Consider the following 127,606-nt stretch of genomic DNA (forward strand, 5'->3'; position numbering starts at 1 on the left):
AATTAAAGACACCAAAACGAAAAAAAAAAATCGAAGCACATTTAATGGTGTTTCTTGAAGCATTCTGTTTGCGGCTTCATGCGTTGATATTGTGTATTTTTACTCCCTCTTTGTTATCAATTTTTGCATTTATTTCCCATTCTTTTCTCGCTCGTGATTTATGAAATCAATTTTTTTTCTCCAGTGTTGGCCGGATGTTATACATTTTTGTGATACGCAGACTTGAATGGAAGAAATCGAAAAGTTACCCAAAACTATGCATGTTGGCGTGGTGTATACATGTTTCAAAAACAAAATTTGTATGATCAGGTGCACGTAAAATACACATTTTTCTTATTCTATAGCTCTAGGTTCCTACATAAATACACCACTTCCATAGTTTTAAACCCATAACTTGCGAACCAGTGCACTTTAAAGGGGATGGGGGGTATTTTTTTTTCCAAGGTTGGTTCTAAATAACAGCGTATCCTGTATTTCATGCATGTGCCTAATGCAAAAATAACTATGTAAGAAAATTAGTTTGTATTTTATTTTTTCAGCTTTTAATGATGGTCTATTCACTGATCTTGATAAATCGTATCTCCTTGTGCATTTCCAGCGGGACATGCTTGTCAGAGATACTAAAAAGCAAAGATCTATCTTTTTCCCCATAATTTTCTTTTGTACAAAACGCTTCTTCTATTGAAGAAGATTAATACAGTCAAAAAATGGCAAGGACCAGCCAACCTGCTTAAGGTGGAATAAACCAAACAATTTTTTGAGTATCAATTTGTCGTACATTTATAAAGTTATATGCAATATTTTAGCATTATGATAATTAATTAAATCATCTTACCTGGTAAGACACAGATGAGGAGAAATGCGGATTGAATAATGATGTTTCGACACGCTCTGATTCCCTTCACTGAGTCCATAAGTCCCGTCATGCATCGCAGGAGAAGGAAGTCAAGTCGTCACGCACGACTGAAGAATATAGGAATCTGCACCACGAGACGGAAGGAAGAAGCAAGAAAACAAGTCCGTCAAGCTGTCCTCGATTCTCTATTGAATCACTGCGCCGCTCTTCTGTAACAATCAAATTGACATGTCTGAAAAAATGATACGCCGTCATTAGAAAGAGAGTGACAGAGTTTTAAATATGAGCCTCGTTAATATTTTAACGCTATGCAATGCCTATTAAATAGTCATGAAGTGACGTGCTTTTGATGCTGTAAGCGCATTTGTGTCTGTTGGGTATTGTATCTGTTGAAAGGGGTTCTAGAATGTGTTTCAGATTTCTCTCTCTCTCTCATAAAAATAATTTCTTTCGCTTACAACGTTTTTTTTTTATCGAAATCGAAGATATCTTTGAATTTCAAAGTGCCATAAAAATCATGGTCCAATATTAAGAATGACTAATGATAAAGCAAACCAAAGATTTTTTTTTTTTTTTGAATTCGTGATCAGTTACGACTACATTCTATTTTATTAGCGCTACAAATATAGATGATAATGTGTTAAAATGAATATACACAGTTACATTAAAGAATACTATTTTTAAAACTTGCTGTAAATGGGAAAAATTATTCATCAAACAAATACATGTAACTTAATTTACGAATACACAACTCATATACATGTACAGGTACAGTTTTAGAGTAATTTGAAATTAACGAAAATTAAAGTTTGCTGATCAAAAGTTGGAACATATATTCTTTCGAAAAGATAATTAACGTTTGCTTATAGATCAATATCAAGAGCGAAAAAACACTCTCAGTAACTTAATATGACTGAACGCATACCGTCTCGTTAACTTAACACTTAAATAAATTAAATATGATACAATAGTTATACCGCCTCGTTTAACAAAAATCAGATATTAAAAACAAACGGAAAGGGCTACATTATTGCAGCTAAACTGAACATATTCTGCCTTTTATAACGTAAATTGAACGTAATTATGCTGCATCTTTTAAAGTAAATTGAACAATGCTGCCTCTTATAGCGTAAATTGAACAATGCTGTCTCTTATAACGTAAATTGAACATAATTATGCTGCATCTTTTAAAGTAAATTGAACACTTGTTGCCTCTTATAACGTAAATCGGACACATGCTGCCTCTTATACCGTAAATTGAACATATGCTGCCTTTTATAACGTAAATTAAACAGAATAAAGCTGCATCTTTTGAAGTAAATTGAATATATGTTGCCTCTTATAACGTAAATTGGACAACGCTGTCTCTTATAACGTAAATTAAGCATTAACTGTCCATTTCAACGTAAATTGAACATATACTGCCTCATAAAACGTTAACGGATTACCGTTATAATTATATGATGACACGTTATCTTATAACCAAATACTTATACTTCTTTATATTACGTGAAGCAAATACACATATTCCTATATATAACGTGGACTGAACACATTGAAATAAATGGCGATGTCCCGTAAACATAGTATAATTATAAATATACGCGTAATGCAATATCATGATGCCACTTATGGCATACTACCAAATACTGTAGATAGGTCTCCAATCATATACTGTTATTCATGTATTTCATATTCTATTTATCAGTAAGGACGGGTAATTAAGGAGAGATTACCTCATTTAAGGTATACAGTCGTCTGCAAGGAAAACTGAACTATATTTCAATTGACCAATTTAGCAAATCAGTACCACAGAGGAACCAAATTACTTAACAACACAAACTGTCCAGTGCCATAGACTTCGTCAAGACTATCCCAGATGAAAAAATTTGCCCTTCCGAAAATTAGTAATGAGAGAGAGAGAGAGAGAGAGAGAGAGAGAGAGAGAGAGAGAGAGAGAGAGAGAGAGAGAGAGAACAAGCATACTATGTACCATTTCAGATTACAGATCAGAAATATGTTCCAGCTTGCCCGAAGTTTGTAAAAATCTCATTACTCTCAATTGGCTTTAGATTTGATTGCTGTAAATCTTAAACATTATATCAATAATAACTTTTTTTCATTATTAAATATTTCAATGGGCCCAATAATACATTACCCCCCCCCCCCCCCCCTCTTAAAGATACGTTTCTCAATTAAGTTAAATAATCATATATTTATATATATATACATGGACAGAAGATATACATGCATATTGACAGGAAATATTCCTTAGGAATCCATATATATGTTTATGATACATGTACAAGATGCTGATATCATGTCAAGTAATAAAGTTAGATTATACAAATATAGCTAGGTCACAGGTGCGACGAGGCAATGGAAATATTAATTAACTTAAATCTCATAACTGAGAAAGCCAACTGCATTGTATCTAGACTAGCTTTTATTTAATAATATGTTTTGTTGAGTCTGGTTAAATAAAAAGTGATTACAGAGAGAGAGAGAGAGAGAGAGAGAGAGAGAGAGAGAGAGAGAGAGAGAGAGAGAGAGAGAGAGAAAGAGAGAGAGAGAGATGGGGAAGTAAAGATATAGAGAGAAATGGTAATAGAGACCTAGAAAAATGCAGAGACAGAGAAACAGAAAGAGACTCCGAGAAAGAGAGAGGGATGAGAGACAGAGAGCCCTCGAGGGGGTGGGGGGGGGGGTAAAGAAATAGAGAGGAATAGAGACGGATAAGAAAAGACAGATTTAGAGAAAAAAGGAAGGATTAAAAGATTTCCTAAAGAATAGACGACATACAACTCACTTTATACATGTCTAAGATTTTTCCAGCGTTAAGGCACTCCTTGTAATCCAGACTGGTCGACGTGGATATATATAGCGTTTCTTCTCCACACTTAGACTATATAAATCTCCGTCTTGTCTTTTCTAATTAAGGTTAACACATAACTAGAGAGAGAGAGACAGAGACTGTATAAAGGCTGTTGATTAAAATCCAATATTGGCTTTCAGAAAGGCACTTAACAACGCGACATATGTGTAACCCGCGCGCGAACACAAGATACAGAGGGAAGCCAAAGAGGCCGAGCGATATTTATAGGCGTACGGTTACATAGCTCTTTGGACAAGTAGGAATCGATAGAGATTAAAATAGAGTTTCAAATTAACAAGTGCTAAAATCTATAGGACGGTTCGCCTTATGATGCCTCTGGTCTTAGTTTAAAAAAAAAATCTAACCCCCACTCCCTTAGCTGCAGATCTGTAGTTCTCTGTCTAAAAATATTCAGAGGGACGACCTGGTCAGACGGGGAGCTTCACACCTGCAGTAACCCCCACCCCCTTCCTCCTCCATTTTATAACAGGAGCTGTCAGGGAGATTGCAAACAAGTGAGAGAATGGGCCAATTTTTTTTAAGTCGGGGCGGGGGGGGGGGGGGGGCTACATGTAGTTATACCATTCACGACAACAGTACTTGTATGGTTCAAGAATTTGAGGATGAGGTCTATAATCATCAACTTCGGAATTATAGAATAAATTTCTGTGTTAAAAATTGCTTATACTGCGCAATTCACACCCCCCCCCCCTCCCATCATAAAAAAAACATTACTAAACAAATTACCGCGATGTGATAGGCGTGTCAAACTGTAATCAGAAGTGTAATTTTGAACGGCGGAAATTTTTTATCCTTCAGAAGGGGTATCCACGATATCCATTTTTTATGTTCCCTGGGACATATCCTTAGCCCCAGGTCGTATCAGATGACCCAAGTGTGACCCATATTTTGTCGCCCGCTATGACCTTAAAGGTCCGGGTCGACCTACATTTTCTGCCACCTGGTAGACAATTAAGCACATAAGGGAAAAAGGGCGGAGTTAACTACATCACTGTCAGTGTTGCTGATAAGACCGGACTCTGCATGCAGAGCCTCAATATACTAGGCGCCATGGTATGAAACAATTTAATACAGCGGCGAGCTTCTGCAAACAGTGTTAAAACATCCGCGCAGCCTCCTTTAACAGAGATTTTTCCGTTTTGTTGATTTTGCTGTAAATCGATCAATTATATACCGCCCGAGACATGATGATGACGAAATGATGTGGAATCGAGATAACTGTCTGTTGTGGTTTCTTGCATTGCCTGGGCATTAATGATTGTCAAATCAGTACACGTATTTATATTTCCACGAACAAAAATAAATTAAGCACATGCGTGGATCCAGAATTTTTGTTCAGGGGGTCCGTCAGTTATTTGAGATTGCCGGGGATGGGGTGGGGTGGGGGGGGGGGTCAGAGGCATATTTTTGGTAGTTTTATAATGTAATTTAAAGAAATTTGAATTTTGCGGGGGGGGGGGGGGTCCGGACCCAACTGACTTTAAACAGGATTTTAAACAGACTCAGTTGAATTATTTCGTAAGAGAGCCGGGGTTGGGTTGGGACTGTCTTTAAAAGTTCATTGCCATTTAAGGAGGTTAAGTGGTCAACAATTAAAGTGACCATCAGTTTTACCTTAAATATTTTAGCCATAAGTTATCATTTAACAAAGAAATATTGATATATTTCAGCTTTGAAAATTTGAAATATTATGCTATATCTTTATATAGAGAGCTCTTCTTCGTAAGGAGTTTAATATAGTCTTAAAATGGCCATGACCATCCAACCCTCTTAATTTTGTGCTTGGTTGACGATGGCTGTCCACATACTTCATTTCATAATATGTTGGGGATCATTACAAAAACACTTAAACACCAAGAATATCTAGCAAATTTTATCACAGCACTTGTTGCAAATCATCAATTGTATTATTACAATAATTCATTGTTTCATTTTTGGAGTAAAATAATTAAGAAATACCACACATATAAACATTACATACATCATACATGGATTCTCTGATCATAATTAATATCTGGAATATGATAAGCTAGTATTTATGAACATATGTTGATACAATTGAAAATATATAGATTTACAAAACTTAGCAAGGACTCTCTCTCTCTCTCTCTCTCTCTCTCTCTCTCTCTCTCTCTCTCTCTTCTCTCTCTCTCTGCCTCTGACATAATGGATTATAAGATTACATCTTGTAGTTCATAAACAAATATTATATACATAAACTTATCTAGATAAACTACATGTAGGGTATTACAACAAAGTCATTGCTTCTACACACAACAGACATTGATACAATGTTTTTCAACTTCAAATAAAAAGACCTTAATTACATGAATACTGGAAAAACAAAACACTTTCAACTCAATAATAGACAAATTCTTATTCAATAAATAGTATGGTTTTGAATCATACATACAACACCTATATAATTATTTATCACAGCATGATTGAAAGATATTATTGTGTGTAAAATGCGGCCCTCATAATAAACACCTTAGTCATTGACAGGAGTAACACAACCCTCTTTCCCTATACTACCCAATTAAAAGAACATTGAAACTCCATCTCACATTTAACTATAAACCTGTAGCAGAGCTGCTTTTGCACTCAATAATCATTGACAGATGATTAATATTACTGTGCATGTTCTTATATACCCACCCCCACCCCACCCATCCCCCCCCAAAAAAAATGAAAAAATCTTTTTCTATCACATACTCTCTCTCTCTCTCTCTCTCTCTCTCTTCAATCTGGTTAGGTTGGCATTCTCATGTGATTTAATAATGATTTAATAAATTTCTTTTACACATGCATTTTGTTTCATGAATCCTCAATCAAATGACAAGTGACAAGTTTCTGATGTAAAAACAGCAGTTTTGACTTAATTACTACAGGTATGTATGAATGTTTAATTAAAGAACTAAGAGTTGGGACATTCGAAATTGCATTGCAACTCATGAATCACAAATGTACATGTACATGTAATTCACAGTGAAACTTAAAGCTACATTTATGTAATTGCTCTCAACAAAACCTCAGTACATACATGTATGTACATCAATTTATTCAGTACAATCATGAGTACATTAGTACTGTAACACAACTACATGTTTAGTATACATACATTATATTGTTTGACTAGTAGTTTTGAACACTGTACAGATTAGGGGGAAAATATTTTTTGAATCTGTATGAAAAAATATAAAATCAGTGCCCATTGTAAGAAAATACACATTCTTCTCTCTCTCTCTCTCATAATGATTTAATAAACTTCTTTTACACATGCATTTTGTTTTATAACTACTCGATAATACTGGATTGTGGTGTAATTCACAATCTACAAACAGTGGTTTGCAAATTAAAAAAAAAAAAACCAGTGGTTCTTTTAAATGTGAATCTGAATCCCACTCAAATATTTCTGTCTACATAAAGTTTAACTTTTTGTAAGATTATACAAGTACATATGTATGTGTATCATCATCTATGAGCAAGTTCTATCCACAAAAAAAATTAAATCAAAAGGATAATGAAAGAAAAATTTTCAAAATCCATCTAAACTAAAAAACTGGAACACTGGTATTAGAACATGTATGGCAACATTGTTATCAATTTCAATCGAAACATCTATGGCACCATTTTGACATTTTATATAATACATGTAAATCTCATACATGCCATACTAGTATGTGTAATACTTAGGATGTTTTCTCTTTCTCAGGCCAGGCTCTATACAGCATTATCAAGGAAGAAATCATTCCAAATATTCCATTCTGGAAGTGGGACAATTTCCCAGACCATAAGATCAGTCCCGGTGGGAGCCAGCTGATAGCATTAACAAAGTCTGCCATGTTCTGTATCAAGATTAGATAACTCTCGCGGATTTCTTTGATAGCAGTTGTCTTCCTTTCTGATCTCACCTGGTCTTCACTAAAATGTAGATTTAAAAGATAAAAAAAAGAATCTCTTAATTATATAGCTATTAGAGAGGAAATATGCACCTTATTTTTCATTTAAAGAGGCTAAATACTGTTCTCTTTGGTAGAAATATCATTATATTGAAATTCAAACATTAGACATTGAATTTCTTAGACAGGTACAATATCAATTGCAGTGGTAAATGTACCCTTTTAATTGAGACACAACGTTAGAATCTGAACCAAGTTATTTATAGTACATGTAATATATACAATATTAGAACCGTTTTAACAAGAGCTTGGACTTTGGCAAACAACTTTCCAGTTTTGAGAGTCTATCAATATTAATGAGCTTCTGTTAGCAAATTAGAAGAAAAAGGGTCTGACTCGATATTTGACAGCTTTTATTAATGAGCAAACTAGATAGTAACATCCCACAGAAAGTCCAAGCTCTTAATTGTTAAAACAGTTCTATGTAATAACAAAATTTTTTATATTTTTTATGTCAAATACTGAAATCTGATTGGTTTAGACAAAGTTTATTAATCCTTTCTTTTACCTTCAGCGTTAGCAACACACTTGGCAATGAGTAACACTATATAAATAGTGCCTGTTTGGGAGGGTAACAATTGAAATTGACACTGCGAGAAAACCATTTTAAACCGAAGCGAAGCATCGAGGGGTGTCAATTTTAACTGTTACCATCCCAAACAGGCACTATTTATTTTATCATACTGAATGTCTTAATTTTAGAGAAAATTTTACTACTTTTATATAGAAATAATGTGAATTCTACAGCGAAACGTATGTGCATGTAACAGTTAGTTGTGTTACCCGTTGCCAAGTTTGTAGCACCTAAACCAATCAGATTTAAGTATTTAACATGAAAGTATAATCAAACAATTTGTTACATGGGTGTAATTTATGTGCAAACCGTAAAAAGGTAACCTAAATACAACCAATGAAATTGAATACTGTAACAATACCTTTCATCTGATGACTGTAGTAGTTGCTGTTTTCTAAGTTCATTCACTTCTTTCTTTAGAGTGACTATCTTGGTTATCAACCTACAAAATATACACTGTCACAATAAAATATCATCAATAAAACATCTTCAAAACATGTACAAAAACAGGTCCAAAAATTTTAAATCCTGAAAATTATATTATTTTCCTCAAAAATGTTTGTAAAACCACCCCATGTGTAATCAAAATTTTTTCTGGAGGTTAATTATTTTTGATTGACAAATTTTTACTGTTGAGAGTGAAGCTAGGGGGACATAATTTCATGGATTTACTTGTATGATAAATATAGTCTATACAACATTTCTTCACTATATTTATTTATTCAATATATTTAAGATAGTGAATTCATAGATGGGGGGGGGGGGGGAGGGGTTACAAAACCCACAAAAATAGTGCCGCCAGATATTCCAGTGATACCATAGACTTTATTAAAAGTTAAATTTCACCTGACAATGTCTGCCATCAAAGCTACGGCCCAGGCGAGAATACTTCCCACAACCCACTTCCAGGAAACGAAGGAGGTCAGGATGTTTTTATTGGTCAGCCAGTAAATGTGTTCTACCGGGTAGAAAATCTGGTAGGTTATGTTAGTTACCAGCTGCATCGCCCTCACCAGGAGGTTCTTCTCCTTCATAGAAAAAATAGCCAATAAAAGTACAATATATACATATAGTTCTGAATTATTAACATAACAGATTAAATAGTACCATAAGGTAGACAAAAACAGTAGAACCAATTTAACAAGACCTTGGACTTTCAGAAGAATGTAACGAGCTATTTCTTGTGTCAAAACAAGTTAAAATGATGCTGTTTTAAAGTGAAATATACACCGCTTGTGTAGTCTTTGCTCTAAAGCCAGACGAACCATGTTGATTTTAAAGAGCCATGGCTGAGTGGCCTACAATGAATTAGACAGTCCTACGTCACATTGCCGTTTGACTCAACTACCCAAAGTCCAAGCTCTCGTTAAAATGGTTCTGAATACATGCATCTGCGTTGATCAGAATATTATATGGAATAGACTAAATTACTAAATACATGTTTCTACATGTATATGATAAACAATTAAAACAACCCAATTTAATCAGTATGTAAAACATGATAAATAACCATGGGTCTTCTACATGTAAATGCTGGGCCCAGAATGTAACAAAAAAAATGAAAGTCAAGTATCAACTGAAAGTCGAACCCAGTACCTCTGGCATACAATAATGACTTTTAATTGGACTTTCGGTTCTTAGCTTAGGAAAAAATTCAATTTGAGCAACTTGACATTCTTGATACATTGGCATCCATTACTCAAACCTGATCAGTCAATCCTAAGGAACATGATGACCTCACAGCATTTCCTGAACTTTTGTGATTATTTATAGGGAGGAGAGTGGGGTGGGAAAAGAAATTTGTGTGACTGTCAGGGGTCTCAGTAACCACCAAGTAAAATTATCTTACGGTACATCAAAGAACCTGGGTTTAAGACCTGTTTGCGAGTAATAATGCTTTCATCCCCTAGCTGTTACAGTATTCTCCTTTGAAAAGCTTACAAGTATAGACTTCAGTATATAAAAGCCTTCGATGATCATCCACATATGAATGATGATTAAGGCCTAATGTCCATGCATCTATTCCTCTAAAGTGAACACACCTGTGACAAGAGTATATAATGCAAGAGACTGGTGTTTAATTTGAAAAGGGTGGATGAATTTTAAGGGGGAAGGGGAGGGGATGGGGGTGAAGGCATTCATTGTCATCATCTTCATTCTAAAGCTGTCAGGATATATAAAACCACCCGTCAGTAAATTAATCATTTGCAAATCGAAAGTAGATTTTATATGTCGTAAACACATGTTCAGTTCAGAAACTGGATCGTCCTACCTTTGAACCCGTCCCATATTTGAGATTGGAGAATAGCATTGACAGGTCATCAAACAGCCGCATGGTCATCCTAGCGCCCCCTAACTCGGCTGAAATCAGCAAGAGCTTCTTGTGAATGTTCCCCCTGCCGCTGTCACCGAGCAACATTGCGGCGTAGGTACAGAGGCGGACGATTTTGTCCCTCCCCCGATACGACTCCAGCATGCGAACAACGTCCATGTTTGTAAATATCGGCGCGCTCGACCTGCACGTCGCGAGTCGGGTTTGACTGTGGTGCGTTTGATTTAGTGTTGTAGTGTATAGGTGTCATATCATTATGTGGGTTATCTTGTTGCTTTTTTATCTCTGAGAGAGAGAGAGAGAGAGAGAGAGAGAGAGAGAGAGAGAGAGAGAGAGAGAGAGAGAGAGAGTGTGTACTTTGTTACAATGGGCACTGATTTTACATTTTTTACTACAGATGCAAAAATATTTCTTCTTAATCTATACAGTAAGTCAAACAATGTACTTATACAGTGTGTAGGAACAATAATCTTTCCTGCGAGAAAAAGTGGGAGAGGGCTGAACCATTTTATCATGCTATGTTTCTATGTTTCTAATGGTTAGGTATAACTTTTCAAAAAAAAGTGCGGGGGGGGGGGGCTAAGCCCCCCCCCCCAACCCCCTCCCCCCGGTTCCGACGCCTATGAATTACATAAATGTGGATTTAAGTTTCACTCTGAGTCTGTCAGAAAACTTGAGTAGAGAGAAGAAAGGTCAAGTGTTTTAATATTACAGTTGGTTGATATTCATTTTGCAGTTTAAGATTATTATTTTACTAAGGATTTGAGTTGTGAAATTCGAAGGTATCCCACTCCTCAATGTTGTTGTATCAAGATTTTCTTGAGAAGTATATCATTGAAATCTGTAGACAAAACAAACTTAAAAAATACAAAGATAATGGGGGATCAGTATCCATCCCTCTGAGTTATGGCCCATTTAATTTGACCTTTTTGCACCTAAAATGCAATTTCATCCTGATTATGATTTGTTGTCGGTATTTTTGATTAACCAAACTTATTTCTTCAAATATTGTTTTTAATTATGCACAATGGGCACACTGAATAGAGGGATTACGAAAAAAATTGTACAAAGCTGCATAAATTTTGTTGTGACCTTTTTGCACTTAAAATAGACAATTTCTATAATAGTTACAATTTGATTTGAAATAAACACTTTTTTAATATCAAGAATTTTATAAGATTAATCCAGTTTGCCTAAATATGTATTCAGTATCATTTTGACATAATATAACATGGGGGTCAGTGATGTCAAATTTTAGATATAGGGATTCAAAGGTAAAATTCTTGCAAAATTTGGCTTAAAAAAATTCAGACATGTTCTATATATATGCATGATTTTATGCTAAACGGCTATCACATTCTCAAGATTTGATTTTGTACATGTCACACAGAACCTATAAAATATGTTACAAACCTATCAAATGTTAAAAATGTGAATAATGAATAAAGTATAATAAAAAGAAAAGTATATTGAAAATTCATAAAATTGCTTGTTTCTGTCATTTTCGTCTAAAAAGCCTTCCGCACGAAAAAATAGTTCCCCAAAAAACTTGTTTGTTTCTTGAATTCAAATGGATTTTCTTTATGATGTTGTGTAATTATGAAATAATAATCTATCTGTGATGATTAAATAAATAAAATCATATTCATTTTAAATATAATGATCATATGCGCAATGAAATCAAAACATGAGGAGTGAGATTAATTATTGAATAAGGCTCATTGACGTAAAAAAGAACGGAGGAAATTGAAATTAAATTGTTCAGAATTTGTGTTCCGCTAAACATTTTTTAGCATTAAAAGATTTGATTTTACATGTATTTGTCAGTCAATATCACTTTGCGCGTTTTCTGTTTGTTTAACATCACTTATTCATTAAGATAATCTTATGACTCGCAACGCTAAAATATTGGGAAATGCTTAAAAATCGTTTCAACAAGAAACACAATATGGCTCATTGACCTAATGAGCATTTTATGCCAGCAGAATAAAGTCAATTATAAGTAGTTTAAGACTGTAAGTATTTTAGTATTTAGGCTGTAGCATCGGCGGGGGATGGGGGTTGCAAAGAAAAGAATAAACTTAGAGTTGTCCCCCCACCCTCCGACACCCCCCCCCCCCCACTTTTGTTGGACCATGTAAAACTTGAATTGAAAATTGGCTTTTCAAGATTTTTGGACGAGTCTGCCCCCCCCCCCCCCCACACACACACAAGCAAAAAAAAACCAAAAAACCACGCAACGATGCTTCGTGTCTGGTATTATCAGCATTTAATTTAGCAATCCAAAAATTTTAAGAAATGGACCTTTGAAGATAACGATCTTGGTAACGCAGTTCTTTAATTAATCATGTTTTATGAGAAGGTAGTCATGTTACTGTATAAACAAGTCGCTGTATGGTACCCTCGAAGTATCTCCTTATGTTGGTGTTATCAAAGCCCGTGTTTTTGTCTCCTATTTGGAAATACAAAAACAACCCCATTTTTTGAACTTTTAGATTAATTTTTCGTGTCAAAGTTAAGTTGTTAATGTGTTTTGAAAGTTGATATCTTGATGCATCAGAAAACAGAAATGTTGACCTTCAAATAAAAACAGTGCACAAGTATAGAAAAAAAACTTGTATGTATATATATATATATATGACAAGAATAAACATTTATCTGGATTACTGATATACTAACATTTCCCTATTACAAGTATATAAAGCAAGGTATCATTGATCATAATGATATTGAGCATTATAAACTAAATGGCACCCGACCCTTTAAACCTATGTCATTTTTTTACTATTATATTATATAATTTTACACATGAAGACGCTTTTTTCTATGGTTAAAAGCTTTTGAAAATATCTGCCTTTCAACAAAATGCTTTACATTTTAGTAATGTGCACCAAAAATTACATAGTGAACGAGTTTGTGGCTATATTTAATTGATATTTGATCTGTAACCCCTTATTGTTGTTATACCAATATTATCAAAAGAAAAAAATATATTTAGTAGCAATAGTTTACAGTTAGAGTAAGTATGTACCCTTCTTTACAGACACACAATACACATTGTTATGCAATCATATAGTTTCTAGTGTCATTTGACATGGTAACTTATCTATATACAATGCAACATCTTTTACACGTGATAAAGAAGATAAGCTATCATAATACTGACTTCAATATACACCTAGTACTAGCCACACTCGAAATAATTATAAAAATTATAGAAAGTTGCCAGTGAAATTTTGAACAGTTTTAAGGACAGCGATATTTCCAAAGAAGTTTTTAATGAAAAAAGACTACTAGTGAACTTCGTTTTATGCACAAATGTATCATATCACCCATGTTACTCTTTACGTGAGCGTTAAATAATTTTTTTCAGGGCATATTTCATTTACAAACGTAACAAAAATTTCAGTAGAGCGAATTGTTTCAAACAATTTATTGTAAAGGAAAATGTCAAATGGGTGTATAAAGACTACGAAACATGAGTAAATTGTCGTAGTTTTTTTGGCGAAGCCGTAGTAACCAGCATTTTGTTAAGTATTTGTTTTTATGCCCAATATTAATGTTCACGAATGATTTTTGTATACCAATAGAGTATAATTTAGTTATAAAGAAATCGCCGTCACAAGAAACCAGTGAAGTCCCAGATGTTGGGAGAAAGTTATACAGAAAAAAAAATTAAGATGAAAAGTCTGACACTTTGCATTAGAGTAAATATGTACATTTGGCATTTCATCTAATATTATTTGATCCATTCTGTAAATGAAATGTTATCGTTATCTTAAGCCGAAATACCAAAATTAAATTTTTGGTTTTTTTTATTTGAAAAAAATAGAAAGATAAATGAGGGAATAAACGATTAAAATTTTTATTATCTTATGAAACACAAATCATCACTTATCTTTTGTCCATTCAAGTACAAGTCTGGATGGAGAGTTCGGTTTCGTTTGGTACTAATTGTTAAGCTTTCAGTTTTCTGAGGATTAAAGGTAACTAACCATTGAATAGACCATTTGTGGATTTTGTCAAGGTCGCTATTTAATGTCTTACTTGTGATGACCGGGTTATCGACAATAATGTATAAGGTGGTGTCATCCGCAAATAATTTGATAGTGGATCTTATGTCAAACACTATATCATTTATATATACAAGAAATAACAATGGACCCAATATTGAGCCCTGGGATACACCAGCCTTTACGTCGCACCAACCCGATGCTGATGAGTTTATTACAACTCATGTTTACGACTCTGGAGATAATTTTCGAACCACAGATAAAGTTTACCTCCTATCCCGGCTTGTTGAAGTTTATAAAGCAAACCCTTATGCCAAACCCTGTCGAACGCTTTGCTTATATCACAAAACACGGCACGCACCTCCCTTCCCGAGTCTAAGGCTCTACCTATATCGTTAGATATGTCTAATAATTGATTGACTGTTGAGTCACTGGAGATAAAACCTGACTGATTGTTGCACAAGAATTTTGTTTCTACAAAGTAACTATAAATATGGTTGTGAACGCATCTTTCCATGACTTTCCCAGTAATACACAATAATGAAATCGGTCTGTAATTGTTAATATCATTACGTTTACCCTTTTTGTGAACAGGTGTTACGTTAGCTTGTTTCCATTCCGTAGGAAAATGTGAATTTTGAAGTGATTTGTTGAATAATTTGCGTAATGGAAAACTTAAAATTGACGCAGCTTCCTTAAGAAGTCGAGGATTTATGAGGTCTGGCCCAGTAGCCTTAGACGTATCTAATGAAATATTTTTTACTTCGTCGTCAGAAAGTATTATTTCTGTATATAAATGGTTAGAAGCGTTGTTATTGCTAGCATTTGGAAGAGTCGCTGATGAATCGTCGATATTTGACTGATTTGTAAAAAAGATGTTAAAAGCAGTTGCTTTTTCAAAATTGTTATCGACTACATTGCCATTAACCTCCAAGGGAGGTAAGTCATTGCGAATCTGAGTGTTGGATATTTTATTTACCATATTCCACCACTTCCTTGAGTCGTTACACTCGGATATATTTTTTGACAGCTTTTTATAATAATCATCGCGAGCATTACGTACAGTGCGTATACAGTGATTTCTTGTTTTTCTAAATTCGGTCCATTTGTCAGGATGATCAGTTCGTTTAGCGATTGAATGCAATCGTTTCCGTCGACGGATAAGTGTTCGAATTTCATTATTCATCCAAGGAGGGTCGGATTTTCTAATAGTCACTATCTTATTGGGAATGTTATTTCTAGCGTGTTTTATAATAGTTTTATTAAACCTTTTAACATTGGTGTCGATGTCAGAATCAGACAATATTTCTTCCCAGTCGATTGAGTTAAGGCTATTTCTATATGAAACGTAATCGCCTTGGTTGAATAACCAAATTTCGCGTTTAAATGAGTGGGAGGTTTGATTACATAGAGTTAACGACGCATAAACATGACAATGATAACGTACATTTTGGTCCAGAAAACAATCGCCAACATAAGCTTTTTCAAGAATATTACTATCGCTGACTATAATAACATCTAGAAGTGTACAAGTTTCTTCAGTAAAATGGGTTGGTTCTTCAATTAGTTGGGTCATGTTGTACGTATGCATTATATTGATAAGATACTTGGATTGGTAATTGTTGGTCAGTAAGTTTGCGTTGAAATCACCTGTGATTATTATTTTGCTAATTTTGGTGTTAAAAGCTAAGTCTATGGAGTACTCAATATCACTCAATATAGATACTGGAGAGTTTGGGGGTCGATAAAACTTTCCGTACAAATAAGATTGACCACCCATTAAAAGTTCCAACCAAACGCATTCAACCGTGGTTCATTTAAGGTCGACTCTGCGTTTTGCGAAAATATTATCTTTTACATATACTGCCACGCCCCCTCCTGTTTTAGTTTTGCGACAACGACAAAATGGAGTCTGGAAGTTATGTATATCGATATCCGAGGTAATGTTATCTTCGTGAAGCCATGTTTCAGTAAATGAAAGGATGGTATGATTGTGAAGTTCTGTTTCGAGTATATGGACCTTATGTGTTAGACTTTGGACGTTTAAATGAACGAAAGTAAATCTATGTGGATCGAATGATGTGTTGATTGGGGTAATTGTTGATGAATTACACGTGGATGGTGAATGTGTGACAGTTGGTGTTGGGAAGGGTCCTGGGTTCACTTCAATATCGCCTGACAGGAGAAGAAGTAGGTAAAGTCAAAGATACTTATATACATGATTTGTGTAAAATAGGAACACTAGTAGATCTAATAGTAGAACAAGTGAATGATATATCATCGTGTTTTGTATGGTTTAGCCCAATGCTTGAGTATACATGTAAAAATATGATGATAGGTACATTTTATGCCATATTGTAATAGTAAATTGATACAGACGAAATCAGACAAACTTAATGATGATGAAAAATTCCTATGTGATAAAATAACCCCACACTGGCCCGGTAGCTATAGACATCTACACACATAAATCAGGTAATACCTGGGTTTTGGTAGATTTCAAATGAGGAATTTCGGGTCAGTTGGGCTAATAAGAAATCAAATGAAGTGATGATGACTGAATAATGGAACAAGTGGACAAGGTCCACGTATAGTACAACAATGATATGAACATCTCTCTCATATGAGCAAGAAAACATTGTACAAATAAACACAACATATGTACACAATAGTATGCACGTTGAGTGCATTTGTAATAATAATTAAGGGAGTAGGGTTTTGTACGTGGTAAGGGTGAAAAGTAACATTTAAACTTAGAGATTTTTTGTATAGGGTGTTTATGTTGAGACTAGCGATTTGGAGTACTCATAACTAAGCACAGTGACAGTATATACTATATATATAGGTATGAAAAAAAAAACATGATTTAAATAGATAGATAGTCTTGGTTTTCGTAACTGAAGATATCAACTCCTAACTTTGTCCATGGTATTTTTGGTACATCATGTGTGATAAGAGGCTGCTTTGATTGTTGGTCCTGCATTTTGTTGCAAGTGCTGCACTTCGATATGAAGTCGCGTAGCTCAGCTGACATATTAGGCCAAAAAACTGCATCTCTTGCCTTCCTTAAACATGCTTTAGTTCCAAGGTGACTTGAATTAATTCTACTGAGCATCTCAGGGCGAAGAACTTTTGGTATCAGGACTCTGTTGCTCTTATAGATCAATCCATCCTGAGCCGTTAACTCGTCACGTATGTTCCAATAGTCTCTGACTGCTACTGGGACATCTTGACGGTCATTCCAGTCGGTAAGTATGACAGTCTTGAGTGTTTGTAGTACTGGATCACTGTTAGTCATCTCTCTGATCTGCTGAAATCTTGCATGGCTGATCTTTGGAATCCATTCACTTTGATTAATCTGTGAGATTTCTTGCGAAAATGCTTTGAAAATGTATTCGGTATCTGTCACAAAGGCTCTGGACAGAGTGTCTGCTATGTAAAGTTCACTTCCCTTGGTGTATGTTACTCGTAGATTGTACTTCTGGAGACGAAGCAGATTCCTTTGAAGCCGTTTTGGAGCTGCTAATACGGATTTCTTGAAAATTGTCTCCAAGGGCTTGTGATCAGACTGGACTGTCACAAGGTCTCTGCCATAAATGTATTGATCGAAATGCTCACATGCAAACACTATTGCCAAACAATCTTTCTCAATTTGGGCATAGCGTTGTTCTGTCTGAGATAACGCTCTGGACGCATACGCAACTGGTTGCCCTTGCTGCATTAGAGTTGCACCTAAACCAACTTCAGAAGCATCACATTGAATAGTTACTTCCTCATTCACGGCATAGTACTTTAACACTGGTTCAGTGCTGAAGAGTTGCTTAATTGCTTTAAATGCATTTTCTTGTTGTGACTCCCAGTGCCATAAGGTATCTTTAACGGTAAGTCTGCGTAGAGGTTCACAAGTTTCAGATAAGTGTGGTAAGTATTTGGATAGGTAAGTCACAAGTCCAATAAGTCTCTGAACATCTTTAACATTCTTGGGTCGTGGCATCTCGACAACAGCTTTCACCTTATCTGGATCAGGGCACATTCCTTCAGAGGTAAGTATCTGACCCATATACTTGACAGAAGTGAGTCACAGCTTTAACTTCTCCTTGTTGAGTTTCAGACCTACTTCACGTGCTCTTTGAAGAAGCGCTTGTAGGTGAAAATCATGATCCCTAATTGCATATTCCATAGTCTCACCAGATCCATAGACCAAGATATCATCCATAATGACCTCTGTATGTTGAAGGCCCTCTAATATATTCATGCTGCTTTCGTTGGAACTCCTCTGGTGCTGATGAGAGTCCAAATGGTAAACGTGTCCAGCGGTATCTTCCAAATGGAGTCCAGAATGTGGTGAGTAGACTGGATTCCTTGTCCAGCTTCACGTGCCAGAAACCTTCTTTTGCATCCATCACAGTAAACACTTTGGCCATTGATATCTTGGGTAGAATATCATCTACAGTTGGCATTTGGTAATGTGGTCTTTTAATAGCAGAGTTTAAGTCTTTGGGGTCGATGCACAGTCTCAGTTTACCAGGCTTTTTGACAGCAACCATGTTACTAATCCAATCTGTGGGTGATGACACTTTTTTGAGAACACCTCTTTTGACTAGAGATTCAATTTTTTCCTTAATTTCTCCCTTAAGAGCTTGTGGTACCCTTCTTGGCTGTCTCTGAACTGGCTTCACTGTTGGGTCAAGTTCAATGTGGTACTCGCCTTCAAACTCACCGAGTCCTTCAAATACATCCTTCAACTAATCAAGAATTTGTTCCTTGGACATTGGTTTAAATTGTGATGACGTAGTTGTCAACTTGTGAACTACATTGACAGTCAGTAATCCTAGTTTTTCACAAGCTTCTGCTGAGAGGATAGGTGTCTTGTCCATCTCGACTACATAAAAGTCAAGATTTTCTGTTTTTCCAGACTGGATCACCCGGCATTTCAAGGTTGCAATGCCAAGAGGAATGAGTTTCGATTTCCCTCCGTAGAGCTATAGTGTCTTCTCGGTAGGTTTCAGTGGGGGTCGCCTGTTTGCATGATTTGAGCGTACTGCCTAAAGTTTATTACGTTGCAGGTAGACCCACTATCCAATTGACAGGTAACATTAGAACTGTTTCCACTAGCACTCATGTGGATTTTTACGAACCACTGTTTTCCAGACGAAGAATTCACAGCATATAGAGAATCAGAGTCCGAGTCACTTGTGTCTTCATCTTGGATACTGTTCACAGTAGTCTGTTTACAAACTTTTGGAAAGTGATCTCCTTCTTACATTTCCAGCATGTATGTCCGAAAGCTGGGCATTTGTCTCTGTCTCGTGGATGTGTGCCTCCACAGTACTTGCACTTAATAACCATTGCACTGTTCTTTGGCTGTACAGTCTTCTGCTGTTTCTTCCCTTGACCTTTGAATGGATGTTTTCCTCTAGGTTTATAGGCTTTGTCTCCTTTTTAACTGACGTATTTCACTTCTGCTTGTTCTGAATTGGCTGTATGACTGGTGTTGTGTTCTAACTTCTGCAGCTGTGATGAAGTTCTTTCGCTTGTCAAACACATTGTTATAGCTATGTCCAGTGTTAAGTCGGCTTCTCTTAACATTCCGCTCTTGATGCTGTGTCTTTGGTCCCTAACACTAGACGATCACGTATCATATCATCAGTCATGTTTCTTAATTCGCACGACTTCGTGAGTTCTCTCAGCCTGCAGATGTAGTCATTTAGTGTTCATTGGGCAGTTGATAACTTGTATTGAAGATATATCTTTCATAGATAACATTTGTCTTTGGTGTAAAGTGTTTTTGAAGTGCTTCTATAACTGCTGCTATATCCTGTTTCTCTTCTTCCGTGAGGTTTAAGTTCTCATAAATATGATAACAATCTTTGCCAATGACTGTTAATAATGTTGCTATCCTGATTGCATCCTGTTTCTTGTCCAGGCCTGTGGCTATTTCATAATTCATCCATTGTGATTTAAAGAATTTCCAGTTCCCTTTAAGGTCTCCCTTCACATTCATAGGTAAAGGAATCGGTAATTCACTTCGCACTACAGACATTTTGAAATGTCACCAACTGCACACCGCAGTTTTTTTCCCAGAATCGATCGTTCGGTATGAAAATGCAAATACTGCTGTCAATACACTATAATGCAGTTGATATTGTATTTCTGATGCACACTAACATAAAATGTTGTCAAACACTCAGACTTTTCTGATAAACAAATAAGTTCAAATCTGATTGCAAATGGCCGCCGTAGAAAACGTGCTCACCAGCGTGACAAGCTTTAAAGCGAAATTTCCGTGTCGTTGGGTAAATATGCAACGTTACCACTTTAGCCTGAGATAGATATGAAGCTCTTTCGACGAAATAATCACTCGATTGGTGTTGTCTTGCTTCTGTTTGTGGAGATTGTGGCTTCGAATACGTCAGCTTCTGACACCATGTTAGGTTTTATGTGTTTATTCAAAACTCAACAACTAATGACGTAGACACTACTTGTGCACAATATACAGGGGGGCACTAAATACATTATCTAATAGCATGCAGGTTGAATTGTCAAATTGCATTAAAAAGTAACATTGTTATATGCATTTTGTTTTACAGTATTAATGCAGTTAAGAATTCGTTAAAAGTAAAACAACGTATCAAGTATCGACAACATATTACTTCAAACATGTATGATGCAACTTATTTCTGTCGAAGTGCAACATGCTTGTGTTGACATGCAACATTACTATGTTGACATTCACTTTTTTATGTCAATATGCAACGTTAGTTGCATGTTAGCTACTAGTATTTCAACATTGATGAGTTGCTTGTCAACATATTCACATCTATTTCGAGTGTTTGCATGAATAACTTGCATGTCGACATAAAGAAAGAAGTTTCATGTTAACATATTTTATATGTAGACAAAATAAGTTGCATTTTACAAATTATTATATCGTGCATGTCAACATACTTATTTAGCATGTCGACATATATAGGTTCCAACTGGCAAGATGGATGTCACTTGCCGTCATTAAATGATAATTTCTACAGTTTTTCGAACGTGTCTTATTACTTATTTTTCTGCATGTCAACAACATAAGGTTGAATGTTAACATAGTTATCTGAATTCTGATATAATCAAAAATACTTGCTATATGCCACCATGGAAAATTCAATAAGTTCACGTTTTTTAAAAGTTTTTTGGGTAATACAATGTAAATTGACATGTAGCATTTCTGTCAGTAGTACAAAGATAATGTAGGTTAGTCATATATTGTCACCACTGAATAGTCGGCTTGTAAAAGTGAATAAAGGAAATTCAACAAAATAGACTCACATATTGTTGAAATTTAAACATAGATTCATGTACGTACAAGGTCTCCACTTTTCGTAAGTAAGATAAACAAAATAACTTCCACATCTTATTTACTGCATGTTGTGTAAATAAAATGTGTATATACTGTCTAATAGATTCAAAAAGCATCTGTCAGTGTTTTCTGATCAGAATCAATAGGTTGCTGCTGCTCTTTGCACTGTGATCTGACGCATGACCAATTGAGAAATGTAAAAAGTTCATTATGGAAATATGTATGCCTTAAATTGACCTCCTTAGTTAAGGCTGCAAGTCTTGATCTCTGAATAGTATACATGTACTTCATAAAATGCTTCATCGGAATGTGCCATATCAAATCACTCAATAGACAGTTGAAAATATTATTCAACGTCGACTTGTTTGGGAAGGTGTTTTATAATTTAAAAACTAAAATGTCGCGCCTATACATATTTTTAAGTACATGTATCTGAAATACTACGGCAGTTGCAAACGAAATTTAACTAAAATTTTTGTTAAAATAAAAGCGGTACTTGAATTTATCCTTATACTGTGGTTTCATTAGTTTTCGTGGGTATCAATTTTCGTGGATTTTCTGAAAACCACAGTTTCAAGGATACGTAATTTCGTGGCCAATGATCCTATCAATACAAAATGTTTGTTGATATTGAATTTCAATGAACATTTAATTTTGTGGATCAACTTAACAACGAAATCCACGAAAATTGGAATTCAACGAATATTGATTAAACCACAGTATCCAAAGAAGACACTGCAAAATAAAGGGGATCAAAATAATCCGGTAAATCTTAAGACATAAATTTAAATTATCTGCAATTTCATGTACAAGCAAAGTTATGATGCCACTTTCATGTTTTGTAAAAAAAAAAAAAAAGAAAGAAAGAAGAAAAACCCAGATATTAACCTAGCAAAAAGTTGTTTAATAGAATTTTCTGAAAATTGCTCTTGATTTCTCCTGAGTTTATTATTCAAGATTTAACTAAACAAAAAACTTGACTACGTTTGTAACGCTATGTTTATTTCACATATAAGTGAGTGCTATATAACACGGTGGTGTCAAACAAATTTTAAATAGTCATTCATTGCTCGCGTGTTGCACAAGATTGGGAGAAGTCTTCGTCTCTGTCTATTCACATGTTCAAGCCTCATCCTAAAAGAAGCAATCAATAAAAAGTACTTCATCAATTTTTTTCAAGTTAGATATAGTTTTGCACTTAATGCCAAGTCTTTCCCCTATGAAAAATAATATCACGTTCTGGAAAACAGTTCGTAGAAGTTACATAATTGTAATCCATGAATATTTCAAAACTCTTACTACATGATACTCCAACATCTTTACTGTGATGACAGTTTGTGTGGTCCAGTACAGCATGGCGGCAATCTGACAAATCCGATTCGTTTCCAGTGCATACTAAATCGTCATATATAATAGGTCCAGTTCCTGGTCCAAATTGTGCAGAACCATAAGCAACAGCATTTTCCCTGTCATATAAAAACAAAACAAAACAAAACCATTACCTTTCTTCAAGTCTATAAATTAAATAATTGACCTGACCAATGCAATGGAGTCCTTAAACACCTTTTGGACTAGGTGATTGTTACATGTACATGAAATGCATACAAACTATACTACTGTATGTGGGTCTTACAACTACTCCGATCGATGAAGTTGATAATGTTTGTATATTTATGCGTTGTTTTTAAATAACTATAACGAGTTGTAACTGTCTTTATTAAACTAAAGAAAAGTTGGAACAAACGAATTTCCATCTTGCCCTGCCAAATGTTTTCCCACCTCGAACATCTAAGTTCTCGAACTCCCTCATCTGAGATTTACCAACCAGTGATAATGTTCTGCATTTAAGCTTTCGATATGAATCAGTTCGAAAATCTTTAGGCAGTACATATGCTTAAACAAGGAAAGCTAAACAATAAAAGTAAATGTGTTCTTACGTTGGCATTCCTATCATTCGACAGACTACTTTGGCGGCATTGTTATCAAAATGGTCTCCACAGACTGTTCCCCAGGTTCCATTCTGCATCACCTCCACTCTGCCAGACAGAAAATCACCGCCTCCCATTAAACGAATTTCTAAAAAAACATTCTTATATATATATATATAAGTACGAACACGGATTCAGCAAAATCGCGGATATAGCGAAGTTTTTTTGAGACCCTGGGAAAATTCTTAACATATCTTTTTCCTGGTTTTAACGAATTCGGATACAACGAACATACGGAAATAGCGAACTGATTCGGAATTCCGCAGAGGTGAATAATAACGAAATTTAAAACTACAACTTTTGTAACGAATTTTTTTACAGCTTACAAAGTTTCCACTACTATTAAACAAAATAGTTTGAATTCTACAAATCACAAACAGATTATCAAAAGAATGTATAGTCATTATTAGCCACAATAAGCCTAAATTACAGTCTGGTGAAAGAAAACATGTATAGACTGAATTCGCTGTAGATATTATTACAAATTCGTTATACGGATAAAACGAATTACGGATACAACGAAGTAAATCCATTGGTCCCAAGGGCTTCGCTATAACCGAGTTCTAATATATATATATATATATATATATAAATATATATATATATATATATATATATATATATATATATATATATATATATATATATATATATATATATATATATATATATTCAAATCACAAAAGTATTTTCTCAATGTCCGGTAAAAATATAATAAAAGAAAAAAATCTTCAGACGTTTTACAGTCTGTAAAACGTCTGACGATTTTTAACAATTAAAGCGCTTATGTTTTGCAGTTAGTGTTGCTTTTTTCTTATATGACTATGCCTTAAATACATTTATTTTTCAGTCGATAAATGATGACAGATGAATTTATCCAACAAAAATGTCAATGTCCTCCTTTACACGTACATTTTCTATGATAAAAAGAAAGGCATATATTGTATACTTACTATTTGTGTTGTACCTTTCGTCAAAGATAATGTCAATAAAACTACGCTGCTTCTGCAGCGATTTCAATGCCGATTCGATTTTATCAAGTGCTATCTTTATCTCGGGCTCATATATGTAGATCCCATCTTTGCCATAATTATTACCAATAAATATCTGGATCTCATTGTGTGCATTTTGTAATTTGTCTAATAGCCACGATTTCAAATGTTCGAACTTTTGATGAATCGTTGTGTTTGCCTCTTTGTCATGAACCTCGTTGTTTTGCAGAGACAGTGTCAAATGCCGGATAGACTGTGCCATGTTATTCTGTAGCATTTCGATGGTTTGTAGTCCAGTCTTGTTGTTGTTTTGGTCTAACTTGTGCTTTATTATTCCAAATGATAACTTTAGGTCTATATATTCCGACAATAGTTTATCTAAGGTAACAGTGGTAACATTTTCTTTGGAAGATTTCTGCCTCTTCAATGCTTTTATTTCTTGTTCTTGACTATTTACTCGGGCTTCCAAATCCAACACATTTTTCACAAGTAGTAAGATTGTCGCATCTCTTTCCAGAGGTCCAAGGGTCGTAGTTTGTCCTGGATTGTTGTTTTCGTTAAATAGTAGGGAAATGTTTTGTGGAATAAGGCACAAAATTAGCAGCGACAATGCTGCTTGAAAAAACATTTTGCAAATAAGGTTTTCGTTGTAAAAAAACCCCAAGTGCCTGATGGCAGTGCTAATACAACAAAGGAGCGCATAGAAAAGCAAATTATCACGTGTTTTGTTGCTTAATAATGTTGATTTTGGTGTCATATAGATAAAAAAGCCACATCTGGTAGCATATTGATAAGCTTAGACCTAGAAAGAGGTGTTCACCTGTGTGTCACTTGTTTCTAAGATGACATTTAATATTACTATGTTTCGCTATGTAACTGGGTGATAACCGATTTTTAGGTCGTTGTTCACTGAGGATAAGAGTGTTAAAAAATTCAATATCATGAGTAAATTGTATATTTTAAGGCAAAAAGAATATTACACTAAAATGAATAATCATTGATAAAACATATGATATATTTACTATACTCTGGAGTTCCATACAATAATAGACTTATAGCAGACTAACAACGATTCTTTTTTTTTTTTTTTTTACCTATTTTGCTTTTCAATTAATTACTTCTAGTAGCATTCGGTAGCATTATAATATTAAATTAATGATTCATATCATTAATGAATATAAAGCTGTATGTTTTAAAATAGTTTTGACCTACTTATCATTTTAAGAAAAAATAGCCAATGCTTAAAATCCTTAAAAGACACAATGTCTCAAAAGTCTGATAGTTTATCTCATATAATGCCAGCGGAAAAAAGGTAAATTTTAATATTTTAGAACTATGACTATTTTAGTGTTATCATCAACTATTTTTTCCAAATGAAATAAAAATGGACTTTATGAGCTTATGGGCTTAAAAATAAGTTTTAAAAGTTTAAGAGAGAGTTCGTGAATAGAAAATTTTGATAGCTGTTGATTAAAACATAATGCCATTGTATCTGTTTAGGTACACCGTCCTTATTGGAATAAATTTCATTTTCCAGAAGTTATTGTATTTGCAATATTTTTCCAAGTATACAAATTTCAATCATTTCTGAGGGATTTTTTTATGTTATTAAAAAAAATATTTAAGGACCACTGACGCAAAAAGTAGATCATTGACCGTGTTCTTTAAAAGTGAAAGAAAAACCTTCTAGCACAGGATTATAATATATCAATAAATGTTTTTTACATTTAGGTTAGTGAATTTTTAAAACAAGTAAACATCGTCCTTAATTAGAAGCAGTGCAAAAGAAAAGTTTTGTATAGAACTTCGAACAATATATATATATATATATATATATATATATATATATATATATATATATATATATATATATATATATATATATATATATATATATATATATATATATATCGCTTCTCCTGATTTGAAGTCATAAACAAATTGCAATATTACAAGGGCATACCGTTATTTGAATTAAAATGTTAAATGAGTTAAATTCTACTATTCGGGTAGATTCTGAAAAGTGCTACTGCTTTGTATAGAGTTTATCTTTTATTAGAATAAATATCAAAGAAATAAGCTCCAGTTGGAATTTATATGACCTTCGCTTAATATTTACGTATTTATTAATTCATTTTATAGATTTCATTGAAGCAGCGGCACTTTTTATTAAATTTAACATTATCATAATTTATATCCAAAAGATGAAAATGGTATGTTAAGTGTATGTCCTTGTAATCAAAGTACTGAAGTACTGACGGGAGTTGATTTTATCGATTATCATTTTTTCAAAATCAACGATATGTGATTTTGCATGACAAGAAGTATCAGTAATCGAAATATTTCTGAGAAATTGTATAGATCCAGGCAATATTGAACTCTTGTCTTGTTCAACCAAACACTCGGCTGTCACCGTTTACAGTACCCGCAACGTTATTTTTACAAGATAAACGATAGGATAGGATTCACGCACGATAGGATAGCATTAACGCACGATAGAACAGTATACACGCACGAAAGGATAGGATTAACGCACGATAGAACAGTATACACGCACGATATGATAGGATTGATACACGATAGGAAAGGATAAACGATGTTCATGATAAACGTATGATCGCTTTAAACGATATTTACGAACAAACTTATAATGGCAGAATTTGAGAGAGAACACGTACAAATAAAGATTTACGTGGAATTTCTTTTTAGTAATAATTGCCGAGTTGTTAATCATCGCTGAATCATTTATAGAATGTATAAAAATTACCAGTTAATTTTTTTTTCAACGAAAATTAGGAGCTTTAATGATAAATAAATTTTCTGTATTGTTAAAATTGTTTTCATTACCGAACACCCTAGCCGATCGCCACAAATATTTCAGCCCGAGATTAAATCACTCGGAAAATAGCGGGTTTAATTATGTAAATCCAACTCTTGTATAAAGTAAATATAAAATCTATCATAAGTTCATTTCTTTCTGTATAAGAAAATGATGCATTGAAAACGAATTATTACAGACAAGTTAAATAAATATTTACGCAGATACACATTCCGCGTACGATTTGTTAACATTGTTTTCATTACCACACACCCTAGCTGATTGCCAAGAACATTTCAGCCTGAAATCAAATATCACACGGAAAATAACGGGTTCAAAATACAACTCGGGTTTTAATTAAATATAAATTATATCATAAATAGTTTTGTTTCTGTAAAATACGCTGCAACAAAATTATATTGCATAAAAGTTAATGTTTACGCAGGTATACACTCTGCGTACGATTTAATATATTCGATATACAGGTAAATATGCTACCTTGTTCCTAAGAACTTCGTTTTTCATTTTCAATGTTAACTGATATGATTTACATACATAAATATTGGTTAATTTTGATCTAAAAAATTTAAAAATTAGTATCCTGACGGAGTGTTGGATAGGATTTTATAATTCTTGTTCGATAAATATTCGTATACGGCGCACCGAACGAGTTGCAACTTCGTAATAAATTTACTTGCTTATGAAAAGGCACGAAACGATTAACACGATAGGATAAACGGAAGAATTGTTGAAATTAAACGATAAACCTGATAGGATTAACGCACGATAGGATAGCATTAACGCACGATAGAACAGTATACACGCACGATAGGATAGAATTAACGCACGATAGAACAGTATACACGCACGATACGATAGGATTGATACACGATACGATAGGATAGGATTGTAAAAAATAACGTTGCGGGTACTGTATCTCTGACAAGCAAGAGATACTCTGTTTTGTCGGATATAAACGGAGACAGCCAAGCGTCTGGTTGCACGAGACTTCATTGAACTCTAGCGTAGGAATTCATACGACTTTAAAAATATCTACACTGTTTATACAATTTAAAATCTTACTTTTTTCATGGTATTAGGAAATAAGTTTTCTTGAAAAACAATGCTTCAGAATACATAGCATCGAATTTATCGATTATTTGCAAGAACTAAGTGTTGTCAGCGGTATTGATTTGTGCTTAGGTCCAAACACTGTTTCACTTTCGCTTTGCCCGAGTAAGTGCATAGGAGAGTTGATTAAAATCAACTCCCCAAAAGGGGATTTAGATAGGCTTCCCGATGTCAAACACATCGAAGTTGTCCATTAAACACCCTAAAAAAGATATAATACACGCTCTAAAAAATAATTACAAGCCGAATCAAAACAAGCATAGTAGATAGTATTTAATGGTATAATAATTGCTTTATGATTATGATCCGTTCATTTATGAAATGCACTTTCTCATGTTAAAAAATTGATCGATCCGCCTCTCTCTACACATAATATGCGTCAAAGTTTACAATATGACGTCACATCGGCAAGTGTATTGTGATCAGTCAGTTGTTTATATTTATCATTGTTGGATTTGACTACAAAGTTGCACGCATAAGTAATTTTTTAATGTAGTTTAATGTTTTCGTACCCATAACAATTGGAAATTACTTTATTTATTAGCATTTTTGACGACTTGTTGTTTTGTGTGATGTCATAGTTAACCCGTACTTTCTGGTCGGCGCAACCACAAAGTAAACTTTAGCAGTGCTGCGTATATTTCTAAACAGGGTTCTCCTTCAAAAGGTTATTAATACAGTCTAAAAATGGTCACGACCATCGATCCATCTTAATACTTAGAAATTGCTTTATGTTTTGAAAGCAATAAATAAGTAAAATTCTCAACTGACTCATGCGTGGAAATTTAACTCTTACTATATATATATATATTGTATACTGATAATGAAATGTCCTCATACTGATACCGAACATGGATATCTTCACTTTATATCTTTGTTTTAAGAGTTTTTTGTGTGGATAGTGTTACTTTTCTGGAGGAGAGTATTTTAATAGTTTGATTATGGTTTTTTCTTCCGATATTGTTTGTTCTGTTTGATTGTATATTTTTGCTTATCATTGACAAAACGTTGGTCACCGCATTAAAATCAGTTTTATGTGCAAGTAAATCCTCAGATCATTATACATTACATGTATAAACAAGTTGTTGCATGGTGGCTTTTGAGCATCTACTCAAGACGGTGATATAACAGCACATGCCTTTCTCACTGTATTTGAAATGCAAAGTGTAAATGTTCATATTTATGGTTAAATGTCTTTTCCATTTAACTTAATAACCGATTAACAAATTTTATATAATGTTTTTATAATTTGCACAATATTAGATGAGATCGAACGTACAGTTGCATCCTGTAAAGAGGCAAATAAGGATTATTTTGACAAACCTCTAAACCATCAATTACTAGAAATATACTTACTTTACTTCTTTCGTCTTTCTTTCTTTCCTTCTCTCTCTCTATATCCCTCTTATATTCATTCGTTAAAGTTTAGAAATAATGACTTTATTATTGTACGTGTTATACAAATACCAAATTTATGAATAAGAAAAATATTCATAAACTACTGATTAATATTAATATAAATACTTCTTTAAAAAAATGGACATGCCAATATAATTATCTTAGATAAGTTAGTTCCGAGGATATTACCTTTCCAAGGAAATACGTTTTATATCACAATTTAAGGGCATGGATTATCGATGCATTCAATATGTTGCAACTAAGCACGTTGTTACCCGCTTATCTATGCGCCTCCCCTTTTTTGAACGTCAACTGCAAGTTATTTACTACTTAGACCTTATTTGCAATATGGCTTTTCAAGCAGCATTGTCACTGTTAATTTTGTGTCTATTTCCACACAACCTTGCCATTCTTTTTCACGAAAACAACAATCAAGAACAAACTACGACCCTTGGACCTCTGGAAAAAGATATAACACTTTCAAAACTTGCAATATATTTGTTGAATCTGGAAGCCCGAGTTCATAGTCAAGAACAAGAAATCAAATCGTTGAAGATCCAGGAAGCGTCCAAAGAAAATGTTACCACTGTTTCCTTGAATAAGTTGATCTCGCAATATATAGACCTTAAGTTATCCTTTGGAATGATAAAACAAAACATTGACCAAAACAACAACCAGACTGGACTACAAACCCTCGAAATGATACAGAAGAACATGGCACAGTCTATCCGATATTTGACGATGTCTCTACAAGAAAACGAGGTTCATGACAAAGAGGCAAACACAACGATTCACCAGGAGCTCGATCATTTAAATATGATGTATATGAACGAAATGCAAATTATGCATATTGAAATTCAGAACTATACTGGCAGCAAACAAAAAATCCACCAATATGAGGATATGTTAAAGTCAGCAGTTGATAATATAAGATCGGAGATAGAATTAATGCGGAGGCAACGTAGTTTTATCGAATATGGATTGAACATTTTTGACAAATTGCGGAGTGAGTATAGTGTAATGTCGTGAATTGTCAACCGTAACAAAGTATAGTGTCGTGTAGTGTTCTCTAGTGTAGTGTACTATAGCATACTATAGCATAGTTTAGTGTAGTGTAGTATGCTGTAGCTTAGTGTAGCGTAATATATATATATATATATATATATATATATATATATATATATATATATATATATATATATATAAATATATATATATATATATATATATATATATATATATATATATATATATATATATATATATATATATATATATATATATATATAAAATAAAACGTCTGAAGATTTTTAACAATGAAAGCGCTTATGTTTTGCAGTTAGTGTTGCTTTTTTTCTTTTATTATAAATATATATATATATATATATAATCCAAAATGAGTAAAGTTAATCCACACAAGTAATAAATAATAAAAAATAACTATATATATATATATATATATATATATGTATATATATATATATATATATATATATCCTTTTGGTGTCGCCTTTCATTGTAAAACGGAAATTTTTTTTGCAAATGTTACCACATTCTGAAATGCTTAAAGTGATTCTAATATGATACACGTAGTCAAGGTTTGTTTTTTTCTAGCAAGTTGTATTTACATTATTTCATACCATTGTTTCAGAAATCCGTCTTGTTGGAGATAATGTTATGTCTGGTAGAGTGGAGGTGATGCAGAATGGAACCTGGGGAACAGTCTGTGACGACCATTTTGATAACAATGCCGCTAAAGTAGTTTGTCGAATGATGGGACTGTCAACGTAAGAACACATTTACTTTTATTGTTTAGCTTTCATTTAACATAAAATTGTTAATATATGCACAAACAAAAACACTCGGAGTAAAACAGATAAAAAACTTATTATTAACAAAGAAATACAACAAAATAAAGCATTACTGTTGAATTATCATTTTTCGTGGGGGACCAATGTTCGTGTCTTTCAGGGGTAACCCTTGCCCATGAATTAAATAAGAACCAATAAAGTTTTGGCTACCCACAAACATAGACCCGCGCCAATAAAAACGATTCCACATTAGTCATAAATAAAAGATTTAATAAATAAATTTATACAACTGATGAAGGGAGGTTGGTTCTCTATTTTAAATGACAGGGGAAATGCTGTGGCGTATAGTGATGCACATTTTGGACAAGGAACTGGGCCTATTGTATTTGACGATGTAGTGTGCAATGGAAACGAATCGAAATTGTCAGATTGCCGCCATGCTGCATTAGGCTACACCGACTGTAGTCACAGTGAAGATGTTGGAGTATCATGTGGTAAAATGTTTGAAAATGTCTAACTTTCTTAGCGCTATTTAACATGTTATTAATGTTATTATTATGTTTTAAATTACTTTATTGCTTCTTTTAGGATGACGCTTAAAAATATCAATAGAAGGAAATGAAGAATCGAACCAATCTTGTGCATCAAGCAAGAAATGCATGGCTATATTATGCATGTTTAATGTAATGTATGCATGCATGTATATAGTTAAATAAACATAATGTCACACACAGAGTTAAATATTTTTTGTCCAAACCTTACCACTTTATAGGAGAGGCAAAGCTCATTTTATCTTTTTCAGAAATATATATTTTTTCTTTTCTTGTCCATGTAATATAACGACATGTAATATGCTGTCTAACTAAGTTCTTTTGTATTTTGTACGGCTGACATGATTTTTTTTTTCATTTATTATGCCCACATTCACCGAGATTTGGCAGTGGTTACTTGTTTCATAATTGCAAACAATTAATATTTATAATAATAAAAGAAAACAAATACTAAATTGTATCAATTATATATTTCCATACACACCGTTGTTGGTAAACTGTTGCATTTGAAATTTCTGACATGAAATATATTTTCAACTTTGGGAGTTCACCCAATAAAATACTAATAACATTGAAACCAATTCATATAGAAGTTGATTGGTAAAGGTATACATGCTTAGGTTTCTCCAAATTGTTGATATTTTTTTTTCACATCTAACAAAAACATACAACATTGAATTTTTTTATTTACAGGAAGAATTCTATGAAGTAATTTGTATTGTAACCATTAAATAGATGAGTCATTGTTTGTCTTACATTGAAAGCATCATAAACTCCAAATTTTACCAATTTTGAATTCCCCTTTGTTATTGCAGTTGGGGTTATTTTACAAACACATATTTGTTTGTACATGGGGTTTGTACATTTGTTTTACAAACAAAAGGCATGTAATATAATTGAATATATGAATTATAGGATATCTTAAATAAACATTTGATATGTACCGGTAAAAAGGATCCTGTTGTATTTCATTGTACAATAATGCAAATCATTTTTTATTGGGAAAGTTATATGTGACAGAAAATTTCCATTATCATCTAAAAAGTCATTGATGACCTTTTCATGGATATACTGTTGCGTTTATTAAGTTCTTTTTGGTAGACCTAAAAAAATCATATTGAACTCAATAACACATATTTTCTCCCAAATAGGACTTCCTATCTCTCAGCGTTTAGGAATTATTTCATGTCTACCAAAAGGGGATAAACCCAGACAATACTTACAAAACTGGCGGCTTATTACACTATGAAATGTTATCTATTAGCTTATTTCAGGTTGTCTTAGTTATAAAATAAGATCTACTCTGGATATTTTTACTATTGATACTCGGTCAGGTTTTATAAAAGAAAGATTCATTGGAGATTGGGTATTAACTTTTCTCTCGACCTTGAAAAAATAACTAAGTTGAATTATTCTTTGCAAGTTCCAAAAATGAAAAGCATGCTTCAACAATAGAAAAGAAGAACCTTACACCAATTAGACGTGTGACGGTTGTTATTCCAGACACTAATCATTTATTTATGTCTTTACCTACTCCCAAAGGAGATCTAGAGGTAATCACCACATTGAACAAAGACATTTTTGATTTTTTTTTTGGAATGCAATGTGTGATAAAATAAAACGTTCAGAAGTTATTCAATAAAATTAAGAAGGAGGTTTAAAGTTAAATTGTTTGATATAATTCATGGACTTTCATATTAAAGGCCACAAATGGCGAAGAAATTGTCAGCTTGTTACTTGGTTTTGGTGATTACAGAATGGTAATTACCGGTATGTTGAAGAAAACTTTTTATCTACGCCAGTTTGGTATATTAGCCATATCAAAGTTAGTATGAAACAGTGTTTATAAATGAATAAAACAATACAAGTTTAATAGAAAAGAAAATATTTTTTATGAAAATATATGAAAAAAGGCAATCATTCCATTACCCGTCAAATCCACCCTCATTCTTAGAAACTAACAAATGTATGCTGCTGAAACGCACCAGAGAATAAATGTCACAAATGACTATATCTTTTATAAGTGGTGTATGAAATATAATCAAATTACTTAAAATGAAAAGTTGGGAGACAAATTGCCTATATAATCGTTTGATGAGTATAAATAGTCATTGGCTTATATTTACATTCTACTGTGTTTTCCCATTAAATTCCGTAATGTTTAAATGCCTCTAAATGCAACACCTATTCACTGCGTATGAATTTACGAGTAATTTACATAAGTAGTTCTTAAACAGTAATTTCTATGTTATCGGTTAAAAAATGCATTTCATGAATGTTGTCAAAACACCATGTTTTATAATTAGTCAATAAAAAAGTTAACTTTATTGTTAAAAGCAACATTTCAAGAGTTATTTATCATGGATTATATTTTCATGCTCGTCGATCTCATCTCAACAGTCAATGTGAAAACCAGTTTAAACCGGTTTTACAAAACAGCTGTTCTTGCTGTTACTTGTTCACTCCCTCCGTGATCTGCACTTTAGATCGATTTATTTAAGTAAACAATTGATTTCTTCAATACGGGAATGTAAATATAAGCATTAAATGATTTATTTTTGACGTCGTCGTGTCAATAACTGCCGTCAGGTGAGCAGTCAAATTATCATAACGCGCTAACGCGCGTTATTCAATTTGTCTGCTCACCTGACGGCAGTTATTGACACAACGACGCCAAAAATAAATCATTCAATGCTATAATAACTCATTAAAAAGTAACCGAATTAAGAACTAGATTCACACCATACGCGCTGACGTTTTGCTATTTTGTTGCGTTTAGCGCTTCACCGTTGAGCAAATATTCAATATGTAAGCCGAATAAATCGTCAGTGACGACTCGAGGCTTCACGGCTGAACCTATTCCATACCAGACACCAAATGAGCCTTAAAATCATTTTATACACAACACAAATGCATTGAACATATCAACCTTCTAACTACCAAATGTACGTATAAATTTAGGAAAAAAAACCCACGTACCCCCGAAAAAAAGACAAACAAAAAACCCCACTTGTTTGCATGCATATTTAAACCAAGAGCAAGAAATTCAAGCATTGAATCGACGACCAAGTAAGCTTTCAATAAATATATCACAACTAGTTTCATGGATAAGCTGACCGCATTTTGCGATGAATGGGACACCTCTAAAAAGAAATCCTAAGGAATTTAAGAATCTACATAACGATATCATGAGTATGGCTCAATGACAAATTATGAAAAACCATAGTCATGTTGGCGTCACACATTGTAAGAAATCTTCTGTTTCTCTGTAAGTCTTCTTACTATTTAGTTATTTACTTTTAGCTGCTTTAGACAAGCTCTCCACTAAATTGCTATATTCATCAATTTAAATATAAAAAATTATAACATCATACCTTATTCTTTACGAAGTGGACGATCATTGTCAGTTCTTGATTTGTAATAGATGCATCTTACTTAACATGGGTAGTAAAAAATATGTCAAACAGATTAGTTGTAGTGGGTTTATAATATTCATTTATTGTGTAACAAGATTGATAGATTTAATCACGCCTGACCAAAAGTATCATCTCAGTGTATTCAAATAATGATTCCTTATTACTTATATTCATATAATTTCCAGCAATTGTAAGATTTAATATAAGAATATTGATTATGAATAGCCCCAACCATTCCTTTGTTTTTAATTCACTGGACTGTACATTACATAATTATTTCGTAGAGTAATCACAGACAAGACACTGTAAAATGTAAATACATGTATAACATTTTTTTAAAGTATATCTTTATGGTGAATTCATATTTATTTATTTTTTGTTCATACACTAATATATTTGATATCATTATAAATATGAAAAACAGTGTTCAAATTAAATTGTCCAAGAAAAAATACAAAACAAGAGCAGAGCAAACATGTTTTTTTTTTTTTTTTTACAAAAGATAGAGGTAGGATCAGTTGCCATGGAGGAGTGAGCATCCTCTGCTGACCGGTCATATGCGCCCTATACTCTTTGTCGTAATAGGGAAAACGGAAAAATCCGTAGACAATTCGGTGAATAATAAGGGCCTTACAATGAGTATGAAATAGGATACTACTGAGAAAAAAAAACAATTGGAAAAGAAAAAGAGGTGAAAGTGAACACTGTATTGTATGTCACTGTCATAAGTCATATTTCAATTACTATTGAATACGGACTACCTGTTCGATGTATACATGTTTCACAATATTTGTAGTGAATGCAACTCAGACGGAAATAATTCCCAATTACATGTGTTAACGTTTGACGTAACGTAGAGTTTAATCTAATGGCAAAGGTATGTGATTCAGAACTTTCGATCAGTTACTATTACAAAAACAATTTATTAAATACCTTTGTTATTCAAAAGTCAATTTTAAATTAACTGTGTATTAAACTATGATCTTTGTAAACGTAATATTATAAATAATCCGTTGTGTTTATGTGGTCAAACAGAAGATGTGTATCATTTCTTTTTTTCTTGTAAAAAATACTCTAGAGCGAGAAACAACATGTTTGATCAATTGTTTATGTTAGATTTAGTCAATATTGATACTAATTTACTTTTATATGGCAACAACAACCTACCTTTACATATTAACAAAAGCATTTTTGCTTCTGTACAAAAGATTATAGACGAATCCTTGAGATTTAAATAATATATCTTTGTGTATGTCAATATTATATTTTCTTTTGTTCTATATTCATATGCATGACAACTATTGTTATATTTAAGGAGAGGAACTTGTAAGTTGTTAGAACTTGTTTCTGATCCTTTTGTTTAATCAATACAATATGTTCAAAACAAAGTTAATTTTTAAAAAATCCTCTTAAAATTATTTTTGATGACACTTACTTATTCAACAGAGCTATTTCAATGACTTCTTTTAAAATGCGCTAAAATACAGATGATATTGTATTTGTTTTAAATCATCTAATATTCAATAGTTTGATGAGATATTTAATTTAGCTTATCTGATTCGTCGAAAACGGTGATATCTGCATTAATAAAACTTTGCCAGATCTACTGTCCTCTACTGTTTTGATTAAACACTACTGTAGAATCATTAAAATGGTGGCCAATTTTCGGTAATTGCTGAATTTTTATAGGGTCGCGGGGACGTAATTTCGTTTATTTTACTTTAACTACAAAAGGAAATTTGACTTAAAAACTAAATTCAATTATTCGTGGTTGATGTTAATTTGTGGTTAAAAGGTGCCAATTAATTTCACAAAAACTGAGCCACCAGGAAATCTAATGATTCCACAGTATTTATAGAGCGAGAATTTACAAAAAAAAATCTAAACTTGACGTGTACATCTGTTTAATTGTAGGTAAACAAACTACAACTTTATAAATATGGAAAAAAAATATTGTTTAACCCTCAAAAATAAAGAATACACATTTTTATATTCTAAAGCGTCTACTCACGATTTTGAGATCAACGATCAAACTTACGGCTAAGCTGGCTGTTTCAATGTCAGAAATAATTATGAAAATATATAGGCCTATACACTCTCGCGGTAACACTACTGTTCAAATTTGTTAACGATCAGGTTTAGATTAACACACGTAAATTACCGATAATCAATAAACATTGTACATTATTGCATCACATCCTGGATGACCACTTGGACAAGTCACATATACATTGTCTAAGTCCACTCAGCTGTAATTTGGATACCGGCTTATACTAGGAGTTAATCTGTGAAGGATTGGTGTCCCATCCAGGGAAAAGCAATGAGTCCCATTTGCTTAGCACAACAAAAAAACGGGGATAAGCACCGGCCTTATGGCACGGGGGTTTAAACAACACAGAAACTTGGAAAAAAAATCAATTCATTTTTAATTAAAGACCTATTTCATTTTTATGTGTTTGTGAAAATATAAATGCTATTTTATATGTTTAACAAGATAGATATGATTAACTAAAAAAATTAACTCTTATATGTTAAGTAGGAAAAGTAAATTGCATGTGATCAATATATGTACTAGGGTCTCCTGCAAAACACCCACATCTTTGTTTCGCTATGGTATGTTCTTTATCATTATTTTGTATAATCTAATGAGCTGCAAAGCTTAATGAATGAATGATTTATGAAAAGCAGAACAGAAAAGGCAGTGGCATGTTGATTATAATTAACACCTACTGACCTCTCATTTAAAAGCTGATCCCTGGGGTCTTAACGGTCTCACATTTACTTGATTAGATAATAGTTCCGAAAGTAAGTTGTTAGAACTTGTTAGAACTTGTTTCTGATCCTTTTGTTTAATCAATACAATATGTTCAAAACAAAGTTAATTTTTAAAAAATCCTCTTAAAATTATTTTTGATGACACTTACTTATTCAACAGAGCTATTTCAATGACTTCTTTTAAAATGCGCTAAAATACAGATGATATTGTATTTGTTTTAAATCATCTAATATTCAATAGTTTGATGAGATATTTAATTTAGCTTATCTGATTCGTCGAAAACGGTGATATCTGCATTAATAAAACTTTGCCAGATCTACTGTCCTCTACTGTTTTGATTAAACACTACTGTAGAATCATTAAAATGGTGGCCAATTTTCGGTAATTGCTGAATTTTTATAGGGTCGCGGGGACGTAATTTCGTTTATTTTACTTTAACTACAAAAGGAAATTTGACTTAAAAACTAAATTCAATTATTCGTGGTTGATGTTAATTTGTGGTTAAAAGGTGCCAATTAATTTCACAAAAACTGAGCCACCAGGAAATCTAATGATTCCACAGTATTTATAGAGCGAGAATTTACAAAAAAAAATCTAAACTTGACGTGTACATCTGTTTAATTGTAGGTAAACAAACTACAACTTTATAAATATGGAAAAAAAATATTGTTTAACCCTCAAAAATAAAGAATACACATTTTTATATTCTAAAGCGTCTACTCACGATTTTGAGATCAACGATCAAACTTACGGCTAAGCTGGCTGTTTCAATGTCAGAAATAATTATGAAAATATATAGGCCTATACACTCTCGCGGTAACACTACTGTTCAAATTTGTTAACGATCAGGTTTAGATTAACACACGTAAATTACCGATAATCAATAAACATTGTACATTATTGCATCACATCCTGGATGACCACTTGGACAAGTCACATATACATTGTCTAAGTCCACTCAGCTGTAATTTGGATACCGGCTTATACTAGGAGTTAATCTGTGAAGGATTGGTGTCCCATCCAGGGAAAAGCAATGAGTCCCATTTGCTTAGCACAACAAAAAAACGGGGATAAGCACCGGCCTTATGGCACGGGGGTTTAAACAACACAGAAACTTGGAAAAAAAATCAATTCATTTTTAATTAAAGACCTATTTCATTTTTATGTGTTTGTGAAAATATAAATGCTATTTTATATGTTTAACAAGATAGATATGATTAACTAAAAAAATTAACTCTTATATGTTAAGTAGGAAAAGTAAATTGCATGTGATCAATATATGTACTAGGGTCTCCTGCAAAACACCCACATCTTTGTTTCGCTATGGTATGTTCTTTATCATTATTTTGTATAATCTAATGAGCTGCAAAGCTTAATGAATGAATGATTTATGAAAAGCAGAACAGAAAAGGCAGTGGCATGTTGATTATAATTAACACCTACTGACCTCTCATTTAAAAGCTGATCCCTGGGGTCTTAACGGTCTCACATTTACTTGATTAGATAATAGTTCCGAAAGTAAGTTGTTAGAACTTGTTAGAACTTGTTTCTGATCCTTTTGTTTAATCAATACAATATGTTCAAAACAAAGTTAATTTTTAAAAAATCCTCTTAAAATTATTTTTGATGACACTTACTTATTCAACAGAGCTATTTCAATGACTTCTTTTAAAATGCGCTAAAATACAGATGATATTGTATTTGTTTTAAATCATCTAATATTCAATAGTTTGATGAGATATTTAATTTAGCTTATCTGATTCGTCGAAAACGGTGATATCTGCATTAATAAAACTTTGCCAGATCTACTGTCCTCTACTGTTTTGATTAATCACTACTGTAGAATCATTAAAATGGTGGCCAATTTTCGGTAATTGCTGAATTTTTATAGGGTCGCGGGGACGTAATTTCGTTTATTTTACTTTAACTACAAAAGGAAATTTGACTTAAAAACTAAATTCAATTATTCGTGGTTGATGTTAATTTGTGGTTGAGAGGTGCCAATTAATTTCACAAAAACTGAGCCACCAGGAAATCTAATGATTCCACAGTATTTATAGAGCGAGAATTTACAAAAAAAAATCTAAACTTGACGTGTACATCTGTTTAATTGTAGGTAAACAAACTACAACTTTATAAATATGGAAAAAAATATTGTTTAACCCTCAAAAATAAAGAATACACATTTTTATATTCTAAAGCGTCTACTCACGATTTTGAGATCAACGATCAAACTTACGGCTAAGCTGGCTGTTTCAATGTCAGAAATAATTATGAAAATATATAGGCCTATACACTCTCGCGGTAACACTACTGTTCAAATTTGTTAACGATCAGGTTTAAATTAACACACGTAAATTACCGATAATCAATAAACATTGTACATTATTGCATCACATCCTGGATGACCACTTGGACAAGTCACATATACATTGTCTAAGTCCACTCAGCTGTAATTTGGATACCGGCTTATACTAGGAGTTAATCTGTGAAGGATTGGTGTCCCATCCAGGGAAAAGCAATGAGTCCCATTTGCTTAGCACAACAAAAAAACGGGGATAAGCACCGGCCTTATGGCACGGGGGTTTAAACAACACAGAAACTTGGAAAAAAAATCAATTCATTTTTAATTAAAGACCTATTTCATTTTTATGTGTTTGTGAAAATATAAATGCTATTTTATATGTTTAACAAGATAGAAATGATTAACTAAAAAAATTAACTCTTATATGTTAAGTAGGAAAAGTAAATTGCATGTGATCAATATATGTACTAGGGTCTCCTGCAAAACACCCACATCTTTGTTTCGCTATGGTATGTTCTTTATCATTATTTTGTATAATCTAATGAGCTGCAAAGCTTAATGAATGAATGATTTATGAAAAGCAGAACAGAAAAGGCAGTGGCATGTTGATTATAATTAACACCTACTGACCTCTCATTTAAAAGCTGATCCCTGGGGTCTTAACGGTCTCACATTTACTTGATTAGATAATAGTTCCGAAAGACAAAACAATCATTGCGATAAAATGTATACGTTATTAAACGGCAAATCGATTACTAAATTTGAAACCGGTTATCGTCGTTCAGACCGATAAGTCGCTTAACCATGTAGAGATTGCCATCAACAAAAATATCTAAAATTAAAAAAAAAATAATAAAAATCTTTTAATGTAGGTAAGTTTGGTTTACATAATTAAAGGTGTCTCATATATATATATATATATATATATATATATATATATATATATATATATATATATATATATATATATATATATATATATATATATATATATATATATATAACACAGATGGTAGTTCCCTTAAAGAGACAGTACGGCGCATCTTATCAAAAAACCGACTTAAAATTTGCCGAGGTTACACATATCTTTAAAAGTTTCGTTATTAAACAATTGCAACAGCTTGAACATCGATGATTTCTCATAAAAATACTTTTTAGTATATGTTTTACGGTATTCAATATATACTGCTTTAAGCAGTTCCTTTGGGCTCTGTGTGTATAATTGTACATTCCAGTTTCGATAGCTAAACGATGAGAGGGCAATCTTAATTTTGATATACACTGTTGAAAATTTACAGGAATTGACTTTCTAAGGTAATATTGAAGATAAAATCTATCCACTAAATATTTATAAAAATGACATTTCTGGGATTTTTCTATTTTACCAAAAATATCTTGTTTAGCCAGGTCTGCGATTCGTTGATTTTATGACTTTTAGAGTAAGTGAATCAATTGTTTGTTTATTCCAAACTTCATTGAACCCAATTTCATTTAAAATTTTCTTTACAGAAGAAGCCCAGTTTTTATGTCCACGTAATTCGCAGTTTATGTACATTTCTTCGTAACACTTTTGTATAATATAATTATTACTACATAACACATCCTTCCAAAATTTTAAAATTGAACAAAACCTTTTTGTAATAAGAGGTACTCTACCTAACTCTGCATACACAGCAGCATTTAATGAAGACCTTTTCACACCCAGGGTTTGCTTACGACCAGTGTTTGTTGGCAATGTGGTTGACAACAGATGCCTACTTAGCTTTCTTCATTTCATCGTTATCTTACTTCATAAAGTTGTCCAGTGACAATGGTTATTGATATACTGAATCCAAGGCCTTATTTGCCCACCGCTTACCTCTTTTGATGATGTTTCAAATTTGGATTTTTTTTGCTAGCATATAGAAAAGAGAAAAGCGTCTCAGGCAATTGATATTCAGTGTGAATTTAAACTAAAGCAGCAGTTTAGGGAAAAACTTTTCAAACTTCTTAGACATCATCAGTAAAAGTAAAAGCAGTTAATGTAAAAATATCAATATACGTATATCGTATTGCATTAACCTGAAATATATTTTGCAAGGTGCCAAACATCAAAGTAATGATTTTTCTCTGCAGTCTTTCATGTCCTTTTTGACCATAGAATAGCGATCAGTTACTGGGGTTTTTATATTTACATGCGATCTTTTAAAAATCCCAGATCTCTTTTTAAACCTGCAAACTCATTGTGGGATGATCATAGATAATCATTTGATTTCATATTTTGCAAAAAAACATATTAAAGAAAATCATTCCATTCTAAGAGAATGATTGTAAATTTGCATTATTTAGGTATAATGCCGTCTGCACGTTTTAACTGAACAAGCTGAAAATCTAAATGTTACCGCCAATACTGCTATTAGTTATATCTATGCTGGTACTGCAGTTAGTCATACCTAGGCTGTGATGTCTTCAGTTTTTGAGCTCAATATTTTTGTGTGTAGAGACCATGAATTTATATTGTGAGGCGGGCTCATGTCTTCGATCACTTTGTACTGAATGTACTTTTCACTGGAGGAAACTACGTAATTCGTGAGTGTTATAATATGTATATTGTTAGAATGTTTTCCAATGCATATGTACATTGTGCAGTAGAATTAATTATAGTACATTTGATAATTTTCATACTTTAGTGTAGGTATAAAGTTACCATTTATGCATATGCATGGATATTTCAAGCATGTATATTAATGATACATTGATAAAGCTATATTGAGGTAGTTATGTGTAATAATAAGGCATGTTTGTAACTTCGCTGGATTATGTTAGGTTTATAATTGATATATTACGGGGGGTAACTCCATTTGCAACATGTATAATATCATTTAGTTGTCTAGAGTTATGCCTCTTTGTTTACATTACATTTTTCTGTCGCCAAACTTTGCTAGGGCATTTCAGATTTATATATCTAGATGCATCTTATTATGATTAATTGAATTAGGTCGTACTGATATATCTGATAGTCATACATTTCATCATTGTTAACATATATTTGCTAGGATGAATTAGTGTGTGTTTTTGAATTAGTTTATTCACAATATTATTTCCCTATTTTTTGTAGTAAATCGTCGTACGTCTATTGATTCGTCTATCGTCTTACGTCTTACATGTTTTGTCACCCTCCAAAATAAAGACACATTTACAAAAAATTCCTTATTTCACTGGCCAGGACAAAGACAAGCAAGACAATTTATCGAGAGTTCGAACATATCAATAACAAGTTGATGAACGAGATTCAAAATTTGCACAATTCTACTGAAAGCGACATCCAAGACTTTTTTACAGCACAACAGGGAAATATTTCAACACTGAGATCAGAGTTGCGTCATTGCAGACAGAGATACAGGATTTGAACAGTACCTTATTAACTTGAGTTTATGACCATAATCTGCTCTTGAGTGAACAATTGTTGTGTATAACAATTTTAAGAGCATTATTTGATGAAAACAGGTATACATAGGTTGATAATATCCTATTTGCTTTTACACAATTAATGTAGGAATCCGATTGGTTCGGGGGGGGGGGGGGGGTAATTCTGGCAGAGTTGAGGTTCTATACCATGGACGCTGGGGAACAGTTTGTAATGACAATTTTAACAACAATGCTGCTAAGGTTGTCTGTCGAATGCTCAAAAAACCTACGTAAGAAAAAAAAAATCGATTGTCAATTATTTCTTTTTAGACAGATTTGGATGCAGTTCTCAAATGAAGTTTGACTTGCATAAATATCAAATAATTATACTGACATACACATGTATTTATAAAAAGAACGCATGCAAATCTGTTTGCAGGGAAAATATAAAAGTGAACGCTTTCTGTATGAGAAATGTTTTCGCGAAAAATCCGATTTGTTAGCACATATAAAGATGTGACAAACTTTGTTGTACATTTTATTGTAATTTTCTTCGATCTGTTTATCGAAAATTGTCTTTTAACTGATAGGGCAAATGCTGTGGCGTATGCTAGGGGACAATTTGGACGAGGAACTGGACCTATTGTGTACGACGATTTAGTCTGCACTGGGTCTGAAACGGACTTGCTATATTGCCAGCATCGCGGACTAGGTCAAAGTGATTGTAGTCACTATGAAGATGCTGGAGTAAAATGCGGTAAGCCTTGTAAGCTCAATAATGGAATATCCAATGTACTATCGATCAATAGATTATCCGTATAAATTTGAATACTTTTATTATTACATTGTCTGCTATTCATGATAATATATGCATTAATTGTTTCCTTTCGTGTACTATTGTTGTAAGTATTTATTAACTGCAGACATATAATAAAATGCTATATTATCGATAATTTAACCATTACAGGATAAAGCTCTATAAAAAAAGGAGAAGAAGGAAAACTGTTATGAGTTCACATTGACCATGCATTAAACCTCTCTTTGTTTCTGTTTCTGTTGAGTAAATATTGAGAATGTTTTTGTCAATAAATCGTATGAATATAATTTATACGGCGTGTTTCTTCTTTACTTAAATTCATTGATCATAAATCCCAAAAGATCTGTTGTGTTGCCGGCAATTGCCTAAACTTTTTTGTCGTTAAAACTTATCATAGATATTTTCATATAATTTAAGCAGTTAAAAGAATAGCAGTAATAGAATATTTTGACGAGCTTTTGGCACCCCCCCCCCTGAAATTTGAAACATTTTATATGTAATTGTGTATAATAGCTATGAGAGAATAATTATGCTGATCTGTTTAAACGTCTATCTCTTAAAATGTAATTGCGAGATAGAGGAATTTATATGAAGTTTAAAGCTGAAAACGCTTCACTGTAAACGTGACCTCTCAAACTTCTTTTGTAGTACATTAATAAAATGGCAATGTAATTCTATAAATAATATTGAAAAAACACGTTATACCGTGGTTTCACCAATACCGTAACGTTGGTCACCATGTTTTGTGTAGATATTTGTTCAATTGATCCGCAAAATTGAATGTTCGTTGAAGTACCATCACTGACCACGAATTCACTTAATTTACAAAAGTTGATACCCACAAATATTATTTAAGAAACATTTATATAAAAAAGTAGTCTTATTGCAGATATCATTTAAAAAATAATCACATATGTCAGAAAGGACATTACATTCAGATTTAATTCAAAAGTGTGTACCTCATTCTACCTGTTATAAAGCAGCAAATATATTTATCTTTTACTTTTTTTCTTCAATTAGATGCAATTATATTTATGCACATCGTCCCTCATGATTTACCGATAATTATAATTGTCTAATATTATTTCAAATTAACATAAAAAAGAAAACAGAACAAACTTTACGGGGAATACACATTTACCTCGCATTTTCTGGTTCTAATTTAGTAAAATATCCCTTACTTATGATAATAATTACATAAGAGGATGCTTAAATTTATTATCGGCGAAATAGAATTAATTGCCTATACATGTCTGCATTGACTGAAGACATTGTTTTTCATTTTATAAAAAGACATCAAAATGCATTTAATGACCCTAAACCCAAAGTCTATAGATCACCTAGCCGAGTAATACCAGAAAGAGACAACCTTACTAGGCATTTAAAATGATGTTATCTATATGTAACTCAATTTGCTTTAGGATATAAGCTATGTAAAGAACAAAATATAGCAACTAGGTATGCAGTAACTCTTGGAACCAGGTATGGGGTAATATCATCCGCTTATCTCTAACACTTCCTGGTCTTGATTTGAGTTCAAGTAATCTGAAACGAAAGGACCATTTGCGAAAATGGATGTACACGCTCTAAATGTGCGAATGCTGTTTTTCCTGTGTCTTGTTACCTCTTGTGTCAGCTTTTTAGTCCCTGGACACCCAACGCAAAATGGGACCCTAGCACCACCAGACAAAGATGCCGCCCTCTCATATCTAGTGCAGGAGGTGTTTGATCTCAGAGTCCTACTCCAAAGCCAGGAGCGAGAAATCCAAGCTCTAAAATCCCAACAAGCGCTAGTGGATGTTAACAACCAGACTGGGTTTCAGGCTGTCAAAACTTGGTTGGAAAACTTGGAAAATTCCGTCCAATTCTTAACCACGACTCAACAGAATCACGAGATTCGAGATGAAGAGACAAACAGGACGATTTTCCTAGAGTTGGATCAATTGAATTCAGAGCTTTCCGAATTACGAAGCACTACAAATAAAACAATTATGAAGGTATACAAAGAACTGCAGAGTGAAATCACGAATCTTACAGTAAAGGAATTTGGAGATGTACAACGAATTGAAGGCCTTATATTAACAGAGCATAAAGCGACAGGGATAGAGATAGCAGCACTGAAGGCTAGGCTGCAACATTTAAATGACACCCTTATAGGAATATTAAAACCAACTGGCAAGTTTTTGTTTATTTTTTTTAATTCATAATTTTGATTTTTTTGTTAACCTTAAATTTCACTTTGAACGCAATTATATATATTCATGCATACACTTTTCTCTCTTTCTCTTTCTTTATCTCTTATCAATGATTATATATATAAATAATCGATATTTTAATATAAAATTCATAACGTTAGACAGAAGTGTATTTTTGCATAAAAGGATTACATCATTGACAGCCCTGTTTGTCCAATCAGTTATGCACGTTAACGTTAGAGAATATGGCATGACTATCAAATATCCAGCAGAGATACCGGGCTGTCATGCAAACAAATCACACCTTTATCTTGTCACTTGTCTTTGCATTCTAAAAAATAAACTTGAAACTATATTAACCAAATATGTTTCAGGTATAAGATTAACCGGCGGAGATGCCAACTCTGGTAGGGTAGAGATTAGATTCCTCGGAGATTGGGGAACTGTTTGTGATGACGACTTTGGAATCGAGGAAGCTAGAGTTGTCTGCCGGATGCTTGGAAAGAGCACGTTAGAAAACACCATTATCATTTGAATGCATACAAAAATATATACTATTAACTAATAAATAAATAAATTAAATACTAACAAAATTAAATGTTTATTAATGTTGTAATGAAGCAGCAGAAAATAAATAAATGATTAATTTATATAGTAAAAGAAGAAAAAAAGAAAAAAGAAAAAAAAAAGAACAAGACGTTCAAAAATGATATAAGAATCATCAATCTTAGTTACTCATGGATTTGAAAATATCATAGGAATAATATTTTCCGATCATTTTTCCAATTTAACCGAATTGATGGCAAAATGTGTAGGAAATAAACGTTATTAACGAAAGGATAAAAATATTTTATCTGTAGGACTAATGCACAGTCTTTCAGTGGATCAAACTTCGGACAAGGAACCGGAACTATAGTGTATGATGACCTGGGCTGTACAGGATCCGAACCCGACCTGTTTAAATGTCCCCATGCTGAGCTCGGTCATCACAACTGTGCTCATACTGAGGATGCTGGAGTTAGCTGTGGTAAGTCAAAATAAAATTTATAGAAGAATGTTTAAAATCATATCTAAAGGGGTTTAAGCGCAAAAGCAAGTGCTTATTTTAATATATTGGCGCAAATAAATTTCAAAAGAATAAAAACGAAATGTTTGATCAACACAACGCTTGGATTTAATTCTGTACATTAGTACATAAACACAAAGGCCTTCATTTGTAATTCACACACGCGGGTACAATGTAGCTGTTGATAGAGACAATCAACTTGTTTTTGTCCATAGTCAATCGTCATTTGTCGGCGATGCTCTGTTTGTTGTCAGTAAACAAGTCTGAGTTATCGGACTTTGAATTTGATATCACGATTTTTAAAAAAAGCAAGAGGATATCTTAGACTTAACGGGAGAAAAAAAACCAACTTGCGAGCACAGCCAATACCTTGTCTCGGTTATGCTATAAGACACCCCCATTTTTTGTATCTCATGTTTTATGAAGTTATTGGGTTTTAGGGTTAAAAAATTCGCAATGTTATCACAGACAAAGACAGTTAAAAATGTAAATATTAGGCAATAAAATTGGATTTGTGAATCAATATCTTTTTTATTGGCAACTCACTTGTACGATTGTATACACAGACAGAATGGACCATCCGAAATTACGAAGGAACACATTTAAGTAGTTAAAAGGGACTGAAGAAATTGTTCGGAAACATTAATTAGAGCGAATACATAACATATAGATTTTAGCGCTGGGGGAAGTTGCGCAAGAGGCGCTAAAATTTATTGTGCGCCATATGTTATCATTTTACAGATGAAAAGTTAATAAACAGTTTAAAATTTGTGTTTTTTTTCAGGATGAAGATGCAACAAGTTGCGAAAAAAGGGAAAAAAATGAAAAAATATTCAAATGTGTCAGACTGCATTGATTTTTTTTTTGCATTTTCGTCAATAAATATTTGTCTTATATTTTCATTCATTGGTCTTACCGGCAGATTTTTATAGTCACCAAATTATCTAAACTTATTTTAAAGTAATTTTTGTTAAATATAGACTTATGCTCGTTCTCTCTTCATTGGAGTAATATCATTAAGCTATTCCTATGAAGGAAAAATTCCTATATCACAGAAAAAAAAACCAAATTGATAATATACAGTCTCACTGAATTATTTCTCAAAGCTACGTAATATGTGATGAAATATTTATACAGAACAAATGGTTAAGAAACAAATATCATAGAAGCTACAAAACAAATGTTATGGCCATTGTCATAGTTATCTGTGTTAATGCTTTAAAACTAAGAATCTTTGTAAATATATAAATCATGCAAGAAAAGAACACATTAATGTTTTTGTATTGTGGTTTCAACAAAGTTATTGTTCATCATATTTCGCGAATCCGTTTAAAGGATAAGTAAATTTACTGCCAATACAAGTTGTATTATTTAGTTGTATTATCTATTTTTTATTGATCCACTAAATCTCTTCGATTTATGAATGAGATCAATAAAGAAGGCCTTGAAATTTCGTATTCAACGATTATTGAAACCACAGTACACAGTATGAGATAAAAATAATTATATTTTTTGGTTTTCTTCTGCAATGGAATTATATCATATACTTCGGACATCAATTCAGCTCAAAGTCCAAGTAAGAAATTACAAAGCAAACACTAAACTGCCAGACACATCACACATACAGAACATAATGTTTCTTGTGGAAGAGTCAATCGCTGTATAAAGCGTGAAAATCTTCTAGATAAAGTGCACTATTAAATCATCGGTTGTAGATTTACACTGCAATATGTGATACTCAGAAAATTTTATTTGTGCCAATCCCTTATATATCACATCAACTGACGGTAAATAAATTTTCTCTCTAGTGCTTCATTTTTTAACAAAAAAAAAAAAAATAAAAAAAAAAAAAATAGGAAGGTAAAACAATACTGAAATGATATTTTTTTATGATAAGGTTGTTTGACAATCAAACATTTCAAACAGCAACATCGTACGGGTTATCGGTCAAATTGTTTTTGGCACGTAAATCACACGTATAATTTCCGTTTGAATTCTGATGTGAATAGTCATTAAAACCACATTCTTCCTGTTTTTTGTTAACTGTATTCGCCATGGTATCATATTCAGACATATCTCTAGACACACCCAATGATGCATGCTGATAGGTATCTTCCACTTCTGGCTTCCGTGATTTGTTGTCCCTTAGGTGGTCATAAACACCCTCTTCTGAATTGTTGTAGGGACTCTCATTCGATGAATCGTTTCCTTTAGATATATTCTGAGGACATTGTTCTAATACAAAATAGGAGTTATTCTGGACACTATCTACATTGGAATCGGTGTTTTCCTTGGGGCCTGATTCCATATGCGTTTTTGTAGTCCTATCAGCTTGTGTCATTTTTCTCCTTCTGTTTATACAATCAATTCAATTGAATATTCATTTTTTTTTTAAAGAAAGCGTGCACTAAAAGTGAAAATTAGATTTTAAACAAATTAAGATTGTAAACAACATTGTAACGTGTGTTCGAAAACCCAAAAGTTATATCAAATGAAAGCAATTTCCTTACGGAAGGAAAAAAAAAATATTCACCATCACCCGTCTTCATACCATATTATATTTATATTTTGAAATGATCCAAAAGGTTTCAGATTTTGTGTTTTAAATTGATAATATACCAGGGAGTGAACTGTATTACCTTAAATAAAACACTACTGCCAATGCACATAACGGTACAATAATGATAATCATGATGACTGGTAACGATACTTTCAAAGCTAATTGGTCACTGGCACCTGAAACAATACAAACTCTTTTCAAGAACTTAAAAATAAAACCTTATCAAATTTTTTGTTGATATCACCAAAAGAATTACTTGACATTTGTTGCGTGTAATGAGTTGATGGTGACGGGTCTGTTGCGGAATATCTAGTTGAAGCAGTTGAGGCAAACAGTTCCTCTGATGTTAAATGATTTGACATAAAGGTTGAAGCAGAAAACCGTCCTTGTGACGTTGTTAAGTGTCCCGTTATTTGACTATGGAAATTATTAGTACTGTTACAATAAATAGAACTGTTTAATAAATCAGAACAACGCCTAAAACGACAGATCTTCTCTGTACACATTTGACACTCCAGAAATGTATCACTTTGATCTTCCAGTATTTCCAATCCTTTTTTAGAAAAAAATGTTCTATACATTAAAGAATTGATGGGTGTATTAGAAAAATAACAAACAACTTTTGTTAAAAAAATATCCAACTTGTTAAATTTAATTTATTTAATGTATCATACATTTTATACATAAAATGCTTCTGTAATTGTGTTAGCTAAATGACAAATAAATTCAGTCTCTGTGCTTCTGTGAATTTTAAAGGTAAAAGTCAAACACCATGAACCAATTACAATCGTTATATAGAGGATCTTTTTAATTTTGAAGATAACTGTAAACAAACGGTTAAGTTATTATATATTTTTTCATTTATTTGACAGGTATATTTACTAAGAACAAGTTAACAACTATTTTAATATCAGCACAAAATGTAATGAATATCGGTTGTAATTTTTAATGCCATGTATGCGGTTGCATCACTTGGGTTTATAACTTCCAGAGAAAGGACAGTCGTGGGTGATTAATCACAACAGGGTTCAACTAAAGCTAAGTTTTTAAAAACTAAATAAATTAATATCATTTTATTGTCTTTGGACTTAATATATACTAATATGATTTAAGAATACAAGGCGACTTCAACTTCTCATTTGGAGGAAATTCCGGCGAAGTTACCGATCAAAAAGCGATCATTTCGCACAAGTTTGTCTTTTTCTATTTATCAACAATATTTGATTGTCAATGACACTGAAATTTAGCCGAGGTGAGCTATAAAAAGAAGACCCCCTTCCCACCCCCCCCCCCAAAAAATGAATAATTTGTAATATGATATATATGCGAAACCTATTAAGTTCATTTAAAAATTATATGGTTTCATACATACCTTGATCAATGCTTGTGTAAACTTGTCGCGCGGCACCCACCCAAAATACGTGGAATTTGTTCAAAAGAATGCAGGCAACGTGTGGGTAATTTAGTCGGATGTCACCTAACAGATAATAAGGAGTAGCTGAATTTTTACATTGCTCCATAGAACTACTCCAACTACTGGCATACCCATTATCTGGTATTTCTAAAAAAAAAATTGTAAAGATCAAAATGCGTTTTGAAACTATCATCATATCAACTAGTTTTATCGATGTGAATCTAGATTTGTCATTCAGATTATCGCATATAATGGTAATTCCAAATCGGTTATTGATTTAACCAAAAAACCCCAAAACTCACCCGAATGTTCACACATTCTTTCTAAATTTTCTGAACAATTTTTAGGAATAAATCGTCGGGGAAAATTTGAGCATTGTAAACTCAGACATGTGTCCAATGAGTTGAACTTCACTAAAAAATGAATAAGGAGTGTATAAAACATTATTCAGTGTTTATTAGATATTACCTTTGAAGTAAGAAGAAGTGGGCTGTGTAAAAAGTTTACCTAGAGATATTTATCATTACATGTTTTAAGTACCTCCTTGAATTTCAAATAAATTGTAGGCGCTTTCACCACCACATTCTCTTGAATAGATAGCATCGGAGTCTCCACATGTATAATGGCAATCATCAGATGATATTTTATTAATACGGTTAACAGGGACGTCGTTCTTAATGCACAAACAGTTATTCATCTACGTAAAATAGGGAAAAAAAATAATTCTCAACATCTATATTAAAACAGTTGGAAACAGATTGAACCAGAAAAACGGACTTAAGTTATATTTTGGCAATACCAACCTTTACAGCAAACTTGTTATAATTTTCATAACTACATAATTCTTGACACATTCCAACAGAACTTATGATCATAGTCTTTCTAACAACAGTTGGTAGTTGTTCAACGGAATCTGAATAGCATCCTTCAAGCAAAGAGAGTATCAATAAAGTAAAGCATAGATACATTTTCATTTGTAAAGCTGATTTATACGCCAGGAAAACAAGCAGATAATATTGACCTAAAATATTTATCCAGGGACTCAGTCTGTGATAAAACCCTGTCCAATATGGTTGGTTACTTTTGTTTTCCTCTATCGTCAATCCCTGACCGAAACAATGCTCCTGAGCATCAAACCAATTATGTAAAAAATATTCCTGTGCCCTTATATCTGTCCGAAAGAGAAACGAAACAAAATATATAAAAGTCCAATTTTAGGTAGGGCTTCAAGTCATACTGAAAATTCCAACCGTATCCTGATGCATAAAGACATTAGATTCTGTTTTGAGTTAACATACCTGTGAAAAGTATTGTTGTCGATAACATAAAAGAATAAAACTGATATGATTGATCCATAGCTTTTGTTTTGATATTGTTACCTAAAAAGGGAACAAATACGTACATGCATTCACATTCCATTTGAACAAGTAATCATTTAATGTTAAGGTCAGACGACACGTTCCTCAATTTTATAAAACTTTTTCCAGGAATTTGTTAATGGTTTACTTCTACTTTGACAAGCTTTCTTGCAATAATTAGGGTACCTAATCAGGCATTTTTGCAAAATACTAGAGTATACAATTTCATATATAATATTCTTGAAAATACTCTTGAATTGCTGATATAACTAGAGACGTGCTCGTTGCAAGCAACGATTAGGTCTTCCGTCGTAGCTGCGTCATACTTGTGACGTAATACAAAAAATTGACAACTGACCATAGTACAATATTAGATGTATAAACACTGAGAAACAAAGTATTATTATAACGCTACTGTGACCGCGTAGATTTTACGGTGCTAGAGAATTCGTCTGGATGTGCATCGGTCGTGTTCAGTACGAACCAGATGAGGGAATGTTGGCGTAAAGTGTATAAGGTATAAGGTTGTGGCGCGCTGTGGGCCGTAAGCTAAAACGAAGGGTAGGTTTGCCGTATTCCCGAAGGTCCACCAGTATACAGTTCCAGAGAAATAAACAGGCATATGATGCAGGATTCCACATAAATTGGACGAGACTCCACAATGGCAACATTATAACAATTTAACAGACAGACATGTTACAAACAAGTCGGATATGGCCAGTAGTGGCCTCCGGACTCAAGACTCTGGGTGAGTCGGACGTGGCCGGGGCTGGCCGCCGTATTCCAGACTGCTCATTGACAATTGTACATAACTATATATAAGAATCTTAACAATGAGTATAAATTGACAGGTAATGATATTAGAAAGCTGAGTGAAAGGTTCACAGATATAAAATAATTAAATAAACTCAATGAGTCTTTGATGTCCAAGAAATGAAAAACAGATAATTGCACAGTGTTGTTTTAAGAGATTAACAGTCCTTGAGACATGTGTGTCCGCATAGATTTTACGGTGCTAGAGAATTCTTCTGGATCTGCATCGGTCATGTGCAGTACGAACCGGGTGAGGGAATGTTGGCGTAAAGGGTATAAGGTGTAGGCGCGCTGTAGGCCGTAAGGTAATAACGAATGGTAAGTCGCCGTATACCCGAAGGTCAACCAGTATACAGTTCCAGAGAAATAAACAGGCAATTGATGCAGGATTAAGTTTTTATTGGTCGAGACTCAACGATGGCAACATTATAACAATTTAACAGACAGACATGTTACAAACAAGTCGGATATGGCCAGTAGTGGCCTCCGGACTCAAGACTCTGGGTGAGTCGGACGTGGCCGGGGCTGGCCGCCGTATTCCAGACTGTCGATTGACAATTGTACAAAACTATATAAAGGAGTCTGAACAATGACTATAAATTGACAGGTGATGATATAAGTAAACTGAGTGAAATATTGACAGTTATCAAATAATTAAATAAACTCAATGACAGAGACTTTGATGTCCTAGGCATGAAAAACAGATAATTGCAAAATGTTGTTTTAAGGGATTAGCAGTTCTAGAGACATTACACTCTGTCTCTTTAAAATCACACGGAGTCTGAAAAGTGTCAATTACAAATTAGATGAGTTACTTTGTAAGATATAAACTGTGAGAAAATATTATAAAACAGATGTTGAATTTTAAAAGTAAAGTCCAAAATAAAGTTGTAATTTAAAGGTGAATTTTGCACGGTGATACATGACACTCTTTCTCTTTGAAATCACATATAGAGTCTGAAAAGTGTCAATCACTGAATAAAAAAGTAACTTTGTAAGAAATAAACTTTGATAAAAAATTACAAAACAGATGTTCAATTTTACAAGTAAAGTCCAAAAAAAAAATTATAATTGAACAGTGAATTTTGCACGGTGATACTACATGTTTATAAGGAAATACAGATCTTAACACGTTGTCTCTAGTTTGATTCGCCGCATTTTATTCACAGAGTGGGACTGTGGTTATGCCCGGTTCGAAGGTAAAAAGACCATTTGCAAACGTTGTACAAGCAGTTTAACCGAAGCGCCAATGGATCTTTTAGTATATATGCGGAGATCCTGGAAATTTTACAGGGGGTTTTGAAGAATAATTTTGTATTTCGAGGAGGGGGAACATGCGCGGATCAGAAAATTTTTCCGGGGTGGGGGTTGAAAAGTCTGACGGTTATTTGAGTTTGCCAAGGGATGTCCGAGGCATATTTGGTAAGTTTATAATGTACACGTAATTGAAAGAAATTTCGCTGGGGGGGGGGGGGGGTGTCTGGAACCCTTCCCCATCTACATCTGCGCATGGAGAAGACCGATGTCGGTAATTTTACTGTAATTTTAAACATTTTTATTTAGTTATTCATGTTCATAATTATCAGAAAACCAATATTACATTTCAAAGCAGTTAAAACTTAAGATACGAACCATTTAGTCTCGGTGAGTATTGTGTCCGCGTACGACAGAAATGGCAATTTTCAAGAAATTCGGATGGACGATCTGGGTCCCAGGTTTTTTAATTTTAAAATTAAACACTTAAAGTGTTTATCTATATGGCTATTAATCTATTTGGACACATAACGTACACACGTGATTCAAAATAACCCAGACGGAAAACGGTAAAGAATTCAGTCATTGAGTCTACATTCTATAGAACTTGTAAAAAACACATTGTGGGTCTGAATGTTTGTTGATATGTCAATCTATCAATATACAGTTTGTTAATCATTTTCGATTGCTAAGGCTACAGCGTATTTGATGAACATTGAACAACATTCATTTTTCCATGCCAATTTTTTCCATGAAAGATAGCGAGTACAAGTATAAAGCATTTATAAAATTTATTTAATTACCTCTTTAGAATTGTGCATGGAATAAATAATTTATAAGTTGCTGGTGAAGGTTGTTTGGTATTTTCGTTTGTAGATGTTTTGCAAGTAAAAAACGTGAAACGCGGGGCAAGTCATAATTAATATCCCTAATAACCGTAACTTAAAACTAGCGGCTTTGGATTCAAATATTATCGTATACGAATATTAAGTTCCCTTTTTAAAATCATCCCCACGATGATAATATTATATCCATCGCAAATCAGTATTTTGTTTTGCTTTAAAAAAATGTTCTATCGGGAGCAATCCCGCGTTCGTTTAAATTGCCAGCGTACATTTGTCATGTCAGTAATACACACTGTGCTTCATAAAACGGTCGTGTATACGTATTGTAGAAAAGTTGAGTTTAATTACCATGCATTGGAACCATTTTATTAACACATCTCCCAGTACTGAAACAATTCAAAATGTCTCTGTTACAGTAACACAGTGGGGCGTTAAACGTGTACGTCCAGCTCTACAAGCACATGCAATGTCATCTAGGCGACGGCCTGAATACAGCTAGCGACTCTCCTATCGATCGGTTACCTGAGTCTCGTAATGCATCTAAATATAGACAGGGGCACAGTTATGAAACAAACAACAAAAATAAGGTCAAAGAGGTTCATCTTTATGAAATGAAAATGTAAATATGAATAAAAACATTTGGGAGTTTTATGTGGAATTATTTTTGCGCGCTGCATGTATCAGTTAGTGCATTACAAGAAGCCCTTTCATAATCTCCTAAACGTGCGCACCCCCACAAAAATGGACCGAACAGACAACAATTGTTTCTGCAAATACTGAATATAAATTACGAAAACATTAAATTGAATACTATGGAAGGATTTAAAATTATTTTTTTACAACTTTGCTTCAATAATGCATTAGAAATTTGTATCCCTTTACAAGTTATTGACAAGAAACTTTTGACGCCTCTAACTCCCTAATTATAGGGGCCAAATCCTTTTTCTGTATACCGAATGAAAGTCTTGGTAGGACCAAGAACTTTTAAAATACATGTTATAACAAATTTTTATCAGGTAGAAAACTAACACGGAAAATACGCGAGTTTTTTTGAATTTTTTTCTTACCTGTGTTTCAATATCTATAGCACCCCTTTTATTTGCATTTAAATAATCAATGAAATATGTCTCGCACAAAGTCAATGTATTAGCTTCCAAACCAGCCCATCTTTAAGACTCTGCCAGTCATCGTTAAAGCTAAACCCCCCTGGACAAAAGATGTCGTTAAATTTTACTAAAAGGGGAATAACTCAAAACCGGATAGGGATTTCCTCAACTAAAATATGCAACGACAACATCACGCGGCATGTTATCAGTCCTGAAAATTTCAAAACAATCGGTGAACAAACGAGCAAGATATTAAGGATCAAAGTTGGCGTCTAAAAGAAAAAAAATAATAAGAAATTGAAAATTTTTCAGAATAATAGTAAGGTCTTCCGCTCCCAGCGGAAGACCTTTAAAATAAATAGATAAACAGCACAGAAAAAATCACTATATTGGAAGTCTAACTCGGCCGTGGCAGGGCTTTGAACTCACGACCTTTAGAACCTAAACGCTTTCAGCAGTGAGCGGTCACGGTTCTAACCACTCGGCGTTCTAGGCATATAACCTTATCCAAGTAAATTTTAATCATTTAAAAAAAAATATAAAATTAATATTTTTTATTGGAACTCTTTATTATGAGGAGATACAAAAATGATTCTCGAGGAACGTTTCGTCTGACCTTGACTTATTATTTTCTTTATTGTTTACTTAGTGAACGTATAAACTGTCATTGTCATTGTTCATTGTAATCCTATACTGATATACAAAGAAATAGTCATATCAATGTAATAAAAAATGTAAAAAATATAACAATGTAATAATTAAGTGTTAAATTAATAATAAAAACGTACCGTGGCAAGGAAAAAATGAAACAATACCCTCCAAAAAGTATCACCTGTTAGAACATAAACATAACAATCGACAAGGACAGACTAGATATGTGCACTCTAGCTTGAACTTCCTTGTTCGTGAATAACCCTCTGGGGATTCCCCTTTTTGGTTTTTTAAAAGAGCCCTTTTAAGTGTGAATATATCTGTTGCATGCATTATTGCATGCCTGTATGTGTTGGTTTTAAAAGGAAAGTGATTAAGCTTTACAAAATACAAAAATATCGGTTGGTATGGAAAGCCACGACTGCCTTATGTGGCTATTTCAAGTGAAGATGGTGCTTTATTATATTATGCGGTGGTTATTTCATGTGACGATGGTCCTTTATTATATGAAGATGGTGCTTTATTATAGGAAGGTGGTGCTTTATTATATTATGCGGTGGTTATTTCATGTGAAGATTGTCTTTTATCATATGAAGATGGTGCTTTATTATATGAAAATGGTGCTTTTTATGTGAAGATGGTGCTTTATTATTTTTGAATGGCGCTTAATTATATGAAGATGGTGCTTTATTATATGAAGATGGTTCTTTTAATGTAAAGATGGTGCTTTATTATATGAAGATGGTGCTTTTTTTGTGAAGATGCTTTTTAATGTGAAGATGGTGCATTTTAATGTGATAGTGCTTTTTTATATGATGGTGCTTTTTAATATGAAGGTGGCCACTCAGAACTCCTCTTATTTTTGAATACTGAGTTTACCATTTATTGTCTCAGAATTTTTATAGTAAAACAAAAAATTGATGCAATCAATATCCATCTGATACACTATTGCTAGTTCCACTTTTTTCTAGCATAATTAAGTATATAAGTTAACGAGGTGGTCTGTGTACGACTTTACCTCAACCAAACTTACATCTATTAAGTAACAACTATATAATGACGGAATATTACAAGAATTAAAGACTTGTAACGTTATCATGAACTTTGAAAAGCAGGAAATTGAAATCATTAATTACTTGTGATTAAGCGAAGAACAGGTTATGCGATGAGGCATAAATGCCCTAGCAATCTGATCAAAATCAGATCCTTGATCCGCTCTTAATTTTGTTATTGTCACCGCTCAGCCAGTCCTCGTCGTTGATTATCGTTCCTCTAACCTATGTCGCGAGCTGATTGGTGATAGGATTTGACTTGAAGAGAAAGTAAGACAACGTCACAGGGAAAAGTCTACTATTAAAACTTTCATGGGCGGTAAAGGCAAAAGTAAAATGTCAAGAAATTCTGACAAAATATTGTATTATTCTATTAATCGTTTTTGTCAAGTCAGTTGAGATCAAATCGTACAGTTAATCTTGTATTAAATACTTATGATGCTAAAACAGAGGAACTAGCAATAGTGTATTAAATGAATTTTTGAATTGTAACACATTTTTGTTCTATTTTCAAAATTTCGAGATAATAAATGTTAAACTCAGTCTTCAAAATAAAGTTCCGAGTGACCACCTTTATATTAAAAAGCATCATCACATAAAAAGTACAATCTTCATATTAAAAAGAACCAACTTCATAAAATGAAGCATCATCTTCATAACCACAGCATAATATAATAAAGCACCATCTTCAAATGAAATAGCCACAGCATAATTAAAAAAGAAAAGCACCACCTTTTTATGAAATAGCGTAAGGCAGCTATGGCGTTCCATATGTTGGTGTAATATGTACGGACGCGGATCGGGGCCTACACATGTTGTGTTATAACTTTAACATTGTCATACGTTTTATCGTCTTGTCAACATATAAACTATTATGTCGTTTTAATCATGCAAATATTTTGCATTGTATTGAGGTGCGTTAGCATAACTTAAATCACCTTATTGCAATTGATCAGTTTTCTTGCTAACTGCTATATCAATTTAACAAAGTACGAAGTTAAAAATTATAATTTAAGAGTGAGTTTTAGTAATATCGAGAAAGAAATGCTAACATTGAACAATGCAATTTTACACATTATAGGTATAAAGACAAAACTATTGTTATCGAATGAATTTTGCAGGGGCGGGAGTTCTGATGGTGGGTAACCTCACTCAATCTAGCTGTAGAATACACATGGAGACTGACATGTGTGGAATCATTGGAATTCGTGTATGCTTAATTTTCATTGATTTCCTTAATGCTGATACTCGTCATCCATGAATTTAAATCCAAAAAAAAAATTATGAATGATAGTATTAATATATTTATTATTTATAATATAGTTAATCCACGAAATGTTACCATTTACTACTTACTTTAAAAACTAATTACTTTAGAAAAAATAACAATCTACGAATATTGGCTCCATGACAAAAATCCATATATCTGCATTTGTAATCGTAGTCCTACCCCAAATTATGATCATAATCCCATTGTTATAACGGTTTCCCATCGAGGATAAAGAATGTTTCACCCATCTGTCTTCGTCTTGAAATTGATATTACACGATCTCGAAGCAATTTTATTGAATGATAACCCACTCTCTCAACTACACTGTAATCTACATGTAACTACGATACCAAATACTATCATGCACGAACTAACTGCATGAGCGTTGCATTATCTCATTACCATGATTTGATGTGAGTGTTTCTTTATGGTGAAATGACTCGCATCAAATCATTATGGTGAGAAAACGCAACGCGCATGCTATCAGTTCATGCATAATATTACATGTATTCAAAGCAAATACAAATATATATTTTTTTCGACGCTTTGGTACAAAATAAAACATCTTTTCTGTCCTTTTTGGTGTTGGTGGTGCTGGTGGTGCTGGTGGTGGCGAAGGGGGGTATTTTATTACGCATATGAAAGGGGTTCATGTAGTTTAAGTGTTCAATTACATGTATCTGTCTCAAAACTCATATCACATGTTTATTGGAGAGTAACCCAAAAAGAAGATCATAACGAACTGCTAAAATATAGATTATACAGCAGTCCTCTAATTACGATAACAAATACTCATACTAATTGCAATTGTTATAAAGTAATTACTGCTCTTTGTTTCTGATTTATATCAAACTGTCAATGTCAGTCTACATGTGCCGTCTACAGCTACTGTATATTCATAATTCCAAGACGTCACCTTCTGAACTCCCGCACCCCCGGAGTTCATTCAATGACAATATTTTATCAGTATGTTCTCTTAAAATGAATGCATATGAATATCGACATTGCTATAAAGCATTTATTTATTGCTCTTTGTCTTATTTTCTATATCAATATAATAGTTCACATTCATAAATCAACATATAAAACTTCATATTTTTTTAGGCGATAACACAGATAGCAATAAAACTGGTAAAATTCAATAATTTTATGTTTTCCCCCCTTTTCCTTCTAAAGATACAAACTTTTCATGTTAAGAATAATGTACACAAGTTCCCGGTGTTCACACCTTGCCGGGATCACCTGCTTCACCTTACTAGCCCGTGTGTATACTGCTGTGTAGCGACGTGTGCAACTGCTGTGTAGCAGCGTGTGTATTTAAACAATAAAATGCTTTCTTTGGTGAATATTTCGGGTTATGAAGGTAGCGAACATAGCAGAAGAAAATTACATAACCCGCTAACGCAAAGCATTTTATTGTTTAAATTAACATTTCTCTTTTAACCAATTAATTATGAAAAGTAAGTAAAATTAACTAAATTACTGTTAATGTACATAATACGTTAGTAAAAAGAAACATCCAAATCGTCTTTTGTAAAACTTTGAGTCTGACATCATCATGAGTATTTCTTGCAGTCTGTGATTTGTCTAAGGTCGCTGTAGATTTCGTCCAATCGATACACAGGACGTGTCAATTTCTGTTCTGTCAGTTTCTTGTCAGTTTCAGCTGCTGTAGAAAGCGACTAATCGATAAACGGGGCGTGTTAATTGCAGTCTGTCTGTTTCTATATAGCGATGAATTAACTTTAAGTTTCCGTAAGAAATTTAGGGAATGTGGCAGCTTTTCTCTGCCACCGTTTTTGCACATTGTTAGCATTTTGATACTGGGTTGTTTTGTTTGAATATTAATTTAATTTATTACACTGGGGAGATCAATGTATTATGGTTGTAAAATGATGTATTGTGTAAGAGTGATTTCCCATTAACTGATTTGATTATTTTTCATAATTTCCTGTCGTCATTTTAATAGATGACAATTTCATCCTTATATTTGCGTTTGTGTGACTTTTTGGATAAAGGAGGTTATGTAGGAAAGGCAGTATTACCAAGCTTGTGTGCCAAAAAACTTAGCGTCAATGAACTTGTAAATAAATTACACTGGAGAACATAAATATACTGCTTTGTTTACGTTGCATTATCTTATTTGATCCAACTAAATTTAAGAAACACAACATTTTTAGATATACACTGATACATAGTTAATGCGCGGAAGATTACAAATAAACGGGGAAGTATTATCCCATGCAGTGATGGCAAAATTATGTATTAGTATTAATGGAATCAAAAGGAAAGTGTACAAACCCTAAAATTAATACTCTACGGATATTTTACAAACTTGAAATTATTACCAAGGTATCGACAATGCAGAAAAAATACATACCAGAACTAAACTAAGTAGGTTTTGTTATTTAATTGCATACTTTTTAGCTAGATAATTCCAAACATCCACATAATGACATGCAACAATACATCATGCAATTCTTAAATTCAGTAAAACGCATAGAAACCCAATATCATTTTTATACCCGCACTTTCTAAAGAAAGTTCGGGTATATTGTTGTTATCCTGTTCCGTCCGTCTGTCACGTTTTACTTTCTCAAACTGCTCTTACATCTTATAAACCAGCAAACTGAACTCTTGGAGTTTGATTTGGAGTGTCATGTTGTTTTGTAAAAAGGTTTCATAAATTCTCTGGTAGTCCTAGGAGTGAAATAATTGGTAAAAAATGACGTTTTTTTTTCTACAAAAAACCTTCTTCCTCGAACTCCTCCTACATTTTCAACAGTAGAAAAATCATCTCTTGGAATATGTTTTAGAGTATCCTATAGATGCGCAATAAGGTATCGGAATTTTCAATTTTGTCCTGGGGATCATTAAATGGCTAAAAAATGACTTTTTTAAAATACAAAAAACTGGTTTCAAAAACGTCATTATTTTTGGCAGTAGCCAAATGATCTTCTAGAATATAATTGGGGATGTCATATTGAAGTGTTCAGGTTCCAGAATTGAAAAATCAAATTTAACCCTGAGGCCCATTACCTAGATACCGTATGGTGCCCTTTAAGGATCAAGAATATATATGGTTATGGGGTGGAGATGTCAACCGTTTTCGAGCTATTCGTGCACTTCCTGTTCGAGGGGGATATCGACCACCCCCGGACCCCATGACCTACATACAGTTTGATGCCCCTTGACACAAGGAACAAGAGTATATATGGTTTAAGGGCGGGATCTCAACTGTTTTGAAGATCTTAAGGGACTTGCCGTTTGAAGGGGGTCAGGACCACCCACAGGGCCCATGACCTACATAACATTTGATGCCCCTTGATATCAGAAACAAGAGTATATATGGTTTTGGGGTCATGATTATAACAGTTTCTGAGATATATGATAATTTCCAATTCCTAGGGTGTGGGGATGACCCCAGGGGTCAGATCTAATAAACTCTTTATATTGCAAGTAACAGTCAATATATGAATATGAAAACCCATATATTTTTATCTTTGTCCGTTTTCAAGTTACCATTTACAATAGAGTCTACGACTCTTCCTACATGGTTTAATGTTAGACCCCACACCCTTTTGACCCCCTCCCCCGAAAAGATTTTGTCCAACCCAAAATGAGAAAAATGAAACCAGGGTGCAAAACTAGATATGTAGGCCTATCGTATCCTAGAGTTTTGTACAATTCTGTTCAGCCATCTCTGAGAAACAAATTAAGAGCGGGAAAGAAGAAAAAAATAATAAGACGAAGAATAATAATACATGTAATAAGAACTGCACAAAAACAATAAGTATCCAAATTTCATTCGGGAGACTTAATAATAAAGACCAAATAGAGATAGGATCATCAAACATCAATAATTTAAAGATAATTGACAATTTCTTACTCTAAGGGGGTCAGGATGACCCCTTAGGGTCATGCCATAATGATCTGATGTGCCATGACCTAAGGAGGAATTGGATTAAGGTTGGAATCTCAATGGTTTTTATGATATTTGACAATTTCATGAATATCACTTGGGATCATTACCTACATACCATCTGAAATGCCTTGAACAAAGAAACAATAATATATGTACATGATCTATGATTCAATTGAAGAACCCAGATATAGATCAATCATCTATGTTTTGTAATACTTCCTATGTATATACATGTATTAGTTTGTGTTTTGTTCTTTACTATTCATGTTCATGACTGTAGTATGGCTTAGTCTTATTTCAGATTACATTAAAAAATTGTCAAATATATGACTTGGAACCCCATATAAACTGCCCCCCCCCCTTAATTGTCGAATGATCTATGAAAATCAAAATATAATTTGGGTCTAAAAAGTTTTATAAACTGGTAAAAAATGTTATTTTGAAAGAATTTTACATTACACCTTGCATGATTGACAAATGATCTATTGAGATGTGATTAGAAGTCATATTTATACCTTGGGATCAATAACTAATATTCATTGAATTGACAAGTTAAAATGGATAAAAATAATTGATTGAAATTATAAATGTTTATACTCCACATCCACCCCCCCCCCCCAATCAAACCTGGTCCTAAAGATTCAGTCCTCTTACATTCTTACATGTGTACAGTAGCAAATTTTAAAACATCTCTTGATTGCTTTTTCTCTCCTAATGCACATTAACATTTTGGAAATTGCGTAATTCAATTTTAAAGATTTATAAACAAAATGTTATATGCATGTGTATTCGCCTATTTGGGGCAAATGTAAAGTCTCCTAAACAAATCAGTGTCATCATTAGGCTAGGAATTACCCACATGGATCAAACACTACATATGAATAAGATAAAATACTTTATTATATCTAGTTCTAGAATGTAAGGTGTCTCCAAGGGGGCATAATCTTACAATACAATTTTACGCGCAATGACACAAAGAGCAAAAATAAATTAAACGGTTTAGGGATGAGGATCTCAGATCTCAGAAGTTAACATAACCTATATACAATTAGATGCGCAATGACACAACTAGCATGTATATACACCACATGAAATCCATCAAATCGAAGAGCTGGGCCAAACTAGTACCCGCTAATGAGACCTGCAGACCTGTGTTGTATACGTAACTTCAAACAAAGATCAGTTATTTGTAACATGCACGTATTTTTATGATCTATTCTTCAAAACCCCTTGCACTATTTTATTAGGAAAATAACAGATTTATGGTGGTGAAGGACACGTATACCTGCATATTGCGATGCATACTTCCTATTGAAATAAACAATAAAGTATTAATATCATATTTACCTCCAAAATAATGTTACCTAACATTGAAGCGCAATGGGTTAGAGCGTTTACATGTATATGTCTGTAAGAGCATTGGTGTCCAAGGTGTATGTTTGGTAATTTTACTATTGATATAAATGAATTTTCATGGGGAGGGAGGGGGGTCTAGACCCCTCCCCTATCCCTTCTTAAAATCTGTACACACGATGATGTACATGTAGGCACACAGAAGCAAATTTAAGGCCGGCAACCTCCACGGGAAGGCGGCATAATTTAATTGTTAATTTTGTTTGCTATATTATATAGAGCATTATACTTTCTATGACATAAAATGTTAAGATTATTGATTAACTGAAAATTCAATGCAAACAGTTCAACCACTAATTGCACATAGATAATTGTTCATGTGTATTATCATATGGGAATTATGTTATGAAAATTATAATTTTTAAATGTATTACCGGAGCTTGTATGTGGCTTTCATTTTTAGCCGGGCTCTGCTGAAGGCAGAGTCCTGGCTGTAGGCAGGCAACTCGCCAATGTTACTATAAATAGTACAACTTCAAAAGTAAACAAAAAACAAAACAGCGTCAAAGTCAAAGCTTCCGCTTTACCAAATAGTTACACAAAGAGCCACGTTTTGTCAAAAGTGTTTGCATTTTGTTTCTTTTTTATAATTTCGAGAGAATTGTCTATCTTTTTTATTTTTCTTAATAATAACGTGTTTTAGAAACAAGACTATGCATTTTGGACACATACAATGCGCATGAATTTCCATGAACTACTTTGCTGTGCGTTGAAGAAATGGGGATTGAATATATAATGCTTGTTGCAAAATTCAAGGCAGAAACTGTTAAACATTTTCTACCAGACAGACATATTTTTGTTTTTAGCCGCTTACAAAAATTGATCGCTCTCTGATGCTTTGCCGACATTATAAGCATGAGAGAGAGAGAGAGAGAGAGAGAGAGAGAGAGAGAGAGAGAGAGAAAGAGAGATTTTCAGTCTTTACTACACATTATGCATAAAGACACACCAAAAGAGCCCGGCTTTCAGTACTTCAGTACTTTGATTAATTAAACTGGTACAAAACAGTTTTATTTAGGGGCAAACACTTGGTTCGGGTATTACTGTCTAATGACAGCATCTAGTTTCATAATGCTTTTAACTGTTTACGTCATTTTATTTATGGGATTTAAAAAAAAAACAATTTGCATTTTCTTTCTCTCTCTTTCTCTCGTCATGTTGATAACAAATGAATGTTTACAACAAAGAAGAAGACAATCTTTTCAAATATTTAAATATTTAAAACATGCAAAAAGAACACGTTAATTCATTGTATACTGTTTTGCGGTCATCAGGTTTTGGTAATTGTTGGAAAAATCAGAGATGTTAGTTTATGTAAATTAAGTAACAACAATGTTATGAATACAAATGTTATTAGATAAAATTACATCAGTTTGATTTCGTGTTGCAATGATTAGTTTGACTATTTACCAATTTCATGATGCTACAGTTAGCAAAACAAATCACAGACACAATGAGAGATCACAAAGTAAGAAACAAACTGTCACAAACATCATAAGTGCAGAACAATTTGTTTTTAGTGGATGAGTTAATTGCTGTATATATCACGAATGTCTTTTTATTCAAATGGTTACTAAAAATTTAATCATTTGTTGTTGCAATGTAGGATTCAAACACATCAATTGTGTCAAACCTTAAATATGATATAAATTGAGGATAAATGTAAATTGATATTGTTTCTAATGCATAATTGTAGTGGCTGATGAAATGACACAAAAAAATATAAATACGCAGATGAGATCGTTTGATTTTTGTTATATCAAGGCTGGTTGATAATCAAACACTTTAAACAGCAACATCGTACGGGTTGTGAGTCAAATGATTGTTAGCAGGTAAATCACACGCATAATTTCCGTTTGAATCCTGATGTGAATAGTCATCAGAATCACATTCTTCCTGTTTTTTGTTGAATGCATTCGCCATTGTATCATATTCAGACATATTGCTGGACACACCCGCTGATGCATGTTGATAGGTATCTTCCACTTCCGGCTTCCGTGATATCTTGTCCCTTAGATGGTCATAAACACCCTCTTCTGAATTGTTGTAGGGACTCTCATTCGATGAAACACTTCCTTTAGATATATACTGAGGACATTGTTCTAATACAAAATAGGAGTTATTCTGGACACAATCTACATTTGAACCAATGTGTTTTCTGGGGCCTGTTTCGATTTGCGCCTTTGTAGTCCCATCAGCTTTTGTCATTTTTCTTCTTCTGTTTATAAAACAAATTCAATTGCAAATAATTATATTTTTTAAAAAGAAAGTATGCACTAACATTTGATACTAAACAAAGTAAGATAATAAACAACCTATAACCTGTATTCAAAACCCTACAATGATATATAATTTTATTGCATTCAACAAGTTTATCTCCTGTCTTCATATCACATCATATTATGTCTAAAATGACCTTAAGCTTTTTATATTTTGTGTTTAATAATACATCAGGGAGTTATTTCTATTACCTTAAATAAAACACTACTGCCATTGCACATAACAGTGAAACGATGAAAACTGTTATGACTGGTAATGATATTTTCAAAGCTAATTCGTCATTGGCACCTGGAACAATACAAATCATATTCAAAGAACTTAGAAATTCACTCTTTTCATAATAAAGCAACACATTTTTCATTTTTCAATTTATGTAACAAAATGAAATTACTAATTACTTGACGTTTGCTGGGTATCATTAGATGATGGTAATTGATTTGTGTCGTAGTTTCTAGTTGTAGACGTTGAAGAAAAAAGTTCATCTGATGTTGAAATAATCGACGTAAGGGTTGAACCAGTTAAACATTCTTTTGACATTGTATTGTTTGCAGTTATGTGGCGTTGAGAAGTATCTGATATATTTTGACAGAATATGGAACTGTTTAATAAATAATGACAGCTTTCGAAACAACAGTCGTTTTTTCTACACATTTGGCAGTCTTTAAATGTTCCTCTATCTTCATCTATTATTTGATATCCTTAAATAACAGAAAAAAAGTGTATTAAAAAGGGCTTTTGTTTAGTTGTTTTGTTGAGCACATGATAAGAAGAGAAATGCTTAATTATTCTTCAGATACAAGGAACCAATTTTTAGAACTACAATGTTATATTTTATGCAGTACAGATATTCACTAAGGTAATAATTTATCTTTACAATCCTTAATCCAGTTTATCATATTCTGTTTCAACATCAATTTTCTTGAAAAAGCGGACTTAAGAAAACCAAGCTCTGGAAAACCTATTTATATTTTTTTTTTTTTTTTACATTTACGTTTTTCTTTAAAATTATCAAAGTATTCATATTGCAATTGTTGATTTTGATTTTAACACACACTCAGTAGATGTAAATAATCATAAGTTTATCCCAACGCTTATTATCTGGATATGTAAGTGTGGTATAAATAATTATAAGTTTATCCCAACGCTTATTATCTGGATATTTTAGTGTAGTATTAAAATGAACCTTAAATGAACGTTTAAAATGTCTATAGACAATTATTGTTGAATATCACATAATTGGAGAGGACAACAAGAGTCAAATACTAATTTGAATATATTCAGTGCAAAATGTTGACATGCGAAAAAGGGATATTTTTCATTTTGAAATGGACAATATTAACCAAGAAGCGTAAAGGTTTTTTATCGCAGTAAATAAATTTAATATTTATGAAGAAAATATTAGTTTAAAGGTGCTGCGAAATGACCAGAAACCTACTCATTGTTCAAACTGAAATAGCCTCAGTTTTTAATTCTTTTTCTTTTTTTAGAAAAGGGGCAATTTAATTATAATTAGAAAAAAAATTGCACGAAAGTGTTATATTTTCTAATATAGAAAAGAGTCAATATATAGATAAGATATTCGTAAATACCTTGATCGACGTTTTTGTATTTTTGTCGTCTTACGCCTACCCAAACAACCAAACTATTAGGTGGTATTTGTAAACAGAGAATGCGAGGATTATTCAGGATAACTTCTCCCAATAAATAACCAGAATGTTGTATTCTACATTGTTCCATTGATAGATTCCAACTAGTGGCAAAGCCAGTATCTGTAATATCTAGGGAAACAAACCGTTACATTTTAACATATTTTTGCATTTTTAAATACCAGTAGCATTAGCCCACAGTGTCCCTAGCAATATTTCAACTTATCATTACATGATACAATGAGGCATGTACCTTTTAAACAAATTAATGATATTGCCTTAGAAACTTACTTATCTTTTCACAAACTTTACCGAGAGCTTCGGAACATCTTTTTGGAATAAATTTTTTGTCTTCTTTTGAGCATTGTAAACTTAGGCATGTATCTTCCGTGCTAAAGTTCACTGAGAAAGGAATAAAATAGTGTAAATAAAAAAAATGCATGCAAAAATTTTCAACGACTTTTTTAAATAATTTTTTTACATGTATTAACACAGTTTGTTGTGACAATGCATCTTTAGATTTTGTTCATTGATTGATGAAGTACCTTCTTGAATTTCATATAAATTGTAGGCACTAGTCCCACCACAGTCTCCCGAATAAATAACGTCTGTGTTATCCCCACACGTAAAGTTGCAATCATCAGGTGAAAGTCGATTGGATGAGTTTACATGGACATCACTTTCAATGCATAAGCAGTTATTCATCTACGTAAAAAGGGGAATTTGTTTTCTGTATTACTATTTTATTAAAGTTAATTAACCCAATAAAACTGACTAAAAGCAAAATACTTTGAAATGTCCAAACGTATCTGGTTTATAATAGGGTTGTAGGGAAAGGCTAATGCCAGAGAAATATGGCGGAGAATGCGTTTTACAGGTCCTGTTGAGCTTTTAGTTATATCTACGTCTGTCTACCTTACAGGTGAAATACCTGTAATATTTTTCATTTTCTTATCATTTATTTACCTATATTTTTCTCGTGATGGCTTGTTTTTTATTATTAGATATATTGCAACATTAATTCTTTATGTAAATGACCAATAAAAGTTATGGCAACAGACAACCCCCTTCACAATAAGCTCAAGAACTGACACAGTAATTTTCCTTTTTGAATAAAACTTTGTCAATGTGTATTTCTACTCCTCTAAAACCATAAAAGATAAAGACTGGAAAACTATATCAATGTCTTTAGTTCATTTTAAGGTTCTTTTATTCTATTCATAGCGAGAGATATGATGCTTTTTCCAGAAATTAATGGCCCTGAACGTTTCTGAATTTCACTAAAAACTCTAACAACTGTTAACCATTTGCAATGAAGACATTAGGTCACTTGGGAAAAAAAACCATATCTAGGCCGATCAAAATGACATGAGGGTCAAACATCGAGGCAATTGGAATTTTTGATTTTTTGAATTTTCATATCAATTTCGATAAGCGTGGTATAGAATAAAAAAAAACATTTTTCATAAACTATAGCTGAATTTCTTAATACATATCAAAATATAAGCTTTTACCCCCCCCCCCCCACCCCTTCCCCCCAATATTGAATAAGTTATAGAGTTATTGTTCCTACTATGTCAATTGATTCTAATCAATACTGCTTTGAAATCATAGATATAATGTTTTACCAATAATCTTCAATTACATTGCGGATCTTTCAATCTATGCTTACAAAAAGATGCAGGTTGACCTTGGCCAATCAAAACTACATAAAGGTCAAATTTCTAGGTCAATATAATAAAGAAAAATCATACTTTATCTTTTACCAACCTTTACAGCGAACTTGTAACGATTTTCACGATAACACATTTCTTGACAAATTCCAACAGAGCTTATGATCATAGTCTTATTAATCACATACTGCAGAATGTCGGTTGAATCGGGATAGCACCCTTCAAACAAAACGAACGACATTCATATTTATTCAAGAATGAAAAGAAATTACTCTTGTAATGCAAACTAAAAAAAAACACAAAAAAATCCAACAACTGGAAGTTAAATATGATATAAAATGAAATGTTTACAGATGATAAAAAAAGAGAAAAAAAGCAGATAATGACCTAATATGTTTATCCAAGGAGTCAGTCTACGGTATACTCCTGTCCAATATGGCTGGTCACTTTTGTCTTTTTCTATAGTTAATCCATGATGTAAGCATTGCTTTTGAGCATCAAACCAGCTATGTGAAACATCGCCCGCTGGCTTGATTTCTGATCACAAAAGAAAAGAAACAAAATTCATTAAAGTCGAATATCAGGATGGACTGCAAATGTTCAGGTCATTATGAAATGCAAATCTAATGCATAAAGTTTTTAAATTCTATCTTGATATACCATACCTGTGAAAAGTGTTGTTGTCGATAATATAAACAGATATAACTGGTATGAATGATCCATTTTTTTTAAATGGTGTAACCTAAAAAGGAAACAAATATGTAATCGTAATATATGTACGTACATATGTCCCAAAACTATAGTGCGCAGGTATAAAACAAGAGCAAAACAAAAACCAAACTGACAGGTATAGGTATCTTTATTGTACGTTTATTTGAAATGATTCTGTATGTCTTAAGATATCATATCACAATACATTGAATAATCGAGTTTCCTTTCACGTTATATGATTGTGTATTGATCAATGTATTAATCAATTTACACATGCCTTTATTTATTGTAATATTTTAAGTGTCAGACACATAAACAATATTCATGTTGGTGTAAATTGTGTTGTACGTGTAAACACTTATTCTCATTAGTCACTGTATTTATATAATCATTAAAATACATATGGGAATAATGTAGTAAACATAATTTACAGATAAGTTTGAGAAATCAAAACTTACCGTGCAACAGAAAATTAATGAATAAATACCCTCCAGAAAGGATAATCTGCTACAATTTAAACATTACAATCGACAAAAACAGACTGGTAAGACTGTTCAACATATTACTTCCGTGTTCGTGAATAACAGTCCGGGGATTCCCCTTTTGGGGTTATTTAAAGTTCGCAGGAAAAAAGTTATGTCGTAATTTTTTTATGTATATATTTATAACTTTAAAAGGAAAGCGATTAAGATTAAAAGTAATTTACTACAAGTTGCCCAAAAACTATTCCTTTTTTTTATCGACCAATGAAACAGATACAATCTAAAAGCGTGCACCTCCTTAGCTTCACATACATACATTTTTGAATTGGGTCAAAGTTCAGTGAACCTGCGTTTTTATACTGGTATCATTTACTAAAGTGCCAGAATAATAAACATTATCTGTTGTTGGTATTATATGTATATTTGTTTAGTCTCTAATTTAAAAAAAAGAGAAGTATTTTTTTCTTTTCTTTTTCTTTGTGCAAGGAGATAGGTAGCAAAAATTATCTGCTATTTATCTTATACATGTGGAGTATATTACCCGTGTAATAAACCTTTCCTTTATTTAAAGGTAGATACTTAAATAAATGAACTTCAAGTCAGAACTCATTTTGACACAGGTTCTCAATTCAACGATTCAGTAACCTAGCTTTTGAGAAAAAAATGTATGTTTGCATTACTATTTCTACTTCAAAACTTGAATTGAAGTTGATTTTGTCCAAAACTAAATTCAAAAAAAGAAAGAAAACAAATATGTCTGATGTTCAAATTACGTGAACTATCAAGAAGTAAATCTTGACGCCGCGAAAAAAAATTTACGCTTTGGTTGGTAAATATAGGCCTACACCAAAACTTACCGTAAAAATGCCCCACGACTTTTATTTCACTACCAGTAAGCATTCTTAATCAACATTTTTCACTTCAATTAATGAGTATATTTATTTTATAAATCACAAACAACTGTTCCTTGTTTAAGGCAATTCAAATTAACAAGCATTTACAATTTCAACATAAATATTATATCTATTTATATCCGAAATTAACGCTATTAATTGTATTGTGGAAGGTAATAATAACCGCATAACACAAAGTTGGTGGCTAAAAAAGTAAATTTGTGTCATTTTACATGCCGTCTCAAAACCCTCATAATATAAACCGCACAACAAAACTTTAGTGGCTATAAGAATAAATTCGTGTCATTTTACGGACTTCATAATATAAACCGAGTAGTATGAAATAAACAGAACACATAATTTTCTGTGATTTTATATTCTCCTTATCAGGCTGGATGTAATGGTTGGTAAAAAACATATCTTATTGTATGGTATTCAGTGGGTTTGAACGCAAGCACTAACAACTTACTAGGTTCTATAGTATAATGGTTATATTAGTTCGACAAGCCTTACGAATATAAATTTTAATACCATTTTAACTCGATGGTTAAAGCAAAAATTAAAATAACACATAATAGATATTATCTATATATCTTATCAACGTCTGTCGGCTTATGTTTGTTACAATATCAACACTTTGTTAAACAAATGAAGACACAATTAGCTAGAAAGTAAGTAAGCAGGCTTACAATGAAATTAAAACAATGAGACAATTTTTAAATAATATGTCATGTACTTTAAATACTTCAAAACTATTAAAATTGACATTTGTATTAGCAATCGGAGACAAAAAACAAGCGACTAACAAGTCATAAATGATATATTTTTACAAGTAAATCACTGAAAAAAAATATTTGTTTTCATTTGGTAAGAGCTTTCCATTATAAGCAACATATGTATACATGTAAAGGGAATATATGCAAAACATTTGTTACATCTTGTCATACTTGTTTGTAATCTGTTTGTCCAACACTGTAATTTTTGTGTGTTTTTTTCTCTTTAAATACAGATTATGCTCATTTTTATTTTGTGCGTTATATTGAAATAAATTTCAGTGTCATTTTATAGTATTCATATTCAGATTTTTTAATGCCATTTCGTAAATGCTACTTTTTGACTTTTGAAAAAAGTTCATATGTACATTACGTCACATACATCCAAACTGTGAACACTCACAAACTCTAGAACTAAAGACTTAAGCACTTGATATAGGTTCTGAATTTAAATTGTTGGACATATGACTTTATCCTTAAATGTCACCGTTGTCAAGGTTTTGAGTCTATCCTGCCACATTTATTGTCGTGCTTGTTGATACAACTGATAAATCATGTGGTTTAAAACGCAATACAGGGTTCTTATAAGTGCCCTGAAAAGGGGCTGATCCATCTTCCGAGGAATTTTAGGGCACTGGATTTTTAATTTGGTATTCCTTTTCTGAGTTTATGCTGTTGTATTTGTTGATTAACTGGAATAAGTGTTGGTCTGTAATCGACATAGTTTGGCTGTTAGGAGTGTCGATCTGCAAAACGTGACCTCATCAACTAGCACAAGAATAAACATTTGAAATTAAAAAAAATCCTTGATTTATTTCCACCATATATTAAGCTTAATGTTATTAATTAGGATTTCTTTCTATTTTTAATCGTTTGATATATTTCAGTAAAATCTGAAAAAAAGATAATGCAATAGTTTATCTTGTAACTGCAATGAAAGCAAGCAACTTATAAAGATCACATGAACTTATACATTTAGCAAAATATTGATTGATAGTCTGTAGTTTCAAACAACTGTCTTTTAAAAATTGTAAATCGAATGTTTGTAGACAGATTCAATAATCATTAAGTTTCCTTTGCATCTTGACGCAAATGATCGTACGCAACCTCTTTTTCCTGGTGTTTGTTGTATGCAATGGTATCATACCCGGACGTATCTGCGGTTATATCTATTGAAGGATTTTGATAGATAGTATTTCCCTCCGTTTTACCTGCTTCTTTATCCCTTAAATAGTCATTAACACCTTCTTGGTTGTTGTAAGGACTGTCGATTAATGGATAACTTCCCTTTGATATCTTCTGATAACAGTGATCTAATGCAAAAGATGAATTACTCTGGGCAAAGTCTAACTCAGAATAGACTTGTTTTCCAGATACAAATTTAACTTCTGTTTTTGTAGTCCTCTCAGTCTTCGTCATTTTGCGCCTTCTGTTTAAAATTAAATTTAAACACATGACAAGTAAATCATATTCAAATGTAAAGCTAGCATATAAGTATGACTTAAATAAACCGACCAAGTTAATATAAACCGGTACTTTTTAAACGTGAGGTCGACAGAAATGCTTACAGAAAAAAAGTTTCACGTGTCAACTTTTTATTTCAAGTTTTAAAAACAAATGGTCTTATGATTTTTTTTCTGCTTGTAGTTTTGAATCTGCCTAAACTAGTTTTGCATTCAGTGTATATTTTCCCTTGGAAATCTTTAACGTTTATATTCAAATACACGTAACAGAGATCAACACATGTAAACCTCATTATGCGTAGTTCAGTGTAGACAAAAATATTATAATTATTATGATTTAATGAAAATCTCCAACTTATATGACTTATAGCGATTGTGTATCAGTTTTAGGGAATATAATCTTTAAAACGTTATCTCTTCAATAAAAAAAAAATGATTCTGACACTATATTGTTTTTTTCCGTGCATAATCGCTTTAAACAGTATTCTTGATGACTGTTCCATCAAATGTTCATATTCCTGACAAAGAGCGTAACATACAACTTTTGAATTGATAATGATGTACAGACATTTAATAAAATTAAACAGTGGAACAAATATAAAATTTAACATTACATCCATTTTTTGTGTATCGTTGCTTTTATAACACACCATGCTGTGCGGTCAAATTCTTATACCACGCTAACCTACGGTATTCAATTTGTCTGCATTGCCTAGTGAGTTACAGAACCCACGCTTTTAAAAAGGACTCGAATCAGTAATACTTTTGATGTTCTGTGTTAGAGGGAACTCCAAAAAGTGTAAGATAAATACCTTTTATAAAGCACCACTCCTACTACACATAAGAGTAAAGTGATGAAACCTACGGTGAGTGGTAATGATATTTTTAAAACTAAATCATCACTGGTACCTGTAACAATTTAATTTACATTTTATCAAATAAAAACAAAAAATAAAAGTCAAGAAAGTCAAGAAATCAGTTTTTACTGTTTCAAAACGGAATGTAATTACCTGACTTTTGCAACCTGTCATTGGTGTTGATCGTGATTTCCAGTTGTAGATCTTAAAGCAAACATTACATCTGATGTTGAATGATTCGACATTAAGGTTGATGTTGTTTCGCCTTGAAATCTAGCAGATATATCTTTACAGAATATGGAACTAGCTAATAAATCAAAACAGCTTCTCAATTGGCAGGCGTTCCTTTCACACATTTGACATTCAAAAAATGTTTCTCTCTGTTCTTCGTTTATTTCCCATCATTTATAAAACAGAATTTTAGCTTTATGTGACAAAACAAAATAACTTGACATTTGCTGGATATCATCAGATGATGGTAATTTGTTTGTATCGTAGTTTCCAGTTGTTAAACATTCTTTTGACATTGTAATATTTGCAGTTAATTGACTTTGGGAAGTATCTGATATACTTTGACAGAATAGGGAAACGTTTAATAAGTAATGACAGTTTGTGAAAAAACAGTGGCTTTCTGTACACATTTGGCAGTCTTGAAATGTTCATCTCTCGTAACTTTTTATCTGATATCCTTTAATAAAAGAAAACCACGGCATAGGGGCAATGTTTTAGCACGTTAACAAAATTTCCTTAAGAAACAAAGCACCAATTTTTATAGAACTAAAACGATATATTTTATACAGTGGCAATAGTAACCAGGCTAACCTTCAAATTACGCTGTAAAACGTCAATTACACCTTCAAATTTATTAGAAGAGTTTTGTTACCTTATAAAAAACGTTATGTTTTCCGAATTTCTGCAGTAAATGATATATTTCATTTCATTTTTTATTAACAAGAGGATTAATGCACGTAACCACTTAAAATTTTTGTATTGATTTCAATTTAATTTTTATTCTAGTATGCTAGCGAAAGATTTCAATTGTTGATGCAATTTATTGGTGCATTTTGTTTATTTGATAACACTTTCAAAATGCTACTATGATAAGAAAAAAGTAGACCATTCTTTTTTTTTAGATACAAATCGTAGTTGCAATTTATTGAATAATCAAAAAAGAATTAACGATAAGATTAGAAACGATTAGAAACGTTTAGTCGCATCCATCCATGAGTTAATAAGCAGTCGTAGTAAAAACGTCAATTTTATGCTAAACAATGAAACAATATCATGAAAAATTACAATAACAAACAGTCAACCATCTCAAAAATCCATAACACAAAATACAAATGCAAAGCAGAGCAACACGGACCTCCAAAAAGATAGAGGTAGGATCAGGTGCCTAGGAGGAGTGAGCAGCCTCTGCTGACCGGTCGCACCCGCCGTGTGTTCCTTGTCACAGTTGGGCATGTTACAATCAAGGTAAAAGTCGAAATCGGAAAATGTCAAAATAGGATAAAAACGAAAAGTCGATGACCAGGTTTGCCTGCGATGGTAAAAACACACGACTTTAGCCAACACGAACCTCCATTACATTTGATGTAGGATCAGGTGCATCAGTTAAAAGTTTAAAAGTTCTGTTACAATTCTCCGCTGTTAACAATGGCATAATGTAATGCAGTGCATAACAGTAAGACGAAAAACCTTTCCAATTATCACATCCTTAGAAATATAAACTGGTGATTTCTCATTTTGAATATACATTCGCAGGGTTTTATCAAACAGTGCTGGCATATGTTATTTGTAGTTTTAAACCTTATTATAGATAGTTTTTAATTCTCTGAACTTTAATATAACATAGTCGGAAAATTTCATGCCTCTTGTTAGCATAATAATAAGATTTGTGTTAAGAATTAGATCATGCCACACCTATGTGGTTGGGTATAGAAGGAAAATTCAGTAAAGGTTTTTGTTAATTAATTTTCTATAAGATAGCATTACATAAAAATTCTGCTTAGGTTTGTAGGATTTTGATACAGATACGAGAAGTAAAATACTTGTATTATTTGAATTGAAGAAGTATTACCCCAAAAATATAATGAAAAAAAAAATGAATGTGCTGACAAAATTCCCATTTAGTGTTAAACATACATCTTGGACAGAAAAGTGCTTGAGCGTTTTATGTATATAGTTGAGATAAGGGCTAAATGTTTTGAAAATCGTTTAATAAGCAAAAGAATCACGTGATTTGGATAAAGGTAGTACGTGCATTTGTTTCATTAACTTCGTCATCGTTTACGTGTGGTCTTGTTTTCATATATGTATACCCCCTCCAAAAATAAATAAATAAATAAATGAACCGAATCTGCTTGGCCGGAAAACTTTTCACACATTTACGTAAAAAGAAGTAATTGACAAGTTATGAAAAATATTTTACATTACTCAAAGGCATTAAACAGAATGCAGACCTTGAGATTACTTTACCAATATGTTTCATATTGTGCGATGAATGCCTGATTAACTATATGCATATGTAATAGAATGACAGGGAAGAAGAAGGCTAATCTAATTAAAACCCAGAGACAATGAAGTGGACGCGTGTTACTTAAATGCACCATAAATAAACAGGTGCGCGAAAAGTCATACATGTAACAGAACACAAATTCAAAGATAAGCTATATATTTATTATTATGATAAAACGCGGTTGATAATATCATTGAAACAAAGTATACTAAATGCTAAATTTACTATCTATTTTAATTAATGCCGCATTGATGAAGTTTATTTTTTCATTTCATACGCAATAAGAAAAATAACAAACAAATTCATTTCTTTAAACAACTTTTATATATAGATAAAATCAACAATGAAATTATTAAATATTGGTATTCAATGAATATTGAATTAAATCATAGTATTCAGCATATAAATCATAGTATAAGATGAGTGAGAAAATCAGATTCCGTTCAGTACGGTTTAACCGGTTTTTTCCGACTGTCACAAAATTTGCGAAAATGGGGAAAATATGTAGGATTTTTAATTTGCATCAGTCATTTTTTGCGAATTTAAAAGTGTCTTATAGAAAATAATAAAGGATATAATTTCTGTGTATTCAATATTTTGCGATTTAAGAGAGATCGCAAAAAAATGCGAAAATTAGTTCATCGCAAAAATAACCGGATATATGGTATGTAATGGATACAATGCAGCTCAAAACCCGAGTAAGAGTTCACAAATTATAAACAAAATTGTCAGAAGAACCACAGGTTTAGAACGATTTGTTAATAGGAGAAGTTTTTTAATTGTGTTATAAAAATCAATGGTTGAGTATGTACACTTAAATGTGTGATATTCAGATAAACTACTTGTTCCAAACCACACCACATACATGTTTAAATTGTAGATAAAAGCTTTTTTGTTGAATTAAATTGTAAAAATACACAGATATCGCTCAGTTAGCAATATCGTACGCACTGCCAGTCAAAAGATTGTTGGGATGTGAATTATATCCATAATGTTCACTTGTATCTTGATGTGAATAGTCATAAGAAGCATCTTCTTCCTGTTTTTTGTTGTCTGTATTCGCCATAGTATCATATTCAGACAAATCTCTGTTTATAGCTGCTGATGCATGCTGATAGGTATCTTCCACTTCCGGCTTTCGTGATTTCTTGTCCCTTAGATGGTCATAAACACCATCTTCTGATTTGCTGTAAGGACTCTCACTCGGTGAACAACTCACTGTTTGTATCTTTTGAGAACATTGTTCTAATACAAAATATGATTGATTCTGAACTTGGTTTGCTTTGGAATCAACATTTGTCTTAGGAATAGATTCAACTTCTGCTCTTGTAGTCCTATCCGTCTTCGCCATTTTACTCCGTCTGTTATAAAATCATATGACATTAAGTAATTCATGGTCCAGAGATAAACATGCTTAAAAAGTGTGATTTAACTATACAAAACAAGCTAATACAGAGGATCAGGTTTTTTTCCGCGTCATGTTTTTTTCGCAAATCGGAACCTAGAACAGCATATAAAATTTACGCGAAGCATTTTCACTAATTCAAAGTCCTAGGAAAAATATATAGTTCACGATTTTTCAAACATTTAACGTAAGAGGGAAAAAAGTTTCGAAATTGTCATTTGGAATAATGAAAAATACGGACAATGAAAATATTTACACGATTTCCTTAATGTGTGATATTTACCAATAATAATATTCAGAGATGCAAACAATCATAAATCTTTCTTATATGCCAGAAGCTCAGGTATAATTGGACAATAATTTACGCAATAAAACTGACCACTTTCACAAGCTTGTCAATGGATTAATATGTAAACGGTGTGACCGTTGGACCGAGCGCAGATTTAACACAGTGCAGTTTGATTTTTGTAGAACAAAATTTATTTGAAACGCACACAGTAGGATCCGCCCAGTTGCCTTCTTAAATCATTAGCTAAAGTTTATGTAAACGTCGCGTGCTCAGTCTACATTATGACGCCATGTTTCAGACGCAAAACGTACACGTTTTGTCTTCGGAAATAGCCGAAGAGAGTTACGTTATTCTGATTTTTTTTTTAAATTTCTTCTTTCATTGTTTATCAATTTAATTCATATAAATAACGCGGTAATAAAATTGAATACTTTATTCAGTATCTAAAAGATCAGTTCCCTGATGTTAGTGTTTTTATTTTCCATCTGATAATTTGATAAGATATACATAGTACTAGTCGTGTTTCTTGATTGAAGCACTATTGAAACTTATCTGGTGTCCTCTTATATTTCTTTTAATTCAAATTACCTTTTTTTGAAACACTAGAACAATTCAATCGAGTTAAGGGGCAATAAACATCGATAAGTACCAGTTAATCAATGATCGAACTAACTTTTTAAAAACAAAATGGCTGCCAATATGGTGGCGCCAAGGGCTGGAAGAAATTGTTTTGGCCTTAGTACCCCTGATTCAACTTTCATTTTTCACTGATTTTCTTACATATACGTGTAACCAATAATCCCCCCGCCTTTCGCTGCGCTCGGTATTTAGTAAACAACACGGCTTACATAACTATTATCAGGCGCTTGTCCTCCGATCCCACAAATTTCTACCTCAGACTAAACTAAGTGAACACAGTTCACTGTACTTTTTCTTACCTGTTTACTTTATGACTTTATGAGGAAAGAGGGAACTCTATTGCAAGAACAAAACTTTATATTAACGCTTATTTATATTCCGCGATTTGGAAATCGTCATGGACAAAGCGGAAATCGTATACACGCAGAAAAACCTGACATACGGTATACACCTGTTTACAAACATTTGAAACATATGTAAAAATTATTTAAGGAGCCACTTTGGGTTTGTTTTGCGGAAACAAACTACACAAGCAAAACTTTTTATTTTTATAACAATATGTTAAAACCAACTCTAGAATATTTGCGGAAGTTTCAAGAAAATCGACATCTGATTCTTTCTAGGAGCCATCTCAAAATACGGGTTTATTTACTTTAGGAATATGTAGGAATGTAGGAAATCGTCATTTTCCGCAATTCGAAGCAGATTTTAAAATGGTACAATTGCGATTTTACTCAATTGTAACGTGTTTTTAGTAATACAATATATATTTAATAATCTATTGTTGAATGTACTCCAAGAGGTGTAATGTAAAGTAATTACCTTCTATAAAACACCACTCCCACTGCAGATAAAAGTAAAATGATGATACCTAAGATGAGTGGTAAAGATATTTTCAAAGCTAAGTTGTCGCTGGCACCTGAAACAATTAAACTCAATTACATTTCGAAAATAAACCCATAAAATCAAAACAATGACAACATAGATCCATTTTTTTGCTTACTATATGATATAATATACTAGTAATTACTTGACTTTTGCTGTGTGTCTTCAACCGATGGCAACTGAGCCTCATCGCAATTTTTAATTGTAAAATGTGGAACTAATAGTTCTTTTGCCGTCAAATGATTTGACAAATCCTTTAAGTTTCCGTGCAATCTTGTTATATTTCCTGTTTCTTGGTGTTGAGAAGTGTCCGATGTGGTTTCACAGAATATGGAACTTTCTGCCAAATCATAGCAGTTTTTGAAACTACAGTCGTTATTTGTACACAATTGGCATTTCAGAAATGTGTCTCTTTGTCTCTCGTTTATTTCCCATCCTTTGATTAAAAACAAAAGTATGTTTATTATATACACTACATGTATTTTTAATTTATACCTGTTTCCTGAAAATTATGTCATTGTCAATGTTTAAGTGCCATTTAAGAATTTGTATAAATTAATCTCCCCTAAATAGGAAATAAAAAATCAAGTTTCTCTTACATATGAATCAAATAATAATAATGATAACATGCAGAATACTATTGTCTGCATTTAAGACCACATCTTTCAAAAAATAAGGATTCAATGCTTATGTTTACGTTTTTTAACATTTGTTCTCTTTCCGCATATATGATTTATTTTAAAAAGTCTCGGCCTTATTCAACGAGTAATGCGCAATTAACGGAAGAGCCATTTGAACAGCCGAATTCTGCTGACAAATATAGTGCACAGCGTTTTAAATTCTTATAACACGGCAATTTATTTTTCTAAGAAATTAATTAATTAAATCCATTCAAATCTTTAAAAAAATATTTACATCCATGAAATATTAATCAGCCCAAGTATAATATCAGGTCGTGATCCGGTTTAAAGTCGGGAGGAGAGGCAGTCATGTTCTGAGGAAAGACTGAATGTATTCATACGCACCAAATTTAGTGATTTGGTCTTCTGTGTTATGCGTAAATATCACTCAAATCTCTAATTGCAAATAAATAGGAGGAAAGAAAGTAAATGTAAATGTATAAACATAAATACGCCATATAATCATTTACAGTGTATATACTGCAAAACAATTACCGGTTATTTAAAAGTTATCTGCTTTTTGTTAAATAGAAAAAATGTAGTTTTTAAAAATACCACTTGTTAAAACCACCAAATTTTTTACCAAAAATCACAGTCACGAGTTTTTTTTTAAAAGTTTATATTTATAAGCACTGCGGTTGGATCAGCTATTCTCAGCTGCGGCCAATTATAAAACGGAGCTTGTCACCGAGTTTTCGTAATGAAATCCGCCAAGGGCTTATGGGGAGCAAAGTGGACCGAAAACTCTTGGTTAGCGAAGATGCGCAAGAGAGAGGTTAAGCATTTCAACGTGTACATCTACAAGTATGTTTACCTGTACAGGTACCAATAATTGGGGGTATGTTTAATCAATTGTATGTGTAAGCAAATACCGTGGTTTCATTAATATTCAAGAATATCAATTTTCGTGGATAAAGTAAAAATAACAGTTTCAAGGATACGTAAATTCGTGGCCAACCGGCCTATCAATACACATTATTAAAAGAAATTGCACTTCAATGAACCTTTAATTTGGTGGATCAACTTAACAACGAAATCTTCAAAATTGGTATTCAACGAATATTGATGAAACCACAGTATGTAAACTAATTAAGTTTAACCTTTTTAAATATATCCAGGTACTCTCACTGCCGTTCGCAATGTATCGTTTGCTTCACATAACACAACGTTTGATGTACAGAACGTGTATATTTTTTATTAAAGGTACTTAAACACGATTTGATTCAAAAAATTTCAATGTTTATAATGATAAATATTATGAAGGGTAATCGTGTTCATAAATCCAGACTTGTAAACTTGTAAATCTATATATATATATATATATATATATATATATATATATATATATATATATATATATATATATATATATATATATATCTCTTCTTAGAACTGGAAAAAATACATATAATGACTTTGTTTGAATAAACATGTACATATTCATTAGAGTACAAGCAACAAATTGTTAAAGAATAGAGCTTGGCTGAATTAAGAACCAATCTCCAAAAGCATCCTTATCTCTACCACAAAGTTGAAACAAGACCCCCCCCCTCCCCCGGCGAAAAATTACACGGGGTCGGCGAGTTGGTCAATTAAATAACTGAGATGCAAAGTTATCAATAAGAAAAACCAACAATATTTTAAGACATTGGTTTTGAGATTTTGATTAATATCAGACATAATAAGCAAACCCACCTACCCTCTTAAAAAAATTAATACAAATTAAAAAAAAAATAAGGCTAACTGTCGTGAAATTATAATATGTACAATTATTTCTAAAAATATTTCATTTGGCATTGTTGGCAATCAATAGGGGAACAGCCTATAATGCAGGTTTAATTGGCTTTTTTTTTTATTTTAAGCAATTACCGGTATTACGGGATATAAGTACATGTATGACGTCCTAAATGTTGGTTTAATACAGACTCACTTAGTGAAGTTGGTTGATAAAAAAATTCCGGAGAGCTATAATATATAATACATCTTTACAGTCACTTTTGAACATGTACTGTTTACCATAAAGCAGCTAGTTAATTTTGTAAAATGATTGTCAGTACAGTTTATTTTTAAAATATTTTTGATTAATTTAAAACTCCACCAGTTCATAAACGATCAAATTCATCTGACCCACTCCCTTCCTTAATTTCAGAAATCCAATTATACCACTACTATTTCTTCAAAACCTTTCAATATTTACCAAAACTTTGTTCTTTAATTATTTATTATAAAGCTTCTTTTTACAAGAGTTTTATGTTGTATTATTATTTCTCTTCCACTTGCAAAACAAAATCATTTTGATATTTAAAAAAAGTTTAAATACATGTATAGTTACATAATTTTTTCGCTACAAATTACCAAATCGTTGCAGGTTGTTTAATTCTAACCAATTCAGAAAAATAACAAGAGTAAAGCTGTCAATGTGACAACTAACCGAGTGTTCTTTTGTGTGAACAGTGTCAATATTCCATTTGTCAATTTTGTGAATTGATAAATACTACTTTTACCTATCCAGAGAAATGGGATACTCTTTATGCAATATTTTTGCCAAATCAACAGCTTGTATTTTTTTCCCCACAAATTATCAGAAATCAAAATTCTAGCAATTTGCATACCTCTGATATATGTATAATATGATCTGCAAGAGAACAACTACCTTTCTTGAAAACTGTATGAGGAGTTATCGGTACGATAAAGGTGTCCTTTTGGCAGCCATCCGCCCGCCCGCGATTTTTACTTAATTTCAAAAACTGGATTTTTCCTTTGAAAAACCTGGTTAGAAATTCTCTCAAAATTCTTAGAATTTAGAAGTAATGGAGCTACATGGGACCTCACGGCGGCCCCCGAACCCGATAACGCTCAAAATTTATTCACCCCCTAAGGGAATTTCTTGATCTGTCTAATTTCTAGAGAAGAGTACGCATTAACTTATAATTCATATCAAATTATTTAAGAGAAATGATATCATATAGGCATTTCTTTTTAACCCTTATCGTATAATAGCACGATTATTATATCACTGAAATTAGCGCATTCGTCACATCGGCAACGATTTTTATAATATTCATGAACCTCTTGCTGTTTGGTCCAGTTTCATTCATACCTCCATAATTTTTCTAAAAATAATACCGGTATTCTCGATAGAAAAATACTTTAGCTGAATATTATGTTTTATCCATTCCGGCGATTACGACATGCCTTTTCCCCGCAGCAAGGCGATCATGTCAAAATTTGACAGACTTGTAGACTTTACATTTACACATGTGTTTATGCCCGAGTTTTAAGGTTACACGATCAGAATTACACAGTTTTATACTCCGGCTCACACACCAACACGATTGCATATTCAGATTTACAAGTTAACGTTTCTGAACTTTTAAACACGATTGTCCTCCATAAGATATAGAAATTTATAATGCTATGTCAAAATTTGCAAGTCAGATATTAAAAGGTATAAGCAAGATACAAAGTTCATTATTTTTTGTTTTTTAAACAAAGCTCGAATATTGTCATTTTTTTTTTTTTTTTACATATTTATAGTATTGGTGTAAGTTTTAATCAAAAGTTTCAATCAAATATATCTTTCTTTTGTTGATAAAAGTATTTATGATGATATTATATTATTTTGAATTGTTTTTACGTGTCATTTTGTATAAGAAATGGCAATTATCTACATTACATTTTTTGTAAACAACCATAAAGTTCGAGCTTTGTTTACATAACTATCAATTTTTACCTCTGTATCACGCTTGTAACTTTAACATTCAATATTTTAGTCAATCATTTAAATTCTATTCATAAAAAATAAAAATAAAATTTTGATCCCAAATCGTGTCCAAGTCCCTTTAAAATGCTAGAAGTTTTAATCTCCGTGTGTTTTGATTCTAGACGTTTTGTACAACTTTTAGAATTACGCGGTATGCAGAAATCATGATGTAATGTAATACTCATAAAACTAAGGGAATCCCCTATTTACACGTACTGAAGTGTAAATACTAAATCACTAGTTAAAGCACTGGGTATGTTAAGTATTACATATCGGCCCTATTTAAATGTGAAATGTGAAAAAAATTCAAATACATGATATCATCAAATTGGAATAATTCACGTAGGATACATCATAATTAAAAATAATTTTCGTTTGCCAAAACTTCAGTGCGATCGGTAATTGTAAACTACAAAACCGGACCTTGTAAACGTATTTTGTGAAGAATATGTATTTTTGTCAAGTTTGATCTGACATTTCGATAAGGCTGCATTCGAGTACATACACCAAAATTTAAAAATTGCACAATTTAAGACTACTTCACAAAATATCAAGATGTCTATGGGCCGCATCGCTCACCTGAACAACAGTATATTTTATTATTTGTTCTAGTTTTGAACCCCTCTTTTGGCCCCAGTATTAGTGTAGAATTACGATTTAAATAATTAAAAATATTCCCTTTTTTTTAGAATGTTTGCACAGTAATTGTAGAATTTTGGTTCTTGAGAGTAAGATTTTAAAACATTTTTGCAATATATTCGAATGTAACACTTTGAACCTCTCTTCGGGCCGCAGTTCTAATATGGGGGTCAACATTTTAATAATTTAAACATTTCACTATACAAACAAGCTTTGGTGTAAATATCGGCGTTTCGTAATTATCTCCCTTTTAAAGAAAAGTTGTGCCCTTTATTTTCACAACTTATAATTTCCATTCCAAGAGAAGTCTCCCTACCAAGTATGGTTAAATTTGACAGAGGTTTTAAAAAAGTCAAAAATGTGAAAAGTTTACAGACGGAAAAACGGGTGGACGGACGGACGACGGGTGATCAAAACCTCAAAAACAGAGAAAAATATGTACAAGACTGCGGCCACTTTCGTTTACGATACTGCACTGACACGACTAAGCAATGACGCGACAATGCGATGACAATGATGCGATGGCACGATGAAGCGATAGCGCGATATCACGATGGTACATGTAGGACAGCGATAACGCGATGGTGATGAGGCCACAGCGACGACGACTTTATCGGGTCATATTTAGGTCTTTATAGCACTATCGTCCTTATTTCATTACACCACTGCACTGTGGACTGTATTTTGCATGCGAAATTGCAAAGAGAAATGGCGACAGGTAGTGACTGAGTGAACGGATTACATATCAGGTATCTACATTACTCAGATGATAAACTTCACTTGTGATAAAATGATTGAATTTTTATATTTAATATGAAGTGTCAATATCTATCACAGAGAGAGAGAGAGAGAGAGAGAGAGAGAGAGAGAGAGAGAGAGAGAGAGAGAGAGAGAGAGAGAGAGAGAGAGAGAGAGAGAGAGAGATGAAAATGTCATGAAGAAAGCAATAACCAAAAAACGTCTTCTAGAAAAAAAATGTTTTTCTGAGACATTGCAAATATTATACATATGATTCTTCACAAAAAACTGTAATTTTATTTTTTGAACATTACTTCGTCTATCAATCGCACTATCGTCATTGCATTGTAACGCCATCTCATCATCGTCATCGCGCTATTGCACCATCACTTCATCTTCATCGCATCATCGCTTCATCGTCCTTGCAATATAGCATTATCGCACCATCGACCCAAACGTCGATGGTGCGATAGTAAACTACCTAGTCCTATCCGGATTCAATACTAGATGCGTTTACATGTAAGTTACGCATTCAGTCTTTTTACTAGTATGTCATAAATTAGTCTATAGTGTAACTTAGTAGACGTTTATAACAAGAAGTATCTAATTTCAATTTTCAAAACTAAATTTCCGGTTCAAGTATTTCAGTGTACAGATCGGTCGAACTGTGTCAAGAGAGTTAGCCAGTCTACCCGATTTCGTTCTTCATCTAAAGTTTGGATACTACTGGTACTGTACCAGTTATCAGATAAGACCAGTTATCGGCTAAACGGAGGGTTCGGGTTTATAGCATGCAACTATCCGATATTTTTTAATTCAGTCGTCTGTTTCGAATAAAGAAAAGAAGGTTTGCTTCAAAACTTTCTTGAATATGTTTTAAACATGAGCTTTAACGATCAGTGTTTACCGCTGATTTACATCTTAGCACTTTCAGCTTTGGGTAAAGTGACGTAATAAGTTAAAAAATAGAATATGACCTCCTTGTGATACGTTATTATATTCCTTCTTTGATTTGACATATAATATCAAAACAAATAAAATTTCTTAACAAAAGGAATTCCCTACATTCTAAGAGATTCATGGCGTAGTCGAACGCCTAATTGCACAATTATGTATTGAACAGCATACGATTTTGTGTATTACCATATGATGATAAACGGAGCCGATAACTGGTACAGTAAATCGTAAAAACTCGGCAAATTCGGAGCGTGCTAAATAGCACAAAAACAATATGTTTGGGTTCTAAGTGATAATATAATCTAACAGATTGATAAATGAGGAGTTCACCATTTAAAGTATGTCATATTTTATTCAAATATATCAAGAAAAAAGGAAACATAAAAAGAAAACGTAAAATTATAGCCGATAACTGGTACAGCGCCAGTATAGTAAACAGTTCTTAGTGTAAATAATAAAAATAAAATTTTGATAAATACCTTGATCGATACTTGTGTATGTTTGTCGTGCCACGCCTATCCAAACAAGCTGTAGATTATGAGGTATACGTTCACAAGTCTGAAGTGGGTTATTCAGATCGAAGTCTCCCCATAAATAACTAGATGGTTTTGATGTTTTACATTGTTTCATTGATATTGTCCAATTACTTGCAAAACCATTATCTGGTAGTGCTACAAAATGTTAAATAAATAATAAATAATCACCTTAACTCAATCTCTGATTACCATTTCCAATTTATCAATATGCAATGCATTTAAATAATAATCAAATAATCGGTACTATGAAAGCGAACTTACTCATGTTTTCACACACTTTATCAAAGTCTAGGGAACATTTTTGTGGAATAAAGCGTATGTCATCTGGAGAGCATTGTAAACTTAGGCAGAGTTCATCCGAGTTGAGATCAACTGAAAAAGATATAATTAGTCCAATGCAGTATCTTTGATCTTATTAAAATAGCGAGTGGAGCTAGCCATCGCTGCGCGCCGCCAAGCAAAGCGAGCTATAGGAACGAGTATGAGCGGGAAAGAGAACAAACTAAACTTACTGATTCATCAAGACAGTTTTTGTCCATATTATGCTCTCTAATGTTTTGTCCCGTGGTGCCATGCCAAAAATGGCTCACATTTAACTCCTAATTTTAAAGAATGTCGTCACAATACCTCTTTGAGTTCCATAAATGTTGTAAGCGTTTTCCCCACCACAGTAGTCTAAATATATATCATCCGAACTACCTCCACATTTGAAGTTGCAATCAGAAGCTGAAAGTCGATTGTAGTGGCTTAGGCAGATGTCGTGATCAATGCATAAGCATTTATTCATCTACAAAAAATAGGAAAAGGGAGTCATATTTATGCAGATCCAATCTGATTGAAACAAAAAAACTGTCTCTTGTGCATTACGTATATCTACCTTTACAGCAAACCTACGAATATTTTCATGATGACATATTTCTTGACACATTTCAACAGAACTTATGGTCATTGTCATCTCAAAAACTTTCGGTAGCGACTTGATGGAATCGGGATAGCATCCTTCAAACAAGCACATGGAATTCAATCCACTTAGGCATGTAAAAATTTACAGTTGTACAAATGAAGATGATATTGAATAAGAATGTTAGCATCAAAGAAAACAAACACCGATAATGACCTAATATGTTTATCCAAGGAGTGAGTCTACGGTATACCCCTGTCCAATATGGCTGGTCACTTTTGTTTCTCTCTATAGTCAATCCCTGATCTAAGCATTGATTTTGAGCATCAAACCAACTATATTGAAAATCACCTATTGGATTGATATCTGTTCAAAATACAAACAAAACAACAGGTAAGGTCAAATTATCGGAGAAGCTCTAGGAAATGTTTGTTATGTTTAAATGCTTATCGTATCCTAATGCTAAAGGCAATTGATATCTATCTTGGTTTACCTGTGAAAAGTGTTGTTGTCGAAAATAAAAAAAAATATAGCTGGTGTGATTTGTCCATGATTTTTGTTTTTATTCTGGAGCCTAAGAAGAAAGCAAATACGTACATGTATTCACAAAACTTTAACATGAAATACTCGGCAAAAAACAGTTTTTTCACAATAAAATAAAAACGACGTTGTAAACGAAACGGACATATGGGATCATATTACAATATATTGAATATACGATTATGTCTGTTCCATATTGTGGGTATTATCAATGCACATATCCAGTTTGACATACATTTATATAATGAATGATTGTGTCAGCCATATAAACAACATTCCTTTTACTGTATTTAGACCATTATTGGTTTTTTTAATGTGAAGACTATCATTTGTATTGATCGTTTTTATTTTTATCCTGTAGTAATAGAAATAAAAAGGGTAAGTATAATGATATAAAAAAAGTCTACAGATAAAATATTATTGAAAAGCATGAAATAATCAAAACGTACCTTGCACGTAAACAATTAAACCAAACTCCTCCAGAAAGAACCACCTGTTGCAATATAAACTAAACAATCCACCAGGACAGACAGGATACGTATGCCTTTAATTTTACTTCCTTGTTTGTAAATAACACTCTGGGGATTCCCCAACTTTTGGTTATTTTAATAGGTCCTCGTTAGTTCGAAGGTTTTAAGAAGAGATATCTGTTCTATGCATATACGTGTAGGTTTAAAAGAAAAGGGATTAAGATTAATATAATAAGTTAACCAACATCCATTCCTTTTATTATAATTAAGCTCTGGCGCTTATCAATCAAAACAGTCATGTACATCTACACAGCTTTTAATGCATATAACGTGAAATACATTATTAACATCGAGTCAACGTTTAGTAAACATAAATCTATATATATTGGTAATGTATACTGAAGTGCCAGACACACAAACATCTTCTGTTGTTTGAGTATTGTGCCGATTATAAAAGCCACTAACTTAAAAATAAATAATTTCCTGCGTTTTACTGTTCAAGGAGTTACGTAGCAACAAAGAATGGCCATACAGCCATGTATATCCTATCTAAGTTTGCCGACTTAAGTTTGGCATAGTGCCAAACGCTTTGTTAAACTAATGAATACACAGAAGCAAAGGACGCTTACAAACTTTAAATAAAATTTAAACAATAGGATAATTTTCGAAGTATAATATACCATGTACTTTAACTATTTCTAAACTATTGAAATTGGCATAATTATTAACAGAGTTGTAACGATAGTAAGTGACAAAAAACGCAGTTGACATGTTTTTTATAAGAAAATCACACAAAAAAATTTCACATGTAAGGAGCTTGTCTTTTTTAATGTAAGCGATAAAAAAACCATGTAAAAGTGGTCGGGATCTATTTAACATATTTAATATGTCTTGTCACGTTTGTTATCATACCTGTCTGCAGTTGAGCATCATTGAATAGAACGTTTTCCCACATTTCATTTTTAATAGTTTTAATTATGATTATTTTTTAAATATAGATTATGCAGCGTTTTGTGCAATATAACGACATAAATTGCAATAGCCTTTATACAGCATTATATTAAGTTTTTAATTCAATTTTGCAAATACCACCTGCTGACTTTTTATATGTATCAGGCAACATACATACATACTTGGAATATTCACAAACTCTAAAACAAGAGATTAAGGAACTAGATGTTGATTATGAATTTTTATTTTTTTTGGAAATTTACCATAATTTCAACCTTAATTATTACCGGTTCTGGATATACTCTATCACATTTAATGTAGTGCTCGTTCATGCAAATGTTTTAAAATGTTTCATAACGCAGCGTAACGTTGATCTTTGTAAACCGAACGGGTGGGGACATTATCTGAAGAACGTCAGTGCACCGAATATTTGATTTGACATTTCTTTACGGAGATTAGGGTGATGTCGTTGTTAATTACTTTATACAGGCTTTTTCTTGTCCTTTTTAATTTTAATTTTCTACATTTTCAAACAATTTCGCCCCGTCTTGAAATCGCACAGACTGACTGGCAGGTGTGTCGATCTGTAAAACAATTCTGCTTCGACGTGTTTATAAAAAACACGCTTATGTTGTTTAAATTTGAAGTCACCTCGTGTCGCAGGAACACAATTTTCAAAATCCAAAAAAAAAAATCATGACCGATAATCACCGTATGTTGGACTTAGCGTGATGAATTAAATTTTTTTCAAACATATCATTTTTTTTTTCTAAAACTAAAGGCTGAAAAAGATACATGCAGTATTTTGTGTTGTAATGCCAATGGAAGTAGGCAGATAATAAAAGAATTATTTAAACGTATACTAGTATATTTAGCAAAAGGTTGATCAATAATCGATGTTTTCAAACAGCATTATAGCTCGGATTGCCAGTCGAAAGGTTGTAGACACACACTCATCACACCAATATGTATCGTTTGCTTTTTAATGTAAATGATTGTAGGTAGCCTTTTCTTCCTGGTTTTTGTTGTATGCAATGGTACATACTCGTACGTATCTCCAGTTTTATCTACTCAAGGATTTGATAGATAGTAATCCCTTCCGTTTTACCTGCATGTTTGTCCCTTAGATATTCATTTACACCTTCTTGTTTTAAGTGAGGACTCTCATTTAATGGTACATTTCCCATTGATATCTTTTGATAACAGTGTTCTAATGCAAAAGATAAATTACTCTGGGCAATATTAAAAGAGGCGTTTCTTACACCATATTGTTTTTCCCTTCCATAATCGCTCTATACAGAATTCTTGATGGCTGTTCAATCAAATGTTCATGTTCCTGATAAAAAGCGTATCTTACAATGTTTGATAATGTAGAAACATTTAATAAAATTAGACATAAGAACCAATATAGAATTAAGGATGGAATCCATATCTTTTGGATATCGTCGCTTTTGTAAGATTCAAACTGAAGCTGTGCGGAGAAATTCCCATAGCACGCTAACCTGCACAACTAATTTGTCTGCACAGCCTGGTGAGTTACAAAACCCAAGCTTTTTAAAAAGGACGAGAATTATAAATATTTTTGATGCTCTGTGTTGGATGAAACACCAAGAAGTTGAAGATACATACCTTTTATAAAGCACTACTCCTACTACACATAAGAGTAAAGTGACGAAACCTACAGTAAGTGGTATGGACATTATTAAAACTAAATCTTCACTGGTACCTGTAATAATTTAATTTATATTTGATTAAATAAAAACAAAAAATAAACACCACGTCAAATATCAGCTGTTTACTGTTTTATAATAGAATGTAATTACCAGACTTTCTAGTTGTAGTTCGACATTAAGGTTGGTGTTATTTTACCTTTGAATCTATCAGATATATAAGCAGGCATTCCTTTCACACATTTGACTTTCCAAATTTGTTTCTCTTTGCTCTTTTTTTTTTAAATTTCCATCCTTTTATAAACCAAACAGAAAATAGCTAACAATGCAGAATAGTTTTCTTAAAAAAAAAAAAACAATAGTTAGTCTCGTAATTATGACAAACATTCTTTTCTAAAGTTAATCAATTCTTAAGGAACGACGGGAAATTATTAAAGTGTCCGGCCTTTTGATGGTAAAGGGAAAGAAATTATTCCTGAAATATGCATATTGACTAAAATTAAAGAGGAACAGAAGTGACAAACAATACAATTTAAATGCTACTCAAATCATTTTCATTTGGTACTTTTTTGATAAGCAAATGCGGTTTTACAATTTCAAATTTCAATTATGCCTACTTTACACGTTTAACAGCATGTAAAGATGATAAATTCACATGTATAATTAAACCTTATATGGAGGTAAAAAAAAATACGTATATTTGTAATTTTAATGAAGCTTTATTAATTATTTATGAAGTGTTTTCTTTTTAACTCTCCTTTTTAGAGATATTCTAATGTTAGTGCCCTCTATTCTTATCTACAGAAATTATTTTTTTTAAGTTTATTATATGTAGAATTAATCAGTATTCCCCTGTTTTATACCTATTATGCAACATATGATATATCCCTCTACGATTAATGAAAGTTATATTTAAGGAGTGATTCTCTACCATAAGACATGTAGTGGGTTCTTTGGACAAAATATAACAAAAGACCTTAATAAATATCTTTTTAGATGGAATAAATTAAGAACCAAAACTATTATACACATTAATATTGCAATAAAATAGTTAACGTATATAATTATCTTAGACTCAATAAGTATACTTAAACATAACAAATTGGGTTAAATAAGCGTAGTGTGACTTTTATGCATTCTAACTATAAAAATTGTATGAATGATGAATTAGGTATATACCTTGATCGATACTTTTGTACCTTTGTCAGGCAACGCCTACCCATTTAATACTTTTTGCACTTTGTTATCAAATTTGTGAATTTAAGGAATCCGATCCATATCAGGACTGAATTATTCTAACCTTGAATATAAATCATGTATTATATACTCTTATATTATTCAAAGCATTTTAGAATAGAACAAAAAATCAACTGAGAGAAATTTTCAAAAATATCATTAACTGAGCAGTACTTAGTGAATGAAGATTGCATTTAGGTCTATAAGGACAATCACATTTTTTAAAATAAAAAAGTAAATACAAAGAGTATCAACAAATGCTCAAGTGGAAAGATGCATTTAATTAGAAGGAATAGGAGAGCTATTTAAAACAAATTTGATACCGTATAAATTTTTTACGAATTAAATTGTAAAGATTTAAAGCAAATGTGGCAACTCTTCGATAACAGAAAAAGGTCAAACATTAGGACACATTCCAATCTTACATACTGATACTTAAACATGAAAAGTATGTCCAAGTATACTGAGTATTATGCCCTATACATATCTGTCATGCATCCCAATTCATTGAACATGGGCTATTATGGATCGGATACCTTAAGTCAGTTATACACGACCACGAGTTTTTCTATTTTGTCATGTTAATTAAAACAAACATGTTTATTACATCTATAGACGGTCTAGTTATAACTCAAAACATCTTAAGAGTACAAATTAATAAAGTGGAAATCAAATTGAGTAAAATATTTGTTTGGTAATATTACCAATTTTAAATATTCTTAATATTTAACCATGTAACATTATTTTTTCCTGTTTTTTTCCTAAATAGCTTTTGCTGTAAACATTATTGTTATTGAAAGGAGAGAACATTTTTTTCGGTTTATCACACTGATGATGCATTTTGCTGTGTTTTATAAATGAAAGCCTTTTTTTTATTACTAACGAAAACAAAATTTATTGTCTTGTTAAAAAAATGAGCTATTAGTCACACTCATTTTATTTTTCAAAAATTTCCATAAGATGTTTAAATACTAAGACGATTTCGATGATTTCAAGGCGTTGAAAACAACATTTGATTTAAAGAAATCAAAATATGTTACCACTACTGTAACTATGAACGAAAGAAAATCATGTCGTCAATTTCGCAAAAAAGACACTCTCAAAACAGAGGTAAGACCATTGAAAATTTTAATGAAAAAAGTTAAAGTTTTGATATTAATGTATTGAATATTTTTTTTAAGTGAAAAGACATTGTGAAGTTGTGTTTAGTTTTCTAGTTAGATATGTATTTTTCTGACTGTTTTGCTACCAACGATCAAGGTAATTATCCAAGTGTCAGTGAATTAAACAAAATCCTTTGATTGTTTGCATGTAAGCGGATTTTTTTTCATGGAAATGGGTTTACTCCTGTTTGACTTGTCGGTACAGAAAATACGCTTTCTAATGCCTCTGAAAACAATCTTGCTATTTTATCGTGATAAACTTGAAAAAAAACTTTTTCCAATAAAAACATTTTGAAGACTGCTATCAAAGGGATAGCAAATCGAGTTTCCTTTTGTGTGAACAATCTCCAATTTGAGTTATGTATGTGTTCAATTCAGATTTTGTTTTCCATTTGTCTTAGATTCAAGCTGAAGTCGTAGAAAGAAACGGCTGGATCTTAAAATCGTATTTGCTGTTACTAGTGTTGTTGTATTCAACGCAGAAAAACTCTATCTTGTGCGGAAGTATTAACAGTAGTGTAGATTCTAATGTGTTTTAATCATGATCCCTTGCGATAGAGTTTGGCTACAAAAGGGGGCGTGGTGTCAAAATAAATAGAAAGATATATTCCTTCTCCAAGACCAATCAGCAATAATACTAATTTTGTGAAAAATCAAACTTCGTCAACATCATTAGGATAGTTTTGGCCAACATTTTTTTTTGGGGGGGGGAGGGGGGTTACAAAATAATTTAGAGAACAATTCTGAAATCGGGCCGGTGAGGGGTTGAATTAACATTTTCATAATGTTACATTGTATAAATAAAGAGAATTTTTCTTTTTGAATCTTAAAAACCGTTTTGTCTATAAAATCTGTTACTTAAATAAAATTAACCTTGGATATCGTATATTCTAGTTTGTTAAAATGTCCGGGGTAGGATTGGGCAACACATCAGGGGTCGAATTTTACAAAGGGAATATTTAAAAATTATTTTCAAAAAGTGAAAAGCTATGATGTGTGGTATACGTATATGCAAGAATCTTGATATGCATGTGTTGTTGATTTTTAATTGTTAAGACTGTGGCCGTTCTTCCCGGGGACTCAAAAACTTTAATGTAGTTTTAAATGTTCAGGATCTTCTTGAGAACTGCAATGGGAAACAAGTAATATGACTTTGAAATAGTCCTGTTGAAAAATGGGTTAATATTTAACGCAAGAATACCCGGAGACAGATTCAAAAGTCTTTTGATAAAGGATATATTTTACTATATTTTCTGGATATTTTGTTTATTACTACGTAAAGCTGTTTCCTTATGGCTATTGTTGCTTAGGTGAGCGATATGGGGTTCTCGTTTTATCACCTAGACAAAACTTTACTAAGAATCTCATTGTATAGGAAGTATTTGTAATCAACGATTATTTTTTATATGATAACCTTTTTAAGCAGTAAAAAGCACGAAAACAGAAAAGAAAAAGATTTCAACGGACTCTCTTTAAAGTGGGTATGTATCATTGATATTTTTTTTACAGTACAATACAAGCTTAAATGATTGTATGTATTTGTAATGTAATCTTTAGAAAACGTCATAAATGTTTTAAAGTTTTTCTTACAAATTGTCTCTTAAACATTTTGATGTTTTCCTCGGTGTTTTATAAAAAGCAAAACATATTTCATTCTCTCCGTTTGACTTCGAATCACATACTTATGAAAGCATGTTGTAAGAAATTAAGAAAATGTATCAATTATAGCTAGGTTGTGATGGAAAATGGAGGCTTCTCGTCAAATCTGGAAAAATGAAACAAGATAATTGGAAGAAAAAGTGATTTGTTAAAACATCTAATAGCCAGAAACGATATAAGATTTTCCCTTAACAATCGATCTCTTAAGTTTTTAATCCAATCGGCCACGTTGGTTGGGGATGAACTCGTCTGAGTCCAATCTCTTTTCAATAACGATAAGCCTGAGTACAATATTTTTCAAAGCGATGCTGACTGGATGTTAATAAACCGTTGTACCACCGGACACGTACATCTTTTTAGGTGGTCTGTTGGTGCTCATTCTGACAGAGGACAAACGAAAACAACTTTAAATATTGAATGGTAGGCAAGGTAAGTAAGAAGACATCCAAAAGATGAAACGGTGACATTCAGTTAAATAAATGGTACAATAACATTCTCTGATTACATTTTAGTTCCTTGAAATTAAAAAAAACCCAGGAAATGTACATATAATAATTATACTGCTTTGTAGCATTTAGTATAATAGTATTATGTTAAATTGTTCATTTTATATACCGTCGTTTTTATATCTGATTGATAGCTCAAGAACTTGTCGGAACAAACGTATCTTCTGTAATACGTTAACAGGCTGGAGGACATGTGGTGACAAATCGAAATTTGTAGACTTAATAAAAAACGGTGCTAGTGTAAAAGTTGTTGGTCAAGTAGATGGACACATAACCGGTTTCACACACACTAAAATATTCAGTCACTGTGACAATTTGTCTATAGCCGGACAATATCCATGGTTCATCTGTCAAACTTTTGATGAAGACCACTTTGAATTCTCGAAAAGAGTTTTTTGGCGGCCTGCTATATGGTCAACTGTGGGCGAATATAGGTGGTCAGAATGGTACGTTGGTGAACATACTCAACAGACTTCCTCCCGCGCACATATTCAAATGAAGTTGCTTGTAGATGAGTGTTGGACACACGCTTAGAGCAAAGATCATTCTAGGCATAAAATAAAAGGGTCGCTGGTCCTGGTCTTACAAGCTGTTTTAGAAGGCAAACGAGTGCGAGTTCAAATTGATTCTTACATTATTGATGCAGATAATCTTAACATAAGGAATGGACATGTGTCTGCTCAACTTTTGGGACAGTTATCCAAATTAAGTCTGTACGAAAACAAAAATCAACTTTATTTATTTTACAAAGATTGATAAGCAAGTTCTACAACTTATATTAATATATCTGTATGACTTTTCTACTAATGTTAATTGGGTCTGGCAAATTGCATCTACAACAGGTGATATTGAAACTATGAGATATAGTATTGGAAGCACCGAAAACAAAGGTCATTCGACCGATAAAAAGTCAATTACGTGGTTAATTGAGTCAAGGTCATGGTCTACAGTGCTTTCTACTTCCGGAACTGGTTTAGTTACACGTGGATCAAAGACTAGTCTGATTGCAGCTTTGCAGACCGGATCTCCACTTCGTTTAGTAGTTCATGATACAGCAGACTCTTACAGCACCATTGAAGCAGACAATATAGCCACCAAAAACTCGGAAGTAGCAGCCGAGGTTATCAGGTATATCAGTGATGAAAACGGAAGTGCAGAGATTCCAAGGCGGTTTATGTCCCCTGTCTATTGGCGATTTACTTTGACGTCAACAGATGGAAACCAGCGGGCTGTTTGGTGGAAGGTTGGGGAACACACCTCACTCCCAGCTACAATAGGGAATTACCATGTGGACTTGAAAACTGGTTAATCTTAAGACGTTTCCTTTCATTTAAGATGATCATGTTTATATGGTACCTTCAAAATAAAGTTAAAGGCTTTTAATTTTTTTTTCACCCTTGATTTACTATTCATAAAGATGTACACCGATAAAATTTATTCATGTTTTTGAAAGATAAAAGGTTGCAGTATCACGATAAATTTTTTATAGAATTTATAATATCCATGGTTCATATTAAAAATGCGGTTAGACAGCATTTAGACCATTTATCAGTGACTAGATATTTTTTAAATGTTTGCAAGGTTAACCCTTTCAATTATCATTCTAAACCTTTATCGAAAGATATACTGTAGAAGCACATATTTTCGTTGGGTCGAAATTTCGTTGTTTTTGAACCAAATAAAATTCGTTGGCTTTAAATTTCGTCACATCATAATATCTTTGTATTCATTATTACTTTGACTAAAAATTCGTCATGGATTTGATTTCGTTGATTTCTACTGCCAACGAAAATAACGAAATTAAATCCTCAACGAATATTTCTGCTTCTACAGTATATTAAATGACCAAATGGAATAGCCATATAATTCGGCTTCTCAGTTTTTTACGTCATTGTACAGAATACTGAATAGCTCTTACTAATTTGTCCAAAAAATATCAAAGGTCTTTAAAGACCACAATTGCGTCGGGTTGGAACTGTTTAGAAGGTAAACACCTTAATATTTTTAAAACAATATTTTTTAGTCAAATTAATACCTGTAAAGAAAAATGTTGATTGCATTTTAATTGTGTGTCAGTTATGGTTGTCCCCTTCATTGATTTTACTTTTATAAAACTAAGAGAAAAAAACAATCCTTCAAAAACAGTATGATTTAGTAATTGTACGTAATGTATATGCATTACCATTGGACTTTTTACATGAATTACATTAGATTTTTCCAATACATTGAGTTAGGTGGTCATAACAAAACGAAATTGGTAAAATGAATTCTATGCAGTCGGCTAAAGGATAAAAAATATCAAAATGAAGAGTGAATTTTTTTATTCACAAAACATTCCAATTTAGTTCATGACCATTTATTATGAAATTATCATCAATAATGCTTACCTTTTAAAAGCAAAAGACAAGTACATTAAATGAATAGTTTAAAATACAATCAAACATACTGTTTTATTTAAACAATTTATCAAAACACAATTCATAACACATTGATTTGCCTGCAAGATTCTAAAACAAGATGCAGTTAAAAAAGTAAAATTGAAATTAGGAACTTGCAGTTTTATCACTATTTTATTTCAACAAAAGTAATCAAATCTGTTAAATTATACTTTTTGATATATAATCAAAATATGCTTTATTTTGCTTAAATATGACGTGACCAGGAAGTGCAGGAATACATATTCTAAAATATAAAAGTGCTTAATGATTGATATCTACCCTATATTGAGTTTAACGTGATGATTCCTTTTAATTTTCAAATGTTTTATTTATTTCTTAAAAAATTGATAGCTTAAAAGATACATCTAGCATTTTGCATTGTAACTACAATAAAAGTAAGCAAGTACAAGAGATGTAATGATTTAAGCGTGTTCTAGTACATGTATCAACTGGTTAATTGACATACATGCCAACTATCCCGATTTTTGCGGGATTCTCCCGATTTCACGTCGTCAAAAATACAAATCCCGATATCCCGATCGGGATTGTCAAAATACCCCGAAATCCCGATTCTCAAAAAATCCAACACGTTTTACGACAATAAGTCCCGATTTCCATCTAAAATTTCAAATCCCGCGCTGCTTGTCTTCGCTAACCAATCAAAAAGCGGGATTATGACCGCCATTGCTGTTTACCTGTATCGCGTGTGTGTATATCGGGATGTGTGAATTGATGTAATTACCTGTACGCTACCTGTGTCTGGGTATTTGCAAACCTAATGAGGAGCATGTTTTGATAGTAATTAATCGGGAAGTATCGGGATAAACAGCAAAATGCCATACTTTAAGTTTTTACACAAACTTCGACAAGAATGGGGTTACACCACCAAAGAAAACGAAACTTTTATCCCAATATCGGGAGGCAGATTCCCGATTTCGGGATGACTATCGGGATCGTAATTGGATGACAACCATGTATATTGCCGTGTAATAGGTATGTTTAACTTATATATAGTACAATTGAATATATTTATTGGCAGGGTACATTCTATTGTGTACACATGACACTAGGAGAGATTGACAGCTAATACATTATCTACAAGAAGAATAGATATGTTAAACTTTATGAGTAACAATTTGTTATTTTTATTTTGAGGGATTTTAGGGTAGACCATGGTGGAATGAATGATGTTACAAACAACACGAAAACAGCCATCCATCAAGCCACCTGCTGCTACCAACTTCTTTGTGAAATTAAAATTGGAGCAAGATGAAGGTATTACTAAATTTTTTAATATTAAGCTATTAAATATATAATATCTATAAACAATTTTAAGTCAGGAAAAATTATAAATACTTTCTTTCACTTTTTACAGCAACTTGACCAATAAATGCTTTTTAATATTTAATTTAATTAATTAATCATTTTATTTTGTAGATGTCACAAGAGCAGAGGTCCTGTTTGCCAACTGCGTTGCAGAACTTGGTTTTTTTTGAACTGCTATACCATACTATTTATTGTTTGTTGAGATTTTAAAGATTGATTTAATAAAGATTGATTTAATATATGAAAATAAAGTTATGTACTTTATTTATGATTTCATTTGAAAGAGGAGATTGTTTGATAAACACATTAGGATAATGTTAAATAGATAAAGAAACAGATGAATTTCTAAGAGTTCAATTGTTTATACAAAGCAATTACACGACAAAATGCCGCAAAATTTCCTTCTAGGAAAATGCCGTCGCGCGTAAAATCACCCATGGAGATTTTCAAAAGTTGGCATGTATGAATTGATGGTTGTTAGTTTCAAACAGCATTATTTTACGGATATTGTCAATTATTGTTTGTAGGCAGGTATATAACATCAAAAAATATCGTTTGCATCTTAAAGTAGGTAGCCTCTTATTCCTGATTCTTGTTTACTGTATTTGCAATGGTATCATACCGGAATATATCTCCAGTCATATCTGTTGAGGCATTTTGATATGTATTATTCCCTTCCTTTTCTTGTGCCTGTTTGACTTTCAAATGGTCATTAACACTCTCTTCTGAATTGCTGTAAGGACTTTCATTCAATGAATTACTTCCCTTTGATATCTTCTGATAACAGTGTTCCAACGTGAAAGATGAATTACTCTGAGCAAAATCCAACTCAGAGTAGACTTGTATCTGAGGTACAGATTTAACTTCTGATTTTGTAGTTCTATCAGTCTTCGTCATTTTGCCCCTTCTGTCCAAAATTTTAAAAAATGACAAATTAATTATATTCAAATGTAAACCATGCATAAAAGTATTACTTAAATAAACCAACTAACTTAAAATAAACCAGCACATTTCAAATCTGAGGTCGAACTTTAACGAAGCAATTGCTTACAGAAAAAACGGATTGTGTTGTGTTTTTCTGCTTATAGTTTTGAATCTGTTTAAACTAATTTTGTATTCAGTGTAAATTTTTTCTAGGAAATCTTTAACGTTCATATCTAAATATTTGCATCTGCCGAGTATGATTCCCTCTATTTCTAACGGAAACGTATAGTTAATTCATAGCTCTATAGAAACAGCCAGAATTATATCTACGCTCCCTGTTTATCGATTGGTCGAAATCTACAGCGGCTGTAACTGACAAGCAACTGACAAGACTGAAATGGACACGCCCTATTAATCGATTGGTTGAAACCTACATCGACCCAAGAAAAATGACGGACTCCACAAAATAATTTTGTTTTGCCTCGGACTAGAATGTCTCGACGTCATTGGATGAATCGCGTCATGTGGTTGCCTCATAAATTTCTTTACAGGGCAAGCGTCAAAATTTAAACGGCAACATGGCGGACGTAACGTAATTTGAGCTGATTTTTTACACAAACGTTCAACCAGACCTTTAATTTTTAAGCCCCAAAATATTTAGAGTGACCCCCCTTTGCCCGTGATTTAATATTATTATCCTACAATAGCATCGAAGTTTGCACAAACAACTGACGAGGAAGGTAAACAATTGAGAATTAAGCTATCAATTTAATCGTTATTTATTATCTTTTGTTTGTTTACATATCAAACTGTAGGTCCTTGACAAAACAAAACACTTATTAGATTTGTTACTGACTGTTTACAGAAATCTGTGGTGTCGGTTAAGTTCATAGAAGGCTCAGCGGTAACGAACCTAATAAGTAATAATGATGATGTTAGACTCAAAGTCTCAGAGGAGACGGTTTGGCTGTTATTTTAGCTAACGTACTTATGTATATAAGTAGCAATGCAGTGAACTTTTTTCTTACTCTTTACAATCGATTTATCAAATTGTTAAAAGAAAGATGTTAATATACTATAAAATGCTTTCTTTGGTGAATTATGCAGGTTAAAAAGGTAGCTATTTCTTTACATGCCGCGCTCAATCAAACCTAAGACATATCAGTTTGTGCGAGATTCATTATAAACAACGTTAATAAAATACTTCGTATTGATAACAATATCATTATCACAACATTTTATTAGCAACTTATATTCAGGATACCATTTCTAGTCTATTTTACTCCCTTTTTAAGTAAATAATTTGGTAATATACGTGCCGGTTCAATCCGTGTCTATCACCTAAATCAATCTAAACATCCAAACCCATGTGAAATTACAGACCATTATTAACATAATCTTGAAATCGTTGCATTGGATAAATTGATTGGATAAATCTTCTGCACTTTGTTATTAGATTTGTGAGTTTGAGTCAGTAATACACGACTGCAATTTCTCTATTTTGTCATGTTAATTAAAACAAACATGTTTATTGCATCTATAGACGGTCTAGTTATAACTATAGGTTATAATTATAGTTATAGGTGGAAATCAAGTTGAGTAAAATATTCGTTTGGTTATATTATCCATTTTAGATATTCCTTATGATGATAATTTTTACCATGTAATATATGGGTTTTTTTTCTCTTATTTTCCTAAATAACTTTTGCAATAAACATTTTTGTTATTGCGAGGAGTGAACAAGTTCTTCGGTTCACCATACTGATGACGCATTTTGCTGTGCTTTATTAATGATAACTTTTTTTTTTACTAACGAAAATAAAATTCATTCACCTGTTGAGGTGAGATGCAGATAATAGCCACACTGATTTTATCTTTTTTTTAAATAGTCAATTTGGTATTTAAATATTTTATATTGGTGAGTTTAGATGATTTCAATGCGTTGTAAACAAAATTTGATTTATAAAAAATCAAAATATGTTACCACTACTGTAACTATGGACGATAGAAAATCATGATGTCAATTTCGCAAGAAGAAGACTCTCAAAAACAGAGGTAAGAACAGTGAAAATTTTAATGAACAATGTACATGTATTTATTATAAATGTAATGAATATTTTTTGTTACATCACAGAACTTTGTAAAGTTGTGTTCAATTTTCCGATTAGATATATATTTTTCTTACTGGTTTGCTACCAATGACCAAGTTAATTAACTGTCAAAGTAATATAAGAATTCGCAATAAAAAGCATTTAGGGGACAGATATTAATGTGACAGCAAAACGAATTTCCTTTTTTGTAAACAGTCTCCAGTTTAGGTTATGTATGAAAATTAAGATTTTTACTTCATTTTTCTCAGATTTAAGCAGAAGTCTTAGAAAGAAACGGCTGGATCTAAAAATTGTATTTGCTGTTACGAGTGTTGTTGTTTTCATCGCTTTCTGTACAGTGCTTGGTCTGTACCTCAAAGGTAACGTTCAGTTTAATCTGATTACTCGGAATATTCTATTAATTCTAAAAGGTTGCACTGCGTTAGTCGGAATTTATTTTGCATGAAATAACACAAAAGAAGCAACCTGAGCTTGAAGTTCTTTTCAGTTTTTTATTTTTTTTATTTCTGTATGTTATTGTATCTTTTGCGCACACAACACATAAATCATAATAGCCATTTGGTAACCAAAGTACTTACGGAAGTTGATTTTATTGATTATTATTTATTTTAATATTAACATTTTATTTCGCAGAGCAATTTCTTTGTTAGATGTATTTGAATAAATACGCTCGTTGTGTTTTTATGAGTTATTCTGCTTTTCTAAGACAAATTCCGAGCTGTAGACGGAAAACCGTGTATGAATCATGTTGTGTAATATTTAAGGATAAATTTAACTTTATTAAATTCTACGACGCACCATTTATCAAAAATCGAGAAGTGTAACCAAGCGTTACTGAACTCTGATATAGAAATACATACGACTAAAAATGAAATTTAAATTATTCGTATCATTTAAAATCTGACTTTTTTCAAGGTATTTATATAAAAAAAAATCCTTGAAAGACGGTGGTTCTTAATACATTACATCAAATTTATCGATTATTTTCAAGTACTACGTCTTGCCAGCTGTGATGATTTGTGCTTAGATCCGAACACCGTTTAAATTCCGGTTGATCGGACTGCATAAGACAAATGATTAAAATCAACTCCCACAAAATTAAAAACGCACCCGATGTTTGGACAGAGCATAATCATGAAATACATGAAAAAAAGTTGGTAATGTGATGATAATCATGTTATCTTTCGTATAATCCATTTTAATAATCTTAATGTACCTTAATGAATATTTTCTTTATAAAATTACAAAGAAAAACATGCTATTCTCTCTAATTGTAAAGTAGTTTCCTTGCGTTCTGTCCTTTGTGAAAAAAAACATCGACATTATTCAACGGCGGCATTGGATTTTCAAAGTTTCTGTATAATAAATTATCAATATACTGACTCTTCGGACATTTGGAATTTTATTGTCCCTCTCGACAGCAACGACATCTATTTTGTAAAATAGGATGACAATAAACTGGCTATTGCCTTCACAGGCATTTTGTTTTTATATATGATATGTACTTGCAATGTATTTGTGGATAAATTCAAACAACTGGATGATATCATGTGATAAACACTACCTACATAAGATTCTGACCAAAACATTATGACCACAATTTATTATCTTTTTTATAATTAAAACAGTATGATGTTTATCCCCATAATGCTATAATGCGCAGGAAAAATCTCTTTATTTGAGATAAATTATTTTTTTTTATCTAATGTGTTACATGGACATGCACACATCGTGCTGTGTTTATGTAGTTCATTTTTACAGTTCACCTGCGCTGCTTGTTTGTTTGTTCGTTTGTTTGTTTGTATGTCGGTCTGTCCGTCCGTCTGTAATCTTTTTTTTTTTATATTTTTGACTTCCTCTTTTGACCAATTTCAACCAAACTTAGCATAAAACATCATTAGATGATGAAGATTCAACTTGTAAACTTAAGAGGCAACACACCCCCTCTTCAAAAGGAAATATTACCGATTACTGAAATGTGTTGGTATTATTCAAAAATTCTCATATCAGACACCAAATGATAAAAACATGTTTGGAAGACCCCACGGTAGTTTAGATTCAATTTTGTTTAAATCATGATTCGTGACAAAAGGGTTCGGCCACAAGAGCTGTCACCTTTGGGGCCCGGCCACTTCGTTTGGTGTTTTCTACAGAGCCTCGCTGAACAATACGTCTTTTTAAACTAGAAATAGTAGTAAAATGAATCCCTAATTGTTCTGCGACCTTCCGAATAGAGTTTCCTTGCTCTAATAGCCTCCGTACTACTTCTTTAACATCGTTCGATAACTCTTTACCCTTTCTACCCATCTCTCTTTCAACTTGTATTTTCGGAAATAAAGCAGACGACAAGAATAAGTCACATGATGTTTTAATATCACATGACGTGTTTTGCTAAAAATAACAACCGGTATCGCATACCTATTTTTAAACAACATTTATTTATAGTTTAAGCAGAGACGTTTCATCGCGTATGTAAACACGACGCCATTTTGTACGAATACTTATTGATATAAAAAAAATCATTCAAGGTAAAAAAAAGCTCTATTTTACGAGAATGTGCAAAAACACAAAAACGGTTGCAATGTTAACTAAAGTGTGTGTCCTTAAAAGTCTATTACTTCCGAAAATTTCACGAGTTCAAATTTCGATTTGTTTACAATCATAAAGCCCTAATTTATTATTTAAATATCCTTTTACTTATCATTGATCAAACCGCCAAATTCTAATTATATTTGATGCTATATTGTTGATAAAACTCCAAGAGGTATAATGAAAGATAATTACCTTCTATAAAACACCAATCCCACTGCAGATGAAAGTAAAATGATGATACCTAAGATGAGTGGTAAAGATATTTTCAAAGCTAAGTTGTTACTGGCACCTGAAACAATTAAACTCAATTACATTTCGATAAACAAACCCATAAAATCCAAACAAAAACAAAATAGATCCATTTTTTGTGTTTACTATATGATATAATATACTAGTAATTACTTGACTTTTGTTGTGTGTCTTTAACCGATGGCAACTGAGCCTCATCGCAATTCTTAATTGTAAAATGTAGAGCTATTAGTTTTTTTGCCGTCAAATGATTTGACAAATCGTTTAAGTTTCCATGCAATCTTGTTACATTTCCTGTTTCTTGGCGTTGGGAAGTGCCTAATATTGTTTCACAGAATATGGAACTTGCTGCCAAATCATAGCAGCTTTTGAAACAACATTCGTTATTTGTACACAGTTGGCATTCTTGAAATCGTTCTCTTTCTTCCACGTTTATTTCCCATCCTTTTATTAAAAATAAAATTATGTTTTGAATATGAATTTTTGCATTATATTTAATTTTTACCTGGAATTTAAAAAGTGTTTCCTGAAAATTATTTAATCGTCATGGTTTTAGTGCCATTTGATTATTTGTATATAATTACCTTTTTAAGAAAAAATATTATTAGATCAAGACTCGCTTTCACCAGAAGTCAGTGGTAATAGTCAATAATGTAAAACGCAGAATACTACTAGTTGCATATAAACATGTATAAACCTTATAATCCTCTATACACTGCAAAATAATAACAGGGTATTTTTAGGTTTATTAATTGATCTACTTGAAGTTAAATAGAAAAAAATATTTAGAATAAATATCTTAATTATAATATACTGAGCTGAATAATTCAATGAAAGCAAGAGTGACCAAACAATTCAATCATATAAAATGCTATTTTAAACCGTTTTAAAATGTAATTATTATGACATCTTCTCTGTCTATTCAAATAAGTCAGAAGTGAAATATTTCAAAATTTTGATTCCACTGGTAAATGTTCATCTCGGATGATTGATGCTTTTTATCAGTCTATTTTACAATATAAACATCAAGTTACCAACATAAATTGGGTATTTGTAATATCAACAGAGTATCATAGAGGCATTCCTAGTGGTATACATGTATATGTCATTGCACGAATTAGAGTAGTTTTCTTTATTCTCCTTTCTTATTTTCAAATATTATTTAACTGAAGAAATGTTAGTTAAATAAAGAACAAATTTATATTCCGTTTTATACTTTTGGGAAACCTAAAAATTATATCCCCAAGTCAAGGAAAATAAAAAGCAAGGCCTAATTCATCATTATACACATGTATAATAAAGACGTAAATTAGACATATAGTATATAGTTGGTTTGTATGACAAAATCTTTAAAAAAAAATTTGTATACATTTTTTGATAAACTGAATCATGAAATAAAATAAATCTACATATATTGTGGTAATAAAATCATTACACTTTTGTGTCTCAATAGCTAAAGTAAAATTACACAATCTCGAGTTTAGTTATTGTAAGTAATAGTGTATATAGGGTTATTTTCGCCCAGATGCAGTTGCGTTAACAGAGATATTATATTAGATGTAACTTATAACTCGACCAGTCTTAAATTCGCCCTCTGACAACGAGGGCGAAAAGTGCGAAAATAAAACGGGGGTGAATGTTTCCTGGTATACAGTAAATAATAATAAATTATGAAATTTGATACATACCTTGATCGATAGTTGTATATATTTGTCGTGCCACGCCTACCCAAAAAAGCTGCAGATTTTGTGGTATACGTTTACAAACTTGGTATGGGTAATCCAAATCAAAATCTCCCAATAAATAGGTAGACGGATGTGATTCTCTACATTGTTTCATTGATAAACTCCAACTATTTGCATAACCATTACGTGGTAATGCTACAAAAACGTAAACACAGATAAATAACGCCCTGTAACTCAATCGCTGCCTCTTATTTTCAATTTATATTTATACAATGAATATAAAGAATAATCAAATTATTGATAAATTAATAGCAAACTTACTCATATTTTCACACACTTTTTCAAAGGATTTGGAACATTGTTGTGGAATAAATTTTATGTCATCAGGATTGCATTGTAAAGCCATACATGATTCAACCGAGTTGAAATAAACTGAAAAAAATGTTAAAGTTTGTACATATAATCATAGTGTTTCAAAGATCATCAATAACAAATGTATATTTGATATATTTGTTATAATACAATATTTTTATCTTATCGTAATATGAATAAAATACCTCCTTGAGTTTCATATATGTTGTAAGCGCCTTCCCCACCCCAATCTTCGAAATATATATCGTCTGTGTTAACTACACATTTAATGTTGCAATTAGAAGCTGAAAGTCGATTATAGCGGCTTCCGTAGATGTCGCTTTCAATACATAAACATGTATTCATCTACATAAAATAAGAAAAATTTAGTCATATTTATGCAGATAAAATGTCATTGAAACAGAAAACTGACTTCAGTTGTATCTTGTGCAATAAGTATACCTTTACAGCAAATTTATCAATTTTTTCATGATAACATAATTCTTGACACATTGCAACGGAACTTATAGTCATAGTAATGTTCAGTACATCTTGCTTTGACTCGATGGAATCTTTATAGCAACCTAAGACAAAGCACACATATTCAAATTCATTAAGGCATGTATATGTATACAGCTGTGATGCTGGTCAAAAACAAACAAAGGATTAACTATTGATCAGAAGATAAACTTGATATTAAGTAAGCATATGTACAGGTGATATAATATGTCAAATATATATTAACCTAATATATTTATCCAAGGAGTCAGTCTTCGGTAAACACCTGTCCAATATGGCTGGTCACTTTTTTCTCTCTCTATAGTCAATCCCTGACTTAAGCAATGATTCTGAGCATCAAACCAATTAAGTGGAAAATCGTCAATTGAATTGATATCTGTTTGAAATAGAACAGAAATTAAAAACAGATAAAATCAAATTTGTGAGAAGCTATAGGCTAATGTTTAGTTTATACTGAAAAATGCCCATCCTATCCTAATGCTTAAGGCTATTACAATTTACATTCTGATTTACCTGTGAAAAGTGTTGTTGTCAAAAATATATAAAAACATAACTGGTTTGATTTGTCCATGATTTTTGTCCTTATTATAGAGCCTAAAAAGAAAACAAATACGTACATGTACATGTATTCACAAAGCATTAACATTAAATACTCGGCAAACAAGAGTCTTTTTGCGATAAAAAAAAATACATTGTACACAGACCGACACATGGAATCATATAACAATACATTGAATATACGAATATATCTGTTGCATATTGTGGTCATTATGAATGCACAAATCCAATGAATACTTGAGTGTCAGACATAAAAACAACATTCCTTCAGCGGTACTCGCCGATTATTGTTTTTTATGTAAAAACTATCATTTGTACTGATCGTTTTGATTTTGATCCTGCATCATTTGAAATAGGAAGGGTCAGATTAATGATATAAAAAATAAAACTACAGATAAAATATTATTGAAAAGCATTAAATAATCAAAACGTACCGTACAACGGAAACAATTAATCAAACTCTTCCAGAAAAAACCACCACCTGTTGCGATATAAACATAACAATTCTCCAGGACAGACAGGATACGTGTGTTCTAACTTTTACTTCCTTGTTCGTGAACAACACTCTGGGGATTCCCCTATTTTTATTGTTTTAAAAGGGCCTTTTTTACTTTGAAGGTTTTAAAAAGAGATATAAGTCGCATGCATTATTGTATACGGATATTGTTGGTTTAAAAGGACAGTGATCAAGACCTATAAAATACAAGTTAACCAACAACAAATTCTTTTATCTTTTATAATTCAGCAATGAAACAGATCAATCTAATCATGTACATCTAAACAGCTTTTCATGCATACAATGTATACAACATTATTAAATCGGGTCAAAATGCAGTGAACATGCCTCTATATACTGGTAATGCATACTGAAGTGCCAGACACATAAACATTATCTGTTGTTGTAATATGTCGATTATTAAAGTCACCAACTTAAAAAAATAATAAATTGCTACGTTTTGCTCTGTGCAAGGAGTAAAGTTTCAATAAAGAGTTTTCAATATATCTCATACATGTGGTGTATAGACTACTGGCTCTAAAAAAACATGTCCGTATGAAAATTACATGTCAAACCCTGTGTTTTCACTGTCATCCCCAGTACAATAACTGTGTGCCCCTGTACAGAGCCCCTGTATACCCTGTCATCCCCTGTGCACCCCTGTACACATCCACTGTGTGCCACTGTAAGCCCCTGTCATCCCCTGCACGCCCATGGTATTTCATGTATGCCATAGAACTTCCTGTGTATGCCCTTTACATCCCCTGTAGGCTTTTGACTGGGTTTTTTTCAGTATTTTTTTCTTAATTCAAGTACTTATATCACATGTATGTGTTATATTTAGTCAAATTTTGCAATCAACAGCATCAAATCATAAGACACACTGTTATCATTATTTTGAAAATTACATGTTTTAGTTAATAATTTAATGTTGATCAAATAATCATGCTAACAACTAAAGACTTGAGATTCACCTGGTGCACGTGGTAAACCTCAGGTGAGGGCGGAGATTATTTTTGATATTAGGTGTGAAAGCCCTCAGGGCATGTAGTCCTTTAGAGTTCAGAAATATCGCTACTCCCTTATGTTTGGAAAACAGAAATAAACAATGAAACAGAGTGAATTATTTATTTATTTTTTAAATTGTCTACTAGACACTAAGATCAAGCGCGGCACATGGTCTAATTTTGTACATTTCTAAACATATAGGTGCGCACTAAAACCAATAAATCAGTCAGAATGTAGAATTCATACGCAGCCATGTTACGATAGAGTATACCTTTCTTCTAATTTTTTAACCCAGTTCTTAGTTATACCTTTATTAATTTCCTGTTAATAGCAAAATAAAGCTTCAATAGCTTATATACGGTTGCCAAATAAATTATTCTAGTATGTTTGTTTAAAATGTTTCTGACCGGTTTATTGGACTCTTGAATTGAATTTAAACTGATGATTTATTCTCATAATTAATTTACCAAATTCCAATTCTCTCTCTCTCTCTCTCTCTCTCTCTCTCTCTTTCTCTCTCTCTCTCATGATTTACCAAAAAAGACGATGGCTGACAGCAAATATCAGCGATTTACATGAACTTCATAAAGGCTATTTAATTCTATGCATCATTACACTGGGCAAAACAGTCAAAATATAATATAGCTGATCCTTTCATTATTTCGATCGGTGTGTAGTTATCGCCACGTGCTGATCATGGTGTGTTATTATGCGCTTTAGCTCAGGCAGGTTACATATGTACATGGTGCAGAACATTGCAGATTTCACGCACTCCTCCACTTATTTTTTTTTTTTTACAAATTACAGAACACGCTCGTTTGTTTAACATCATGTAATTAAATAAGCGGTTTATCGGAATACATGTGTATCTTGGTTTTTGTCAATGTTGAATCAAATTTATTCACGTTTGTAATAATATTTCCCTCTATGAATGCAAAGAAAATCAAGCACCGTCTAAAACATGAATGCTAAATATAAATATTTAAAACTCGGAATTAATTAAAAGCTATTGATTTACTTTAGCGAGCAGTTAAAGACCGTACATGGGGATGTCAGGGGCATGCAAAGGGAAATATAGTGGCTTACAGGGGATGACAGTGGCGTACAAGGGGTGACAGGGGCTTACAGTGGCTCACAGGGGATGTGTACAGGGGCGCACAGGAGATGACAGGGTATTCAGGGGCTCTGCACAGGGGCACACAGGGGATGTACAGGGGATGACATTGAAAACACAAGACGTGACAGGGGAAGACAGGAGATTTTCATATGGACAGGTTTTTTTTAAGAGCCAGTAGTGATACTCCCGGTGCAATAACCCTTTGCTTTATCAAACGGGTGATGCTTTATCAATAATTAATTATACTTCCGGTCAGAACTATTTTTGAACAGCCCCTCGCTTAAACGCTTCTGTTACCTAGTTTGTAATAAAATAATGCATATTTACATCATAATTTGTACTTCAAAACCTGAATTAAAATTGGTTTTGTTAAAACAAAAAGAACAAAACAAATATATTTGAAGTAACAGAACTGCAAATCACGTAGATTATCACGGGATTAACCCTGACGGTGCAAAGAAAACCGCTATGGTTAGTTTATATCGGCCTACATCAAAACGTTCAGTGATAATGTCCCCAAGACTTTTATTTTTCCACCAGTAAGCATCCTTTATCAATATTTAACACTTCAACGATAAATTTATATTTTATTAAATAAAACACAAACAACTGTTCCTTGTCTTCAGTATTTACATTTGAGAGATTTGGGTCTAAGAAAAAAAAATGATTTAGAGATAGAAATAGAGAAAGCAACATAAATAGACATGTTTAGGTAAAATATGCAACATATTCATTAGGTCTTGTGACAACACTTTAGTTTTTGTTGTTGTTTTTTAAAATACATTTTATTCTCGTTTGTTGTTTTTTGCAATATATTGAGATAAATTTCAGTATCATTTCATAGCATTCAAATTCTGTTTTTGAATGCCAGTTTTTAAATGCTATCTTTTGACTTTTAAAAAAGTTCATGTACATACACACTGTTAAAAATTCACGAACTCTAGAACTAGATTCTTAAACTATTAATGTAGGTACTGATAAAATTGTTGGACATATATGATAACTAACACCTTCACTCTAACCGTTTCCTAGGTTTTTGGTCTACCTTGTCAAATTTATTGTAGTGCTTGTTAATGCAACTGATATGCCATATAATGTGGTTTGAAACGCAACAGAGGGTTGTTATGCGCAAAATGAACAGGGACGGAACATTCATCCCAAGAACTTTGATTTGAACATATTTTATTGCATCAACATATACAAATGGTTCGAACACAGGTTCTTCCAATTTTTCAAAAATATATTTTACAAGTGCCGTTAAGTGGGTGGAAGGTATTGCATGTCCTCAAAACAAGTGTAAGTAAGACACCAAAAGCAATGAAAAAAGTATTAAATGAACAAGAGATAATAGAGAACACATGTAATATCTTAAGCATTTGCAAGTAAACAGGTATGTACAAGAGAGACGTATTGTGCATAAACACATACATGTACCTGAAAAGGTAAAGAGGTAAGAACACATGTGATGCAAAACAAATACAATAACACACGTGTTTGACATTGTTGGATCATCTAAACAAAACACGATTGAATTCTGTACAATTTTTATTAAAAAAAATGATTTGTTCTTAACTTGGTTAAGTTGACATAGGAAAAGAAACATAATGATATTAGTTTGATATTTACACAGTCTGTCTGAAGACAAAGCACGCACTAGTCGGTGTTCCAAGCGGCAGCGGCAGCATAGCTTGGATGGCGGTTTTTTACCTGTTTTCGAAAGTTTATTTACATCTTCTTCGTAGCAAATGGCGATTTTCCTAGCATTGTTAAGTTTAACAATTATTTTCACGTCATTAGTCCAGCAGGAAGATGCCTGGTCTGTTTCGACAGCTACAGGCATGTGTCTTGTAAAAGCCTCGCTGTCGAATTTTTTGTAATTGTTCGTCGGATTTTTGTTCATGCTCGTAATACTCCTCTTGTTCTTAAAAACAGCGTCACGGTCTCGATATCTAGTGAAGCGCACAATTATGTCTTTAGGTCGAGACTTCGACCCTTGTGGAGGTCCAAAAAGATGTGAATCACTAATCGAATATCTATCAAGAGTAATTTCAGCGGATTTCAGAATGTAGTTGTTGATAGTATTTAGTACAAGTTGTTCAGTATCTTAATTGTGTTGCTCAGGAATTCCAGAAAAGAACTTTTAAGCAGCATTTTATTAGAAATTGTTATTCCAATGTCGAGAGGTACATCACATCATTAAGTCTCATTTGCATTTTGACGTAAATGATCGTAGGTAGCCTCTTCTTCCTGGTTTTTGCTGTATGCAATGGTGTCATACCCGGACGTATCTCCGGTAATATTAGCTGAAGCGTTTTGATATATAATATTCCTTTCCGTATGTCTGTCCCTTTGATAGTCATTAACACCGTCTTGTTTGCTGCAGGGACTTTCATTTAATGAATTACTTCCCTTTGATATTTTCTGATAGCAGTGTTCCAATGCAAAAGATGGGTTACCCTCGGAAAAATCCAACTCTGAATAAACTTTTTTCTTAGACACAAATTTGACATCTGCTTTTTTAGTTCTATCAGTCTTCGTCATCTTACTTCTTCTTTGAAAAATGAATTGATGTATAAGTGAATGATATGCTTAAGTAAAACAGACATAAATAATATGACTTAAATAAACCAAATAAGTTTATAATCAAACGGTACATTTGAAACCTGGGGTCATCAACATTGTATATTTTTATTTACCGAGATCTATATATTTTAAGAAAACCATTTACTATTCATAGATCTATAGAAACAGACAGAGCTGAAATCCAGAACAGTTCTAACTATTTTATCGATCGGTCGAAACCTTCAGGAATCTCAGAAAAAATCACGGACTGCACAAAAAATTATGATGTCAGACGCAAATTCTCACATAAGACGACTTGATTTTTTTTTAACAAACTGATATACATAAACAATGATTAACTTATTTGTACTTACTTTTTACGATTTATTTATTAATTCTTTTAAAGATTTATGTAAATATAAAAATAAACGGTGATCTAAATCATTAAATACGCGTAAGCAGGTAATATATTTTTCTGCAATGTCACCACCTTCATATCCGTCATGAACTAACAAAGAAAGCATTAAATTGTTTAAATGAAATAAAAAAAAACTCATCCATTTCCTGTGTTCCAAATTAAATCCATTTTAAAAAGTCCTACTTTTTTATTCTAATTATTGAATCCAATAATGAAACTTCCCAAAAAGTGTTGATTTAAATTCATTTTGTTTAATTTAATGAAATGGAGTAAACGTTTTGAAAAGAAAATGATGGTACGACTTTATAAAACCCACAGAAAACAAGCACAAAACTTTCATGAATATAAGCATAATACCATAATAGATAAACATTGTATACTTTTTTTTAGGATATCTTCACTAATATAACACACTAGGTTATGCAACAATTTCTAATGTGTTTTATGGAACTCTAAGAGTTGTAAAATAATTACCTTTTATAAAGCACCACTCCAACTAAACACAGAAGTAAAACGATTAGACCTAAGGTGAGTGGCAAGGTTATTTTAAAAACTAACTCGTCACCTGAAACAATATGCAATTACATTACAAATTTATTTGATGTTAACTAAAACAAAACTTTCGACTTTTTGTCAAAGTATATCAACATTGTTAATGATTATAAAACAAAATATAATTACCTGATTCACTCGTTACTGAAAACAGGTCTCTATCGTAATTTCCAGTTTTAGATACTGAACTATTCGGTATAAAGGTTGATGCCGAAAATCTTCCTTGTGACGTTGTTACGTATTCCGTTGTTCGGCTTAGGGAAGTGTTCGATATACTTTGACAGAATATGGAACCCCTTAATTGATCAAAACAGGGTCTAAATAGGCAGTCGTTATTTGTGCACATTTGGCATTCTACAAATGTTCCTCTTTGTTCTCTCTTTACTTCCAATCCTTAGATTAAAAAAAAAAATACAATTGTAAGTGATTTTTCGAAAAAAAATAATGTAATCACTGATTTGTAAGGTGCTATTTTACAACTTCCGTACAAAATGATACTTCCCAGATATGGAATATTTACATATATTGCATGATTGTGAGAATCAATGCAATGATAGTCACGTGATATGCGTCCTGTTCTCACCTTAATGTACCGAACGACAGTTGATAATTTAGAATACATCGGGTTCTAATCGTTTTCAGTTCTAGTAAAGCAATAACGTAGTTATCGTTTACCTGTTTCTTTTTTGTCAATTTTAAAAATATGACGATGTCATATATGCGATAAAAACGTATCTAAATCGTCAATCTTTATAATGAAAAACTTAAATTAATTCTGTAACTTACCTGTTTACCCTATAAGGAACGAGAAAACTCATTTAATTTACAAAACTTTATATGAATTTTATGCCAATTGTTTTCCGCGATTCGGCAATCGTCGCAAACAAAGCGGAAATAAGATACACGCGGAAAAAATCTGATATACGGTATGCGTTATTTATCCTTTCTAAAAACAATATTCCAGACAAAATAGTTAATTTTGCCAATAACTTTTGTTTATACTTTTTTAGGTAATGAAATATATCTCCACTTTATTGTAAGATTAAAGATATCGAAAGTATCATTATCACTATAACAGACAAATACTTGAGATAATCTCTCCTAATTAAAAATAAAATGTTTCAAATGTCCCCAGAATGCATGAATCTCATGTTAAAGTAAATGGAGACCGACTTTAATGCATAAATATACTAGTATGTATTTTTCTGCCTCAAATAAAAAAAAAATATGGTTAATTCATATGATTTAAGACAAACCTTAAATTTAATATAATATTTGATAACATTTTTGTTTCGATTCAAACGCAGAACCATAATTAATACACAAATAAATTGAAATAGTGAATAATTTTCTCAACCTCAATAAGTGTAATTACAAAAAACAAGTTCAGTTCCATTCATATGCTTTTTTTACAATTGCGTCGTTGATGGAATTTCACATATACCTTGATCAAAACTTGTGTAAATTTGTCGTGCCACGCCTATCCACACAATCGGAAATTGGTAGTTTAAAAGAGTACAGGTAAGGCGTGGATTATTGAAAACGACATTTCCCAACAGATAATTAGGCGGATGTGATTTCTTACATTGGTCCATTGAAATAATCCAACTACTGGCATAACCATTATCTGTTAAGTCTGGGAAAATAAAACTCGTTATGTTGTTATATGGAAAACAAATCAGTAACTTCCCATGTCACTGCAAATTTGATTTTACTATTTCACACAGCATATAAACATATTGCGGAAACAAAACTTACTCATATTTTCACACACTTTGTAAAAGGATGAAGAACATGTTTGCGGTATAAATCGTATATCTTCTTTGGAACATTGTAAACTCATACATCTTTCCACAGAGTTAAAACTGACTAAGAAAGGGATAAAAGAGTGTTTACAAAATATTCAATTTATCGATATTTTAAATCCATGGTTAAAATCAATTTATATGACAATTATTCACCTTGATATTATATCATTATATAGATAAAGTACCTTCTTTAAATTCAAATAAGTTGTAAGCGTTTTCCCCACCACAATCTCCTGCATAAACAATGTCTGTGTTATCTTCACAAGTGAGGTTACAAGCAGAAGGTGACAGTTTATCAAAAGAATTTAAGTTGAGGTCGCTCTGCATACACAAACAGTTATTCGTCTACGTAAATTAAGAAGAAAAATAGGAATTAAGCAGTTCAAAGTTATCTGAATAAGAAAACACAGTTAAGTAATATCATGTGCAATACCTACTTTTATAGCGAACTTATAACTATTTTCATGATAACACAGTTCTTGACACATTCCAACAGAACTTATCATCATAGTCTTTTTAACAACGGTTGGAATTAGTTCCACGGAATCTGAATAGCATCCTTCAAACAAGAAAGTTTGAAAAAGGTAAGCATAGCAAAGATAAATTTTTATTTATAACACTGATTATTCATCAAAAATACAAGCAGGTAATATTGACCTAAAATATTTATCCATGGTGTCAATCGGCGAAAAACTCCTGTCCAATATGGTTGGATACTTTTGTCTTTATCTATAGTTAATCCCTGACCCAAACAATGATCTTGAGCATCAAACCAATTATGTGAAAAATTGCCCGTTGGCTTGATATCTGTTTAAAATAGAAACGAGACAAAATATACCTCAGTCTTATAGGGGAAAAAGCTACGAGGAAATGTTAGAGTCATTCTTAAAATCCCATTGTTCCTTTTATGCTGTAATATAAATACTATCTTGATTTAACATACCTGTGAAAAGGATAGTTGTCGATAATATAAAAATATATAACTGATATGATTGATCCATAATTCTGTTTTAATGTTGAAACCTAAAAAGGAATCAAATGCATGTTTTCACAGAGCTATACTAAGCTGTCAAAAATCAGTATTCTCTTAATAAAAGACACAAAACTGAACTTAAAAGTATATGTAGCTTATAGTGAACGTATATTTAGATATGTCTTAAGAATTCATATTAAAGTACAATCGATATACGATTTTTTCGGTGACAGTATATGTGCATTTATCAATGCAATAGTCTATATCGACATGCATTCATTTAAAGCATATACTTAAGTGCGATACACATAAACGACATTCACGTTGGTATATTGTGTACGTGTAAGCCAGCATTGGTCTTTTAATCCTGTGATAATTAAAACAGAAAAGGCCATTAATATGTAATAAAAAGCATCTACAGATTAAATATGATTCAATACGTACCAGCAAAGTAAAAACTAAAACCAAATCCCCCTATGAATGATCACCTGTTGCAAAATAAACATAACGATCTATCAGGAGAGACTTAGTATGCGTGTTCTAAATTTTACTTCCGTGTTTGTGAAAACAGTCTGGGGATTTCCCCATTGTAGGGTGTTTTTTTTAAATGCGAGAGTTTTGAGGAGAGATCTATATCACAACCTTTCTTATATAATTATATAGGTAGGTTTGAACATGTTGACCACCAACCAATCCGTCTATTTTTTCTAATTAAATTTACTGTTAAATCGATGCATTTTTATGCAAACAATGTGTACTGCATTGTTGATTTGGGTCAGAATTCAATAAAAATGCAGTTATGTAATAAATATATTCTTTTATTCCTTAAAAATGGAGAATATTATGAAATCAAAAAACAAGCTTATATAAAGTTGATGACAAATTAATAACAGAACATTTTTAGATACTTATATAAGAACTGACAGCTACCTAACATGAACATTTGCCACAGTGTAAAGGATTCTGATTATCAAATAAAACCTATTCAAATACATCAAATGATTTCAAAACATCTCAGCATTTTGTATTTATAGTTAACAAATGTTGAACAGCTTAAAAGGATATGCATATACTCTTTACCAGATTTGTTACGAACTATTTTCATACATGAAATCTGCATCAACAAATTAATAATGACCTTTTAAAAGAATCCGCTTTAGCAAAAAACCACAACTTATTAAGACTTAACCTTGAATGAATCGTACATTAAAAACACATAATTATCAGACATTACAGGAAAAGTAGCACGCCTTTCTTTTTCTTCTTCTGTCCATATTGTTTTAGTATTTTGCGAAAAACTGTATTACATTTGTTAACAAACGAACGAAAGAGTTCATATTTTTTAGCCGTTTCTGACAGAGTCTGAATAGAAAACAACGTTTCAGTAATTTGAGCTTCATAAATAAATCTATAAACTAGTTGTGTAGGGAAGTTTGATCTTATCTATGGAGTCTACCTTGTTAAGTGCTTGTCAATTTAAAAAAGAAGAAACGAAATATCTTTCATAGGTCTGGTCTGGTTTGTTTGCAGACTTGTATGCAACAACAATTTTTTCACTTGAGTGTATCAAAAAAGGAAAACTTTCGACCTTTTTTTGTATTTTTAAGATATACATTTTGCTCGTTTATTGTTCCGGACAACAAAACAATAGATTGACATCAATATCCATTAAATTACAGCATTCACACTTGGTCTAACGAATATTCACAATCTGTAAAACAATGTTTTTGTCAAGATTTATGACTAGATGTAGGTATTAATAATCTTTCAGAGGATTTTACATAAAGCTGTGGTTAAGGAAGTCTTTTGTGGTTTTCGATTTGTCAAACGTAAATTTGATTAATTGTTCAATCTATCAAGATGAAAGGAAATGAAAAGAGTATACTTTTCTTTCTTTTTTTAATTATCATACAACTTAGCATAGAAATAGTAATCAATATTTAGAATCTAACAAGAACTATCCATTTGGTGGAATGTTGGCAGAGAAAAATATCATTTGCTTTGCAATTCGGAATTGCTGTAGATTAATGTGTATGTTTGAGTATTTTTTGAAACGATAACATTAATGTCAGTGAACTACTGATGTGGTACTTGGGTTTCAGAATATGTTTTTAAAATAATATTTACTTATCAAATTACATTTTTATCAGCCTTTTAAAGCGCCCATTATATACATTAATTTGTGTGAAAAAATCACTAAAATCAGTTTTTCTCTCTTATAAATTGCTTTTCTGTTACTTTATATCTTTATATGAAGTCTTCAAAATACGTAAAAATAATAAATATTTTAAGATTAGAACTTAAAAAAATAATCAAAATAATTCAAAATTTAAGAAAATTAAAGAAAATGCGGGCTAAGTAATATCAATTTCAGTTTCAATATTTATTCCCATTTAGTTATATAAGCTGATACACATTCTGATATTCTATCATTTCTTTGAAGAATAGAATCTTCATATCTTAAACAGTTTTCTACATAACTGAAAAGAACTACATTTATTTTTATCATAATTTAAGTCGAGGAAAAAAAGGTACTGACCTTGACCTAACCTTAATGCAAAAACAAGAAAATCAAATTTGATTTATAATTGATAAAATCATTTGGTAATATGATTTGTTTAACTGTGCCAAAATTTCATGAATTTCTTATTATAAGAAGTATGTTTGATAACGAGAAGACTCCTTCCTGAAACTAAGTTTAAAAAAAAAACATGATACAATACCTCACTTTTAGATTACACTTCCTTTTATCCGTGTGTGGAAGGCTAGCAAGATAATATGAAAACTTTTTGCAATTAATGAATAACTAAACAGATAATGCCCATGAGAACAAAGGATTGACTTATTTTTTTGTTTGTTTGTTTCGTTTTTTGTTTGTTTGTTTTGTTTTTGTTTTTTGGGTTTTTTTTTTTGGTTTTTTGTTCGTTTTTTGTTTGGTTTTCTTTTTTTTTTTGGGGGGGGGGGGTTGGCATTGGATTAATATTTTATTGTTAAGACAGAGAATGTTGTGTGCTAGGTTTAGGATACAACCTCACAAATTTGAGGTAGTAATAAAATAACAAGTTTTTTTAGGCACATTATTAAAATATGTATCATTTATTAATTTAGAAAAGTGATTTACGCCTTTGCAGCATTTTATTTGCAGATAATTATTATCTTTAAACTCCACCCCTCCCCCTAGAATGCAGAATAGTTTGTATTGTTTGATTTGAATTGTTTGCAGACATTAAAATGAAAATAACACTAAACAAATGAAACTTGTGAAATAATATATGAAGTATTTTCCGTGAATATATACTTCTGAATATTGTGACTTCGCATACACGAATAAAATAAGATCAAAATATCATCAGTAAAAGATGATGAGATTCTTTCATAAACGATATGCAACACAAAACTCAAGTATCAATATTGCAACTGTTACACTAATTACTTTCAGAGCCTTAATAAAAATGGGTTGTCTACTTTATTAAGCTCAAAGACGGACGGCCACTTCCTGTTGATTGAAAATCCATTAAACTTATTCATATTTACGACATCGTTTTATCTTACTTTAAGCTACATAATGACAATGAATGCACAAATTGTCTTATAGACATAAAAGATGTAGAAAAATATTGATCATACTAAATGATGGCATTACAAAATTTGTAACAAGATTAATAATTCATATAATCAAAAAAAGGCTTAAAACCTAAAATACTTTTTTCATCTGAACAAAATATTGCATACATTCATAGCATTTCCCCGATTAAGTTATCAGTTAAGTTATCAGAAAAATCAGCTCTAATAATAAATTGTATCTACGTGTATTAAAGAGGCATGGCCACGATTTTGGTCAAAAATTAATTTTCCGATGTTAATATTTACAATGCTTCAGACAGACAATTCTAATAGGCAACCGGAATTTGAGTGTCATTTGTTGAGCTATAAACGAGTTACAGAGCTTGAAATTCTTCGCTATGTAAACAAAGCGTTTTTTGACATTTTGAACCGCCGAAGTTAAAACTTCAGGTTTAAACCTAAAACAAATGTGTTAAACGTTAGGAATTGTTTATCTATGCCTAAAATAGATAAAAAGACAGTCAAATAGGCTGGAAAAAGATTTTGTACTGGAAAATTGAACCCATGTAAACAAAAAACAGGGCACGAGCCTTGTTTACATGACAAATAATTGTGAGCCCTGTATATTGCTTGCAACTCTACGAACGACTCTCAAATTTCATTAGATAATTAGAAATGCATTTTAAAGCATTGTAAATAATAAAACAGAAAAAAAGAATTTGACCAAAATCGTGACCATGCCCCTTTAAAAAGGAATCAATGCCGATGGTTTAATAATAAGATTTATTTTCTTTTGAACAATTAATAAGATTATTATAGCAATGAACAAACATAACTGCACTATAAATAAATCTGGGAAAATTCATTCTCCGTATATATTGTGACGTCATACTTTTTTCTCATTGCCTCACATCCTACAACGGTTGTAAACTGATCAGGTGGGTAAACAGAGTGAAGGAAAATCGCACCCACCCACTCCACGTTCTAATTATAGTCAATATTACATGTAAAACTACTACGTTTGTACATTTTAATAACGCTTTCTGTCGTAGTTTTTATCTATATTACCAGATTCCTAACAGAATACTACAATAAATGATTAAAGCTGCTTGGTCCGATTTTTTTGTAATTACAGTATCAAATTTTTTTCCATACAAATCATTTATCTTAGAAAGTTATGGACTTTCTCCTATTTACACGAGCAGAATCAGTCTCCTTTCAAAGTTAGAAATATTCAAAGTAAATAAAAATAATTTCTCTTTGGGCAACCGAAAAAACAAACCAAAATGCATCACGGGAATGTTAAGAAAAGGAAACCGCTTGGTTTCGTCCCCCGAATGATTGGGGTTATTCAACCCGCATGCTATGCATCGATGGTAAAGAAAGCAGACTTCGGAAATATTAGCGAACAAAACGTACACATGCTTATTTGTAATTTGTCTGATCATTTCGACCTTTATTTAAAGCGATGTCAAAGTCGTAATACAATCATACCCGTCTCGTCGTCAGGGGTAAAATTTAACATGAGGCGAAATAACGCGGTACCTTTTAATGTCGTTTTTTTTGTTAGCAAATTTTGTACGTATTTTTCTTCATTGAAATTTGGCATAATTTACGGTAAAACTACTGCAATGTCTATTATTATACATATACTAAGCATAGCCATCGTTTAAAAGCGTGCATAAAATTTGATATAAAATCGGACCAAGCAGCTTTAACATTTTACATTTGCCTTCATTGTATTTAATAATTAATATTACTGGATTTAGTTGCTTGAATATTTATAACGTGTTTTGTCATGAAAGAGTATGTCTACGTATAAATAACTTGTACATTTTGAAGTTTTTAATTAATTCCCATAGGCTTGGGTCTGTAATTGGCATACTTTGACTTGTAGGTTTATTGAGGTGTACGTACCACACTTCAGTTTTGACGTGTTAAAAAAATACCCCTTATTTTGTGAATATGACGTCACCACGTGGCACAGGAATACATATCGTCAAAAACAGTTTGTTCATGTTTGATAATCACTGCATGTTGGGCTTAACGTGATGAATTATACAACATACACCAAAGCATACAATAGCATTGAAATTTCATAGCATAGCATTTCTTCTCATAGAATCACATTAATCATACCATAGCATAGCATACAACATGATTTTAACTCGGTTTTAAATGGGTTTTTTTTTAAAGAATAAATGTGAACATTGCAGATTAGTGGTAACTTTGGCTTCTTATAATTTAACTTCGAATTATATGGTACTCTTCTGTGTATGGGGGCGTTTCAAATGTCATAGCATACCAAAACATAGCATAGCAGAGAAGTTCAATAAGCCCTTTATTTCAATTTTTTTATAGTATAGCACACAAATCTCATAGCATTGCATTGAAATCTCATAGGATATCATCAAAATCACATTCCATAACAAAGCATGAAATTGTAAAAGAAAAAACATGTAAACGTTTTATTTATTTCGTAAATCTCAAAGCTATGTACATGTACATGTAGTATTTTGCATTGTAACTGCAATGAAGGAAATCAACTAATTAAAGGGTAATCACAGCGTAATTACTTCCAAAATTATTACTTGATTACATTAAAAAAAGTTTTAATTTCTAAATAGTAAATGTTGTCATTATTCAAGTGATTAGATAAGTAACACAAAAGGCATTTATTTTGGACAGAGATTACTTTTTATACTCGCATGCATTGTTCTTTTACTTGATTATCGGACTGTGCACATGTATTAACTCATAAATGCTTGAATTTACACACTTTGAAGTCTTCTGATAACAATGCTCCAATGCAAAGGATAAGCTGTTCTGTGAATAATCCAAATTAGTATGTATACATATTGCCCCCCCCCCCCCCCCAGAACAGCCTTTTTATAGAAATACCATATGAAGGCAGGGCGATACCTAACATCAGGGCGCTCGAAGAGGAGTAAGTTTTGATTTGATAATTCATAGATATTTGATCAAAACATTATATCGAAACTGATTGAAAGTACGTGTTTTGTCTTTATGTTTGGATACCGTCGCCTCTGTAACACACCAGGATGTGCAGACAAATTCTCATACCGAATTAAACAGCGGGATTCCTTTTTCCCGCACCAGCTGTGTGTTATGACACCCTCGT

The 127,606-nt window shown here is 32.3% G+C and overlaps 9 protein-coding genes, 2 long non-coding RNA genes and 1 pseudogene across 16 annotated transcripts in view; 4 read left to right on the plus strand and 8 right to left on the minus strand.

The window, feature by feature from the left end:
* LOC128172320 (uncharacterized) overlaps nucleotides 1–3,939 on the minus strand; it is a 6,069-nt gene extending 2,130 nt beyond the window's left edge. Inside the window, exons 1-2 of one of the 2 annotated variants that reach the window (XR_008242248.1) lie at nucleotides 3,666–3,939; nucleotides 836–1,088 (exon numbers count right to left, since the gene is read on the minus strand). This is a non-coding gene — a long non-coding RNA (uncharacterized LOC128172320). The remainder of the gene's footprint in view (nucleotides 1–835; nucleotides 1,089–3,665) is intronic. The other variant, XR_008242247.1, reaches the window with a different exon arrangement.
* Nucleotides 3,940–7,401: 3,462 nt separating this feature from the next.
* Nucleotides 7,402–10,836, minus strand: LOC128171838 (peroxisomal membrane protein 11C-like). The gene is made up of 4 exons (XM_052837613.1): nucleotides 10,561–10,836; nucleotides 9,135–9,316; nucleotides 8,650–8,730; nucleotides 7,402–7,676 (listed from the first exon to the last, which is right to left on the minus strand). The coding sequence occupies exons 1-4, from the start codon at nucleotides 10,777–10,779 to the stop codon at nucleotides 7,445–7,447; spliced, it is 714 nt and encodes a 237-aa protein (XP_052693573.1). The 5' UTR covers nucleotides 10,780–10,836; the 3' UTR covers nucleotides 7,402–7,444.
* Nucleotides 10,837–30,653: 19,817 nt separating this feature from the next.
* LOC128174106 (uncharacterized) lies at nucleotides 30,654–32,709 on the plus strand. The gene is made up of 4 exons (XM_052839741.1): nucleotides 30,654–31,266; nucleotides 31,957–32,092; nucleotides 32,444–32,610; nucleotides 32,705–32,709. Exons 1-4 carry the CDS (start codon nucleotides 30,654–30,656, stop codon nucleotides 32,707–32,709), a joined length of 921 nt encoding a protein of 306 aa, XP_052695701.1.
* Nucleotides 32,710–46,872: 14,163 nt separating this feature from the next.
* On the plus strand, nucleotides 46,873–48,604 carry LOC128174107 (deleted in malignant brain tumors 1 protein-like). The gene is made up of 3 exons (XM_052839742.1): nucleotides 46,873–47,543; nucleotides 47,938–48,073; nucleotides 48,424–48,604. The coding sequence occupies exons 1-3, from the start codon at nucleotides 46,940–46,942 to the stop codon at nucleotides 48,602–48,604; spliced, it is 921 nt and encodes a 306-aa protein (XP_052695702.1). The 5' UTR covers nucleotides 46,873–46,939.
* A 1,925-nt stretch (nucleotides 48,605–50,529) lies between these two features.
* LOC128171650 (uncharacterized) lies at nucleotides 50,530–53,959 on the minus strand. The gene is made up of 9 exons (XM_052837429.1): nucleotides 53,902–53,959; nucleotides 53,625–53,774; nucleotides 53,407–53,528; nucleotides 53,144–53,300; nucleotides 52,906–53,016; nucleotides 52,562–52,750; nucleotides 51,446–51,742; nucleotides 51,269–51,365; nucleotides 50,530–50,980 (listed from the first exon to the last, which is right to left on the minus strand). The coding sequence occupies exons 1-9, from the start codon at nucleotides 53,957–53,959 to the stop codon at nucleotides 50,548–50,550; spliced, it is 1,614 nt and encodes a 537-aa protein (XP_052693389.1). The 3' UTR covers nucleotides 50,530–50,547.
* Nucleotides 53,960–67,520: 13,561 nt separating this feature from the next.
* On the minus strand, nucleotides 67,521–73,157 carry LOC128171673 (uncharacterized). The gene is made up of 10 exons (XM_052837449.1): nucleotides 73,059–73,157; nucleotides 72,555–72,631; nucleotides 72,277–72,426; nucleotides 71,987–72,108; nucleotides 70,762–70,921; nucleotides 70,508–70,618; nucleotides 70,160–70,348; nucleotides 68,969–69,268; nucleotides 68,762–68,858; nucleotides 67,521–68,508 (listed from the first exon to the last, which is right to left on the minus strand). The coding sequence occupies exons 2-10, from the start codon at nucleotides 72,610–72,612 to the stop codon at nucleotides 68,076–68,078; spliced, it is 1,620 nt and encodes a 539-aa protein (XP_052693409.1). The 5' UTR covers nucleotides 72,613–72,631; nucleotides 73,059–73,157; the 3' UTR covers nucleotides 67,521–68,075.
* A 2,656-nt stretch (nucleotides 73,158–75,813) lies between these two features.
* Nucleotides 75,814–77,883, minus strand: LOC128171664 (uncharacterized). The gene is made up of 3 exons (XM_052837443.1): nucleotides 77,517–77,883; nucleotides 77,024–77,120; nucleotides 75,814–76,177 (listed from the first exon to the last, which is right to left on the minus strand). The coding sequence occupies exons 1-3, from the start codon at nucleotides 77,707–77,709 to the stop codon at nucleotides 75,814–75,816; spliced, it is 654 nt and encodes a 217-aa protein (XP_052693403.1). The 5' UTR covers nucleotides 77,710–77,883.
* Nucleotides 77,884–80,256: 2,373 nt separating this feature from the next.
* LOC128171647 (uncharacterized) lies at nucleotides 80,257–91,587 on the minus strand. Its single transcript, XM_052837424.1, has 9 exons — nucleotides 91,512–91,587; nucleotides 91,235–91,384; nucleotides 90,995–91,116; nucleotides 90,745–90,904; nucleotides 90,379–90,489; nucleotides 90,061–90,252; nucleotides 82,950–83,240; nucleotides 82,742–82,838; nucleotides 80,257–80,947 (listed from the first exon to the last, which is right to left on the minus strand). Exons 1-9 carry the CDS (start codon nucleotides 91,567–91,569, stop codon nucleotides 80,515–80,517), a joined length of 1,614 nt encoding a protein of 537 aa, XP_052693384.1. The 5' UTR covers nucleotides 91,570–91,587; the 3' UTR covers nucleotides 80,257–80,514.
* Nucleotides 91,588–97,951: 6,364 nt separating this feature from the next.
* LOC128174108 (uncharacterized) lies at nucleotides 97,952–100,522 on the plus strand (annotated as a pseudogene).
* Nucleotides 100,523–102,114: 1,592 nt separating this feature from the next.
* On the plus strand, nucleotides 102,115–103,438 carry LOC128171675 (uncharacterized). The gene is made up of 3 exons (XR_008242127.1): nucleotides 102,115–102,644; nucleotides 102,807–102,926; nucleotides 103,089–103,438. It is a non-coding gene; the product is annotated as an uncharacterized LOC128171675 (long non-coding RNA).
* Nucleotides 103,439–103,486: 48 nt separating this feature from the next.
* Nucleotides 103,487–112,488, minus strand: LOC128171646 (uncharacterized). Of its 2 annotated transcripts, XM_052837423.1 has the most exons (10): nucleotides 112,401–112,488; nucleotides 111,922–112,002; nucleotides 111,635–111,784; nucleotides 111,352–111,473; nucleotides 111,096–111,255; nucleotides 110,860–110,970; nucleotides 110,542–110,733; nucleotides 109,007–109,297; nucleotides 108,797–108,893; nucleotides 103,487–103,884 (listed from the first exon to the last, which is right to left on the minus strand). In XM_052837423.1, exons 2-10 carry the CDS (start codon nucleotides 111,977–111,979, stop codon nucleotides 103,557–103,559), a joined length of 1,509 nt encoding a protein of 502 aa, XP_052693383.1. In that variant the 5' UTR covers nucleotides 111,980–112,002; nucleotides 112,401–112,488; the 3' UTR covers nucleotides 103,487–103,556. The 2 variants fall into 2 exon arrangements, with proteins under 2 accessions (XP_052693383.1, XP_052693382.1); XM_052837422.1 differs by lacking the exon at nucleotides 112,401–112,488 and having other exon boundaries at nucleotides 111,922–112,066.
* Nucleotides 112,489–115,592: 3,104 nt separating this feature from the next.
* On the minus strand, nucleotides 115,593–121,451 carry LOC128171648 (uncharacterized). 4 transcript variants are annotated; one of them, XM_052837427.1, is made up of 10 exons: nucleotides 121,345–121,451; nucleotides 120,871–120,950; nucleotides 120,585–120,734; nucleotides 120,365–120,486; nucleotides 120,113–120,248; nucleotides 119,878–119,988; nucleotides 119,564–119,755; nucleotides 118,249–118,512; nucleotides 118,042–118,132; nucleotides 115,593–117,138 (listed from the first exon to the last, which is right to left on the minus strand). In XM_052837427.1, exons 2-10 carry the CDS (start codon nucleotides 120,926–120,928, stop codon nucleotides 116,784–116,786), a joined length of 1,479 nt encoding a protein of 492 aa, XP_052693387.1. In that variant the 5' UTR covers nucleotides 120,929–120,950; nucleotides 121,345–121,451; the 3' UTR covers nucleotides 115,593–116,783. The 4 variants fall into 4 exon arrangements, with proteins under 4 accessions (XP_052693387.1, XP_052693386.1, XP_052693385.1 ...); XM_052837426.1 differs by having other exon boundaries at nucleotides 115,593–117,135; nucleotides 120,113–120,272; XM_052837425.1 differs by having other exon boundaries at nucleotides 120,113–120,272.
* Between the last annotated feature and the right edge of the window lie 6,155 nt (nucleotides 121,452–127,606).

The sequence above is a fragment of the Crassostrea angulata genome, chromosome 2, assembly GCF_025612915.1.
Source record: "Crassostrea angulata isolate pt1a10 chromosome 2, ASM2561291v2, whole genome shotgun sequence".
NCBI lineage: Eukaryota > Metazoa > Mollusca > Bivalvia > Ostreida > Ostreidae > Magallana > Magallana angulata.

What these genes read in the sequence shown, in the direction of transcription:
- LOC128171838 (XM_052837613.1), bottom strand. Translation starts at nt 10,779, where the DNA reads ATGGACGTTGTTCGCATGCTGGAGTCGTATCGGGGGAGGGACAAAATC. An exon ending in AATATGGGACGGGTTCAAAG is followed by an intron (nt 9,317 to 10,560) that starts GTAGGACGATCC and finishes TTTTCTATGAAG; the next exon opens with GAGAAGAACCTCCTGGTGAG. An exon ending in CTACAGTCATCAGATGAAAG is followed by an intron (nt 7,677 to 8,649) that starts GTATTGTTACAG and finishes TCTACATTTTAG; the next exon opens with TGAAGACCAGGTGAGATCAG.
- LOC128174106 (XM_052839741.1), top strand. Translation starts at nt 30,654, where the DNA reads ATGGCTTTTCAAGCAGCATTGTCACTGTTAATTTTGTGTCTATTTCCA. An exon ending in AGAATTAATGCGGAGGCAAC is followed by an intron (nt 31,267 to 31,956) that starts GTAGTTTTATCG and finishes CCATTGTTTCAG; the next exon opens with AAATCCGTCTTGTTGGAGAT. An exon ending in CGAATGATGGGACTGTCAAC is followed by an intron (nt 32,093 to 32,443) that starts GTAAGAACACAT and finishes TTTAAATGACAG; the next exon opens with GGGAAATGCTGTGGCGTATA.
- LOC128174107 (XM_052839742.1), top strand. Translation starts at nt 46,940, where the DNA reads ATGGATGTACACGCTCTAAATGTGCGAATGCTGTTTTTCCTGTGTCTT. An exon ending in AGGAATATTAAAACCAACTG is followed by an intron (nt 47,544 to 47,937) that starts GCAAGTTTTTGT and finishes AATATGTTTCAG; the next exon opens with GTATAAGATTAACCGGCGGA. An exon ending in CGGATGCTTGGAAAGAGCAC is followed by an intron (nt 48,074 to 48,423) that starts GTTAGAAAACAC and finishes TTTTATCTGTAG; the next exon opens with GACTAATGCACAGTCTTTCA.
- LOC128171650 (XM_052837429.1), bottom strand. Translation starts at nt 53,959, where the DNA reads ATGGATCAATCATATCAGTTTTATTCTTTTATGTTATCGACAACAATA. An exon ending in ATAACAAGTTTGCTGTAAAG is followed by an intron (nt 53,301 to 53,406) that starts GTTGGTATTGCC and finishes TATTTTACGTAG; the next exon opens with ATGAATAACTGTTTGTGCAT. An exon ending in AAGAATGTGTGAACATTCGG is followed by an intron (nt 52,751 to 52,905) that starts GTGAGTTTTGGG and finishes TTTTTTTTTTAG; the next exon opens with AAATACCAGATAATGGGTAT.
- LOC128171673 (XM_052837449.1), bottom strand. Translation starts at nt 72,612, where the DNA reads ATGGATCATTCATACCAGTTATATCTGTTTATATTATCGACAACAACA. An exon ending in GTTACAAGTTCGCTGTAAAG is followed by an intron (nt 70,922 to 71,986) that starts GTTGGTAAAAGA and finishes CTTTTTACGTAG; the next exon opens with ATGAATAACTGCTTATGCAT. An exon ending in TTTATATGAAATTCAAGAAG is followed by an intron (nt 70,619 to 70,761) that starts GTACTTCATCAA and finishes TTCCTTTCTCAG; the next exon opens with TGAACTTTAGCACGGAAGAT.
- LOC128171664 (XM_052837443.1), bottom strand. Translation starts at nt 77,709, where the DNA reads ATGTGTACAGAAAGCCACTGTTTTTTCACAAACTGTCATTACTTATTA. An exon ending in TGATATCCAGCAAATGTCAA is followed by an intron (nt 77,121 to 77,516) that starts GTTATTTTGTTT and finishes AAATTGTTACAG; the next exon opens with GTACCAGTGATGATTTAGTT. An exon ending in GGAGTGGTGCTTTATAAAAG is followed by an intron (nt 76,178 to 77,023) that starts GTATTTATCTTA and finishes AATTTTAAACAG; the next exon opens with AAGGCGCAAAATGACGAAGA.
- LOC128171647 (XM_052837424.1), bottom strand. Translation starts at nt 91,569, where the DNA reads ATGGACAAATCACACCAGCTATATTTTTTTTTATTTTCGACAACAACA. An exon ending in GACAACAACACTTTTCACAG is followed by an intron (nt 91,385 to 91,511) that starts GTAAACCAAGAT and finishes TATTTTGAACAG; the next exon opens with ATATCAATCCAATAGGTGAT. An exon ending in ATACACAAGTATCGATCAAG is followed by an intron (nt 83,241 to 90,060) that starts GTATTTATCAAA and finishes TTTTAATCAAAG; the next exon opens with GATGGGAAATAAACGAGAGA.
- LOC128171646 (XM_052837422.1), bottom strand. Translation starts at nt 112,054, where the DNA reads ATGTTAATGCTTTGTGAATACATGTACATGTACGTATTTGTTTTCTTT. An exon ending in GACAACAACACTTTTCACAG is followed by an intron (nt 111,785 to 111,921) that starts GTAAATCAGAAT and finishes TATTTCAAACAG; the next exon opens with ATATCAATTCAATTGACGAT. An exon ending in GGATTGGTGTTTTATAGAAG is followed by an intron (nt 103,885 to 108,796) that starts GTAATTATCTTT and finishes AATTTTGGACAG; the next exon opens with AAGGGGCAAAATGACGAAGA.
- LOC128171648 (XM_052837425.1), bottom strand. Translation starts at nt 120,928, where the DNA reads ATGGATCAATCATATCAGTTATATATTTTTATATTATCGACAACTATC. An exon ending in CTTATTTGAATTTAAAGAAG is followed by an intron (nt 119,989 to 120,112) that starts GTACTTTATCTA and finishes TCCCTTTCTTAG; the next exon opens with TCAGTTTTAACTCTGTGGAA. An exon ending in GGAGTGGTGCTTTATAAAAG is followed by an intron (nt 117,139 to 118,041) that starts GTAATTATTTTA and finishes CATTTTTCAAAG; the next exon opens with AAGAAGTAAGATGACGAAGA.